Source organism: Rhodamnia argentea, chromosome 8, assembly GCF_020921035.1.
Source record: "Rhodamnia argentea isolate NSW1041297 chromosome 8, ASM2092103v1, whole genome shotgun sequence".
Taxonomy (NCBI): domain Eukaryota; kingdom Viridiplantae; phylum Streptophyta; class Magnoliopsida; order Myrtales; family Myrtaceae; genus Rhodamnia; species Rhodamnia argentea.
Window position 1 is genome coordinate 26,816,920 of NC_063157.1, and position 104,898 is coordinate 26,921,817.

General features: G+C 38.6%; 1 protein-coding gene, 1 long non-coding RNA gene and 1 pseudogene across 5 annotated transcripts; 1 reads left to right on the forward strand and 2 right to left on the reverse strand.

Annotated features, from left to right (window-relative positions):
* Positions 1 to 1,441: 1,441 nt before the first annotated feature.
* Positions 1,442 to 73,363, reverse strand: LOC125316167. Of its 4 annotated transcripts, none has more exons than XR_007199484.1 (3): positions 73,194 to 73,363; positions 72,998 to 73,073; positions 1,442 to 2,203 (listed from the first exon to the last, which is right to left on the reverse strand). XR_007199484.1 is itself a non-coding variant. In XM_048283652.1 (3 exons), exons 1-3 carry the CDS (start codon positions 73,327 to 73,329, stop codon positions 1,715 to 1,717), a joined length of 567 nt encoding a protein of 188 aa, XP_048139609.1. In that variant the 5' UTR covers positions 73,330 to 73,363; the 3' UTR covers positions 1,442 to 1,714. The 4 variants fall into 4 exon arrangements, 2 of the variants coding, with proteins under 2 accessions (XP_048139609.1, XP_048139608.1); XM_048283652.1 differs by lacking the exon at positions 72,998 to 73,073 and having other exon boundaries at positions 1,442 to 1,762; positions 1,821 to 2,203; XR_007199483.1 differs by lacking the exon at positions 72,998 to 73,073 and having other exon boundaries at positions 1,442 to 2,331.
* Positions 24,592 to 28,834, forward strand: LOC115738207 (annotated as a pseudogene).
* On the reverse strand, positions 67,757 to 68,365 carry LOC115738208. Its single transcript, XR_004015104.2, has 2 exons — positions 68,107 to 68,365; positions 67,757 to 67,801 (listed from the first exon to the last, which is right to left on the reverse strand). It is a non-coding gene; the product is annotated as an uncharacterized LOC115738208 (long non-coding RNA).
* Positions 73,364 to 104,898: the final 31,535 nt, after the last annotated feature.

A 104,898-nucleotide genomic window follows, 5' to 3' on the forward strand; every position in this document is an offset into this window, starting at 1 on the left:
CCGAGGGCAGTTTTGAGTTCATGCAGTGTGATAATCCTCTCATCCCAAGCACGTCTCGATATTATTGTTTGTGGAGTTTCATGATCATGCACTTAGAAAAGCTACTGAATTGAGTTAGTTCATGATAATTGGTTCTACCTCCTTTTTTTATGAAGAGGGTGCATCTTTTTATCGAAAGATCAGAAAAAGGAAATGAACGAGTTGAGACTTAAAAGCTGTAAGCCTGTTCCAAAAGGAATCATGATAATGAACAAGTTGAGACTTAGAGCTTTAACCTTGTGCTCAGGAAAGTCCTTTCATATGCCAACCCAAAAAAGAAGGGAAAGTCCCCTTCATCATCTCTGTCAACTAAAATACCAATGTCAGCAGTGACTAACCATTCTTGCAGAGCTATCGTCATCACGATCGATATATTAACAAACATTTTTGCCCAACCACTTACTTATGATGCTTAGTGTACCTCCACAGTCACATAAGATAACAAGTCATATCTAAAGAGCTAGGGGCATCCAAGGAACAAGACTTCACAAGCAACAAATCCTTCTGTTTAATTCTTAGTGTCACTTCTTGGTCCACGGGAAGGATAAAAGGAATGACATTTTAAAGTCGCTTGCAGTCAGAATTTTACCGGTATCACCAAACACAATGGTGAAGATAAATTATTCATACGGCAATACGCTTTTATTTTCCCAATCTTTCTAAAGCACAACAAAAGTAACATCAATTTCAGCAACAGTTTGCTTCCTATCCCTAAAACATGATAAGAACTTGTGGAACTGGTACCTTTAGCTTCATGAGAAGCTAGAATCCAGCAACTAAAGAAAAGTCGACCACTGCAGCTCTTAAGCTAACACTCGATGATAAAGTAGCATCAACCCGCATCATTATCCTAAGGAGTGACAAAGTTCTCCAGTAGATAGACCAGGCAGTATCCATATCCCAACACTCACCAGCCTAGTCCCACCTTCTTCGTTCTTCCTCTCCATCAACTGGGACATACCATGCCGGTCGTTGCTTCAAGTTACTAAGACAGTAGTTCAGGAGCACTTCTTCATCACATAGTGCCCGAGAAGCCACCAGAACTATTGTCTTCAAAACAGGAACCTACAACCCACTATTTCCTAAACCACCGAAGGCCGCCAAATCTTCTCATATTAGCTTCTTCTCCCCTTCCGAACAACATATTTGGAATATAAGCCCTCATGTTCTTCTCCGTCAGAGGATATCCAGGAATATACAGGTAATATGCAGGGGAATATATGACCCCAGGGTAAAGGCTACCATGGTACCGACTTGAGCCTCACCATCTATAAATAAAACTTGACCAGCATCCTTATGAGGAATTTGAGATGGCTTAACAGCAAGGTGCAGCCCATAAGATCCTTTAATCTTTGAGAGACTTCAGTGCAATTCAATGGCCTTGCCTCATATATGGCTGTGCTGAAAACAATAATATAAGTACTGAGACACAGAGGAATTCACCCTGTTTCCATAAAGGGGAACAAAATAAGCAAAACTTAGAGGAGATGCCAATGCCAGATATATTCTGTGTCTAACGTTAAAAAAGATAGGTGGAAGATAAACTCAAAAAATCATTCCTCAACACAATAATGAATTGTTCACTTGTATCTTAATGACATGAGCCATCCGTGCTCATTCGTTCTCGTATATCTAAATAAAACCCAATCCCACATTTATAAGCACTGAGTACATCCTACAAGCAAATCATTACATAGTCAACCGTGGTATGGCTGTTGCTCCTAAATCCAGTTTGAAAGGAATGAAGTTGAGGAGCAAGGATAAGCTCCTATTGTCAACTCATAAAGATCATTCTCTAAAGTAGGAGAATAATAATTCCCTAAGGAAAATGACTGCAGAACAGGCCTGGAAGAGGATAGCAGCTGATGCCGACTGCAATAGCCAGACTTTTGAAGGAATTGGTTCCATGGCAGATTGGATGGCAAAATTTCACTAGAGGAAGCAGAAAACCACCTTTGACTGCATAGATTTATGTGTGTTCCACTTGTTCTCTGCAATCTTGTGACTGTCGTATGGCACAAGTTACATGCTTTGAGCATTTTGGAAGATACAAGTTCCATATGGCTTTTTGAGAAATAGCAACAGCGCCATACTAGCTGGACAAGTGGATAATGCTGGTATGAAGCTTTAACATTACTTGATTCACCAATACTTTGTCTTGCACCTTAACATTGAGCATGAGAAAGACAAATGGAACATAGGAAGAGAGAGAGTGCTATACATAACTAGACATGTGATAGTCCTACTGGGAAGCTTTGACATTTTTTGGTTCGCTGAATATTTCAGTTGCACCTAAACATCATGCAACAACAAAGGACGGAAGTAGAAGCTTTTTTATTCAAGCTTGCACAAGGGATGATGCTTCCTAGTTCCAACTCATGTTCCCAGGCTGTAAAGCCTCCTATGCAGATATGATTTAAAATCTTGAAGTTTGAGCAATCTTTTATGTCTTCGAAAACATATTACTGAATACTTCTTCCCTTCTCAATCTCCTGCATCTTGCACGTCAAAGACTAAAGCACTGAACTGCTATTTAGTACAGAAGTTTTATCCATATACTTAAGGGGAAAAACATACGTCTGCAAAAGTTTGGGCAAAGACTGTTCCTCATACTCTTTCAACAAACTAGAAGATTGTGCGTATGTTTTTCCAAATCTAGCAGAATCAGTTCATAAAACTTTGGTACTCGTTCGACTACGAATCAACTCGTGGGTATTACTTTGCCGAAGCGATCGCCCGTAAAATGCTGCGACTCCAAACACGAATTACTGGGTAAAGATTTTTCAGCAGCTTCAGCTAATGCCTCGAACAAATTCTTGAAAAGACCCGAGAATTCATGTGGGACTCGTTTGATGAATCTACTCAAACGTCGATAAGAGAGAAAGATAGGAGTACCTCTTGAAATTTCTGAAACAAGAACGCCATGGGAAGAAGTTGGAACCTCCCTGTTTCTCCGCCCAGTCGCGATGTGTCTGTGCCGGTGCCTTCAAACCGTGAGGTGAGGGACCTTAAAAGTTAAAACCCCCCCAAAACCCTCTTCTTTTGTCTTTTTTCCGATTTGGTTTTTCCATTAAAGAATTTCATTGCATCTGGCTATGCCACGCGTGCTTTTCGCACGTTTTAACATTTCAAATTTTTGACTTTACTAATGCGTTTGCTTGAGCAAAGGTGTTTTTGCAGAATTTATTTTTTAGACTTTCACCAGTTTAGTTCGCCAAAAATAAAGTAATCAACGGAAAATACTTTCCGATCAACGAAAAATCCATACATAAAATAATTTTCGGAAAATACATACCGTTTTCTTGGAAAATAATTTTCGAAAAATAATTTCTCTTTTTCATGGAGTTTTCTGTGAAATAAACGCACTCTACATATTCACCCATAAATTCCGTCAATTGAATTTCTTATTTGTCTAAAACCCACTAAGGAAACTCGCGACAACTTATGGCTTATTAACGATGCTCATGGAAATTTAAGGTTTGCCTTTGAGTTGAATTCATCCCACGCTCGGTTAAGGCTGTACAGGTTTGTGGTGCTCCTAGGGCCTACTCCAATAGATGGAACTGGCAGGGTGGACCCAGGAGCAGAAGCAATTGGAGTTCCGATGCCATTCCATTTTGAATTAATTTGTAAAGATGTCACATTGGCCAGACTTCTTTACGGACTTCTCTCTCGCCACTTACTTAAATTTGGATTTGCAAAGGATCGCGGCTATTATCGTTGTCGATTCTCTTTATATTCTCTTTGTTCTTTTTATTATCTATCAGCTATCGTCTTAGTTCCAACTAGTTCATGTTCTCTCAGCACGCCGAGTACAAAAGAAGATTTGAGCCTTGGCATTGTCTCATGGAGACAAAATTTTCAAGCGGTTCGTGTTCGAGGTTCTCCTATTCTTGATTTCGAACGTAGCCGCTGTCGTTGCCCACAAAAACGGCTCGTCTTGAGGGGCTTTCAATGATTGAGATTGGGATTTTTGAAAGAGGAAGACAGAAATGGAAAATCATGGTGGGTGATGGCAAGAGGAGAATATGGAAATCGCAGAATTCTTCTTTTCAGCTATTTGTAGTCAATTCTACCAGGCCTGGCCCAATTTACCTTGAGGACTTTTAAGCCTGAGTAGATTCTTCAAACGAGTCCCACAAGAATTCGAGTCTCTTAAAGAATTTGTGCATGGCAAAGAAATGACTATGGAAATCGTAGAATTTCACTTTTGTTGAATTTAGAGAAATTTGTAGGCTGTATGTGATTGCTGGTCGTTTAAGGTTCGTAGAGTTAAATGTTTGGATGATGTCACCCTTCAGTTGTAAGGATCTTGCTGCCATTTGATTGCCCTCTATGTTTGCCATACGATTTCTTTTGCTTTCTGCATGATCTTTTCGTGCTATGAAACAAGTAGATAATGTTCCTCAATATGGACAACCGCCTGCATCCAGATGCACGTGACTTACAGGAAAAACATTCTCTTTCACCACAACCGTTTAGGTGGGGATGCTGGAGAGTCGGATGCCGAGGAGGTTATTCAGATGGCCGGTAAAGCTTCAGTTGCTGATCAACAGAAGCAAGTCCAAGAAAATGTCCATTCTCAACTTTAGTCTTCTTGCACGTTCATGGATGAGACTCTGCTTCCTGATGTTAATAAGACAAGTACTGCTCCGGCAGTTGATTCTCGAGGATCAAGTAAAGCTCATCATGGCAGTGGCCATAGTTTTGCTGTAGGTGGAAGTGGATCAACTCGGGGAAGATCTGGTGAGCTCTTTAGCACAAATCTCAATTCTTTTCCATGAAAGCGAGCACTGTGTTTTCATTTGTAAAGATGGATGGCTTTGATGGACCAACCATTATAGTTATTTCTGAGCATGTTCAGTTGCTAGAACCCAAAAAGGAGAAAAGGTTAACCTCCAGGATCAGACATTTCTAAAGTCTATTCTGTTAATCAATAGGTTTGCGTTAGCCCTCTCTACTTACTTTGCTTGCATTTTGACTGTTACTGATCTGCCTCATTTCAGCGAGGAGCCTTGGGCATTTTGGTAAGGATAACGCATGCATGAGATGTGACCTGAATGATATTAGTAATCAGGTTGGCCTTCGCCCTGAAGTGGAATTGTAGTTGCTGGAATTCTAAAGATGCATCATATGCTAATTATGAGAACTCAAGCATTTTCAACACAGAAGTTCTCAGTTTGGTGGTTTGAATGTACGTTGAAGGGATTTTTTTTTTTTAATCAACTTTCTCGGTATAGGGTGAAATTTGAGATTTACTTGTTTTTGATCAGTGTAGGCAAGGAGCATCACGTCAAATTCACTCTTGCTGTTAGATTTAAAGTAGTCAAAGAAGTGCCAAAGTTTTACAATCTGATTCTGCCAAACTTTCTCGGCACATTGATTTATCACTGCTCTATGAGGCCTAACCGGCAGCTTTTTTCCATGCGACAGCGCTGCAGTCTTGGTGTATTACAAAGATGCGTACCTAGTGAAGGCGAATTTGCGTGCCTTGTAACTCCGGAGCATCCGATTCCACTGGAGAGGAAAGTTGATGCATCCCGAAGCAATGTGCTGTGTTGGTTCGCCCGCGAACTCAGGGAAGTCGGGAGACTTGGATTTGTGGAGTTCAAACTTCAGTTTTTCGCTAAACATGGCATTGGGCATGATACTTGTATGTACGGGGTTGTGAGATTAGGGTTTTCGAAGATAGAAGAAGGTAAGCTCATTCGGGACGCCCGTTAATTTCTTAGAAGAAATCAATGAGAAGAAGTTTCTCTTGATGGCTAGATTTCATTCCAGTTTCTTTTTATCTTTCAATAAGATGGGGGATAAAGTTGATTATTTTCCGCTAATTAGTTTCGGGATGAACAGGCATCAAGTTGCGGTTCCAAGTTACCTCTTGGCTCACTAGCGATATAGCTTTCTCTCTGGGCTATTCAGTTAGATCCAAAGTATCTTTTTGTATTCAAGATTTCTATTTGAAGTCTGATATTGTAGTCATACTTCGATTATATTGACCATCTCGGTGGGAGGTCGTGTCCATCTTTTGTATTAGATATGGTTGCTCTGGGAATGATAATTGCTTTTGTGTCTTTAGACTAGCAAGTCAGATGATTGGCAATAATAGACTCCCGATCCGAAAAAGCACTCTCTGCATTTTTTCAAGAGCATGAGAAATGTTTCCGAAAACAAAATTAGATAATTTGAGAATTAGAATCATTTACATTACCAAACAAATGTCTCATCTTTTTTTGTTATGGGAAAATGAATCGGAGAATCGGAATCATTATCAAACATGCCATAAGACTTGTTTGTCGACATGAGAAAGACTATGGCTGTTTTGGTATAACGAAATGTGAATAGGACCTTCTAGGGTTTTCTCGGAGCTCACAAATTATTTCCACACTTTTACTGATTAATAGAAATAGCGGGAGTATTTTAATTAGCAAAAAGGACCACGCTATACATAAAAGAATTGTAGAAATGCATGATGCCCAAGACTTGGGAAAGACGAAAATCAAAAGTTGAAAGTGACATAATGTTAGTAGGACTTCTAACTTGTGGGAGAGATGCATCGCTTGGTGTGCCATGTAAACTCATCTCTAATTAAATCCCTTGTTACCGAAAAGAGAAATGAACATAAAAAAACCTTAGAAAAATAATGATATACTTTATATGCTTTAGATAATCTATTCATGACTATTATTAGCCTCATTCACGTTCAAGGGTCCCATTCCTTTATGGGCGGGTACCATGATCAAATCCAAGAAAAAGATGCAGGAATGAAATTGTCTAGAATAGCTCCAACCCCTTCGTGCCCTAACTGCATTTTTCGTTATGTTTGTTACTCATTCATTCATTTATGTATGAATTTCTTTTCCTGCATCTAAACCAATTAAATTAATTTTAACAGATATTCTTTGGAATTTTATGTTGGCTAAGTTCACCATTTGTCGGAGGATGTAAAAAACTTTCTATGGCTTCAGGTTATTTCACTACAAATGCATGAATAATCGTGGATAGTAAATGCTTATCTTCCCTGAGTTAATGCACTACGGAACTCAAAATTGAAAAAATCCTTCAAAAAGTCCTAAACATATTGGACTTAGGTCAATTCAGTTCTAAATATTTCAATTTTATCAATTGAGTCATTAACCTTTTTCACGTTTTGCTAATTGAGTACATCCGTTTAATTTTAGCTGAAAATCCAATGCAAATGACAGTCATGTCTCGTTGAATGCCCGGCATTGACGTGGATTATGAGTTTTTTTTTTAATTTTTTTTTTTGGTAACCGAGGTGTTCGCGCGGCCGGCGAGCTATGGCTCAAACCGGCGGTGAAGCACGACTAATCCTCGGGGGTGGCTAGCGCAGCATCCCACCGCCATGACCCCCCGCTTAAATCACCGACGCCTACGAGTTTCGAACCTAGGATCTCTCGTGAAAGGAACCGGGCTCAAACCATCGCGGCCACCGATGGGTGGGTTAATTTTCTTCTTTTCGTTTCTTTTTTTTCTACAAAAGTAAGCCGGCTCTTATATCTTTTTATAGATTCAATAACAATCAAGATGTGAAAAAATTTAGTAGAATACTCTATTCCTAATTATTATGAATCTTTACAGTGACTCATTTAACCTATTTTAACCCATTTTCATGCGGTATAAATTTAACGACTTATACCAGACGTGACTCTTATTATTTAAACACTTCTATATTAAACCAAATTATGAAGTATTTGTTTCTTACAATTTGTTAAGAAAATGATATTGTAAAACACTTTCATACATTACAATGATTTTTTAACATTGTTTGTTTTTAATTATTTTTATTTTTAATAAAGCAAACTATTTTGAAGAAAATTTAAAAAGTATTTTTATTTTACTTTTTATTTTCCTTTTTCTCGGGAAGGCGGCGAGAACAAAGTGATAGCCTAGTCTTGTTTCTCAAAAGTGATTTTGGAACAAATAATAAAATTTTTTTTATTCTTGATTATACTCCAAATCTGTTTCCGGGAACAAAATTAGATAATTTGAGAATCAAAATCATTTACGTTACTAAAAAAATTTCTCATCTTTTTCTGTTCTAGGAAAATGAATCGGAGAATCGGAATTATTGCCAAACGGACCATATGACTCGTTTGATGACTTGAGAAAGACTATGATTGTTCTATTATAACGAAATGTGGATGGGAACTTCTAGGGTTTTCTCGGTGGTACAAATTATTTCGACACTTTTAGTGATTAATAGAAATAACAGGAGTAACAACGGGAGTATTTGAATTAGCAAAAAGGACCACGCAATACTTAAAAATGCCTTGGATGGGAGACGAATTAGTTGAGAAAAAACTTGAATTTTCATATCACACCAAAAACACAATTTGTCGACACAACTTGACAGGTTATGGTGCATCTTGAGCAGTTTAATAAAAGGTTTTTCATTTTCATTTGTCGACACCGGCTACCGAGGTTAACACTCAAGGCATTCAAATATGAAAAATCATGCCTATATAATTATATAGGCTAAATTGGACTTTCAGATGGATTGATATTGAAAAGATAATTTAATTAACAACAGAAGGATTCATTCATATTCACATCAAAGGAGGTTCAAGTAAGAAGGTATTCATTTGTTACTTCTACCAGGACGCATGTCGACTTGCGAGCCAAGAAGTCTCTATCGCCCCTCTATTTACGACCCTTTTCGGCCGCACCTCACCTCCACTCAAGGGCATTTTGGACTATTTCCTCTCCGGATAGATAGAAGATTTTCTGCCAGTGTGAATGACGCGAACGGTCAAAAATGAAATGCGAACTTTCTCGGCTCGGAATCTGGTGTTCATGCCTACTTAAAGAGAAATTTAATATACATCCGGCACAAAAAGAAGATAAAAAGAATAGAAAGAAGAAAAAGATAGCTTGGCGTTTGCCCTAAATTCCAGAAATAGTTATTCACACAGGAACGAGTGTACTCCTTGGTAAAAAGGAAATCAAACATTTGTTAAACCAAAATGAATAATTGTCAAAATAAAACTCAAATAACATATAACATGTCGGATGGACGGGTATTTTATCGACCAAATTAAATGGCCAAGTACATCCAATCCGGAACATTTTGGGCTCGGGTTTGGATCAACCTGGTTTAATCCCATCGTTGTAGTTCATTTCTAATTAAATACATTGTCATGTATCAATCCATTTGCGATCCAGGTGAAATTGATTTTTTTATTCATTCTTAAGGAAAGAGCATGGTGAGTGTACACAATTCTTCACTAACAAAGAAACCTTGTTGCGCACATAAAACATACCGGCTATTCGAGGGTTTGATAAAATGGTCATTTTCAAATTTTTGAGAGGAATATGTTTGATCAACAACGCGTAATACGTTAAGTTTTATAAAATTCAGCTGTTACGATAACATTTGGTAAACAAAAAAGATATGTTGATTTATAATTGGATAGACAATACCGGTTGGTTTAAAAATAATTTTCTTTTTCTCCTCACAAGGAGCAGTATGGTCAAAGTGGATTATCATCAGAATCGGCAGGCTCAGAAATTGTTCCTTCCTCTTTGGTTTAACAACAATTTTCTTTTGTCCTCACATGAGGAATATGGGTTTTGTCCTCGCCACTGCCACTGCGTTGTTGCCTCGTTCCAGAACAGAAGAGCAGGCTCAGACATTGTTCATTCTTCTTTGGTTTAACAACAATTGTTGCCTCGTTCCAGAACAGAAGAGCAGACTCAGAAGTTGTTCATTCCTCTTTGGTGTGACAACAATTTTCCTTTTGTCCTCGCCACTGCGACTGCGTTGTTGCCTGGTTCCAGGACAGAAGACCGAAGCAAAGGTTTAGAGATGCCAGGAGAAGCCATTTTACTTTCTACTGTAATTTTGTGCTAGTTCTATGATGGACAACTAAGTTCAATAATTTTTTCTTTTTCTTTGTAAGTAAGGTAAGTTTTAATTTGTTTTAATGTATACTTGGAATGCTCTATTTAATATAATTAACTAAATCCTTCTTTTCTTGGATGCATCTGGGTGTTTAAAATCAATCCAAATTGCTTGCAAGTACATTTTTAAAAATTTCTGGAACTTTGCAATGTAGTGATGGAAGAAGAGCATTCGGCAGGCAAGTGTAGATCAGATTCTAGCAAACTTCAATTTCGATCGTGGCATGATGTTAAGAGAAGGTTGATTACAAATCACGCATAATTAGAATCAGTCAACATACAATCGAGATCGACCGTCATACGGGACTACAGAGGAAATGAAAAATCAATAGAACAATTGACGAGCATAATGACGTAGTTGAGGTAAATAGACAAACACGTTGGGAGGCACTCGTTTTATGGCGCTTTAGTGTCTTGATGCCCTGAAGACAACACATTCTCTTGCAATTTGACCCATAAATTATGCATTACGAGCTGATCATCTTACTTAAGTAAGATTAATGCGAGAATGACTCAGCTCATCAGGCATAATGCAAATAGCATTTTCACGTATGAAAGCTGCAGAAAAATTGTTTTCAACATAGATAGCACTTTGGCAGCTATCACAAGAAATAAATTGTCAGATAATTTGATCATTTAAACAGTTTCTTCGACATTTTTGAAAAGGGTTTCACGTCCCCCGACTCCTATCCTTTTCCATTTTCTCTGGTAGTAGATTATCATACAGAATGGCTACACTGGCGGCAAAGCTCCGAAGCTGTTCCTCGTTTCTTTTGCTGTCCTTCCACCCTGTCCCTGTCCATTTCTTCTGTTTGGCTTTTATCTGTTCTGTCTTCCTTTCTCTCTCTTCCCTGACTCTCCATTTTCTTTCCCCTGCGTGTTCAGGTTCTACCAGTGCCGATGACACCACCCCCCTCTCGAGTTTTCATCTAGTTCGGTGTTTGAGAGTTAGTGTCCCCGCATTTAAACCAATCAAGTTAAACATAACGGATACTCTTCGAAATTTTATTTTCAAGTTCACCATTTGTTAGATTATATAATGCGTATTGAATAAGCGTGGATAATGAATTCTTATCGTCCCTGAATTTTTGTAGTAAGGAACTAAAAAAATTGGAAAATTTGTTCAAGAAATAATAATAATGAATGTAAAGATCAGAAAAGAAAAGAAAATTTAAAAAATAATAAAATAATAAAAAAACTCAAAGAAATTATTGAAATTGTCCACTTTAGCGCGATCGTGCCACATAGGACGGTCGGCATCCACGTCGCGATTTCTGGCCGAAATTTACCAAATGGAATCGACTATTATAAATAAAATATATTTGGGAATAAATTAGTTCAATTACAATGTTTAGAACAGAACTGGTTCCTATGCAACATGTTTAGGATTTCTTGGTATTTTTCCTTATAATTTAAAAGGGGCAAACTCAACTTGAACTTTTTCTTAGTAAGTCACATATCCCAAAGGCCAAAATTTGTGTCTGTTTAAGCACCAAAAAGGGTTGGATAAAGTTCAAAGTTCTAGGGATTAGGGATTAACTATATTTTCCTTCATATGTGGTCGAAGGAAGTTTCCTCCAATCGTACCTTTGATTGGTAGATCATAAGCTGTGTATATTTTTCACATACGCACAACTAAAAATAAGTTTGGGTGATGCCTGTGTTTATAAACCATCGACTAGACGACTTTTTCCCTGACCAAAGATGGAGAAAAATATGGCATTGATGGGATTAGTATGTTAATTTTCCAATAGGTGAACATAAACTTAGCAAGAGGTCCCTTCCTTCATTTAAACTAATTAGGCGAAATTGGAATAATCTTGACCGACTTGCCATCAAATTCAGTACCACTTTGCAGTATTTATTTCTTCCATATATGATATATGCAAGCAGAGAACACGAGGGAAATTTAGAGGAAATCATATACTGAATGACGATAAAAGAGCTGTTGACCAAATGCCATAAACAAAATTGATGGTATATATATATGTGAAATAATGTTTATGTATTGGACATTCAATTAACAGAATATAAATATCAAAATAAAAAATGAAGTGATGCAAACATGATAAGAAAAAAATTAAAATATGATATCTTTTTATCGACTATTTATTTCAAACGAGATAAGTAATTACTTTTAGAAAAATATTTTTGAAATCACCCCTTTTTTTGCACAAAAAAGAAAAAGCGCACCATTAGTTATAATGTAGCTAAGTGTTATATTAGGCTCCATGAACAAATTCAAGAAAAGATAGAGGAATGAAATTGTCTAGATTTGCTCCAACCCTTTGTGCCCTAACAGCATTCTTTTTTACTGTGCCAACATGTGTTTTAACCGAATATTTACTGCCGGTGTTTCATAAGCGATATTTCTGTGTACTATTACATTTGCATGGTCAAATTCCGTAGATTAATTGATGGGTTTATTAAGAATGTTGAGATTTTAAGTCATTCACACCCCCACATTTTATGTTATTTTATTCATTTGGAGCATGTCACGATCCACATGTACTTACAATGTGCACTATCAAATTGTCAACTCATAGGGCACGATACACATAAACTGTGATGCCTTGGAAATTAGACCCTCTATTAAGAGACTGAATTCAATAAAAGAACTAAAAATTGAATTTCGATCCGTGAAAAATTTCGAACCGTAAGGACGTAAGTGACGATTTTTGGATGATACTCAGAACGTTGCTTAGATTAGATTAGGGTCCGATAATCTTAATCGTCGCGACTTAGGATCGAAATCCTCTCGTACCTAAGCCTAATCCTGACCAAACCTAGCTTGTGGAAAGACCAAAATTAACCTTCGTCCAGTGCGCCAAAATTTCATTCTATCCTGAAATATCAAATGACCCTTTTTACATCTTATTGATACACATGAAGACAAAATTCTTTAAAAAAAACCCCCAAATGGGCCCCACTTGTCCCCCCTCATCCCATCCATCTCCCACCAACCCATTACCATCATCTTCTCTCTCTTCCTTTTTCTTTTTACCCTCTTCTTTCTCTCCCCTTTTTTCTCTCTCCTGCCGAGCGACTCTTTCCCCCTCCCCCTATTGTTCTTCGTCTTCTTCATTCTTCATCTTCTTCTTCTTTTGGGTTCTGTTGCCGACGCCTTCACCACCACCTCACCGCACATCACCGTCTGCCGCTCCCTCCGTTGTCGGTCATCGCTCGCTAAGCTCGACCCACCGCGAGCCGCAAGGACCCAGTCGACCACCGCTCCCTCAGCCGCACGACCACCCAGATGCGCGCCCCCACCGGCGAAAACCAGCCGCGACCCACCTCCAGTCGATACCCACGCCGGCCCGAGCTCGACCCAAGGACCCCGCGACCTCCAGATCCGTGGACCCGAGGCCCCGCCGACCCGCGACCTCCTCCTTTCCGCCTCAGCCGCGTCGTCCCGAGCTCACCTCGCCGCCTGTCGTGAGCTAGCCGGAGCTGCTCACCCTCCGCCGTGAAGCCCGTGTGTGGCCGCGAGTCCGTGAAACCCCACCAAACCACTGTCCCAAGTGTGTGCCGCCGAAGTTACTGTTCTGTGAACAGTACCGGCCATGAACAGTGCCGATGAACAGTCGACCCGTGAACAATCCGACCCGATCCGATCCGAAAGTTTCGTACCCAACCCAACACCGGTAGCTGGTTTTTCTGTGAGTTAAACTCCTAAACCCCGATTAGGGCGCTGATTGCGCTTAGTTAGTGTAATTAGCGGTAATTAGTTATGGTAATTAGAGTAATTAGCCTAATAGGGTGTTTAGGTAGCCTAATCGTGGTCGGTTAAATAGAGACTGTGTTTAAGTTAAATGACCACGATTAATTAAGTCGATCTGCTAGTTAGGTTGTCTGCGGCTATTTTGTGATTAGATCGGACTGATTGTTTGGGCAATGATTGCTGGTGTGTGATCGCGAGCGAGCAATAGGGTAGAGCCGAGTGGACGCTTGATTGTTGGTTGGATTGGACTGTTAATAGTTCAATTTTACAAAATTGGATCTGTATGTATCGTTGGATTTGTGGAGCATGTCCGACTTTTTGTCTTGATTGTTGTTTGCTCGGATGTTGTGGTTGGATTGTTGGATGTTATGGATAAAAATTGTGGGTGTCGGTTCCACGTTTTCTAGATTCAAAGTCTGGTGGATAATCTGTGCATTCATGCTAACCAAGTGAAAACAAACCGCATATTTTTAGCATGAAAACGGCCTGCTGCCGAGCTTATTTATCATGACCGTGTGAGCATCCGGCTAAATGTAAAGATAAGAATTTGATTGATTGTTGTCGGATGCGCTTGAGTGGTCACTTAATGGTTGTTCCCGACATGATCGTGCCGTGTCGATTGGAAGTACACGACTTGTCGGATGCACGTCAATCCGTGTCGCCGGGTTGATCGGATGTCGATCGCGATTTGTGATGGATCGACGCTCCTTTTGGAATGCTTACTATGTCATGCCGTGTCGATCGGAATTACACCGACATAGTAGTCGTCGCCGCCGAAGTAATGGGACGATGCCCGGTCCTGCTAGTAGAGCACCAACTGTCTAGTGTGCTATGCACCAACTGTCTAGTGTGCCGGGCCATGTGGCCTCATCTGTTAATAATTGGACTTCATGTGGTGTCCCATGTGTGCAAGTTGATGCGTTGCATTGCCGGTTGTTTATCCGTCATGACTGTTAATTGGAGTCAAGCATTGCATTATGTGTGGTAGAAGACTGATAAGTTTGCATGTGGTTGAAATATCTGCTCTTGGATAATACGGTTGTTTGCTAGGATGTACGAGCGAATCAACGTCCTAACCGAGCTTAGGCGTTGACTCACCGAGATTTATTTCACCCCGTTGTTGTTAACCCTTTTTCGGGCCCTTAGTCTTAAAGAGCTGGAAGTGGGATGGATCTTATTGGAGTAGTTTGGGAGTTGTGTTAATTCGGACCTGGTATCTTCGAGAGTTGGAGAAAGTAGCCCAAAGAATGGGCTTGTAGATAATTCACTTCCTTGGGTTAACGAAGATAATTTAATACAAGGTGATATTTGGTGAATTGTTGTGATTTGCTTGTTGCGATCCTTTGTTTAACTATCCCCGCTTTGGTGTGTTGTTTGGGAGTATATCGTTTTCGCATGTGCTTAATAAGATGATAAAAATGAATGGTTCGATGACGTGCCCGGGATGTCATCCTTTTTGACCCGAGACGAATTGGTAGGGATGTCGTTAGCTCGAGAGTCGGGACGTGACATGAACCGATTAGCGAAGAGCATCACTTGATAGAAACGGGATAGATTTTCCTTTTCGCTATTTTCTTAATATCTTTTTTGGAGTATGTATAACTTTTCAGACCTTTTTTTTTCCCCGCAGAAAAAAATTCTAGAGGGGTTTCTGCAATTGGATCCGCACATTCACGTCCCCAATACTTGCAATAAAAGAGAAGGGATTTTGGGACTGGTGAATAAAGTCATTTTCGTTCCCAAAATTAAAAAATAAAAAACAAGCTATTTTTTTCTTTTGAATTTTCTCAAAGTTTTTCGAGAACTTTGGGGGGGGGGGGCGGGGGCGGCAGCGGGGGGTGTTGGTCAAAATGGTTTATCACCAAAATGTAGCACTAGCGCAGCTCATTCAGAAAATGTTCCTTCCTCTTTGGTTTAACCACAATTTTCTTCTCAAGCTGAGTGAGCCTAGACACCACATCAGCAATCCCTCTTTGTACCCAATACTTTCTTCTCTGGCCATTGCGTTACACAATACAAAAACGAAGAGCGAAGAAATACGTACGGGTTCGTTTTGTCCTCACATGAGGGAATTTGTCTTTTTTATTCTGTCCTCACATGGGGGAATTTGTCTTTTTTATTCTTTTATTTTTTCCTTTTCAGGCCTTGCATGGAAAATGTATCTCTGCACAATATCAAAGCACAGCTCATTGTACAAGACCAAGAACGGCTATCGACGCGCAAGGAAGAAGCAGGGCATTTTGGGACACCGGAAACGGTAGTGGGAAAGAGCACAGCTAAGAGATTCTGCTTGTGTGATTTGTCCTCGGCGACGAAGAGAGGTGAGTTTTACTAGTATCAATCATCTTGATCTTCTTCTTCTTCTTCCTCAGTACAATTTGGCACGACATTCCTTTATCTCATTTCCCTTTCCTCCTACTCGGCCTTTGGCACCCCTGATCCGGTGAAAATCCTTCCCCGCCACGCCACTACCCACCAGCCTTTGGCACCTTTGATCTGTTCTATTTGAACTCATTTTCTTTTGATGGAAACATCCGATGTTGAGCTTTCTTGATCTTAGTTATGAATTACGCTTTGAAGTCATTTTTCCGAGTCCCCATTTACCGGAAATAAACAAATAATAAAAAAAGAGTTGGACATTCTTTGTGGATTGTCGCTTATGTGTTCACTGTAAGCATATACTGAGTTGATGAGTTGCATGTACTTTCTCGAATGATCGTGAATATGTTTACTATCTTTGTATTTGTATTGAGTTGTTGATGGCTATGGCCATGCTGTCATTTACGTGGTTTGAAAGTTCGAATTGTATTCCTCAATTCTAAATATTTTATGTATCGCTACATAAAATTATTTTTTTCTAAGTTCAATACAACACAATCAATGAACACGATAACAGTAATGGATAAATTATCTAAAACCTAGAACCTATGATTGATTTTTCTAATGTTTATGTATGTTCATTTCTCTTTTTGGTAACAAAGGGATCCAATTAGGGATGAATTCATCTTCATATGATACAGCAAGCTCGTCGTCTCCATCTCCCCCACCAAGTACAAGTTCCACTAACGGTATGGCACTCTCAACTTTAAATTTCTTAAATCTTGGGTTTCATGCATCTCTACCTTTTTTTTTTTTTTAACTCTGAAATATTTTAAGTTTTATAGCATATAAATTCAGACACGTACATTCAAATATAATCATTTTTAAAAAAATATGAAGAATAACTTGAATTATAATTGTGAAAGCCAAAAAAAAAAAAGAACTTTTTACTGGCAAATAATAAGTAAACACGCTCATAAAAAAGTGTATATTGAGTGAAGGCATTACATAAGACTATTCCTTTGAAGACAATCCTCGAACTTGTCACTTTGCTCTATAGTCATTTCCAAAACATATAATAGCTGTATCGTTATGAACTTGTATCATGCATCTGCTGTAACTTATACATTAATTGTATTGAATGATGAAATCAAATAATTGAGTTAATTCATTTATTATCATTTAGGTATAATTATGTTGTAATTATTATATTAAATTGTGAAAACGCATCAAATTTTATTTATAAAATCCTTTATGAATGATAGTGCGGACAAGAATAATGCCTCCGAGAAATAAAAACTCAACAAGAACACATTATCCAAGATATGAAAGTTAGAAGGTCCCACAAAACTAATTCACGCTATTATATCTATCTTGAAAAAGGCTCATGACCTATGGTATATTTATTGTATTATTTGTTAAATGTTTATCATCTAAGTTTAATGCAAAAAATTCTATCCAATGAACGAGCATGATATGGTCATCTATAGATAATCTTAAGCATATAGAGGATAATTAATTTTTTAAAGGTTATTTATACATATTTCTTTTTTTTGTTATCATAGAGGTTCACATAGCGATACCTCTAAGAGGCATCGCAATTGATAGAACAACTCAAGAAGGTCGCAATCCCACCAACCGTGTGCCACTTTCAAGTTATAATTGTTGTTTATCATATATTTTGTTTTCCATGCATTTTGACTTCTTTTAATCCGGAATATTTAAAATTTCACAACATATAAATGCCAACACAAACTTTCAAATGTAATCTTTTGATGACTATTAAAATTTTAAGAATAAATTGAATTATAATTAAGAAAGCTAAATGAAAAAAAAATACTTTTTTTTTTACTTTGAAAAGGTACACAGTCATAGAAGAAAAGTATATTGAGTGAAGGATTGCCGCTTCTATCCGTGTTTAGTCTGAACTTTGAAGAAGTACAATGTTGCGCGATTTGAAAAACAAGTGCGAAAGATCGTTGGGATTTAATGTGCAATTTTTGCAGTCATGGCAAGAATGAATGTGAATTTTACGTACCGACCATTATTCGAGGCCGCCCGGAAAGGTGATTGGAGAGCTATTAGGAGAATACTTGATGTAGATCCTGGAGCAATGACGGCTACTATCCCGACCGTGAGTGGTTAAGGCTTTACTGCACTCGATGTTGCGATTATAGCAGCACAAGATGAATTAGTTGAAAATCTAATTGAACGCATCTCTCAAGGAGATGACAATCACATTTTGCGTGAGGTGCTCCACGCGCTGCGTCGAGGAGGGAGAATGAGGATGGTCAAGGCAATTGTAAACCGTGACTCCTCGTTGGAAGAGCAATTATCCACCTCCCTGTCGACGGTTAATGTTGGTGTTCCCATGGAAAAGGAGCTTCTTTGGTACTTAGCCACTCTTACTCGACGTGCCCCACCTGCTAATGTCATGAGGAAACTCATTTGGGCCAGCCATTCGGGTAGGATTTCGTACTCACTCGTTTTATCTAATTTCTTTTACCGTTAACTTGAATTAACTTTTTTTTCCTACTCTGGTGTTCCAATAGACATATGCTTATTTTTAGCTCGGAAATACCTCGACCCAACCATGTCCATGGAAATTATCGGGGAGTTGGTGGCTAGGAGGTCTCTCTTCTTTAGTGGCACTAAACTCGGCTTTTGGGAAAGATTTATTTACAAATGTAGGTACTCATTGCCCTTCGTTTGTTAAATATGTACAATTTGAGCAACTTAGGATATTCACTCTATTTATTTTCATCTTTTGGTATCCCTCTCCGCTTGGTCCATAAATCATTTGACAACTCAGGAAACACAAGGATGGCTCGAGGTAATTACATTAGTCTGTTTAATGTATGGACTAATACGACATAAGGCATATCATTCACAAATCTTATTGACTAAAAACTTTAAGGGTAAGGACTACATCTATCTGTACATATCAATATCTAAACCATGATGTATGTGGCGAATTCATCTTATTGACAAAAATTAGTTGAGAAGTGTCAAATTGCCAAGTAGAATTATTGAGAATTGTATATCTGGAGTTTAGGTCATGGAGATTGATTGCTCCAAGTTATTCTCTAACATATTCTAAATTAGATTTAAACATGCATCTTTTTGTTCGGAACCATTTTCTAATTGCCGAGATGATTCTTCCTCTCCTTTTCACAGTGGTGGCAGCACTTAAGCCGTTCATGATATTGCTAAGTGCATCACCTTACATAAAAAAGATTGGAGAATCGAAATTGATGCACAATAGCTCGCTTGAGTTGTTTAGAATTGAAATTTTTTAAGTAAGGTTTGCCAACTCAAGCGAGCTATTGTGCATCAATTTCGATTCTCCAATCTTTTTTATGCAAGGTGATGCACTTAGCAATATCTTGAATGGCTTAAGTGCTGCCACCACTATGAAAAGGAGAGGAAGAATCATCTCGGCAATTAGAAAATGGTTCTGAACAAAAAGATGCATGTTTAAATCTAATTTAGAATATATTAGAGAATAACTTGGATCAATCAATCTCCATGACCTAAACTCCGGATATACAATTCTCAATAGTTCTACTTGGCAATTTGACACTTTTCGACTAATTTTTGTCAATAAGATGAATTCACCACATACATCATGGTTTAGATATTGATATGTACAGATAGATATAGTCCTTACCCTTAAAGTTTTTAGTCAATAAGATTCGTGAATGATATGCCTTATGTCGTAATAGTCCATACATTAAACAGATTAACAAAATTACCTCGAGCCATCCTCGTGTTTTCGGAATTGTCAAATGATTTATCGACCAAGCAGAGAGGGATACCAAAAGATGGAAATAAATAGAGTGAACACCCTAAGTTGCTCAAATTGTACATATTTAACAAAAGAAAGGCAATGAGTACCTACATTTGTAAATAAATCTTTCCCAAAAGCCGAGTTTAGCGCCACTAAAGAAGAGAGACCTCCTAGTCACCAACTCCCCGATAATTTCTATAGACATGGTTGGGTCGAGGTATTTCTGAGCTAAAAATAAGCCTATGTCTGTTGGAACACCAGAGTAGGAAAAAAAAAAGTTAATTCAAGTTAATGGTGAAAGAAATTAGATGAAACGAGTGAGTACGAAATCCTACCCGAATGGCTGGCTCAAATAAGTTTCCTCATGACATTAACAGGTGGGGCACGTGGGGTAAGAGTGGCTAAGTACCAAAGAAACTCCTTTTCCATGGGAACACCAACATCAACAATCCACAAGGAGATGGATAATTAATCTTCCAACGAGGAGTCACGGTTTACAATTGCCTTGACCATCCTCATTCTCCCTCCCTTGACAGAAGCATGGAGCACCTTACGCAAAATGCGATTGCCATCTCCTTGAGGGATGCACTCGATTAGATTTTCAACTAATTCATCTTGTGCCGCTATAATCGCAACATCGAGTGTATAAAGCCTTGATCACTCACGGTCGGGATAGTAGCTGTCATTGCTCCAGGATCTACATCGAGTATTTTCCTAACAGCTCTCCAATCACCTTTCCGGGCGGCCTCAAATAATGGTCGGTACATAAAATTCATATCCGTTCTTGTCATGATTGCAAAAATTGCACATTAAATCCCAATAGTCATTCGCACTTGTTTTTCAGGTCGTACAACATTGTACTTCTTCAAAGTTCGGACTAAACACGAATAGAAACGGCGGTCCTTTACTCAAGACACTTTTCTTTTATGGCCGTGTACCTTTTGAAAGTGAAAAAAAAGGTACTTTTTTTTTCATTTAGCTTTCTTAATTATAATTCAATTTATTCTTAAAATTTTAATAGTCATCAAAAGATTACATTTGAAAGTTTGTGTCGGCATTTATATGTTGTGAAATTTTAAATGTTCCGGATTAAAAGAAGTCAAAATGCATGGAAAACAAGATATATGATAAACAACAATTATAACTTGAAAGTGGCATACCGTTGGTGGGATTGCGACCTTCTTGAGTTGTTCTATCGGTTGCGATGCCTCCTAGAGGTATTGCTATGTGAACCTTTGTGATAACAAAAAAAGAAATATGCATAAATAACCTTAAAACATTTAATTATCCTCTATATGCTTAAGATTATCTATAGATGACCATATCATGCTCGTTCATTGGATAGAATTTTTTGCATTAAACTTAGATGATAAACATTTAACAAATAATACGATAAATATACCATAGATCATGAGTCTTTTTCAAGATAGATATAATAGCATGAATTAGTTTCGAGGATTGTCTTCAAAGGAATAGTCTTATGTAATCCCTTCACTCAACATACACTTTTTTATGAGCGTGTTTGCTTATTATTTGCCAGTAATTTTTTTTTTTTTGGCTTTCTCAATTATAATTCAAGTTATTCTTTTAGATTTTTTTTTAAAAAGATTATATTTAAATGTACGTGTCTGCATTTATATGCTATGAAACTTAAAATATTTCGGAGTAAAAAAAAAAAAGGCAGAGATGCATGAAGCCCACGATTTAAGAAATTTAAAGTTGAAAGTGCCATACCGTTGGTGGTACTTGTACTTGGTGGGGGAGATGGAGACGAGCTTGCTATGTCATATGAAGATGAACTCATCTCTAATTGGATCCCTTTGTTACCAAAAAGAGAAATGAACATACATTAACATTAGAAAAATCAATCATAGTTTCTAGGTTTTAGATAATTTATCCATTACTGTTATCGGGTTCATTGATTGCGTTGTATTGAACTTAGAAAAAAATAATTTTATGTAGCGATACATAAAATATTCAGAATTGAGGAATACAATTCGGACTTTCAAACCACGGAAATGAGAGCCTGGCCATAGCCGTCAACAACTCAGCACAAATACAAAGGCAGTGAACATATTCACGACTGTTACGTAAAGTGCGTGCAACTCAAGATATGCTTACGGTGAACACATCAGCGACAATCCACAAAGAATATCCAACTCTTTTTTTTTATTTTTTTATTTCTGGTAAATGGGGACTCGGGAAAATGACTTCAAAGCGTGATTCATAACTAAGCTCAAGAAAGCTCAACATCGGATGTTTCCATCAAAGGAAAATGAGTTCAAATAGAACAGATCGGAGGTGCCAAAGGCTGGTGGGAAGTGGCGTGGCGGGGAAGGATTTTCGCCGGATCAGGGGTGCCAAAGGCTGAGTAGGAGGAAAGGGAAATGAGATAAAGGAATGCCGTGCCAAATTGTGCTGAAGAAGAAGATGATGGTTGTTACCAGTAAAACTCACCTCTCTTCATCGCCGAGGACAGATCACACTGGTAGAACCTGAACACGCAGGGGAAAGAAAATGGAGAGTCTGGGAAGAGAGAGAAAGGAAGACAGAACAGATAAAAGCCAAACAGAAGAGATGGAAAGAGACAGGGTGGAAGGACAGCAAAAGAAACGAGGAACAGCTTCGGAGCTTTGCCGCCAGTGTAGCCATTCTGAATGATAATGCACTACCAGAGAAAATGGAAAAGGATAGGAGTCAGGGGACGTGAAACCCTTTTCAAAAATGTCGAAGAAACTGTTTAATTGATCAAATTACCTGACAATCTATTTCTTGTGATAGCTGCCAAAGTGCTATCTATGCTGAAAACAATTTTTCTGCAGCTTTCAGACACTAGCAAACCCCCTTTTCCATTGTGGTCTCAATAAACCCATTTGTTAATTTCCTTTTGTCTAATTTTCTCTTCAACTCATGGTTTTGCTCTCGCAAACAAAACCATGCAAATCGATATCTCCACCGAAAAATTAACCCGAGATCTTCAGGGACGCCTTATTGTGAGACCGACCTACACGCAGACATTAGCCGGTGCTCTCCTCCTTACTTTAGAAGACAAGCTAAACCGAACAAAGACGAGAAGGTTCAGAAATGGGAACTACCGTCATTAAAAAGAATCTTAGAAGCTATGGAAAAAGCGCATGACAAGCTCCATTGGAGCACGAGCAGCTGCCGAGAAAAAGAAGAATCGAACCTTAGCTGCTCTATCGTCCATGATTACGGCTGAAGATTTTTCTGGATAGCGAGCGAGAGAGAGAGAGAGAGAGCCCATACGTGTTGGAAACATATAAAGTCCACGACTTTGTGTATCATTTCATCCTAAGGAATGTTCACAAGCAAGAGCTGAACATGAAGCTGGAACGATGACTTACCAACAACGAGATTAGGCTCGCTGCTCTCCTCCTTACTGTAGAAGACCCAGATATGAAGGTTCAAAAACGGGAACTAAGGATGAGCACCGATGGAGTCGTCGCACGCCTTTTTGTCTTCCTTCCCCTCCCCTGCTTTGAACGAAAGAGCATTCTGTTCCTTCTCCCTCTCTTCAATAAAAGAGCCATCTTGAAATTCTTTTCCTTTTTTTTATTTTCCTTTTCTTCTTCTTTTTAAAATGAAATAACGAACCTCTTGCTAAGTAAATTTAAGTCAATCTTTTTAATTCCTCAGAAAAATTTGGACGTATTTTTTAAGTTGCATATACAATGCAAAATGAAACTAACTTGCAACAATAAAACCTTTTCCTTTTTTGCAGTCTTTTTTATTAATTTGTTTTTAATTTGCCAATTTTTCAGATTACCTTTTTAACTTTTTTTTCTTTTTCTTTTTTGGTTGTTCTTAATGTTACAAATGTTGATGACTCTGAGAAATTCTAAAATTGTAGAGTACTTAGCATAGTCTTTTCTGTAAATACTCGGAGAAAGAAAAGTAAACAAAATTCTCGACTTTGTCCATAATCTGACTCCCTAATCAAATCCACACATGTACTCTTGTTTGCGAACATGACACTCTCCCACATCTTCATGTGCCACATGAAATCTTAGTTTATTACCTTACTCGAGCTCTCTCACAACTAGGCAAGTTGTTTCGTGGAGTTGCTCATTCTTTAGAAGTAACAATTTAATAAAAAAAAATTTGCTAAGAAATGGAACTCTACTATTTTCGACTTGACCTGACTCGACATACCCGTTTGACGAGTCTATTCACAAATCACATGAATTTGCATGCACTTTAATAAACAATTGGGAGATTGACTCCACCCGTTTCTTTTTTCTTTTCTTTTCTTTCAGAACTTTCCATGGTTTCCTATTTTCTTGGCTTAATTTAGTATTAGATTATAGGAATTAAAAGGCCCAAGAAGCATAATTTAAAAGGGAGACAAACACCTGCATATCCCAGCAAGTGAAATAGTTTTTAATGTGAAGAATGAAAAACAAATTAAACGTGAAATCATGTATAATCACAAGTAAAAGAATATTATCATTAATTAAAAAGAAATCATCAATATCATCTCTTAAATTTTAAAGACGCAAAATAATACTTAAACAATTGGAAACGCTATCCCCACATTCAAATCTTTTCTTTGGCACTATTATAGAACGACAAGCAAGTGCATCTTCATGGTTTTCGGAAACCTCGTACAATGCTCTCTGTCTCTCTCTCTGTCTCTCTCTCTCTCTCTCATACGGCGTCATCGAATCCTGTCCAGTGATCGGTCGATGCAACAACTGCCATGGCCCGCGAGCTCTGAGCACCATAGTGATGCTGAACGCATCGCGTGATTTGAGAAACTCCGTATCGATTCGTCGCAGAGAGGGAGGGAGAGAGATGGGGAGGTCGGAGGTGGTGACGAAGGCGGAGAAGCTGATGGAGGAACACATGAGAGGGAACGACTCGTCCCACGACGCTTGGCTCGTGTTCAGGTCAGAGACCTGGCTCTCTCCCTCGCCCGCGGGGAAGGCCTCGCTTCCCACCCTGATTCCATGGAAATTGTCCGTATGCTTACCTGATCTCTCTTCCGTTTCGCTCTGCGTCTGCTGTCTTCGGCCCACATTTTTTTTTTTCTCGTTTGGATTCGTTCTCTTCTGCTGATTGTTGTGGGTGTTGGGTAAAGTAGCTGCTGAAACGAGAGCGACAGACTCAGCTATTTGGAACTTGCGATTGGAGCACTAAAATTTCATCAAGATCACTCTCAATTAGATTCTGAACTCGGGACTAAGTTTTATGGTTCATAGTGAATGTCAATTGGATAGATTGGTGGTTCACTGGAATAAAATAAAATGAGGTAATCATAGACAGCATGGATCAAAGCGAAATAATGTTGTTACCGCACCATCAACAGCTTAGTATGTTCCTGGGAGCATCGGAGATGACCAATGAAGTAGGACGCTTGCTCGGTTAATGTGGCTCGGTTTTGCAGAGCTTAAGTTGAGGTTTGTAGTTTGGGATTTGATTTGTGGGTGGTTGGGCCACAATTTTAAATTGAGTTAAAAAAGGTGCATAGTGTTTTGAAATGATGAATGACAACTACGAGTGCAAAATGCAATGGGTTCCTCATAGATTTTGATACTTATGCAAAATGAAATGCACCAACTATGTTGAAGCACCAAAGCTTTAGTTTTCTTGCGATAAGTCTTTTGGTCCTCTTCATTGCTCTTTTTTTGCCACTCCAACTATCTTGGATTCGACCAAAAAAATAAAAAACTATGACTTTGGCTAAGATAACAACAACTTGATTTGATGCCAAGCAACGCATGCTGGATCTGCTTGCAATGAAAAAGTAGCATCGTGGTTTTTTCCCTTTGGGTTCCATTAATACAGAGAAAATAGGCTAAGTCAAGGAAAGGATGACTACCTTCTGGTGTCAGAAGGCCACTTGAAAGTGGTGACTTTTGGAAGGAAGTGATTTTAGCAACAAATATCAGTTTATGCCTCATCAAGGTTCCAAATTTTTAACTTTGCCAATCTTTGCCACCCCTTTCATTGGATTGGTTTGTGGCTTGACCTGTTATTCTATATTTACTACTATAATGCGTGTAGTAGGACATTAAGGTCCATGAAATTGATGTGGCACGAAGTACCTTAAGATTATTCACTTATTTAACCGGTGAGGAAGTTAAATATTGATCTGCTTGTGCTTCATTGGTGACTCTGGAAATGAGGAGCAATATTCTTCACATAAGCCCCAGTACACACTTTCAGACATGCACAAACAACACAAGGAGACAGCATTATCACATAGATTATTGAAAAATAATTATTTCTTATGAATTGCTGAGGCGGTGTTGAATTCCTTCGTCTGGTTTTTTACAATCTGCGGAATTATGTTGCAGGTAGAGCTTGCTGCACTTCTTCATGATGTAGGTCAGCTCTCTCTCACTTGAAGACTGCATTTTTACACAATCATGAGTATGGTAACCGGGGCTGACTTTGGCATTTATGTTCTTTTTCCAATGGAGTGTTAAGGTGTTGACCTTCAAGTGCTGTGTTTCCTTTTCTTTCTTTTATATAACATAGAATCTGTTACAAGCAGTCTGCAGATGACTTGGACTTGAAACTCTTCCCCTTCCCTTTACTAAATGTATTTACATGTCTGTTAATCATCTGAACATATGATTGCCAGTCCTTTTTCATAAGGGTCCTCTGGACTAACTCCTGTGCATGCAGATAATCAACTGTGACATTGCTTTTGTGTGCTTAACCATCACTTTTAGGATATTCCACAATTTATGTTGAGAAAGAACTTATTATTAATACTAATTCCTCATTGCAGGTGACGACAAGTATCTAAGGTCTGGATTTACCTTTTGCCATAGAAGTAAGATTGCACAGTATTGTTTCAGGTGTAATTGGTCACTGAGAACCCCTATCTTTGCATCATATGGATACATTGTATGTTTGCTTATCAGATTGCAATCCATCCTTGAATATTATCTTATGCTTTGTCACGTATTCAACTAAAAGAAAGGTATGGGCATTGTTTTTTGTTTGCTATGCTAATAAGCTTGTTGTTTCTTTTCTATAATTCAGTTTTTGAGTGTCTCCATTTGTGTTTCTGTTTTCCCATGCAGAGATCCATCTGAGGAAAAGATTGTTGAGAATTTCCTTGAGGAACAGGGAGTGGAGGAAAGCAAGAAGATCAAGATCTTAAGGATAGTGAGGGGAATGGGTAAGGGTCTCTTTTTCCTTCTCGAGAGCTAAATAGGAAGGGGAATGGGCGACTTTTTTGGAGTTTTTTGCTTGCTCTACATTTGCTTTCTGTCTTTGTCAGTTCAACTCAATTCAATTATGTGAACGACGCTTGAGTATGTAAATTTTCTGAGCATGATGTTTTGTGGTATGTGCTATGCTCGCAGCACGAGACATAGACTTCTTATCTTATTGACCTTGGTTTGTGGAACACCTTCTCTTTTACTGGAAATGTCATCATGAAGCTGTGAAAAGGTTTGTTACGATGCTCAATTTCAAATATTTATATCTGCAGATAAAAAAAAAATTATTCCTTTGGAGGAGGTTTCGTTGGTAATCACATCGTGCAGGAAGAGATTGGAATTACTGCAGTACCTAGATTGATAGACCTGGCCGCCCATTGATGTAAGGTTGCTAGTGTGAATGGGTTGTCATCATTATATAAAAGTGTTCTTTGGTGACTCGGATAAGTGTAGGTGAGGCTGGAGTATGGTTTGTGTTTATAGGTGCTATAGTAAATCTTGAGATACTTGTAATTAAATTCAGAGCCTTATTAGTTTTGTGTTCACTCTGTTCTGAGACAGAAGAAAAGCAATATTTATGGCATCAGATTATTCATATGGTTTACCAGCAGTTTAGCAGTCTTGTCACAATACAGATTATTTTCAAAGAAGCACTTTGATGGTCATATCGTTCCATCAATTATTTTTCATATACGCATCACTGGTCAAGATTTTCCTTTTGTATCTTTGGGATTGGCAAGTCCACTAGAAATTACATATCAGTTGGTGTGAAAACTTATATGACAGATTTTGGCATGGTCAGGTTTCAAAAATGAGATTAAAGGGCTTGCAGAAAAGGAAATATTTCCAGAATTTGGGGTTGTGCAGGATGCTGATCGCCTTGATGCCATTGGGGCCATAGGTAATAATTGAGAAATCTTGAGTAGTATTTTCTTGATCTTACCTATGAAGAATCTTTGTCTAACCGGATTTTAGTGTTAGAAATAGAGAAATACTGAAAGTTGAATGATGCCTGGTGATATTTACCCGCATAAGCTCGTCACATGTCCTACCCTTCTGGTTTTGTGAGATCTCTTTGCTCCATTCACTTCTCTGTTTGTGACTGTGAGAAAAAAACCACACCTTGTCATGCAAACTAATGCATATTTGTTGTCTTCTAACTCCATCTGTCCTTGTACTGGTTTTGAGATACTTTCGTATGACATAAGGTCGTGTGCAGGAATAGCTCGTTGCTTCACTCTGGAAGCAGAAACAGAGTTCTCCACAATCCTGCCATCCAGCCACGATCAGATGTTTCCCAGGAAAACTACATGAAGAAAGAGGAGCAGACTACCTTGAATCATTTATATGAGAAACTTCTGAAGCTGAAAGATTTGATGAAAACAAAGGTAAACAGAGTAGGGTTTCCAGTATGTAGGACCTACCTTCGTTGGTGTTAGTTTTTGTAGTTATTCCACATGCTTGCTCTTTCCAACAGTTACTACATTCTTTTCAGAGCTGATAGATGACCATTTAAAATAGACCTTCTTTCTGATTGTGTGGGGGTTTGAAATGCTCAGGCTGGACGAAGGAGAGCTGAGAAATGGCATAAGTTTATGCTTGAGTATCTGGAAGTCTACAAAGAGTGGGATGGGCGAGCCTAGGAAAGTGATTCTCTTTACCGAGTTCTTGGGTTCCACGACATTTAGATGGTTGGCATTTTCGATTCTTGTGTGTTGGTCTTTGATGTTGTTACTGTGGAACTGCCGGTGATACTGAAGAGCTATTATCACCATCACCATTTACAATGGTTTAGCCCTTACTGATTAAAATACCGAAATTTATCTATAGTAAAGCTCTATCGTTGAATCCAGTTTTTCCAAGTCAGTTGCCTATGCATTGTAGTCATGATGACCTACTAGCTTATTTAATTCCGTTTCTTGTACGCTGCATTTGTGAGAATTCTTTTAGGATTCCGATCACAGTTGCCCATTTCAAAACTGTTGCTATGTTTGTTATAACAAAAGATGGATGCCATCGAGATTGCATTTCGTCGGGGATGAGACATTCTCTAGACGAGCTAGAGATCAATCATGACTTACGAGCAGTATGGGTTGCATGGGGATGTGGATGATTCTGCTGCATCTTGATGATTATTTTAGCTCTATGAAGAGCAATTTTATACACACTTCAGTCAGACATAATGCCTACAATGGGGAAAGCACTGCAGGAGAGCATGAAATGGAGAATGTAGTGCGAGTAAAGTAATGTATGAACTTGGGAGATAGAGAAATAAGATAGTGGTATTGTTGGTTTAGTGGTTGATTAACGAGCACATATGTGAACACGTATATCGATTATGTGTGGGAAACAATCGATAATTTTTGCATTGCTAGCTGTAGATGATTTTTCAATTTGGTTTATCTGCCTGAGTTTTAGTCTAGATTACGATGTCATAGAAGTATGTCATGGTTCACTCGTGAGCTGAACTTGCGATAAGAGTGAGGCGACAAAGAGCGAAACTATAGTGAGGTGCTGTTAGATAACGTGGACAATTAAATTCTAGACATAAAATCAGGAGTGATGGAGACTAGAAATGCGAAATGATTTTGATAAAACTGGTTCGTTGTCATCTGATTTAAGAACTTCACCAGCTCTTATACAACTCGACTAGTCCAAATTTTTGGGCGATCATAAGAGTGCACTCTTCTGCAGGGCATGATGCATTTGGATTTTTACTACCGAAAAATTCCAACGAGGTTTGAACCTCAAATTACAACAAGGGGAACAAACCCTTTTGTCATCTCTTGAGTGAGCAAACCTATAATTAAGTCGGCGCAATCAAATCAAAGACGAAATTCTACAACAACCTATAATTACGTCGATGCAGGCTACTAACTTGATCAACTAAGGACATTAAGCAAAGCTGAAGTCCGGTATTGATGCCCCCACCCGTTCTATCCAGATACAATTTAAAAGCATCATTGGGCTTTTCAAATAATAACCACTTCATTAAAAAAAATCCGACAACAGCATCTTATCAAACAATTGGAGAGAGTTTTTATTAAAAAAAATAATAATAATTACAATGAAACAACTAGAGAGCACGTTTCTATAGAAAAAGGAAAAATCGAAGACCCATAGAGAACCTCACGCTAAATTAATCCAAGGCCTGAAGCTGCTTGTTGTTTCTTCATCTGAGGAGGAGCTGCTTGTCGCGTCTTTTTTACGTTTCTGGAGCGCGCTCCGTTTTCCCATGTCCTCCTCCCACTTCCTCAGTGTGGCTATCTGCAATTCCGCTTGCCGATCGCCCAGCCGATACTCTAATTCAGGGATCTGCAAGTGCCACGCGGCCTTAAGGAGGCTCTTGGGGATGCCGTCGGCGACGTACTCGTCCTCCCACTTCCGCAGAACGTCCGGGGAAACGGCGGCTTTGTGCTCCGGCGTGTTTCTCGCACCATTCGAGCACCTTCTCTTGGGTTTTCGTGTCGGCTATGTACTGCGGGATGACCATGACGGCGGCCTCCGCATGGCGGCATAAGTAGCCCGATTACGAGACCACGGCCTCATCCTTCGGAGGATTTGACCCGGTAAACCCCAGCACTTCCCTTTCTCAAGGAAAGTTTGCAGAGAAGGCAAATAATAGAGAGGAGAGACATAGACGGTCACTCCGTAGAGTAGAGAGTATATATAGAAGTTACGTTAAGATATCTACAACAACCTACCCGCATATAATCCAAATCAAAGACGAAATTCGAAATCCGAAACACGATCTTTCAAATAATAGAGGGGAGAGATAGATGGTCACTCCGTAGAGTAGAGGGTATATATAGAAGTTACGTTAGGATAGCTACAACAACCTACCCGCATATAATCCAAATCAAAGACGAAATTCAAAATCCGAAACATGATCTTTCACAAGTTGACGAGGCTTTTTCGCAGTACTGCAAGAAACGTATGCCCAAGCTTTTAAACCTTAAAAAACAAGGTCACATAATTTTTGCTTTGCCCCAAAACTCGCCTGGCTCAAAACTGCTGAAAGCAAAATTGGATCGTTGATTTAAAATTCGAAATATTTTGAAATATTTTCATTATCAACGAATAACGAAAATATTTTGCTTTGACCAATATTCTTAGGAGATATAAATGCTTAAAAAATAAAAATAAAATAATAATAAAAACCTTGCACAGATCGTTGATTTTTCATGGAGCCCCATTTATTGGATATATTATAAGAAAAAAAAAATTCACCCAAATCCATGGATCTAGAATTATAACCCGTGAGCACTACAATAAAGTCTACATTTCGTGTCCCTGAAAAGGGAAAGTGAAAAAAAAAAGAAGGTGAATCGTGAATAAGCTTTGCATGACTTCTTCGTACTTCTTCATGGGATTTGGATGACTTCAACTCCAGCACTAAACATGCATTGACATCATCACTCTAAGCTTTACATCAGAAACAAGCATTTGCCTCCCGAAAGAAAGATTTAAGAAACGAGAAGTTCATGTTATACAAATCTTCAAAAGTTTAGTAAGAATAAAATGCGAAAGGAGAAGTTCATATCACTCGCACCAACGTCATGTAATATACTGGACGCTGTCCTACACTTACCACCAGGTCATCCAGTGTCATCAGGGAAAAACAGGAGACCGCCACCGTACATGAAATCCAAATCGTCTTTCCGCTGTTCCAGAGCAATAGTGGCCAGAGCAAGTCTAAATGCTGAAGACCTCACATTCCTGGCTAGAACTTACATCTCCTTTTCCCTCCGAGTTCCACGGACACCTCAGTCCACTGCTCCTCTTTAAGATGAGCCAGAGAGTTTGCCTCACAAAAAGCTTCTGCTTCTGTCTTGTCCCTGAATAAGAAAAGAGACTCTTATCGCATGCAGTGTCGCAACAGTTTGGAAGCTGGTTCAGCCAATGTTAAGCTCGCTACAGAACAGCTCCAGCACCTACTATCAATAATCCCAGTTCACTGGACGATTATAAGATAAGCCAGCGCAAGGTCGAGATCTTTTCCAATCCAGACTAAAGATTAAGTGAATTCTCCAGGAAGAATCTCTCCAAGGTCGAACAAAAAGGAAGAAAATATTCATTCCTCCTCTCCATCTCTAACGTTTGCTATTGCGAACTTTAAGGAGGGCACCGGCACATAACTAATAAGCTTACATGAAATATCTCGTGGAAGTTTGATATCTTAAACCTGTCACCCGCAAAAGGATGTCCAGATTCCTCAAGGAAGAAATAAGAGAAGGAAATAACAGAAGAACCTACAGCACAGCAAGCCTTTGCGTAGGGCACCTAAGGATCCCATATGTCAAGATGTCTTAGAGAGCAACGAAGTTGCCTTTGTCGAAAGGTTGTGTGATAGAAGGCTGCTTATCAGTTAAATGCGATAAAACCTCATTTAACAGTGCTAACAGCTATCATGTTTGAATCATTAACAGCTTCTTCATTCTTGGAATTTATGAGGGTCCTTGACCGCAAGAGATAGAAATGCATGAGTAGGAAAACCCTCCTCACGCCACACTCATTCATATGCAGATACAATTTTAAAGCATCGTCGAGCGCATCAAAGAGTGGGAGCAATACCCAACCATAGCATTTCATCAAACAACTGGAGAGCACGTTCTGATACTAATAATAATAATAATAAAAATAAAAATAATCTCCCATTGATAGCGAGAGAGAAGGTAACATCCAGCATCCATAGAAAGGTTTACTAGACATAAGAACAACTATGCGATTAACCAGCTCGCTCCCTTCTTCACCACATTCTTCCGGTGAGCCTCCTATTATCCGGAAACCTAAAAACTTTTCCGGCTCGAATTTGTCTCCCAATTTCCTCCGTGTCCCTCTCTGCCAAGGCTATTGCCTTAAACAAGATCCTGTAGCACATCCATTCCCGCAATTCTTCCATCTCCAGGTAGGTCACGGCCGTGAGAAGGCGGTGGGGGACGCGGCAAGGGTCGATGTACTTGTCTTCCCACTTGCGCAGCTCTTCCGGGGGGACAGTGGCTTTTTTCTGCAGCGTGTGCATCTCGCACCAGTCCAGCACCTTCCTCAGCGATTTTGTGTCGGCAACCTCCAGGAAGATGGTCCCGCCGGTGCCGGCCACCGCCGCGAGCCGCTCTACCAACGGCGATTGCAAGGCCACGGCCTCATGGACCACGAAGGCTTGGCCTTCGTAGGACTGGAGCCGATAAGACTTCGTCATCGATCGATGATGCACTGAAAAGGAGAAAATTCTGTAAGGAAAGTTTCGAGAGAAGAAGGCAGAGAAGTTTCGAGAGGCGGCAACTCCGTAGAGGGCATATGTAGCAGTTACCGCTAGGGTTTCGACGATCCGGGTATTTACCTTTCCCTAATTTATGACCGACGGCGACCTATGAGACCCCAAGCGAACGCTCTAAAAGCAAAGTGATAAAAAGAATATTTCCTTCCTTCCCCCACCCTTTTCTTTTTATTCTCGTTTCCTTTTAAAATATCCTCTCTCCTTGGAAATTTATTTTCTTTTCTCTCCTTCGCCCTCTCCTTACATTTTTCCTTTTCGACGGACAAAAAAAAAAATCACCTTTTGATGTCCGGTGGAAGTAATTTTCAAGGTTGTTGTTGTTGTTGTTGGGGGACCACCCATTCTCTACCTCGCTGCAAAAAAAAAAAAAAAAAAAAAAAATTGAATTTTTGATAATGTTATAATTCAAGCTTTTATACGATTGTTTGATAAATTGCTCAATTTTCATAATTTTTTTTAAATATATCACGTCTCTCGACTATTGAGTTGCGATCCACCGCCTCATATAAGCTCAAATCTTTTGGGATAGATATCCAAATATGGTATTAACGATTGGATTCCGACTCGATTTTTTCTATTGCATGGGCGCCGATCCCGCTCGTCGAGTTCCTCGCATGTGAGAAAAGCGGGCGTCGAATTATGATCTATCTCCACTCATGTATTTCTGACATGAATTATTCTAACCTCAGTAATTTTCGAAATATGGTCGAACTTATTTTGTAGATACTGGAATTTCCAAGTGTGTGCTAGACTTTGAAGTATGTATTGTCAAATGGGATTATGCTTCTTCTTCTTCTTTTTTCCTTCCCTCCGCCCAATCAGAGCCTTCGATCTGGGACAGCGGGTACCAAACGCACGGAGTAGATTTAGGGTCTTCTAATTGGAATTAAGGATGTCTTAATGCTTGTCGAGATGCGGTTAGTCTAGTGGGAATAAATCCCGACCGTAATCCTCACGCCACACTCATTCATATGCGGTTTTTTTTCCAAATTAATTTTTTTTAAAAAAATATTTACAGAATTATTTTTTTAAAATAAATATTTACAAATTTGGGCATCGCTCGGCGGTTGAAGTGCCGAGCAAGGCCCATACCCGGGCGGGGTTTTTTTTTATTTCGTATTTTTTTTAATTATTGATACTTATAATATTTATTTTATTTATAATTTTTTTCTTCTAAAGCTTATCTTTATAACATAATTAGCAATAATTAATGTAAATATTTATTAAGATCTATAATTAATAAATAATGTTGTAATTATGTAATTAATTAAAAATATTCATAAAATAAAATTGGTAAGATATATGAAAAAATGAGATTTTCATAATATATTCATCTATTGGACAAGCGGAAATCCAACCGAAAGGTGAAACGGTGATGTGTCAAGATCGGCGGATCGAGTCGACGACATTGGATTGGGCTCAAATTTAGTCGGCTGAAGCGAAACGGTGTCCTAATCAATATTCATTGCCTCTATGAATTTGCTTACAAGTTGACTAGCTAGAGAAATCACTGAAGTACTCGGCCGACAAACTAAATTACTAAATCTTTCATAAAACAAACCGACCAGAGAAATTACTGAATACCTTTTTTTCACCATGACAAAGAGTAATAATCCCGAAGCTGCCTATCAATCATATAGCCTGCTATATTTCCAGGATCAAGAGTTGCATCGCCTCTTACATAGAGGTGGTTACATAAAACCTTAGGAGTCATAAATGAGTTAGCTAAAATTATTATATTAAGTAAGTCATAAATAAGGTTTCTGAATATATTAAAATTTTGATTTTTGTAATAATATTTTACTTTCTTTATTTTCTTCCTTTTTCTTTTCCTCCTACCTCCGCCACCACCGGCCGGCAATGGTCATTGGTAAGCTTGTGCTTACCTGGATTTGGCGGCCCTCGAGCTCGCCGGCCTCAAGCGAGCGCTAGCCTCTAGCATGCCGGGATCGACCTCGTTTGTGGTCGATTGCCGGGCTGCCTGTTATTGTCGAGCCCTAGCAACCGGCGGAGTAAGGAGGAAGAAGGAAAGGAAAAGGAAAAAATAAGAAAGAGAAAATTTAAAATTTTGAAAACTTAAAAATTTTAACAAGTTTTCATCTCGATGAATCTAGGCACGGCGTAGAGGAATCGGGGCTCGGCCTCGATATTACCAGGCTTTGTATCCCATGCATGGGCATTGGCATCCTGGCCTCTGCATTCACACGAGGCACTCGCCTAGACGTGGCCGGTTCCGTGAAACCGCCGGTTCCGGTTCCTAAAAAAGGTGGAACCGTCGGTTCCGAGTCCGGTTCGGAACCGCCGGTTCCAAGGCCCAACGGCTCTTTTCCCCCGGCCTCCTCCCTTTCTTTTTTTTTTTTTAAACGGGTCGGAACCGGCCCTTGAGGGCCGGTTCCGGGCCCACGGGTCCATTTGGCCATGTCTACACTCGCCGGTCTTAGAGGGAAAAAGAAAAGAATAAAAAAATTTCATTTAACAAAAAATAAAAATTGTCCACAATGTTTGTGATGGGAAGTACCTCAGCCTAAAATCATTGTTAATAAGGAGTCTTTGGCCAACGAATTCCACGGCTACGTTTAAATACCCCGCTCCTTATATAGGAGAAGATCTCGCATTTTTCATAAATGTATAATAAACAACTTTTCCTCGATTGGATTAAATATGGAAGTGTTTTGTCGGGTTCAGTATGGGTTACTAGATTTATATTGTATGGAAATTGATCAAAATAGGTTAAATGGGACAATTTGAGTCGGACCATTTTTCTCCCGACCCAACTTATCTGTTTGTTGACTCTACTCTTACATAAGTGCCAACAAACAGATTCCTCACTTCTGAGATAAGTTGTAATAGTTACTCCAACTAAATTAACTCACATGCATCTGCATATGCTTTCTAACAATAAACAACAAAATTAGGATTCATGTCAAAATGCTCACCGTGAGTGGTTTAGACTTGTCAAAATGCCCTTCAGTGGGATTGGTAGCAGATAGGATTCATGTCCCTCCAAGTAAAGTTGCTCGTACGCCTGTCTTAGAGATACTTATCATCTGTTGTCCAGTTGCTTCTGTTATCGGTTAAGTTTGTATATAAGAAATTGCAATTGAACGACGAACAACTAACCCGAAGCCAATGTAGATGAGTATGCAGAAAGTTGATCCGAGCCCAACGTATTGTCGTTGTGTCCTTAAGACAAAATTCGCCCCCTCAATTAGTACCCGAGGAAATTAGACGATTGTCTCCCAGGATAGAACGGATCTCGTTCCTCCGAAGTGGTACGTATTCGGAGGATTCCACCGAACGCAATTTTTGTAGAAATAATCGCAGCAAATGAATGTATTGAAAGAGAGCGAAGAAAAATGATGATGAAGTATGTTTTCGGAAAAACCGACAGTTATATATATAGTCACAAACAATTGAAGAGTCACGAGTGAATCAAATAGATGAAGAGTCACGAAAGTCACGAAACCATACGGTTTCGTCTATGAAGGATTACGAACCGAAACACCTCCTTTCGAACAAACATGTTCGTTCAAAGAAAAAGTTCCCGAACAAACACATCCGTTCGGACGAAGGAAGTGTTTAGAAATTTCAATAGTGTCTATTCGAATTGTGTCCATTCGGTTTAAAAGGAGTAGAGCAAAAAATAAAAAATAATGGAACGCGCTGACCTCGGCCCGAACCGAACCGAGCCGAGCGGGAGGGCGACGGCGGCGCGCGCGTGTGGGCCGACCTAGCTTTGCGTAGGTCCTCTCCCTTCCACAAAAGTGGGGTGCCCCTTGGGGCCCAAACCCATTTGTGAGGTTCCAATATTTAAACCCATCTTCCATCTACTCTTTTTCCCATGTGGGACTCTTCATCCTTCATTCTAATTCACTTATTATGGGATTTCTTGCAACCAAATCCCAACAATCCCCCACATGAATGAGATATTCAAATATCATGACTCTTCGTATATGCATGAGATGCAATGTGCGATTATTTCATGAGAGAACGTTGCATCGGGATAAGTAGTCCGAGACTTTGAACTTTCCTTAGTGAAATCTATCAGACTTACTTGGTCAATCAGTAGACTTGATGTCTTTGAACTGTCGACCTTTGGTGTAAACCTAGACAATAGAAATCACACAACTGTCCCTCAAACAAAATTGGTTCTCACTGTTGTGTTCGTTTTGGCCATGAACACCGCCTGGTCTCATGAGTGTTTTAGAGAATTCGGCCTTTTCAATTCTCACAGAAGCGGCCCTCACTTCACACTCACATAGGTGATTTCTGAATGTACGATATATTGCACTCTCAATTTAGAATCATTAAAAGCTTTCGCTTAGCCTTCATATATTAGTACTGTCTTTATTCGGGAATGAGTAAAAATTTACAGTACTTTACACTGTCATCATAACTTGGTTGTCCCTTTGAACCTAGATCTTGGGATCTCCAATCAACAAGGTAGGGTTTCCGCTATGACGACTTATTTATTGGCCTTAACCCCATTCCGCTTGATGTTTTCACAACCATCTCTCTAGTTAGGCCTTTCGTTAATGGATCCGCAATATTATCTTTTGACTTCACATAGTTAATTGTGATAATTCCACTAGAAAGAAGTTGTCTTACAGTATCATGTCTTCGACGTATATGTCGAGACTTACCGTTATACATGACATTCCTTGCCCTTCCTATTGCCGCTTGACTATCACAATGTATACACACGGCTGGCACTAGTTTGGGCCAATTAGGAATATCTTCTAAAAAATTCCAAAGCCACTCTGCTTCTTCACCAGCTTTATCCAAAGCAATAAATTCTGCTTCCATAGTAGATCTTGCTATACAAGTTTGTTTGGATAATTTCCAAGACATCGCTTCCCCACCAAGTGTGAACACGTATCCACTTGTTGATTTTATGTCTTTTGTGCCGGTTATCCAATTTGCATCACAGTATCCTTCAAGTACCGCTGGATACTTTGTGTAGTGCAAAGCATAGTTTTGAGTATGCTTCAAATAGCTCACTACACGTTTCATAGCTTTCCAATGATTTTCATTTGGACTAATTGTAAATCGACTTAGCTTGCTCACAGCACAAGCTATGTCCGGCCTAGTACTGTTCGGGACATACATTAAATCGCCTAGTATACTAGCATACTCATTTTGAGTCTTGCTTTCACTAGTATTCTTTGAAAGATGTAAATTAACATCTATCGGGGTCTTTACTGGTACAATGTCTAGATTCTTGCACTTTTCAAGAATGTTTTCTATATAGTGAGACTGTGAGAGTGTTAATCCTTCGGATGTTTTATGGATTTTAATTCCCAAAATAACATCTGCGGCCCCCATGTCTTTCATATCAAATTTACTTGTGAGCATGCGTTTAGTTGCTTTAACAAATTCACTGTTGCTGCCCATTATAAGCATGTCGTCTACATAGAGACATAAAATAACAAAACTATTATGAGTGCTCTTGACATATACACATTTATCGCACTCATTAATTTTAAAACCATTTGACAACATTACTTGGTCAAATTTAGCATGCCATTGTTTTGGTGCTTGTTTCAACCCATAGAGTGACTTGATAAGCCGACATACTTTCTTCTCTTGTCCTTGAACAACGAACCATTCTGGTTGTTCTAGATATATTTCTTCTTCTAGATCCCCATTTAGAAAAGCTGTTTTGACATCCATTTGATGGATTTCAAGCCTGTACACAACTGCTATAGCAATTAACATCCGTATAGATGTAATTTTCATGACAGGTGAATAAGTATCAAAATAATCAAGGCCTTCTCGTTGCTTGTAGCCTTTTACCACAAGCCTAGCCTTATACTTATCAATAGTACCATCTGCTTTCATTTTCTTCTTGAAAATCCACTTGCTTTGTAATGGTTTATTACCAGGAGGAAGGTCAACCAATTCCCAAGTATGATTTGATAATATGGATTCGACTTCACTATTGATAGCTTCTTTCCAGAATGGGGCTTACGGCGATGTCACGCCTTCTTTAAATGTCCGAGGCTCATTTTCTAAGAGATACGTTAAAAAATCATGTCCAAAAGACGTGGAAGTCCTTTGTCTTTTACTACGTCTAGGTTCATCCTCCATTGGATCATTTCTAGATATAGTATCTCGAGACCTCTTATTATTATCAATTGGTTCATATACTATGTTATACGGAAATATATTTTCAAAGAACGAAGCGTCTCTTGATTCAATGATCGTATTAACATGTATATCTGGGATCTCTGACTTATGAACAAGAAAACAATATGCATTGCTATTCTGAGCATATCCGATAAAAACACGATCAACGGTCTTTGGTCCTATTTTAACCTTTTTAGGCTTAGGAACCGCAACCTTAGCCAAACACCCCCACACTTTGAGATAATTCAAGTTAGGCATTCTACCTTTCCACTTCTCATAGGGAGTTTGTTGTGTCCTTTTGTGAGGTATTCTATTTAAAATAAAATTTGCTGTCAAAACAGCTTCCCCCCACAAATTCTGCGGTAAACCGGAACTATTCAACAATGCATTCATTGTTTCTTTTAAAGATCGATTTTTCCTTTCCACCACACCGTTCGATTGCGGTGTATAAGGAGCGGTGAATTGGTGAATGATGTCAAACTCATAGCATATTTCCTCAAAAGGAAATTCATATTCACCTCCTCTATCACTCCTTATCATTTTAATTTTCTTATTTAAGCGAGTTTCAACTTCGGATTTATAAGTTCTAAAAGCATTAATCGCCTCATCTTTGCTACTAAGCAAATAAGCATAGCAATACCTTGAACAATCATCTATAAATGTGATAAAGTACTTATTACCACCCCTTGACGGTATTAATTTCATATCACATATATACGTGTGTATTAAATCTAAATGTTCTGTGATTCTATTATCTATAGAATGAAAAGGAGGCTTAGCAAATTTAGATTCAACACATATTTGGCACTTTTCACTTGGACAGTCGGACTTCGGCAATAGTCCCATACTCATTAATTTCTTTATAGATTTATAATTAACATGTCATAGTCTAGCATGCCAAATATTAGGAGACTCAAGCACATAAGTAGAAGCAACTTTATTCATATCATCCTTGGATACAACAGTCATTACATTCATCTTGAACAAACCATCACTCGGATAACCCTTTCCTACATACATCTCATTCTTGGAGAGTACAAACTTATCAGATACAAAAACCAACTTAAAGCCATTCTTACTAAGGAGAGATCCGGACACTAAATTCTTGCAAACATCCGGCACATGCAAAACATTATTTAGTGTCACAATTTTTCCAGATGTCATTTTCAGACCAATCTTTCCAACACCTTCAACCTTAGAGGTTGATGAATTACCCATATAGAGTTTTTCATCTCCCCGACAGTGGTGTAGGACGAGAACATCGATCTGTTTGCACGGATATGACGAGTTGCTCCAGTATCAATCCACCACTCCTTGGGGTTTCCCACCATGTTGCATTCAGATATCATGGCAGTAAGATTGATATCATCAACGCCATTAGAAATCTGTTCCATCACATTCGCCTAAGTTTTCTGTCTTTTCTTGGCTCTGCAGTCTTTGGCTCGATGTCCGGACTTTCCACGGTTGAAGCACTTGCCAACGAACTTCTTCAGGCCTTGGGTGAATCCCTCTCCGGACTTGTTAGGCGGTTTTCTCTTCTTGTTGGTTTTTTATCCTTCTTCAACAACATTGGCCCTTGAAATCTCCAGATTCTTGCCAACTTTCTTCTCGGAGAGTCTATTGTCTTCCTCAATCCTCAATCGAACAATCAAGTCTTCAAGTGACAATTCCTTTCTCTTGTGTTTGAGATAATTTTTGAAATCTCTCCAAGACGGTGGCAGTTTTTCAATGAAAGCGGCCACTTGAAATGACTCACTTAGAGTCATTCCTTCAGCATGAATATCATGCATTATCACTTGAAGTTCCCGAACTTGACTTAGGAGGGTTTTATGATCTACCATCTTGAAGTCCGGAAATTTACCAACGATGAATTTCTTCAATCCAGCATCTTCTGTTTTGTACTTCTTGTCAAGACTTTCCCATAATTCCTTAGCCGTTTTCAGCGGACTATAAACATTGTAGAGGGAATTGTCGAGACCATTAAGGATGTAGTTACGACACGGAAAGTCAGAATGCTTCCACGCATCTACTGCAGCAAACCTTTCCTTGTCTACCTCTCCTTCATCCAACTTAGGAGCATCCTCATTGAGGAACCTTGCCAAGTTCAATGTCGTGAGATAGAACAACATCTTTTGTTGCCATCTCTTAAAATCGGAACCATTGAACTTTTCTGGCTTTTCTCCATGATTCGGAATAGGAGTCACCGAAGTCGAAGTCGAAGCCGAAGCCATTTCTATCACAAAATCTATAAAACAGAATGTATATACTATGAAATAACTATATGAACGAAGTCACAGAATTTCGACTATGGAATATACGAAATTTCCGAGCGGTGTAATAAATATTTGATAGAAAACTCAAAGAACAATGCATAAGAATACGCACAAAGTCCAGATCATTATACGAACAAGAACCGAACGGAATTGAAAACAGAATACCATTTCAAAAGAAGAATAAACAAATTTTGTCTTAAGATTGTTATCGGTTAAGTTCGTATATAAGAAATTGCAATTGAACGACGAACAACTAACTTGAAGCCAATGTAGATGAGTCTGCGGAAAGTTGATCCGAGCTCAACATATTGTCGTTGTGTCCTTAAGACAAAATTCGCCCCCTCAATTAGTACCCGAGGAAACTAAACGATTGTCTCCCAGGATAGAACGGATCTCGTTCCTCTGAAGTGGTACGTGTTCGGAGGATTCCACCGAACGCAATTTTTGCAGAAATAATCGCAGCAAATGAATGTATTGAAAGAGAGCGAAGAAAAATGATGATGAAGTATGTTTTCGGAAAAACTGACAGTTATATATATAGTCACAAACAATTGAAGAGTCACGAGTGAATCAAATAGATGAAGAGTCACAAAAGTCACGAAACCGTACGATTTCGTCTATGAAGGATTACGAACCGAAACACCTCCTTTCGAACAAACATGTTCGTTCAAAGAAAAAGTTCCCGAACAAACACATCTGTTCGGACGAAGGAAGTGTTTAGAAATTTCAATAGTGTCTATTCGAATTGTGTCCATTCGGTTTAAAAGGAGTAGAGCAAAAAATAAAAAATAATGGAACGCGCGGACCCCGGCCCGAACCGAACCGAGCCGACCGGGCGAGCGGCGGCAGGGCACGCGCGTGGGCCGACCTAGCTTTGCGTAGGTCCTCTCCCTTCCACAAAAGTGGGGTGCCCCTTGGGGCCCAAACCCATTTGTGAGGTTCCAATATTTAAACCCATCTTCCATCTACTCTTTTTCCCATGTGGGACTCTTCATCCTTCATTCTCATTCACTTATTATGGGATTTCTTGCAACCAAATCCCAACAGCTTCATCAATTGTTACATCGGTTGTCGGCCCCCGAGCTGTGTAGTTACATCTACATCTTTCTAATTTATGGGCATTATTTAAAAGATTGGCCTAGAGTAATAATAACGAAAATGAGGATAAAGAGATCGTCCAAATTATGTGCAAGTTTATATCAAACTTCTCCTCCACAAGATTAAGAAATCAACTCTTGATTTCAACGAACATGTGGGACGTTGATTACAAATATTGAATGCGAATACTTTTTTTTTTATCTCGAATTTACCTCTTAAGTGCAAAATATATTTAGAGATGACAACACTCTGAAAATAAATTATATTTGCCTCTGAATTCTTTCTAAGGGTGAAATGATGGCTTCAAGAGTCAAATACTTCGAGAGAGAGAAAGAGATAAAACAAAATTAAATAATAAAAAATAAAGGAAGAACCCAACCCGGATCGTCGAAACCCTAGCGGTAAGTGCTACATACGCCCTCTACCGAGTTGCCATCTCTCTTTGCTTCTCTGCTTCTCTCGAAACTTTCCTTACAGAATTTTCGCCTTTTTAGTGCATCATCGATCGATGACGAAGTCTTATCGGCTCCAGTCCATCGAAGGCCAAGTCTTCGTGGTCGATGAGGGCGTGGCTTTGCAGTCGCCATTGGTAGAGCGACTCGCGAAGGAGGCCGGCACCGGTGGGACCATCCTGCTAGAGAATGCCGACACGAAATCGCTGAGGAAGGTGCTGGACAGGTGCGAGATGCACACGCCGGAGAAAAAAGCCGCCGTCCCCCCGGAAGGGCTGCGGAAGTGGGAAGACGAGTACATCGACCCTTGCCACGTCCCCATCCGCTTTCTCATGGCCGTGACCTACATGGAGATGGAAGAATTGAAGGAATTTCTATACGAGAGGATCATGGTTAAGGCAATAGCTCTTGCAAAGAGGGACACGGAGGAAATGGGGAGACAGATTCGTGCCGGAAAAGTTTCTAGGTTTCCAAGGAGGAGGCTCCCCGTAGGAATGTGGTAAAGAGGGGACCGAGCTGGTTAATCGCATAGTTGTTCTTACCTTTCCTTTAGTAAACAAGGGTAAATCTTTCTGTGGGTCTTGGATGTTACCTTCTCTCTTGCTATCAATGGGCGATTATTATTACTATTATTATTGAGATGCGCTCTCCCAGTTGTTTGATAAAATGCTATGGTTGTGTATTCCTCCCACTCTATGATGCAGCTGCTTATGGAAGCGCTCGAGGATGCTTTAATATTGCATCTGCATATGAATGAGTGTGGCGTGAGGAGGGTTTTCCTACTCATGCAATTCTGTCTCTTACTGTCAAGGACCTTCATAAATGCAAGGATGAAGAAGCTTTTAATGATTTAAACATGATAGGTGTTAGCGCAGTTAATGAGGTTTTATCGGATTTAACCCGATAAGCAGCCATCTATGACACAAACCTTTGGACAAAGGCAATTTCAATTCTTGATGCGATGATAAGATTCCGGCTTGTTGCTCTCTAAGACATCTTGCCATGTGCGATCCTTAGGTGCCGAGATTCTTGATGCAAATGCTTGCTGTAGGTTTTTCTGTTATTTCCTTCTCTTATTTCTTCTTGAGCATGCTCTGTTACTTGCAAATTATTATACCCTTAAAGAACTTCAAAGACCATTCTATTTAGCAATCTTTGAATTGCCTAGTAATGCGAAAAGGGTACTGTTTTTTGCGGTTGACTTGCTTTATTTGCTACATCACAGAAGGTCAATAGTTGTGTCTTATCTATACTTCTTAGGGAATTGACTCTCTTTTTTTAAATTGTGGGAACGCATGCCTCCATTTTCCATGGTCAATTTCTATATGAAGGATATCAGTTTCAATGAATGGCCACAACCTCCTTAGCCAACTGGTCACAGATGGTCTCCTACTTTATCAAGTCGGGGAGCAAGCAAGAAAGGGCACACGACTTAGGCACTCCTAGATTTGAAACAAACCTAGTCTTGTACCGATTCCCTTCCTCGTATGGTCCATGTCGCCCCTTGAGCCTTGGCACCATCCCTTCATGGACCGAGCTGGGGTCTTGCCTTGAACCTCCCTTGTTCCTAATAGTGATTATCATCAATGTCCCATTTGCTGCTGGATGATTTTTGTGTAGGTATGTATCTACATCTTTCTAATTTATGGGCATTATTTAAAAGACGGTCTAGAGTGAGTTATAATATCAAAAATGAGGATAAAAATCTTCCAAATTATGCGCAAGTTTACATCGGAGTTCACCTCCAAACGATTGAGATATCAACTCTTGATTTCAACAAATATGTGAGACGTGCAAATACATTTTTTTATCTCGAATTTAGCTCTTAGCCTAAGAATATATTCGGAGGTGGCAACGGTTGGGATAAACTTTATTTACCTCTTTCTAAAGGGTAAAATGATGACTTCCAGAAGAAAATACTTTTGACTTGAAATATGAACTTTGTTATTGTTAAATATGTCTCGAGTTTAAAATTATTTACAGATAAGTACCGATTTGTTAAATCGGTTCATCAAAGGAAAATCAATCCTCGCGTGCGCGTGCAACGGAAATCTTCTTCTTGCTCCAGAATTGTTATCGGCACTACAGGACGGAAAAGGAGGCACACATATATTATTGTTATTATGTTATTGTGGGCCCCACAAAGTTCAAAAAGGAGGAAAAGCCTTCGTAAGTTATAAGTATATGAAATTGTGGGGCCAAGTTTTGTCAGAGAGAGAGAGAAAAGCAAAATAAAAAGGCCGTGAGTTGCTTTTAGGTTACTTTTCTCTGGACAAAAAGAAAAGGGTGTGCAGAGTGAGGCCGCACAATACAAGACCGAAGCCGCACAAGAGGAAAAAAAAGGCGAAGAGCAGCTGCGCGAGAAAGAGAAAAGGATGCAAGGGACGTTCTGGTATTTCGATCGTGCGCGAGCTATTGCCTTGGGCTTGAACACCGATCGGTTTATACTTCGTGAGTTTTATTATATCCAATTAAGTTGTTTATTTGTGAACATTTTAGGTTTGGATACAATCTAGGTGCGGGAAACACGAGCGTATTGAGCGATTGTAATTCCGATTCTCCAATTATAGTGGATTGTTCTTGCTGGCTCTCCCGTGAATGTAAGTACCGATATTCGGACCGAACCACGTAATCTCTGGTGTCCTTTATTGTTCATCGTTATTTCTCCGGGCTTTTCGCATTGATTTATTTACAAGATCTGGATTAGTTTCCGTGCGTTATATTTTCAAGAGTTATTGTGCTCACGATCGGATTTACTCGGTTTGGTTTTTTCTAACAAATAACCAATAAATGCTGTTCCGTTTGTGAAAAATCAACGATCTAAAAAATATTTTCTTTTTATCTTAGCCGTTTATATTTCGTAAGAATAGAAGTCAAAGAAAAATATTTTCGTTATTTGTTGACCATGATAACATTTCCCCTTTCGACTCATTCTTCAAGCCATGGAAAGTAAATTTTAAATAAGTGATCTTTTGCGAAACCAACAAATTGATAATTAATTTTGCCTAATCAAAACAAAGGACTAACAAACCTAAGATCGCCAATGCATGTAGTTTTCGCATGCGAACATTTACGTGATCACTGGAACTCGTTGAGTTCGGAGGCGCTTTCTAACGAAGTCTGTTAATGTCCACTCATGATGGACCAATACAAATTGAACTTTGTCGGCCAATTAAGGATCGACATTGTTGATTTATGCGAACGATGATTACCTGTTTTTCCAAATAGGAGTTACGAGGCATCGTATTCGAGGTTCTCCTATTCATGATTTCGAATGAAACCGTCGCCGTTGCCCGCAAAAACGGCTCATCTTGAGGGATTTTCGTGGATTGAGATTGGGATTTTTGAAAGAGGAAGACAGAAGTGGAAGATTGTGGCGGGTGATTGCAAGAGGAGGCTATGGAATTCGTAGAAATGGGAGGATGGGGTACGTAGAATTCTTCTTTTTCAGCTGTTTCTAGTCAATTCGACCTGGCTTGGGACTGAACAGAAAAAAACGTTCTCTTTCACTACAACCGTTTAGGTGGGGATGCTGAAGAGTCACAAGCAAAGGAGATTATTCAGATGGCCGGTAAAGCTTCGGTTGCTTATCAACAAAAGCAAGTCCGAGAAAATGTCCATTCTCAACTTTAGTCTTTTTTGCACGTTCACGGATGAGATTCCGCTTCCTGATGTTAATAAGACAAATGCTGCTCCCGCAGTTCATCCTCCAGTATCAAGTGAAGCTCATCATCGCTGTGGCCTTAGTTTTGCTGTAGGTGGAAGTGATCGACCTAGAGAAGATCTGGTGAGTTCTTTAGCACAAATCTCATTCTTTTCCATGGGAGCAAGCATCGTGTTTTCATTCGTTAAGATGGATGACCTTGATGGACCAACCATTATAGTCATTTCTGAGCATGTTCAGTTGCCAGAACCACAAAAGGAGAAAAGGATAACCAGGATCAGACATTTGCGAAGTCTATGCTGTTGATCAATAGGTTTGCGTTAGCCCTTAGTTCCTACTTGGCTTGCATTTTGACTGTTACTGATGTGCCTCATTTCAGCGAGGAGAGTTCGGCATGTGGTAGGGATAAGGCATCCATGATAGGCGATCTCAACGATATTAGTAATCAAGTTGACCTTCGCCCTGAAGTGCAATTGTAGTTGCTGGAATTCCAGGGATGCATCATATGATAATTATGAGAACTTAAGCATTTTCAACACAGAAGTTCTCATTCTGGTGCTTTGAATGGGCTTCAAAGGGATTTTTCATTAACTTTCTCGGTATAGGGTGAAATTTGAGATTTACTTGTTTTTGGTCAGTGCGGGTAAGATGACTCTAGTTAAATAGTAGTCAAGAAGTGCCAAAAGTTTTATGATTTGATTCTGCCAAACTTTCTCGGCGCATCGATTTCTCACCGCTGTACAAGGCCTGATCGGCAGCTCTTTCCCATGCGATAGCGCTGTGTTCTTGGTGTATTACAAAGGCAAATGTCCACGCCTTCCTCGTAACTCCGGGGCATACAAATCCACTGGAGAGGAACATCGATACATCCCGAAGCAATGTGCTGGGTTGGCTCGTGCGCGTTCTCACGGAAGTCAGGAGACTTGGAGTTGCGGAGTTCGAGGTTCGGTTTGTCACTAAACATGGCATAGGGCATGATACTTATCTGTGCAGGGTTTTGAGGTAAGGTTTTTCGACAACAGAAGAAGCTAAGCTCATTCGTGACACTCGTTAATTGCTTAGAAGAAATCGATGAGAACAAGTTTCTCTTAATGGCTAGATTTCATTCTGGTTTCTTTTTAAACTTTCAATAAGTTGGAGGATAAAGTTGATTGTTTTCCTCTAATTAGTTCCGGGATGAACAAGCATCAAGTGGCAGTTCTAAGTTACCTTGTGGCTCACTAGTGATATAGCTTTCTCTCTGGCCTATTCATTTAGATCCGAGGTATCTTTTTGTATTCACGGTTTATGCTTGAAGTCAGATACTGTATTCATACTTTGATTATATTGACCATCTCAGTGGGATATGGTGTGCATCTTTTGTATGATTGCTTTTGTGTCTTCAGATTAGCAAGCTAGAGGATTGGCAACAGACTCCTCATCCGAACTAAATGTAAGCTCTCTGCATGTCCTACGTGTTTATTTATAACATCTGTGACTTAGTCATAACATCCTCTTGTGATCCATAAATGATTTCAGCCTGGGAAATGGGGAGGAAATTTGGTCTATATTCTCCTGAAGCTGAAGTTGTTTATATAGGATGAATGTGGTTAGGTTTGTAAATTGGCTTGCCATCCCCTTTAGTGCCTCTTAAGTGAATGTGGTTAGGTTACATTCTATTCTCGGCACTAGCTTAACTACTTTCTGCTGCTTGTGTAAGTGTGTTAACATGCCGTGGGTCGTGGACAGTAGCCTGCAAGAGTCAATAGTTTCTCACATTCATCCTCTTTCCCCGCGAAATCCTTGCGGTATTTAGATTCTTACCCATGGACCTCAGCTGTTGTCGCCTTGCACTGGCAGTAAAGAGCGTTTTCCATAGTTTGAGGATACTATCAGTGTATGCTAAGCTCATTAAGGTTATGGTCAGAATTCCAACTGATATATCAGATTATAGGATACGATTCGTTGAATTAGAATCACCTGCTTTTAAAGCAACCCTTCACAATTTGTAACTCGGACAAGAGGCGGACCTCACTCTTTGTTCAATTCGTAGATGGCTTGGATTATCCCTCTTAATAGAATGATAATCGTAACCCTACCTCTTATGGATGAAAGATGCAGTTTCGTGCCTGGTACGACTTTTTGCGTCTGCTGATAACTTCGTCTCAATTATGTAGTTTCTGCAGTAAGAGGGCCTAGAACTTCATCGGTCAAGTTATTTTTATTTTTCATTTTTCTCTCAACAATTCTGATATCAATGATGATAATATGCATCTATGACTGCTCCCATCTTCGGATTTGCCTCGCAGCACACATGATGAATGGCACTGTGATCTAATCATCTTTGACATTTATTCGTTAATTTCCTGCCGTGTAGTTCAATCGGTTTTGCTTTTTCTTTGCAACTAAGGTGAGTTCTAATTTGTGTTAATGTAAACTTGGAATGCTCTATTTTATATAATTGACTGAATCCTTCTTGTTTTCGGATGCATCTGGATGTTTAAAATTAATCCAAATTGCTTGCAAGAACATTTTTGAAAATTTCAGAAACTTTGTAATTATAGTGATGGAAGAAAAGCATTCGGCGAGCAAGTGTAGATCAGATTCTAGCAAACTTCAATCTCGGTCGTGGCATGATTTCGAGAGAAGGTTAGATTACAAATCACGCATAATTAGGGTCGATCAACATACAGACACGACTACACATAAAAGTTTTCTAGAATCTCGAATGTCGGCAGCTGCTGTAAACCTCTCCCTTTACAAGCCAAGTCTCAATCGCCATTTAATGCCACCTCTGTTCACTCTTGTAGCTGCCTATGTCCCTCGGCAGCACTTTTTGCCAAGTAACAATGAAGAGAGACTTCCTAATATTAAATCGCAATTATTGACCCGCATCGATCTCATCCGCAGAAGCAAAATCTTGCCTGTGAAGAATGAACAGATAAAAGTTAAAACCTTCGTAACTTTCAACTGTATTAAGCAATGCTCATGAACAATGTACAGATAAAAGTTATTGTCCGTCTCGAATCATTTTCTCCTTTTGTGATTAAGAGTGCTTTTTAATGGAGGAGAAACAAAATGGCTTCTTCTTCCTTGAGGAAAAGAACGGCCTTTTCCTTTTCTCTCTGCTGCTTTTTCCTTTCTTTTTTTTTGTACTTCTTCCGAACGAGGAAGAAAATGGCGTCTTCTCCCTTGAGAAAAGAACGGCCTTTTATCTTCCCTCTTTTTCTTGTGTATTTTTCTTGGAGAAGGAAGAAAATGACGTCTTCTTCCTCAAGAAAAGAATGGCCTTTTCCCTTTTTTCTCTATTTACTTCCCTTCTTTCTCTTTTGTGTACTTCTTCCAGAGAAGGAAGAAAACGGCGTCTTCTCCCTTGAGAGAGAGAACGGCTTTTTACTTATACTCTCTACTTCCTTCCCCCTGTTTTGAATAGAAGACTTATCCCGTAATTCATTTTCGTTTTCATTTTTCGTTTCTTCTTCTTTTTTTAAATGTTGTTCCTTCTCCCTGACTTGAATAAAAGACCAATCTTGTAATTCCTTTTCTTTTTTCCTTTTTTTTCTTTTAATGCTACGTGTAAAACATCAAGCAGAAACGCACGTACCTTGTCGAGGAGGAAGCTACGTTTAGGGTGGCCGATCGCCGATGAGCATAAGCACCAATGATGGATTTTTCGCTGAGAAAAAAAAGGTCTTTTTTGGCTTCCCTCTGCTCCCTTTCCTCCCTTTCTCTTTCTCTTTCATGTACTTCCACTGGATAAGGAAGAAAATGGCGTCTTCTTCCTTGAGAAAAAGAACGACTGTTTCCTTTTCACTCTGCTTCCTTCCCCCCTTTCTCTTTTGTGATCTTCCCCTAGAGGAGAAAGAAAGAAAATAGTCCACGTGCGCATTCATCTCTTAGTTTGTTTGTGTGTGTATATATATATACACATATATAACCACATACCATTCAAATGTTATGCGGTCGACAATTATCAGGATGACATATTTTTCATCCTTAGTTTTCGCTCCACCTTTAATTTTTGTCTCAGAATTTGTGCACCTCATTTCTTGCACGATTTACAGTTGCCTTTCCAAAAAATTGACTTTCTTTTTTCTCGTGCCGCTAGATTTCAAATAAACACATCTTTTACTCCTCGTTTATGAAATGATCCAATAGTAATCTTGATCAATTAAATGCTAAAAACCCAAAGCTAGGTGGGAGTTGTCTTGAGTTTTGTTTAATTTCGAATCTTAAATTGGTACCAAAGACCCAGAAAATTGTATTATCAAGCACCAAAATTTTGTGCGAGACGTTTGAGGGCGGAAAAGTATTTGAAAATATTGATACACATGTATTTACTATGTCACGATCCACATGTATTTACTATGTGCACTATCAAATTCTCAACTTGTAGGGCACGATCCACAACAACCGATTAGTGAAGAGCATTAATTGATGGTGGCGTCAGTCGTTGGAAGTCATCGGACGGTAGTGGTGGACGGCTAATAATCCCTTTTTTTTGTCGAATCAATTATAACCCTCAAAAAGCAAGAATCCTTCCACGCCCTTTTTTGGAATTTAAAGGTAAATTTCTTAGATGCATGCCTTGTCGCAATCAAGGGTGCAAGATATTGTCAATTAAGAAAAAAGGACAAAACTCATAAGAAAACTACATGAAGCAGTTTTATATTTGTTTTAATTGACTCTTTTCTAACGGTGAGCGATTCCAGGTCATGTACATACTCCATCTAAAACCTACAATGTCACAAATTTTAGGGTTGGTTCTAGATTCCACATGTATTTTTAGTTGAACGATTAAGCGAATAATCATATTTAATAACCATCATCTGTTGCTAAAATTCACTGACCACAACTTATATTTAAACACATGAAAAAATAAAACATTAACAAAGTAAAAAGTCTTAATGATAACGTGGTTCCGGATTATACATTCATCATCGGACACTCTGAAATACCGCAGGATGGCATATAGGCATATACTAAGAAGAGATATAAAAAATTGCTTCGGGTTCCAGGTTTCGATTCCAGGTCCCACTTACCTGGAACATACCCGTTAGAACAAGTTCCTTAATTTGTGAAACTTAAAACCTACCCTCCATATCCCGAAACTTGAAGCCGATTAGGTTCTCTAGATTTCGTGTTCTACCCTAGAACTATGCTCGCTCATAGTCTTTTCTCTTGTACTTATGCAAAAATATCGGAGGCCGACACAACGGTTAGGCGATTTTCACACCCTTATCGCAATCAAGGGCGCAAAATATTGTCATTTAAGAAAAAAGGACAAAACTCATAAGAAAACTACAAGAAGCGGTTTTATACTCGTTTTAATTGACTCTTTTCTAAGGATGAGCAGTTCCAAGTTTTATGCAAGTTCCATTTAAAGCCTACCATGTCACAGATTTTAGGGTTAGTTCCGGGTTCCACATGTATTCTTAGTTGTACGATTACAGTTAATAATCACATTTAATGACCATCGTCTGTCGCTAAAATCTACCGAACACAACTCATATTGAAACACATGAAAAAATGAAACATTAACAAAGTAAAAAATCTTAATGATAACGTGGTTCCGGATTACACACTCATTATCGGACACTATGAAATACCGCAGGATGGCGTATAGGCATATACTAAGAAGAGATATAAAAAATTGCTCCGGGTTCCAGGTTTCGATTCTAGGTTCCACTTACCTAAAACATACTCGTTAGAACATGTTCTTTAATTTGTGGAACCTAAAACCTATCCTCCATATCCTGAAATTTGGAACTTATTGGTTTCCATCGATCCGATTCTCTAGATTTCGGGTTCTACCACGGAATCATGCTTACCCCTAATTAGACGTGGCCGGTTCCGGTTCCTACAAAAGGTGGAACCGAAGGTTTTGGGTCGGTTCCGATTCCGTTTTTTAAATTTAAATTTTAAAATAATAAATAATGAAATAAACATAATAAATTATAAATTATAAATTATAATCAAATTGTACATTGTAATAAAATTTGGAAAAAAAAAAGAAAGAGGAGAAATAGGTTTGAACTTAATGAATTATTATTAAGCGTCTACATATCTTCTTAGGAATAGAAGAATTAAAGTCCATGTAGTTCTTTTACCTTTGATAACCCCAACTTACCTCATCATCAATCGTCGTTACCCGTTATGGTACCCATGCCAGTGGTATCTCCACAATCCTCACTAAAGAATTCATGTTCTCAATTCAGCTCTTGGTGTCGAAATCTAGCCTTTGTTCAATCGTCGACACAAGTTTAAGCTTTTACAGATTATGGACTTAATCTTGAACGGCGAGAGTCTAAAATTAATCCTCTAACGCTAAATGTTTATTCAACTACAACCGTTGAAGAAGGGGTTGCTAATAACTGGCGAGCGATGAGAACGAGAACTGGGTAATCGATTTAGTGACTCTTCCACCACCCTAGGATTTGAAAATATGTACTATGTTTGGCATCACGAAACTCAAATTGAGTGGTTAAATATTTTTCTAATTCAGTAATACTATATGTTGCCCCCTTTTTATTTTATTTTTTTGTCTACTATTGAGCATATTGTACCATCTACTAAGTGAACCACCAGCTTCGCTTCGTGAGGCGGTAGATTGTAAAGATCCACAATCACTTAAACCATATCTACGATAAAATTCTCTATATAATACTACTATAGATTTTTTAACCTCTCCTTGTATATTTGAAATATCTATTGCATCTTCCAAATGTAAACAATCATAATAATATACATTCAGATAATCTAATAAACCCTCTAATTTAATACGTGGATAAAAAAAAATACCAACTAAATAGACAAGAGGAATTTTGAAATAATAATGCAACCTTTTTTCTCGTATTACTAAAATAGTCCGAGTTAATTCAATGTCTTTTTCATATTTACTAAAAACACCATCAATATTAACACACTCTATTAAAAATAAATACGTAGTAGGATAATAAATACCAGATAAAGTATTAGTAGCATCATTAAAAATTTTCAAAAATTCTAAATTTTTTTTGCAAACGTCCCAATGTTACGGAAGTACAGTAATTTCGGAAATATTTTGCGAAATAAACATACATAATAAATCTTTGTAATCAAAAGTTTGACAAAACAACTCGTAGGTAAAATTCCAATGAGTCGGAATATCTTTTAGAAATCTTTTTGCCATTCTCCTATGTTATTTATAAAATTTTTCCCATGCGTTCGTAAAATGGACACGACTCCATAAAAATTTAATTGCACCCTTTATTAGGACGAGAGAAGTCTCAAGAGTTCGTAAACCATCTTGTACACATAAATTTAAAACATGGCAAGGACATCTAATATGAAAAAATTGTCCACCAAAAGAGGGTTTATAAATATTTTCTAAATCGGGAATGGAAGCGGTATTTGCAGTGACATTATCAAAACCAATTGAAAATACTTTATTTATCAAATTATATTCTTCTAAAACTTGCCTAATTATTCTATAAATATTATGAGCTGAATGCTTTTCATCAAAGACTCGAAATGCAATAAGTTTTTTTTGAATGGTTCAATCGTCATCTATCCAATGACATGTGGCACCCATATAATAACGAATTTGCCAAGGATTACTCCAAATATTGCTACCTAAATATACACGTCCATTGAATTCCGCAAAAAATTTTGCCAAAGATTTTTTTTTTTTATAATGATGCAAAAGTTTGCGTTTAAGAGTAATTTTTGGAATAATTGGTGGTTGCAGAACCAACGCAATATTTATCAAATATTTCAAATTAAAATTTTCACCAGTAGTAAACGGAGCATGATCAAGGGCAACATATTCAGTTAATGTTTGTTTATAAAGTTCATCGGTGCAACGGAATAAAAGCTGAGTATTAGGATTGGCGTACTCGGAAATTTGTTGTTTCCCCGCTTGGGTTGGATGTTTTTTTGTCAAATGTCAATGGAATGTTCCGTAGCAGTCTCCTTTGGTAAATTTGTATGTTTGCGAACAATATTTACAATTTATATTATACTTACATTCGCTTTCATTATATATGCCTTGTCGAAGTGCGGCCACAAGTCGGATGTACTCTCTCGGCCCTTTCGTTTCGGCTTATTTGCCGTCGACGTTTCTTCGACACCCGCACGAGGATGAAGACTTTCTTGCGTTAGGACGTGCTCGACGTTCGGAATGGGAGCAACGTCAATATTATCGTCATCGTCTTCTCAATATGTATACTCACGAGGATCATATCTAGGAATAAGATACTGAGAATCTCCCATCTCCATATTGGCATTTTCGGTATTTCTGCTTCCACTTGCTATTTTTAAGAGAATTGATCGGAAATCCGATTGAGAGAATTGAGGTGGGATCGAGAGAATTAAGCGGATTGAGAGAATTTGAGAGACTTGTTGAGAGGATTTGTGAGAAAAATGAAAGGGGGAAGATGGATATTTTTATAGAAGGGGATGGTTATTTAACTTTAAAAAAAAAAAATTGGGAGGCGGTTAAATTTGGCTGTTGCAAATTGCAACGACTCCCCCCCCTTTTTATTTTATTTTTTTACGGGTGGGAACCGGCCCTTGAGGGCCGGTTTCAGGCTTCAGGTTCCGAATGGCCACGTCTACCCCTAGTCTTTTCTCTTGTACTTATGCAAAAATATCGGAGGCCGACACAATGGTTAGACGATTTTCACACTCGTAACCTTTCTTGCAAATATTGCATCTTTGTGTGTCTCCACCGTTCAAATAAAAATCAGAAACTTTTTTTAAGTAAATCGCTCAAGAAACCTATCGAGTAATACCAACAAATTTATTTTTCTTTTTGGTCGAAATGTCAACAAATTGGGTTTGGCGTCATATGCAAATTCAAGTTTTTTCTCGATTAATTCGTCTCGGATCCGAGGTAATTTTTACGTATAGCGTCTTTCTGTTTGCTAATTAAAATACTCCCGTTATTTCTATTAACGAGTAAAAGTGTGTAAATAATTTGTGACCTTTATTGACACCCGAATTTTCCGACCGTCAAAGTTAGAAAATTCAGAGTAACACGAGCATGTGGTCGACGTTTCCGCACAACTTTGCAGTCTGTCTCCAGTAGGCCCGAGATGCCCATCTTGTATGTTCATCCCTCTAATCACCCACTTGGTCTGGCATTTTAATCACATTATTACCTCCCTGTAGGCCTGACGGAAAAGAGATTGAAAATAGAAATTGGACAGAGATTGAACCAAACAAAAAGGGACCAAACCAGCTGGAAATGGGTGGCGTGTTCAGCTGGTCTTTCTCTGCTGCAGCTGCTGTGAATACCGTGGAAGAAGAAGAAGGGCCACATACAGCTGCTAATGTAACACGTGTACTTGACTAGGTCAAAAAGGCTAGGGCAAAAATAAAACAAATAAAAATAAATTCGAATTTTATCATTTACATTTTTTTTTCCCTTTTCCATTTTTTCCTTTGAAATTCCTCTCACGGGCAGCCGGTCTCAGGCCTAGGCAACCCGAGGGCTTGCCTCTCCGCGTGACCAAGAGGGAAAAAGCGAGAGAAGGCTGGGTTTGAAGGAGAGACTCAGAGAGAGCTCGGGACACCGACAGAGTGGGACAGCGCGAGCAGAGAGTGGAAAAACAGAGAGGGAGAGGGGGAGCTCGGGGACGCAGGGGAAAGGAGAGTGCAAAAGGAAGACTCCTCCGGCGTCTCCACTCTTTGCCGTGGCCAACTTCTTCATGCCGGCAAGCCAAGCGTGTCTCTTCGGCACGCCAAGTGGCACCGATATCGATACATGACATGACATTACATTATACAACATGACACGTCATTTATAAAAAAGTAGAAAATCTCGACACGTTGAGACACATTATAGATTAAGTACGTATATATATATATACATGATAAATTATATATATCAACAATGAGTTTCTTTTTTTTCTTCATTTAGGAATTCACGATTATTTTTTTTTATGACTGTATATATTAATTTTGAGTTGACTGGATACATAATTTAAGTATATATTTTTGATAAATTTACATTTTGATCACTAATTTATTAAAAATGCTTAAAATTAATTTCATGTTTATCGAAATAACATGTCGAGATGCTAGACTTATATATCGCTGACGTATCTAAGGTGTTGATCACGTGTTTGTCACATGTCAAAAAGTGTCGACGTATGAGTGCGTCGGACACAACACAATTCGACATGGGTCTCCAAAAAGTGTTGGTACTTTTTAGTCAGTACGGCTCGTTGTGCCGTGTTTTTGCTAAGTATAAAACGCGGGATCCGATTGATGAACTCCTGAGTGAACCATGACAAACAGAAACGAGATTCAATTAGAGATGAGTTCACCGCATCCCAAGTGAGACATCTCTCCCATCGGTTAGTACTGCTGAAGGTACGTCTCTTTCAACTTTTAATTTTTATGGGCTCCATGCATTTCTACAATTTTCACTCCCAAAAATTTTAAATTTCACGACATGGAAGTTCCATCTACTGGAGCAGGCCCTAGGGGCACCACAAACCTGTATAGCCTTAGCCGCGCGGGGGATGAATTCAACTCAAAGGCATAAATTTCCGCGAGCGTCCCTAATTAATCCATAGTTGTCGCGAGTTCCTTTAGTGGGTTTTAGACAAGTAAGAAATTCAATTAATGGAATTTTTAGGTGAACATATTCGATGCGTTTGTTTCACAAAAAATTTCATAAAAAAAGAAAATCATTTTTTGAAAATCATTTTGCAGGAAACGATATGTTTTTCTTTGTTTGGTGAGATGTGATTGTTTTAGAAGATGATTTCAATTTCATGGTTTTATCTTAGACAACAAAAATTGAATTTCTGAATTATGTTTTGCATTTTTATTCTTTTATTCTTTTCTTTCTTCCTTCTTCTTTCGTTGCGAGTCTTGCATCGAGATCGACTAGCGACGGCCACGTGCAAGCTCGAGGCTTGCCAACCGACTGTTGTTGCCAAAGTTCGGCAAGCGGCAAAGGTAAATGAAAAAAAGAAAAGGAAAGAAAAGAAATAAGAAAAGTAAAAATTTAAAAATAAATAATTTAAATATAAGAAAAATCATAAATTGAAATATAAATGCAAAACATTAGATAATCAAAAAATTGAAAAATTAAAAAATTTGATAGGAGCAACTTTGGAAGGTGTTTTCACTTCTTTAGATTAGGAATTTACTTTCCTAATTTTGTGTATGGATTTTTCGTTGACCAAAACAGAAAAAGATGAAAAACCTAAGAGCATGTTTAGCAACGATTTTCATTCTCCGATTCTATTCATTGGAACAGAAAAAGATGAGAGACCTATTTGGTAACGTAAATGATTTTGATTCTCAAATTCTCTTATTATATTCTCGAAAATAGATTTGGAAAAGAAATAAGATTAAAAAAAAGTTGATTCTTTGTTCAATAATCGCTTTTGAGAAACATGACTAAGGTCTGTTTGGCAAATCTCGATTCACTTATTCTGTTTTTCGGAATAAAAAATGATGAAAAACATATTTGGTAACGTAAATGATTCTGATTATATTCTTGGGAATAGTTTTGGATAAAAAAGGATAAAAAAAGTTGATTCTTAAAAAAGAATCACCGGGAACAGTTTTGCACAAAGCAAGGATAAAAAAAGTTAATTCTGAAAAAAGAATCATTTTTAGAACCATAAAAAAGAACAAAGTCTATACCTTAAAAAAAATATATAAAAACAGGTTTTAAATTTAACAAAAAAAATTAAAAAATTTAATAAAGAGGGGGGAATTAAAAAATATTTAAAATTTTTAAAAAATTAAAATAATGCGGGGAAATTAAAAAAAGTTAAAAAAAGTAATTGCTTTTGTGTCTTCAGATTAGCAAGCCAGAGGATTGGCAACAAACTCCTGATCGGAAAAAGTACTTTGTGCATTTTTTCAGAGCACAAGAAACGTAAGCTCTCCAAGCTGCTTGTACTACGCGATTATTTATGTCTCAGTATTATTGGCTTTTTTGAGTTTTATGCAGACTTTCCAACCTTTCGTGCTGTGACTAAGTATTGTGTTCATGAGAAGCTCTCTCTCTTTCTCTATTTTTGTTTTCTTGGTAAACCTTAAGGTAATTTTGATTATAGAATGGCCCAGTTCGTCTACTCCCCATCCCTCATTCCCCTCTTCTCTATAGAAGCGGACACTAGCACAGACAGATGGATGAGAGGATAATTTGTTGATTAGAATCAGGAATTTTTTTTTTTATGTGCCATAGAAAAAGCAGGGTGTACTCTAGCCTTAGTCATTATTATAAGCTTTCGGCTTGAGGAGTGAAGTCACCCCCTAAGTCAAAGTGCGAGTCATAATTCATCACGCTTTAAATACAAAGGAAGAGCCGTATTCTTTTCCATTCAATTCCTCTATAGGCTCCAACAAGATGAAAGGACATGTAAAGTAAAGGTTACAGATTGAAGCTGCTGGGCTGTTACACTTGCAATCACTTTTATTAGTGCCGATCATGTCTAGCAACACATTGTGGATTTGATGTTTAGAAATTGCAAGTAGTAAAACTCTTGATCTTTGGAAATATTATTATGTCTATCAAGGTTAACTTTTTAGGGACCTATCGTAAGATTTCTCTGTCACCTTTTTTAAGGTGATTTCCCCCTTTTTCTTATTGATCTTCCTTTTACCTGCTTATATTGTTGCGTCTTTCTCTAGAGTTGTCGATGATTTTGGATCCCAACCCAACCTTTGGGGAGGATCTTTGGTAGGCCTCTTGAATAAATGAAAACTGTCAGATTTTTGGGAAGCTCACATTGGCTTCATGTTTTAGCATCTATGACTTACTCATAACACCCTCTTATGATCCATAAATGATTTCAGCCTGGTAAAAGGGGAGGACATATGATTTATATTCTCCTGAAGCTGAAGTTGTTTATATAAGGGCGCGCATGGTAACACTTCTCCATGAGAAATCAATTTCTAATCATAAGTTGATTTTTCTACTTCTCCTAAAAAGTATGAGTTGATTTTTCTACTTTTGCTTCAGATTGACTTTTGATCAAAAAATTCGTTTGATAACCGTTAAAAATTTCTACTTTTAAAACATTATTAACAAGACTTTCGGCGGCTATGGTCGATGGTGGCGGTGGTCGGCGGCGGCGATCGGCGGTGGCGGTCACAAAGAATCGTGATCGGCGGAGGCGGGTGTGGTCCAAGAAGTGATTTTGAAGCCGAGAAGTTAAAATTTTTTACTTCTCAAAATTGGTCAAAAATCCTATCAGAAGTAAAAAATCCTACCATAAGTCAATTTTTTTACCAAACGGATTTCTATTTCGATCAAGTTTTTATCAAATACATTTCTCTGCGAGATAGACTTTAGGCAAAGAAATATAATTTCTGAAGTGTTTTCATGCATACCCTAAGTTATTTGTGGCTAAGTTTGTAAATTGGCTTGCCATCCCCTTTGGTGCCTCCTAAGTGAATTATCTAACTATTTAAGAAAAAGAAGAAGTTAAGTGGGGTTAGGTTACATTCAATTCTTGGCACTAGCTTAACTACTTTCTGCCGCTTGTGTAAGTGTGTTAACATGTCGTGGGTTGTGGACAGTAGACCGCAAGAGCCGTAGTTTCTCACATTCATCCTCTTTCCCCAAGAAATCATGCGGTATTTAGATTCGTATCCTTGGACCTAGACAATGCCATTTGGGCCCGTGGGCCTGGAACCGGCCCGTTGACCGGGCCCACGGTTTCATAACCGTGGGAACCGGCCCGGAACCGCCGGTTCTAGGCCGGTTCCGAACCGTGAAAAAAAAAAAAAAAAAGGGGCCGTGGCCCGTGGGGGCAACCGCAGAGAGCCCAACCGCTCTCGGCCCCGGGCCCGGGCCCACCCCGCCTTTCTCCCCCCCAAAACCAACGGCTCTTTGGCCGTTGGGAAAAAAAAAAGAATTAAAAATAATTCTTGCCTATAAATACATATGCTCCCATTTTCATTTTTATCACAAATTCTCTGAACAATCTCTCAAATTCTCTCAAATTCTCTCAAATCGCTCAAATTCTCCCAATTCTCTCAATCCCGACTCAATTCTCTCAATCGGATTTCCGATCAATTCTCTCAAAAATAGCAAGTGGAAGCAGAAATGCCGACAAGGGCAAGATGACTATGGGAGATTCCGAGCATCCCATTCCTAAATATGATCCTCGTGAGTATGCGTGTTGGGAAGACGACGACGATAATATCAATTATGTCCCGATTCCGAACGTCGAGCACATCCCAACACAAGAAAGTCTTCATCCTCCCACCGGTGTCGAAGAAACGCCAACGGCAAATAAGCCGGAACGGAAGGGCCGAGATAACGCATCCGACTTGTGGCTACACTTCGACAAGGTACGTGATGAAGGGGAAGGTAAGTATAATATAAAATGTAAATATTGTTCGCAAACATATAAATTTATGAAAGGAGACGGCTATGGAACATTCCATCGGCATTTGACGAAAAAACATCCAACGCAAGCGGGGATCGACAATACGCAACAACAAATTTCCGGGTACGCCACTTCTAATCCTCATCCTATATTTCGTTACACCGATGCACTTTATAAACAAATATTAGCTGAATATATTGCCCTTGATCATGCTCCGTTTAATACCGGTGAAAATTTTAATATGAAATATTTGATAAATACTGCGTTGGTTCCACAAGCGCAAACTATTCCAAAAAATACTCTTAAACGCGAACTTTTTCATCTTTATAAAAAAGGAAAAAAAATTTTAGCAAAATTTTTTGCGGAATTCAATGGACGTGTGCATATAGGTAGCGATATTTGGAGTGATCCTTGGCAAATTCATTCTTATATGGGTGTCACGTGTCATTGGAAAGGTGACGATTGGACGATGCAAAAAAGACTTATTGCATTCCGAGTTTTTGATGAAAGACATTCGGCTCATAATATTTATAAAATAATTAGGCAAGTTTTAGAAGAATATAATTTGATAAATAAAGTATTTTCAATTGATTTTGATAATGCCACCGCAAATATCGCTTCTATTCTCGAATTAGAAAATATTTGCAAACCCACTTTTGGCAGACAAATTTTTCACATTAGATGTGCTTGTCATGTTTTAAATTTATGTGTACAAGATAGTTTACGAACTCTTGACACTTCTCTCACCCAATAAAGGGTGCAATTAAATTTTTATGGAGTCGTCCCCATTTTATGAAATCATGGGGAAAATTTTGTAAACAAAATGGGAGAAGGGCAAGAAGATTTCCAAAAGATATTCCGATTTGTTGGAATTCTACGTACGAGTTGCTTCGGCAAACTTTTGATTATAAAGATTTATTAGGTATGTTTATTTTACAAAATATTCCCGAAATTACTTTACTTCCTCAACATTGGGACGTTTGCAAAAAAAATTTAGATTTTTTAAAAATTTTTAATGATGCTATTAATACTTTATCTGATATTTATTATCCTACTACGCATTTATTTTTAATAGAGTGTGTTAATATTAGTAATGTTTTTAGTGAATATGAAAATGATATCGAATTAGCTCGAACTATTTTAGTAATGCGAGAAAAATGGTTGCATTATTATTTGCAAATTCCTTTTGTCTATTTAGTTGGTATTTTTTTTTATCCACGTATTAAATTAGACGGTTTACTAGATTATTTGAGCGCGTATTATCATGATTGTTTACATTTCGAAGATTCAATAAATATTTCAAATATACTAGGAGATGTTAAAGAATCTATAGTAGCATTATATGGAGAATTTTGTAGTAGATATGGTTTAAGTGATTCTGGATCTTTACAATCTATCGCTTCACGTAGCGAAAGTGGTAGTTCACTTAGTAGAGGGTATAATATGCTTAAGAGTAGGCAAAAATAAAAATAAAAAGGGGCAACATGTAGTATTTCTGAATTAGAAAAATATTTAACCACTCAATTTGAGTTTTGTGATGCGTAACATAGTACAGATTTCGAAATCCTCAAGTGGTGGAAGAGTCACCAAATCGATTATCCAGTTCTCGCCCTCATCGCTCGTCAGATATTAGCAACCCATTCTTCAACGGTTGCGGTTGAACAAGCATTTAGTGTTGGATGATTAATTTTGGACTCTCGCCGTTCAAGATTAAGCCCGGACTCTGTTGAAGCTCAAGCTTGTGTCGACGATTGGACGATGGCGAAATATCGACACCAAGAGCTAGATAGTGAACACGAATTTTTTAGTGATGATATTGGAGATACCACCGCCACGGGTACCACAACGGGTAGTGACGATTGACGATGAGGTAAGTTGGGGTTCTCAAAGGTAAAAGAACTACATGGGTTTTGATTCTTCTATCCCCAAGAAGATATGTAGGCGCTTAATGATAATTCATTAAGTTCAAGCCCATTCCTCCTCTCTCTCTTTTTTCCCATATTTTATTACAATGTACAATTTAATTGTATTTTATAATTTATAATTTATTATGTTTATTTTATTATTTTTTATTTTAAAAATTAATATTAAAAAAGGAACCAGAATAAACCGCCGGTTCCGAACTGAAACCGGAACCGGAATTTCCAACGGCGGGTTCCAGTTCCACCTTTTCGTGGAACTGGAACCGCCGGTTCCTGAACCGGAACCGGCCGTGTCTACTTGGACCCTAGTTGTTGTCGCCTTGCATCAACAGTAAAGAGCGTTCTCTGATAGTTTGAGGATACTGTCCGTGTATGCTGAGCTCATTAAGATTTTGGGCAGAATTCCAACATGATGAAAGGACGAGTAAAGTAAAGGTGAAATAGTACTTGCAGTGCGTCCCGTCCTTTCAAGTGTGTCCTATGGTTAGAGTCCTCGGATGCCAGGAACGAATATTTTCAGCTTTTGGGAGAAAAAGTCGGACGAGCATCTGAACAAATTGCTTTCAATGTGAGACCATTTTATCTTTTGCTTATTGGGCTACTTTTGCAATTGAATGCTGAAGCCTCGCTATGAATGTCATCATATCCGGGACAGTAGAATTAGATAATTATGGATCTGAATAAAATCCTTAAACTGTTTTATTGGAATTTTAAGGATCTGAATAAAATCCTTAAACTGTTTTATTGGAATTTTAAGATGTAAAATTCGAAAATATTTCTTGAAATGAAGGGGGAAAAAAGTATTTGAAGACCCTGTTCAGGACAGTCTTTGTTCATAACTCTTTGTCTTTATAAAACGTGCTTTTTTTTTTTTTCTCTTTTATTGCTGGAGTCTATTGTTTTAGACTTTGAGAATGATGATAAAAAATAAAAAATAAACTAGTACAGTCTAGCTAGCCCAAGGATGTTCACGTGCCATGACTGTTAATGTTTTTGCTTGTATGTGGGGTATTCTTTGTGAAGTTCCAAAAAGAAACAATGGGTCGCAACTTTTTCTGTCCCTTTCTCTCTCTTCCCCGACTCTTCCTTTTCCCGTCTTCAGGTTCTGCCTGCCTGCGTCGATGACACCTCTCTCTCTCTCTCTCTCTCTCTCTCTCTCTAGTTTTCATTTACTTCTCAATTCTTTTTGGTCGGATATTTCCGGATTGGTGAGTCAGGGTTTCCTGCATTTAAACCAATTAAGTTAAATTTCAACGGATACTCTTTGAAATTTTATTGTCAAGTTCGCCATTTGTTAGAGCATATATAATCATGAAAAAACTTTCAATACATTAAGGTTATTCTACTACAAACCCATGTTGAATTTATGTGGTATGGAACTCAAGAAAAAAGGGGAAAATTTGTCCAAAAAAATAATAATGACAAAGAACAAAAAGGAAAGGAAAAAAAAAGATAAAAATAACAATAAAGCTAAAAAAAATATTAAAATTATCAACATTAGCACGGTGGTGCCATGTAAGACATTCGGCTTCCACATCGCAATTTTTGACCAAAATTTGCTAAATAGACTCAAATATATTTAGGACTAAATTAGTCCAATTAAATTGTTTAGAACTAAACTGACACAAATACAATTTAATTCTAAGAAAAAGTATTAAGGAAGCAAGTCAGCTCCTTGTTTGTCCTGGCTACAGACCCCTAAAACTACACACATGTTCTTGGGGTTTGGATGATGTCACAACGGAGTTGCTATTTATCAAGATTGATGGAGAACTGCTTTGCTTGTGATTCTTCCACTGGGGATCAGAGGATCTACCCCAGTAGTAGATGATTTGTCAAAAGCGCAAGTAGTACTCCATGGTGGTGGAATGGGAATTTCTAGAGCTCTGACTGCAGGACGGCAATCTGTTTTTGAACGAGAGGCAGCAGCTTCAATTTCCATGAGGGATGCATACGCATTGCAATCAAGATATCACATGGAAAGTAGGGCAAGATAGCCTGCCAAATGAGAACTATATGTTACTTTTAGCCACCAACCATAGTAGATCACATATTTCATGCTTTCAGAACTTATTTGCAATCCAGTGCTTCTCCCTCAAACCTATTGCATGAACCCCTTGGAAATAAGAGGAATCCAGAAACCTCGACCCAACTCATGGGGAGGACAATTGACCATCTAAAAGAACAAGACAGTTATGAATTTATCTTTTATCTGGAGAATATTCTAAGACGGGTTTGGGGGAAAAATGGAAGTGGCAACTAATCATCAGGTGCACGCGTACACGGAGCCCATTGCCACATCCTAAGGAGGAGCTCCTTGAACTTAAATATGCAGATCAGAGGCCTGTCTCATCTCTGCCTTTTGTTTTTGCATAGAGTAATTAATACGTGAAACTAGTTGACATTCAAAGCCATAATCAAGAGTGAATGCAAATAATCATTACTGCTGAGGATACAACAAAAGGAAACAGAACACTAGTAGTTGCAAATGACAAAGCGCTACAGAACAGTTCCAGCACCTAGTATCTCTAATGCTCGGATACAGAATAATACACCCTGTTTCCACATAGAGGAGCAAAAGAAGCAAAAAAAACTTAGGCCAAACATATTCCAAGAAATTAGGCAGGAAATGAACTCGAAAGGCATGCCTCAACGAAATAATGAGTTAGGTGGGAAATGAACTCCTTGAGCTTAAATATTCAGATCTGTGGTCTTCTTCATTACTATCAGGATCGATATACTGATGTTGTTGATGTTTCCAGGTATAGTAAATACTGCAGCAAAAACTATAATTATGATGAGAGTTGCCATAGTACAACATGATACTGATGTGGTGCCCACCCATTTCCGCGCCTCTTTAACATCTCTTTCTGCGCCTCTTTAACTCGAAAGGCATGCCTCAACAAAATAATGAGTTAGGCGGGAAATGAACTCCTTGAGCTTAAATATTCAGATCTATGATCTTCTTCATAGCTGTCGGGATCGATATACTGATGTTGTTGACGTCTCCAGGTATACTCAATGCTGCAGCAAAAACTATAGTTACGATGAGAGTCGCCATGGTACAACATGATACTAATGTGGTGCCCACCCATTTCCGCGCCTCTTTAACCATATCTTCGTGTTTTTGCGCAAAACCTCTCCAATATGTTTGTCTACTTCGCAAAGAAGATACGATACCTTCCACTACTTTCAGAAAAACATTAAAGAGACCTATCAGTATCAACATCAATATTAACATCACCTTAATCCCACACTAGTTGAAGTTGGTGAACAGACATCAAGCCATTGCAGTTCCCTCTGCAGTAGTAGAACCCCTTTAGGAATATCTATCTGTAGACTTTCTTGCGACAACTCTACTAGTGATCCCATCAAGGTTTTGGTGATGGTCACGCGAATGTCAAATTAGCTTAGGTGTGCTGAGTTGTCTGAAGGAATCAACATCCCTTGCTTTCACAACTGTTTCTATTAGTTCCCACATCAACTCCGGATAATGTTTAAAGCATGCCTTCACAAGTTTAAAGATTCTGAACTCTGCAATGGTTAAAACCGTCCGTGAATTCAAAAGAAACTTAAGTATTTGGCAAGTTGTCATCTTTGTCTTTATATTGGTAATAGCGAGATTTGCCAACTTGAGCAAGCTGATGTGCATCAACTTTGATTCTCCAATCTTTTTTATGCAATGTACTACACATAGTAATATCTTGAACGGCTTAAGTGCTGCCGCCACTACGAAAGGAGAGGAAGAATCATGTCAGCAATTAGAGAATAATTGACGAACAAAAAGATGCATGTGTAAATCTAATTTAGAATATTTTAGAGAATAACTTGGATCAATCAATCTTCATGAACTAAAATCCAGACATACAATTCTTAATAGTTCTACTTGGCAATTTGACACTTCTCTTGACAAATTTCTGTCAATAAGATGAATTAGGCACATACATCATGGTTTAGATATTGATATATACACACAGATGTAGTCCTTGTCCCTGAAGTTTCTAGTCAATGAGATTTGTGAATGATATGCTTTATGTCGTATAGGTACATACATTAAACAAATTAACAGAATTACCTCGAGCCATCTTCGTGTGCTCGGAGTTGTCAAATGATTTATCGACCAAGCAAAGAGGGCGACGACATTGCAAAATGAAGATGCGTGTTTCATCCATTTCTTTGCCTCCTTGAGCATATCTTGATGTTCTTTCACAAAAATCTGCCCAATGTGATTTTCTTTCTGGTTGACAATCTTCAGAGAAATTATAAGGAGGTCTATCAGTGTATATGCAAACTCAGAGCCATATCTTGGTCTACAACTTCTCACTAACAAAATTTATTTAAAACATTGGAAAAATTCTAATCCAAGTCAGGAAACCTTGTGAACAACAACATCAGCCTCAAAACTCTATTTTCACAAAAAAGATTGGATCTTACCAAGTCAGTTTATTTGATTTTTTAATTAATTCTGAAACCCAAACTAATTAGGCCCTCTTCACAGTTTGCTCCTCTAGTCAATTGTAACGAACAAAAATTAGAAAATTGACCTGAAAAATTCACGTAAAAACAAAAATTGCTGAAATGGAAAGGACCTGATGACAAGAAAAAGAAGCAGTACCGTCAATCTTCTGCTTACACCCGTCACAGTGTATGTTCACAACGCAGGTCTGCAAGAACAAGAAAACCCAGGAAAATAAATATGAACGAACAGGAAATGATCCACCCATAAAACAACACGGAAGCTGAAAAGTGACTCCACCAGGACAAATGGGCACAGCAGGTGAGGAAGCAAAGACAAAGTAATCGCAAAAAACAAGAGTGGAAAAAAGAAGAGAAAAAGAGAGCAAAGACATTGTGCAACGGGTGTAGTGAAATGCAGAGGAGCAAAATACTTGGGGAGCTCTTAAATGAGCTGGTTTTCTTTTCAGACAGAGAAATAGTTGGAGGGAGGGAGTTTAGACAGATGAAGCACCTGGATCTTCAAAATCTCTTCTTTACTCATGACTTGGAGTTGAAGCAGGGGTACACAATAATGGAAGGGGGGGAAGGGAGGGAATGTTGCTTGACAGATCCGAGCAACAGGAGCTGAATGAGAGAGAAAACTCTGCTCTTTCTTTTGGGCTGTTGCAAGAAGCAAAGGCAAAATGTGTGCAGGTAAGAGAGAGGGGGAGGGGGGAAGAAATGGCTATTTAATTCGTTCGAGCAGAGCATTGGAATCCAAGAAAGGCTCTGCCTCAACACTAAACGCTCTGGTGAGGATTCTATACGGACAAAAACTAAAGTTCCAGTTTCATAGCACCACGATCAGTAAAAATTCAGACCAAATCGTCACCGACCACCTCAACACTATTCAGTTTTCACACCAACATCACCACGCACTAGTTTTTACTTTCAGACTAAGAAGAACGTTTTGCAGTCCTACCTTCGGTCGCGGTGCAAGCACGAGGCAGCTCCAGTTAGCGTCGTCTCCGATGAGGATAAACACCGACTGTGGAGTCTTCTATGAGAAACGAACCGACTCGCACTATCTTCTTGTCAAAAACAAGGGCACGTAGGGGTTGGAGTTGTGCGGTGCAGCGACGAGGGACAGCCACGGTACGCAGCTACCGGCGTCAAAAAAGCGAACAGCCAGTGAGACTTAACCGACGAAGGGAAAGGGGCTGGGGGCAAGCGACGGCCGCGGTGGTCGTGCGGCTCGCGCGGCCGAGTGGGGAATGACGTTGGCTACGGAGGGTAGGCGGTGAGAGTGAGTGATGGGAGAGCGTCTCCTCCCTTAAAGAAAAAGGCGAGGAGAGTGGCGTCGCTATATTCCATCCCCCTCGTTCCCTCTCTTGAATTAAAAGAAAAAAAGAGGGATCTTGTAATTCATTTTCTTTTCTTTTCGTTTTATACATATTTTATTAGATTCTTCTAATATATTTTATATTTTAATCTTTTTTTTTATCATATTTGCATCACTTCATTTTTTATTTTGATATTTATATTGTGTTAATTGAAGGTCCATCAGTATCACATAAACATAATTTCACATATATATCACCAATTTTGCTTCTGGCATTTCATCAATATTTATTTAATCGTCGCTCAAAATTTAATTTCCTCTAATTTCTCTAAATCTCCCTCATTTTCTCTACGTACCTATAGCATATATGGAAAAAAATTAAATACTGTAAAGTAGTATTGAATTTGATGACGAGTTGGTCAAGATTATTCTAATTACGCCAAATCAATTTGGATGAAGGAAAATATAGCTAATCCCTAGTCCCTAGAACTTTGAACTTTACCCAACTCTTTTCGAAACTTTTTTTTTTTTGTCGTACTTTCGAAACTTAAATGGACGCAAATGTTAGCCTCTGGGATAAATGATTCATTAAAAAAAGTTCGAGTTGAGTTTTTCCCTTTCAAATTATAAGAAAAAGTATCAAGAAATCCTAAACTTATTATATTAGTGCCAGTTTAGTCCTAAACATATTTAAGTCCATCTAGCAAATTTTGATGAAAAATCGCGATGTGAAAGTTGAATTTCCTATGTGGCACAACCGTGCTAATGTTGACAATTTTAACAAGATTTTTTAGTTTTATTGTTATTTTTACTTTTTTTTCCTTTCCTTTTTGTTCTTTGTCATTATTATTTTTTTGGACAAATTTTCCCATTTTTTTCTTGAGTTCCATGCTACATAAATTCAACATGGGTCTGTAGTAGAATAACCTTAATGTATTGAAAGTTTTTTCATGATCATATGCTCTAACAAATGGCGAACTTGACAACAAAATTTCAAAGAGGATCCGTTGAAATTTAACTTAATTGGTTTAAATGCAGGAAACCCTGACTCACCAACCAAAATTGGGAAATAAATGAAAACGAGAGAGAGAGTGAGAGTGAAAGAGAGGTGTCATCGTCGACGCAGGCAGGCAGAACCTGAAGACGGGAAAAGGAAGAGTCGGGGAAGAGAGAGAAAAGGACAGAAAAAGTTGCAGACCCACTTTTTCTTTTTGGAACTTCACAAAGAATTCCCCACATATAAGCAAAAACATTAACAGTCATGGCACGTGAACATCCTTGGGCTAGCTAGACTGTACTAGTTTTTTTTTTATTTTTTATCATCATTCTCAAAGTCTAAAACAATAGACTCCAGCAATAAAAGAGAAAAAAAAAACACGTTTTATAAAGACAAAGAGTTATGAACAAAGACCATCCTGAACAGTGTCTTCAAATACTTTTTTCTCCCTTCATTTTAAAAAATATTGGGTTAATACCATGAAAAATCCCAAACTGGTACACTTGTGACAAATTTACCCCAAATTATTTTTTTGACCACAAAAAACCCTAAACCGGTACACCCGTGACAAATTTACCCTAAACTGGTACACATGTGACAAATTTACCCTCCGTTAATTTTCATTAAATTTAACTATCAAATTGTTGATTTAGTGACATGTGATAGTTGACGGGTATACCAATATGGGGTTTTAACCCTCTATTTGTTACAGGTTTATCAATTTGAGATAGGCGATCTTCGGATATGACAAGTACGGTCTCGTGGAAGGCAAAAGCATTAGAGACGAGGTCTTCGAGCCATCGCATTTCTTTGTAAGATCGAAGACTTGCTTTCCGTATCATTGTTACCGGGTTATCCCCATGGTCTCCATGGTCGGGATCTTCGCCGCCGGCTGCCCCTAAGGCTTACCTATTTATGTCAAATCGTGAACCTCCTTCCTTCAGTAGTCTCTTCTTGTACGATGACACCATCCATAGCGCACGGATGGGTGGAGCACCAAGGGTTGTGTCCTCCCATACCGTAGTGGACCAAAAGCCAAAACAAAGTGACGATTTAACGGGGGGTGAATTTGTCACATGTGTACTGGGTTAGGGTATTTCGTGGTCAAAATAATTAGTTTAGGGTAAATTTGTCACAAATATACCAGTTTAGGATTTTTGGTGGTAAAAAAAATAGTTTGGGGTAAATTTGTCACATATGTACCGGTTTGGGGTTTTTCGTGGTCAAAAAAATAGTTTGGGGTAAATTTGTCACATGTGTACCAGTTTAGGATTTTTCATGGTATTAACCCAAAAATATTTTCAAATTTTACATCTTAAAATTTAAATAAAACAGTTTAAGGATTTTATTCATATCGATAATCGTCTCATTCTACTGTCCCGTGATATGATAACATTCATAGCGAGGCTTCAGCATTCAATTGTAAAAGTAGCCGAATAAGCAAAAGATAAAATGGTCTAACATTGAAAGCAATTTGTTCAGATGCTTGTCCGATTTTTTCTCCCAAAAGCTGAAAATATTCGTCCTTGGCATCCGAGGACTCTAGCCACAGGACACACTTGAAAGGAAGGGACGCACTGCAAGTACTATTTCACCTTTACTTTACATGTCCTTTCATCTTGTTACAGTATTCCTTCACCGACAAGACTGTAGCCTACAGATGAATTGCACGGAAAAGAAGACAGCTCTTCATTTGTACAGGAAGTGTATAGGTGAATTATTATGACCCGCACTTTGATCTAATGGGTGACTTCACTCCTCAAGTTGAAAACTGTTAATAATGACTAGGGCTGGACTACACCCTGCTGCTTTTTCTATGGTAAATTTATTTAGATGTACTAGTTTGAAATTTTTTATGATTAAAAAAATAATTTAAAATAAATTTATTATAAATACATTAATTTAAGATTTTTCGTGATATTGCTTCTTAATACTAGGGCATAAATGAACACGTAGTACAAGCAGCTCATAGAGCTTACATTTCTCGTGCTCTAAAAAAATGCTCAAAGTGCCTTTTTTCGGATCAGGAGTCTATTGCCAATCATCTGGCTTGCTAATCTGAAGACACAGAAGCAATTATCATTCCTAGAGCAACCATAATACAAAAGATGCCCACACCACATCCCACTGAGATGGTCAATATAATCGAAGTATGAATACCATATCAGACTTCAAACCGAAACCGTGAATACAAAAAGTTACTTCGGATCTAACTGAATAGCCCAAAGAGAAAGCTGTATCACTAGTGAGCCACGAGGTAACTTAGAACTGCAACTCGATGCTTGTTCATCCTGGAACTAATTAGAGGAAAACAATCAACTTTATCCCCAACTTATTGAAAGATTAAAAAGAAACTAGAATGAAATCTAGCCATCAAGAGAAACTTCTTCCCATCGATTTATTCTAAGCAATTAGCGGACGTCTCGAATGAGCTTAACTTCTTATGTCTTTGAAAACCCTAACCTCAAACCCCCGTACGGACAAATATCATGCCTAATGCCATGTTTAGTGACAAAGTGAACCTTGAACTCCACAACTCCAAGTCTCCTGACTTTCACGAGATCACAGTCTAACCAACCTAGTGGAATCGAATGCTCCGGAGTTACAAGGCGCGTACATTCGCCTTCTCCTGGTATGCGCCTTTGTAATGTGCCAAGAAAGTTTGGCAGAATCATATCATAATACTTTGGCACTTCTTTGACTACTTTAAATCTAACAGCAAGAGGGAATTTGACTAGAGGCTCCTTACCTGCACTGACCGAAAACAAGTAAATCTCAAATTTTACCCTATACCGAGAAAGTTGATAAAAAAAAAAAAAATCCCCCTTTGACACATTCAAACCACCAAACTGAGAACTTTTGTATTGAAAATGCTTAAGTTCTCATGATTAGCATATGATGCGTCCTGGAATTCCAGCAACTACAATTCCACTTCAGGGCGAAGGCCAACCGGATTACTAATATAGTTTAGATCACATCTCATGTATGCCTTATCCCTATCAAAATGCCCAACTCTCCTCACTGAAATGAGCCAGATCAGTAACCAAAATGCGAGTCAAGTAGGCACTGAGGGCTAGCGCAAACCTATTGATTAACAGAATAGACTTGGAAATGTCTGATCCTACGTGTTACCCTTGTTCCCCCTTTGGACTCCTGGCAACTGAACATGCTCAGAAATGACTATAATGGTCGGTCAGTCCATCAAGGCCATCCATCTTAACGAATGAAAACACAATGCTCGCTTTCATGGAACAGCGTCTGATGTGGCCAAAGGACTCACCAGATCTTCTCTGAGTTGATCCACTTCCACCTACAGCAAAACTAAGGCCACTTGCCATGATGAGCTTTACTTGATACTGGAGAATCAACTGCCGGAGCAGTATTTGTCTGATTAACATTAGGAAGCAGAATCTCATCCATGAACGTGCAAGAGGACTCAAGTTGAGAATGGACATTTTCTTGGACTTACAATTGAAGGGTGACATCTTCCAAACATTTAACTCTTAAGAACCTTAAACGACCGGTAATCATATATAGCCGGCAAATTTCTCTAATTTCAACAAAAGTGAAATTCTCATCAAATGCAATAAATTATCCCTTTTGAACATTCTTGTTTAAAAAAGAGGAGGGACTAATCAGCAACAGCAGAAATCTCCCAGGAACGATGGAATTGAATGAATTGCATACGATTGCAATGATAAATGGCACCCAGAAGTCAAACTAAAAAACTCTTTCTGTACTGTGTAATTGTAATCCCAGCACGAAGTGTCTTTACATACAAGCATTTAAAAAAGAGTTGTCCCCGATTCAAAATGGAAAGAGAAGAATCCATAGGAACAGGCCAGTCAACGAAGTGCTGCACAAATGAACTCATGGGCATTACTTTGCCGTGCTTCACCCAAACATAGCTTCAAGCGTTCACGCAAAATGCTGGAACTCTAAACACGAATTACGGGGAAAAGAATTTCAGCAGCTTCAGCTGAAACGACCCGAATGAACTCATGGGCGCTTGCTTTGCCTTGCACAAATTCTTGAAAAGACCCAAATTCATGTGGGACTCGTTTGAAGAATCTACTCAGGCTTTAAAGTCCTGAAGGCAAATTAGGCCAGGCCAGGTCGAATTGACTAGAAACAGCTGAAAAAAAGAAGAATTGTACGATTCCCATGGCCTTCTCTTGCAATCACCCTCCACAATTTTCCATTTCTGTCATCCTCTTTCAAAGAAGACTACGTTATTTGCACTCCCGTTTTGGCTAAAACACTCATTTTTTCAATCAATAAACCTAAATATCCCTTTCTCTCTTCAACTTATTGTTTATTTTTTATCATCCTAATCAACGTAATCGCCTCTATTTCTATTTTCTCTCTTAAATTATCAATTTCACAATATAACTGTTAAATTACATCCAATAAAATATTACTTTGTGATGCATCATGTTATCATTTTGCCTAGAGAAGGTTGCTATTTAAATTTATGGTCTCATTTTTTCAATTACAAAAGTTTATAAAATGTTATAAAACTTCCGGTTGCAACGGCTTATGAATTCAATTAACTGTTTATTTTTTAAAACTTATTTCAAAGTTCAAAATTATAGCTCAATCTGATTATCTAGCAGATTTTTGACGTTGTGGGTGATTCTGCAGAATAAATTTGTAGGTTTATAAAGTTAAACATCCTAATTTGCGCTTTCTTTTGAGCTTTTCACAGTTTAATATGAATTGCAAGATGGGATTGAAAATTTATTTGCACATTCTCCACTTTCAAACTCGTGTAAGATTTTTTTAGGGGTAAGTTTTAAACATATTTTAAAGTTTTGATCCACTTACTATGATATTGAAATTACAATCGATATCATTTACTTTCTTCATCTTAGAAGTTAAACAACAAGAAGTTTCATGTATTTCCTTTAGGCGTTTACCCTTTTTTGAATATTTAGATATGGTCTGAACATATGACATTTGATCACACTTTTAACAAATTAACCTTTTTCATATATTTATTAGTTTTTCTTTCCACTTTTTATTAAGTTTCGTATAAATAATTAAATTAAATTTTCGACTTTAAAATATAGTTTCACTCACACTATTTAAAAAAATGTACTTAATCGTGTTAATAAGCTGTCATAAATAGAAATTTCTTGTGAATGAAAATATGAGACCATAAATTTCTCTAGGTAAAATGATAATAAGATATGGTACAATTGATAAGTTAATGAGTGTAATGAAATATTTATATTGTGAAATTAATGAGAGAAATGATAGAAATAAAGGCAATTTTGTGGAATAGCCTGATAAAAAAAGAAACACTAAATTGAAGAGAGAGAGGAGGGTATTTCGGTAAGTTAACTGATAAAAAGAGTGTCTTAGCTAAAATGGGGTGAAAGTAGCGCCGCCTTTCAAAAATCCCAATCTCAATCCATGAAATCCCCTCAAGATGAACCATTTTTTGTGGGCAACGACAACGGCTACGTTCGAAATCAAGAATAGGAGAACCTCGAATATGATACTTGGTAACTCCTATTTGGGAAAAAGAGAATCATCGTTCACGTAAATTAAGAATGTCGATCCTTAATTGGCCAGCAAAGTTCAATTTGTGTTGGTCCATCACGAGTGGACATTAACAAACTTCGTTAGAAAGCGCCTCTGAACTCGACAGGTTCCAGTCATAATGTAAATGTTGGCATGCGAAAACTTACCCGCATTGGCGAACTTAGGTTTGTTAGTTCTTTGCTTTGGTTAGGCGAAATTAATTATCTACGGTTCTGTTTGTTGGTTTCGCAAAAGATCACTTATTTAAAAAATACTTTTCATGACTCAAAGAATGAGTCGAAATCGAAAATGTTATCATGGTCATCAGACAATGAAAATATTTTTCTTTGACTTGTATTCTTAGGAAGTATAAACAGCTAAGAGAAGAAGAAAATTTTTTTAAGATCGTTGGTTTTTCACAAAGTGAACGGTGCCGCCTTTATTGGTTATTTGTTAGAAAAAACCAACTGGACTAAATCTGTGGATTTAGAAATGTCAAGCGTGAGCACTATAACAAAGTTCATATTTCAAGTCAAAAGTATTTGCTTCTGGAAGTCATCATTTTACCCTTAGAAAGAGGCAAATAGACTTTGTTTTCCCGACTGTTGCCACCTCTGAATATATTGTACGGTTAAGAGTTAAATTTGAGATAAAAAGGTATTTGCACGTCTCACATGTTTGTTGAAATCAAGAGTTGATGGCTTAATCGGTTGGAGGTGAACTCTGACGCAAACTTGCGCATAATTTGGAAGATCTTTATCCTCATTTTCAATATTTTAACTCACTCGAGATCATCTTTTAAATAATGTCCATAAATTACAAAGACATAAATATATATCTCCACATAAATCATCCAGCAGCAAATGGAACATCAATGATTATCACTATTAGGAACAAGGGAACTTATAATCATAGAATCGATCATCAGATTCTAGATTATAAGTTCATAACCCTAGCCCATTCCCATTTTGGGCGGAACATATTTACTAATTCTTTAATTGCAGTTAGTAAGATCGATCTTGAGCTAAGAAATAGATTATAGAAGCTAAAAAAGGATATCCTGAGCAATTGCAATAATCGGGTTCATTGATATTCCTGGTATAGTAGATGCTATCACACATATAATTATATTCAATTCGATGGAATTGTTTGATCTTAAAGGGGATCTTCTATAATTTCGCACGTGAGGTATTATTTCTTGGTTTCGTCTGGTCATTAATAACTTGATTATGAGGTTCACGGCAAGGCCCTAGCTCGGTCCATGAAGGGATTGTGCCACGGCTCACGGGGCAACATGGACCACACGCGGAGGGGAAGTGAATTGGTACAATACTTGATTTGTTTCAAATCTTGGAGTGGCCAAGTCGTTTTCCCTTTGTTGCTTGCTCCCCGACTTGATAGAGTAGAAGGAGACCATCTGTGACCAATTTGGCTAAGGAAGTTGTGGCGATTCATTGAAACTGACATCCTTCATATATATATTGACCATCGAAAATGAAGGCATGCGTTAAAAAAGAGAGAACTCCATAAGAAGCATAGATAAGATACAACTATTAACCTTCTGTGATGTAACAAATAAAGCAAGTCAAATAACTGCAGCTTCTACATGAACAGCCACATTGCTTCACCAGGACATTACAGATAAAATATAATTTTAAATTATTAAATAAAATAAATAATTGCTAAACACTACCAATTCCACGGTCAACTCGAACGGCTGCAACTCTTCATGTCCGAAACTCTTATGTCTGAAGCCTTACAACCATTGGACATAATTAATAAATTAAAATTCAAAAATTAATATATAAAAAATTAACCGCATCTCCAACTAAACAGTCGCATTACTTCGTCTAGACATTACAGTGAAATTATTATTTTAATTTTGAAAATAACAAAAAAAATTGCTAAATAGTGCCAATTTTACGGTCAACTCAAACGGACGCAACTCTTCATGTCTGAAACTCTTATGTGCGAAGAGTTGTAACCATTGGAGATAATTAATAAATTAAAATTTGAAATTAATAAATAAAAAATTAACCACAGCTTCAACTAAACAGTTGCACTATTTTTTCAGGACATTACAGTTAAATTATTATTATTTTAATTTCGAAAATAACAAAAAATAATTGCTAAATAGTGCTAATTCCGTGATTAACTCAAATGGGTGCAACCCTTCTTGTCTGAAACTCTTCACCTATTATTTACCTAACACATGCATACAAAAGGAAATATAGAAGGCATAAGAACGACTATGCGGTTAACCAGCTTCCCTCTTTACCAACTTCTTACGAACTTCCTCCCCTTAATAAGTTATTCTGGCGCGAATCTGTCTCCCCACTTCCACCGGGTCCCCATTTGCAAGGGCTATTGCCTTAGCCGCGATCCTGTTGTACAGCCAGCCCATGCTCCAATTCTTTCATCTCCATGCAGTACACGGCCATGACAAGGCGGTGGGGGACGCGGCTAAAGGAGACACGGGAAAGAAAGAGAGGACCTACCCCAATAGTACATGCTTTGTCGAAAGGGCAAATAGTACTCCATGGATAGACTAATTAACACGTAAAACTGCTTGACATTCAAAGCCATAACTAGGATATGCCCGTGACATAGAAGGTTGCTTCTTCATCCTTGTATTCTCGAGAGGGTCCTCGATTGTAAGAGATGGAATTTCATATCATAAAATAGTTTCATTTTGAAGGCTTTTCATAAGAAATTTAGGGAAAACTAACGGCGATTTTTTGACAAAGGGCTAATCTGGCATATTTGAAATAAGAGTAAAAATTGGTGATTTTTCTCTTAGACCAAAACAAAAAGTCCGGGATAGATTCAGGATTGGACCTAAAGTTAGAAGTTTTATTTGAGAGAAAAAAAATTCAGAACAATTTCAAAACTAGACCTAAAATTGAGTATTTTTAGGGAATTAAGCCAAGAAGACAAAAATGGATAAGTACACCGTGAGTGCTATAACTTGTATACGATGCTCACTTGAGTGTCATAACTTTTTTTCGCTCACTTGAGTACCAAATCAGAGTAAAATCGATCACTTGAGTGCCACATCCGGCAAATCGCCTGGATTTTTTTATTATTTTGTTTTTTTATCATTATTTTATATTATTTTTCATTTTTTCTTGTTTTTTGTTTTTTTTAACAATTGCCCTTGCCCTGCGGCAATAGATTCGTGGCCGGCGAGGGTCGACGGTGACCCTTGCCGGCCAAAGATATTCTAGAAAGTATTAAAATATCCAAAAAAATTGTGCCGACAATGCCACGTCGGACTTTCCGGCGTCCAAGTAAGATTTTCGACCAGCCAAATTGCCGATGGCACTTAAGTCATCAATTTGTAAAAATTGTGGCACTCAATTAAGCGAAAAAAAAAATTTATGACATTCAAGTGAATGCCGTACACAAGTTGTGACACTCCTTGTATACTTATCCTAGCAGTTATGTTAGGATTTCTATATCCAAACCAAAGAGACAATTCGGGTCGGGCTGGCTCTTCCTTTACAAAAAAATCAAAATCAAAATCAAAATCTGAAACACTAATGTACGAGAAGTGCCGCTTTGTCTCAGAAAAAATCTACACCGATTTTTATTTTTATTTTTAAAGGAAGGAAGAACCGGCCCGGCCCGTATCGCTTCTTTGGTTGGGATTGTATGCAGGTCGGGTGTCATAGAAGCCCCGACGTAAATGCTATATTCCTCTACAGAGTTTCAAAAAAAAAAAAAAAAACCTCTACAGATTTACCGTGTCTCTTTCCTCTCTACTATTGCCTTCTCTCTAGACTTTGCTTAATAATTTTCTTGGGACGTGGCCATTTCAGTGCAGAGAAAATATTCAGTGATTTGCGAGCATCACGTCAGCAATTGATGTAGCATGCATTTTTTTCCCTCTTGAACCAATTAGAAATTGGCATGTATATGTTGATGTGAATTTAGCTAAGCAAAATAAAAAATCTCAATCCACCTCACTTTTCCATCTCCTTCTCCACTTCCTCCTCCATCTCCAGCCACCTTGAGCCCAACCTCCCCGTCCCGCTGTTTGGAACTCGTGATTAGAGCAGGCATTTCTTTTCGGGTTCTGCTGTTTGGAACTCGTGAATTGATAACATTAAAACTGGAGATTGACCCACAAATGCCGCTGAATTGCAGGGATTTCACTCTTAATTAGGTTTGGAACTTAGTACTAAGTTCATATAGTTCATAGTGGATGTCGAATTGGAAAGAAAAAACTAATAATCAAAACAGTGTGGACTAGCGCGAAGTAGTGTCGTCATTGCAGTTAGCTTAGTATGTTTCTTGAGTAGAACATGCTTGCGGCAGTCCACCGTAGCCTTTTTGGTGAATTTAAGTTGAATCCTGTAATTCAGTCTTCGATTAGCTGCCGATCGGGTTGGAATTACTAAATTGATCTGCAAAGTTCTTAACCGTACAATAAAATGATACCTACAACCCCGAAATGCATTCGTCTTCTCATAAATAATGAGAATTGGAAAGAAATTTTCGGAGGTCATAAAGGCAAATTTCAACAACTCAGTTTTATCTTCTATATGGAAACGTGCCCAACATGTTGAAGTGCCAAAGCTTTAGGTTAGATAAGCTTGTTCCTTTGGTGCTCTTTGTTGCTCAATTTAGCACTCTGCTATTGATTTTTTATAAGCTAAAAGAGCTTTGAGTTGTTAAAATCATGATCTTGGTTAGGATTGATGTGTTCGAAGAATCGGATCATGAGATCCTAAAACTTTCAAAAGCAAAATATCTGTATTCGATAATCATTTGAAATTATCAACATAATATCTCGTGAAGTTTGGATTTTCAGTTGAAATTATTGGCATGATATAGTTTGTCAAAAGTCAAGACCTTTGAAGATTGTGTCATCTCTATGCTAGAATCAAAAGAAAAGTTGGATATTTTTATAATCTCGATTCTCAAGGGATATGAATCTCGCCTCGAGTTGGTCGAGTTATTGTGCTATTACATTGTGTGTAAGAGTTGCTTTTGAGTCCTTATTTTATGAGGATTCAGAAGCAACAATTATCATTTGAAGTACAAAAGCTGTGTAAATCCAAAATACGTATATCATGATTCTAGGTGATTTTGTTAATTTTTTTTTCTTTGTTGGGAATACTTAGTTTGGTTTTTTGGTGGGCTAATCTTGTCTACTTCTTTCCTAGAGATTGTGGACTATCATGTTGATAAGGACATTAGACCCGATTTAGCCATGCTAGGCATTTGAATTGAGGAGTGAAGAGAGGATCCACACCCTTTGATGAATAAGATGAACCATAAAATGTTTTAAGATCTAAGGAGTGGACAGAGGATCAATACCCACCTTCCATTACCACAAAACACGCAAAAATTCAGTTAAACCGCAGCAATTGAGTCGCGAGACATTATACAGCATCCCCCTAGGCAAACATGAAGGTGTCCCTGCCAATATAGAAGCTCTGAAAAGACAGCTAAGAGATATCACAAACAGGGGCACCGAAACTTCAGTGAAGGAGGTTACCTAGGAAATATCGAGGAAAATGGAAAAACTTTGGCGACAGGAGGAAATATATAGGGCCTTCACATGCTCGAGTGAATTGGCTAAATGGGGAGATAGAAACACAAAGTTCTTTCATGCCACAACAGTACATCGAAGGCAAAGAAATAAGATTTCCATGCTGAAAATAGATGACCAAACCTGGTACCGTGAGCAAAACTCTTTAAAGCAGCACACAGTTGAGTTCTATCATGACCTTTATTCTTGGGACCCAGAAACTTCCAACCAGTATTGGACCAATGCCCACGCTTGGTTAGTAAGGAGATCACTGATGCATTACTAGCCCCAGTTACAATTGAGGAGGTAAAGAGGGCTGTTTTCCAAATTGCGCCGACAAAAGCACCAGGCCCTGATGGCTTTAACGGCCAATTCTACCACCACCATTGGGAGGTCATCAACGGTCAAATTGTCCATTTGGTGAAAGAATTCTTCGGTTCAGGTACGTTTGACCCAAAACTTAACAAGACTCATATTTCTTTTGTGCCTACAGTGCCTAACCCCAAGAACTTGAGCCAATTCAGACCAATAAGCCTTTGCAATGTGAGCTATAAAATCATTGTGAAAGTTTTGGCAAACCGGATGAAACCTTGGCTTCCTGAATTAATAGCCCCAGAACAAAGTGCATTTGTCAGCGGGCACCAAATCCAAGATAATATATTGATAGTGCAGGAGGTATTACACCAGCTGAGAATTCGTAAACGGAAAAAGAAGTTCCAAGGAGTATTGACACTTGACATGCAGAAAGCCTATGATAGGGTGGAATGGGATTTCTTAGGCGCTTGTATGCTTAAAATGGGTTTCTGTGACAAATGGGTGGCCATGATCATGAAATGAGTAGCTTCTGTCACCTATAGTGTGAAAGTTAACGGGGAGCTGCAAGAGTACTTTCAACCAACTCGTGGTATAATACAAGGTGACCCCCTATCTCCCTACTTATTTATCATTATGGCTACTGTGCTTTCTCACCTCATGCATAAAGCCTTAGGCTGCGTTTGATCGTCCGTATAAAACACGGGATATGATATGTTTTATCATATCCCGTGTTTGGTAGGTGTTCCGGATAGTATAATGTCGGATATAGAGGGGATATAACCCGGATAAAAAAATCCGAGGGGAGGGGGTAGGATAAGGTCGGATAGGATTTCTCTTATCCGTTATATAAAAATTAACTTTTAGAATGATGACAACTTTCTTATCTCATTTGTTTCTATTTTCATTTTATTTTTTGCAAAAAGGTTTCAAAATCTAATAAAATGTGTATATTTTCATTTTTTTTTTGTGTATGAGAACGTTATTTTTATAGTAATAAGATCGGAATATTTCATGAGCATCACGTAGGGGCATATATGTCTTTTATATTAATATACAATTTCTATCAAATGCAGGATATGATAGGATATGAGAATATCCTACTTTAAATCCGTAGTTCACCAAGCAATGGATAGGATATGGCCAAATCCTTAGATTTCTTATCCTATCCTATCCAATCCTATCCCGACCGGAAATCCCGACGACCAAACGCAGCCTTAGAGAATGGTAGCATCAAAGGCATCATATTAAACAGCCATTGCCTAATTCTCTCGCATTTACCATTTGCGGACGATGCAATTTTCTTCTTGGATGGGACAATCGGTGAATGCCAAAACCTAGCTGCAGTCCTTAACCAATATTGCTTTGCAACGGGGCAAGCAATTAACTTAAACAAATGCGGAATCTTTCTTAGTAGTGGCCGCCTTCCTAGCTTAAAGAGGAATATGGCGTATGAATTAAGGGTGTGACACCCCAAAATCTAGGGCTAGATTAAGCTTAAGGTTTGGATTAATTACAAATAGTAACCAAAGGGTCGAGGTGAGCCACCAAAGAAGAGAGACCACTTTTGATATGAATCATGGCTTAGTCTATGAATCGGCTATGCTTTCGATTGAGGCTTGACTGCGTGGCGACCTTAATCGAAACATGGATCAATTATAATTGACCTCGTTAGTGGCGAAACGACCACAAGATCACGCTAAAGTCGACCAGGGAATTGATCCATGGAACCATTCGTAGGCCGACAAAGGTCGACAACCGAACTAGCCATGGATTCGACGGAGGTCGATTGCTATTGGAACCCCCTAGTAGTCACGCTCTAGTTGAGGACTGATCACTTGAGATTAAGAGATGTGCTACTGGAAAACTACGGATCGAGATGAACCAATCCCGCATCAATTTGAATTGGTCATGAGAGGTGAACTCGATAGTGTTCGGTATGCCTCGGTTTAGGAACGGGTAATTCCAACCTTGAACCGAGATAAAAGAAGTGGCTCTTGACCCAATGGATAACAAGACACAATTTTGAGCTGGCCAAACATGGCTACGCCTCCCGATGTGCTCAGCTACGAGCCGAATTAATTCATCAAGAAAAATATGGTCCAACCTTTAGTTTAATTAGGTACCTAAAATAGAGAAATCTTGTGAATATCCGGATAGTTGATAAGTAGCATCTTTAGAGTATGGAATAAGAGGCCGATTATTAGACAACCTTACCCAAGTAAATAGAATGCCCAAATTGCCATTAGCGTTATTTATGCTTGGTATCTGCAAAATAGAATAGAAGCTTAGAGACCTCTTGGTAGGCGACATTAAGAATATCGAAATTATATGTGAAAAAAAATAAAAGAATAGTTTATATGGTTGGCGTGTGAGCCATAGTAAAGAGAAGAGATAAAACATTCAATTATAAAAATATGTCATAAAAAATTAAAGGGTTATAGAATAACCAAATGAAAGATTTAAAAATAAGACACGTGGCACCTAGAATATTCTTAATTATTAAGAATATTTAAATGTAAAATATTAGCTTGATGAATCAGAAAAGAGTGTCTAGAATATTCTCCATTATTAAGAAAAAAAAATTAAACGTAAAATATAGGCTTGGAGAGCAAGATAGAACATGAGGACAAAATAAGATTAGAAAATAGTTATCCGGGAGAATAAGCTAGCAAATAAAGATGAAACTGACTTAGGTAGCAAGTCGGAATAGGATGACCACACGTGTAAAGAGCAAAAGACAAATCCGACTTGAGGAAAAAGTTAAAAATAAAATAGAAAATAAATATAATTTTGGCTTGGGGAAAAAGCCAAGCACAAAAAGACAAAATAACATTAGAAAAAGTAAATTAAGGTATTAGAATCATGCGACAATATAAAATAATATATCTAGAACATTCTATAATTTATTTAGGAAAGGCAAAAGAAGTTAATATTGCTACAAATTAATAGATTTAAATAAGAAAAATAAAAATAAAAATGATATAAAATGTACTAGAGTAGGCGTGAATTAAAGGAGACTTCTAGAGCTTCAAATAAACTTAGGTGGCTTAATAAGAAAGGATGACACATAGCAAAACTTGAAAAACAAGTCAAGGTTTAGAAACATGTGACAAATTAGTAAAACTTGGAGAATAAGTCAAGTGTTCTCAAGGAATTCTCTAGAGAATCAATGTGGAAAAATCACCTTGGCTCTTGAGATTATGTGAGAGGCCAATAATTGAGGAGAAAATGACAAACATAGGACACCTAAGCTTGTTTTGGGCAATAAGTAGCAATTAAATAAATTTAATAAATGAAAAATTGGCACTATAAAGGGGAGCTCAAGAAGCCATTTCACCTCACTTGAGCCCTCATAAAATTCAGCCACCACTCCCTCTCTTCCTCTCTCAATTTTGCCCCCCCTCTCTCCTCTCTCTCTCACTTTATTCGGCCACCAAGTACTCAAGAACCGCCATCATCGAATCTCAATAGAGATTGACAAGCACTAGCACAAGCAACAGATAAGCTCCTTATTTTACGATCATCGACGGGTTGTAAGTAATGTCTAACCCTTACCTAGCGTATATAGCTTTTCTATTCTAATGCTTGCTTGATAAGTATATGTGATGTATATGCTCCTTGTTCTTGCTATCTTCGATAGTGAGAATATATGATATGACATGATATGCTCTTTATTCTTGTTATCTTCGATAGTAAAAAATATATGATACAATATGATATGTTATATGCCTCACCAAATGGTGAGAGAACCTTAAAGTGTGCACAATGTGAAAAGAAGAGTGGAGCCGTTATGCATATAGGAAAAGGAATCGAAAACGATACATATATGATATGTTAGCTTGCATAATGAATTGTGATTAGCTTTCCTACGTTTGGTCTAGATATTGCTTATTGGGATTACAAATCTCATTCCTTATTTTTCAGATTGTAGGTAATGGCTAATCCTCCACTTCACTTTTTGGTATGATTATGTCTGCTGAAGTTTCTTGGGTTGATATAGTAGATGTAGATACCGAAATAATATATCGACGATATACTATGACTGTGTGGGTAAACGAAGGAACGTTGAATTTTGTACCGCATAATTATGTGGCATGGTACATCATTTCGGAGGGCGTCCTTACCGGACCCTTTCCCTACTACGGAAGTCCCCCGGGAAATTCGGGTGGTGAATGACCACGGGTGGCCTAGAGATGACATGAAGATGGAACAACCCTTTTAGAAAGGAAAGTAATAAAAAGATGGATGGCATGTGAACCCCTAGGTGTCTGAGGTTGGTGGAGGAAATTTTGGGAGCCCATAAGCAACTTTTTGGGGCTACATGCTACAACGAAGTAAAAGACCTTGATAGAGCCTTGTATATAGTAAGATGCCTATGAGTATGTCGTAGATTGAAATAAGTGTTGTAAATGAAATGAATATAAGAAGCATATGTATAACATTAAATGTTATCTAAGGTTCCCTAGATAATCGAATAATATGGAATGAAGTCGCTTCCATGTGCAAATCGTAACAAGAAACAAAAATTAAGGGTCGATTACGAGGACAGTGTACTTGGGACACTATATGTCCTCCCCCGCAACGTCACGACCTTGCAATCAACATATTGTCTCGGTTTATAGACAGCGTTAAGCCGTAACGCTCTTGGAGGGATCTTAAGAGACCGAGAGTTTTAAATGAGTTTATATCTCCTATAGCGGATACAAGGATCGTGGCGGGGACATTACAGAGGGTTCCCGTTATTGACAAGACCGGTAAATATCTCGGTATTTCGTTAGATTGGGGAAAATCGAAGAAACAAATGTTTGCATGGATACTTGCAAGAGTGAATATGAAATTAGAAGGATGGAAGGAGAAACTCATGTCTAGAGCCGGTAAGGAAACCCCGATTAGATCCGTGGTGCAAGCTCTATCCCAAGACGCAATGTCTATCTTCAAGATCCCTATCTCTATATGCAAAGCGATTGAGCAAAGAATAGCAAACTTCTGCATGAAATTATCTGGCCTAAGTCCACCTTAAATTTCAAAAAATCTAAGTTAAGTCCCTAGCAGAGTCGCCAAGCTGTCGTGAGCTAAAAAAATGAACGGTTAAATTTTAGATTAATGGATTATCAGGTTAATTATTTAACTAATATAACCCGGACTCTCCCAAGTCCATACCAAATCGCAACTTAAGGTTCAAATAATTAACAAGCAATGCCATTTGAATTTGGAGTCACTACTAATAATTTTTGATAGGTTGATTAGAAACCTAAATAAAATAGCGGGAGAAAATTATTTTATTTCTACGAACCGGAGATTTTGAGTTCGGGAATTTGATTACGCTAGATTACTCTAACTTCATTTCAGTACCATTTTCATGAAAAATGTCCGATTTGGCAATTTTGATGGATTCCGCTTGAAATTCAAAGGTGTAGGTTTTTTTGGTTTTCTTCTTTCTTATGAGAATGTAAAATATTGAACTTCATGTAATATACGCCATTGATGATTTTTTTTTATATAAAAAAAAAGAAAATGCAACCAATCATGAATATTTACAAAATAAATTAACGTGTAATTAATTATATAATGCTAAACTTTGGGACACGTGACATATCCAAAATAAACAAGCAAATGTTCAAACCAAACGATTACATCTTCGCAGACCAAGGTGGAGAAAAATACCCTATATTACTCAAAATCTTACTCACGTGCATGTTGTAGTTTTGTTTTAAGGTTCCAAAACTGGAAGATCATGGCTAGTCGTTGGAAATGACAAACAGCGGCGTTGCTGGATGCCAAGAGGTAAAGTATATGTCGGGATTTGTCGAAAATGATGCTCGACTAAAGCTCTTTTCTTTACTCTAGAACTTTCTCATCTGGTTTTCTCAAGAATTCTCTTTTTTCTCTTTGAAAAATTCCTTTTAAAAACTCTCCCAATTCTCTCCAAAAGCATCCTCTCTCTTCAAGAACTCTTCTTCTTTTATAGACAAAATTCTTCATTCTCATTTTTCATCTTCATTTCCTCATCGTCCATTTTCATCTTCTCTTCTTTATCTTCTCTTCATCATTTTCCTTTCTCCATCTTTTCTTCATTATCTCATCTTTTCTTGATATTTGCAATACAATCCCCGAGAAAATATTTCTTTCAAGCCCAAATCTTCTTAATGCATTTTTCACCCCATGTCTAATCCAGACGCTTGTTAAATTAAGCTCAAATGTTTTGCCTGTCCAATTATATGCCAATGCAATGTACGCTAAAAATAAATATGTGAGAATTTTTGTTTAGAACTAAAATTAGTTCTAATTTTTATGTAAAAAATAGATTAGTCAAAATTTAGGTGTCACCATCTCTCTTCAAAAGTCTATATGATCAAAATGCTTTTCGGTGCACTCAAGTACACTCGAGTGCCCCTTCTCTTTTCTTTCCACCGAAAGGGAGCCATGTCGAATGTCCCCCCGTTCTTTTTCAATTGTTCTCCAACTATGCCGTGAGACTCTCCCATTTAGACAATCAAGTGTACTAGAATGTGTGGAACTAAGTCCCCTACTATAAAGGTAGGGGTGACATTGAGGGATTCGGGCCGTCCATTTCAAAATGGATGGCCCGAATTCATCCACATCACCATTTAAAAAGAGAGGAATTTTTTGGAGGGAAATTTTAAAATTTTAAAAAAAGTGATATGGATCAATCCAGGCCGTTCATTTGAATGGCCCAGATCGATCATGTCACCCCTAACATTGCTTGCAATGTTTAGGGGATCCCCTTCTCGAGTGTGCTCGAGTGCACTCGAGTATACTTTTCTAATTTTTCACAGAGATGAGTCAAGTCGCTCCTCGGATGCTTTTTTTCTTCTTCTCAATTTAAGCTTGTTGTCGCATTTGCCGGTCAATTAAACGCCAATACAATGCATGCTAAAAAAATAAATATGTGCGATGATTTTTATTTATGTTGACGCCTAAATTTTGACTAATCTATTTTTTGCATAAAAATTAGAACTAATTTTAGTTCTAAATAAAAATCATCTCACATATTTATTTTTAGCGTACATTGCATTGGCATATAATTGGGCAAGCGTAACACTTAATTTAGCATGCGTCTAGACTAGGCACGGGATGGAAAAATATATCGAGAAGATTTGAAACTTCAGGGACTATATTGCAAATACTTAAAACTTCGGGGACTGTATTGCAAATACTTGAAACTTCAGGGACTGCATTGCAAATACCAAAAGAAGATGGAGAAAGGAAGATGGTGAAGAGAAGATAATGAAAGGAAGATGGTGAAGAGAAGATAAAGAAGAGAAGATAATGAAAGGAAGATGGTGAATGGAAGATGAAGAAGAGAAGATGAATATGAAGAAGGGAAGATGAAAATGGAAGGTGAAGAAATGAAGATGAAGAAGAGAAGATGAAAATGGAAGGTGAAGAAGTGAAGATGAAGAATGAAGGATGGAGAACTTTGCCTATAAAAGAGGAGGAGAATTGAGAGAGTTTGAGGGGGAGTGGAAGAGAATTGAGAGAGTTTTGAGAGAGTTTTTGATAGGAATTTTTAGAGAGGAAAAAGAGAGTTCTTGAGAAAAATTAGAAGAGAAAATTCGAGAGTGAAGAAAAGAGTTTTAGTCGAGCATCATCTTCGACGAGTCCCGACACATATTTCGCCTCTCGCCACCCAACAACGCCATTGCTTGCCATTTTCGACGACAGCCGCGTTCTTCCAACTCCGAGATCTTGAAGGGAACTATAACGTGTATGTGAGTAAGATTTTGTGTAATAGAAGGTAATCCTTTCCATCTCGATCTACAAAAATGTAATCGTTTGGTTTGAACATTTGTTTGTTTATTTTAGACATGCCACGTGTTCCAAATTTTAGCATTATTACATGTTAATTTATTTTTATAAATACTCGTGATCGGCTGCGTTTTCTTTCTTTCTAAATCATCCATCGTGTATATTGCACAAAGTTCATTGTTTTACATTCTCATAAAAAAGAAGAAAAAAAATCAAAAAAATTGCATATTTGAATTTCAAGTAAAATCCATCAAAATTGCCAAATCAAATATTTTTCATGAAAATGGTACCGAAAGGGCGTTAGAGTAATCTAGCGTAACCAAATCCCCGAATTCAAAATCTCCGGTTCGCGGAAATAAGATAGTTTTCTCCCGCTATTTTATTTAGGTTTCTAATCAACCTACCGAAAATGATTAGTGGCGACTCCAAATTCAAAACACGTTGCATGTTAATTATTTGAACCTTAAGTTGCGATTTGGTATGGACTTGGGAGAGTCCGAGTTAGGTTAGTTAATTAATTAACCCGATAATCCATTAGCCTGGAATTTAACTTGTTTATTTTTTTAGGTCGCGATAGCTTGGCGACTCCACTGGGGACCCAAAGAGGACTTAGGCCAGATAATTTCATGAAAAAGAAATCACTTGATTTGGTAAACTTTGGTTGAATTCTCATTCTTAGGTGTTAAATGTTTTTGCAGATTGGGAGTTATAAGGGGAGGAGTGATCGGCTAACCCTTTGTTTTGCATGCTTGGTGAATTGGAATTGTGATTTAACTTTTGAATCATTGAAGCGGTGTTTGCCTTTAATTGTTGTGCATGATTTATCGTATTTGCACTACACCGCACATAACCCGTGACCGGACCCGGGTCACACTAATAGTTTTAAGATGGTATTTAGATGGTTCTTTAACCTTGGTGGTAAGGTTTCGCTAAAGGTTATCCCATCCGGATCCCGAAAATTTTTTCAAAAAATGGCTCAAGGGTTGTTCTCATGCACGTGAGGCTACGATGCATGATAATTGCCCTTGTCGACCGAACCAAGCCGAAGTGATTGGACCCAACTAGTCATGACTATTGTACGCGAGGTTGCGACTAGTCATGATGATTGCGCGCGAGGCTGCGACATGTCATTTCGTTCATCATTTCACTTTGCAAAAGCCTTTTGGATAGATAGAATAAGATTTAAACTCACAATTCATGCGCATGTCTTTGTGATTGGCATTTTCTTCGTATGAGAGGTAATTTCTTGTCTCTTGTACCCTGTTATCTCATTTTTATTTTGGGCCGGTCCATGGTTTAGGTTGATTGTTTAGAAGTTTCATTGTCTTATTTCCAATTTCGCACTTTGCTTCCGTAGCTTTTACAATTTCATCGGTTGTCCTCAATTCTGATTTGACTTATTCCTGTTGTGCGATTTTTACTAAATTCTACGATCGAGCTTTGAGTAAGTGCCAAACATGAAAGTTGTAGACCTATGTTTCAACTAATATTTTGCAAAATTTCAGAGTTAAATTCATAATTTAAGATGGCCCTTCGTTTTTTCAACAACATGCGGTTATAACAGTTTTCTGAACGTGATTTTTTTGGAAAGACACATTAAACTGATTTGATCCGTGCATTTCTAGTTTGATTAGCCAACATAAAAGTTGTTCATCACCTTCTCAACTATAAGCTCGTAAAATTTGGACATGTTTTGATCAACGTGCGAATTAATACGAATTTTTTTGTAAAAGCGGACAAACTGAAAATTACATGTTTCAATCCTTTGGTCATAATCACTTTGTTCGTTTGAGTCTAGAGGGATGTCATGGGCCGGTTCGCCATTCTTGCTCCCCGTACTCATTTTGGGTTTGTTACTGCGTACGGGTAATTTATCACGGATCCTTCACATATTACTCGATCGGCCGCAAAGAGGATGGCCGACATTAACGCCGCCGTTAGTGCTGCCCTAGACGAGAAACTTAGCTCCTTGATCGAGCGCTTTGAAGGGATGATGTCCCGAAAGATGGAAGAAATGATGGCCGCCTTCACCACCAAACTTCAATCATCCGCTGCCAGCCCGTCGCTTCCCGCCATAATTCCTCCTACGGTCAACTTCGGTAAAGCCCTAGAAGCTACTCCCTATCCGACAATGCCACAAGATGATGTGATCATCACGGGCGTGAGCTCGAGCACGCCACCCGTAGTCCCAATCCCTCAAGCCAGCCCCGTGGCCCCCGGATTGAATGGTGATGCGGCCAAGCTGTTGGCCCAAATGGAACAGAGGATCCGAGAGGTTGAGGGGACTCACAACATACCCCTGATTGACCTGTCTATCTTTTCAAAGGTCACAGTGCCGGAGAAGTTCAAGATGCCCGACTTCGAGAAGTATGATGGGACTTCCAACCCGGTTCAGCACGTCCGGATGTACCAGGCAAGAATGAATAAACATGCGACCAACGGCCCTCTAATTGTTCGGACTTTCCAGGCTAGTTTAAAAGAAGCTGCCATGAGATGGTATACGGACTACGAGATCTACTGGATGGATCATTGGGAAAAGGCAGCTAATGCTTTCATCAAATATTTTAGCTTTAACTTGGATGTGCTCACCACTAGAGAAGACCTTGAGCAGCTTGAGATGAAGAAGGGAGAAACAATCAAGCAATATGCCACCGGGTGGAGGAACATGGCATCTCACCTGAAACCAGTCCCTCCCGAAAGGGAACTCATGAAATTGTTTGTTTCCACCCTACCACCAGTTATGAGAACTCGAATTTTGGGATCCGCCGCTACGTCATTCAACCATCTCATCGCAATGGCTCAAGAAATCGAGAACGGCATGAAGAAAGGCTGGTACGATAATGTCGCCACGACGACTAGGAGGTTTGCGATAAGGAAAGTGGAAGACGAGAGATGTTAAATTGATGTCCTACCATGAGTATCTGGATGAACTGGTGGAGGAATTTGAGGATATCTCATTTGAGTATCTGTCCGGGACTTATAATTGATTCGACGATGCATTGGCTACCTTGTCTTCAATGTTACAAGTCGCCAATGGACTTGAGGTTGACTCACTGAAGATCGAGGTATTAAAAAAGACGGCATATTGTATGGCCATAATCGATGAACCCGATGGTAAGCCGTGGTACCATGACATCAAGACTTATATTCGGAAGCGGGAGTTCCCCGAAAAAAGTACCGTATCCGACCAAAAGTACATAAGGAAGATGGCCTCGAAGTTCTTCTTAAACGGAGAGAATTTGTACAAGCGGTCATTCGATTCTGTCTTGCTAAGATGCGTTGACTCAACCGAGGCGGTTCGTCTGATGATGGAAGTACATGAAGGGATCTGTGGTCCACACATGAACAGCCACTTGTTAGCTAAGAAGATTATGAGGTTGGGTTATTATTGGCTCACGCTTGAAAGAGACCGTATTCATCATGTCCGAAGTCGTCACAAATGTCAGATTCATGGTGACAAGATTAATGTCCCTCCGAATGAGTTGCATCAGTTATCCGAACCATGGCCGTTTTCTATGTGGGGCATTGATGTTATCGGCCCCATCAACCTTAAAGCATCCAATGGGCATCGATTCATCTTAGTGGCAATTGACTATTTCTCTAAGTGGATCGAAGCCGCATCCTATTTAGCGGTCACAGCACGAAATATCGTGAAATTTATCCGTCGGGATATCATTATTCGATACGGTTCACCTGAAGCCATAATCACCGACAATGGCTCAAACTTGAACAACAAGCTAATGGACGAATTGTTCAAGGAATTCAAGATCGTGCATCCGAACTCTTTCCCATATCGTCCTCGGATGAATGGAGCAGTAGAAGCCGCCAATAAGAACATTAAGAAAATCTTAGCGAAGACGGCTGAAAATTATCGCGATTGGCATGAGAGGTTGCCATTTACACTTATGGCGTATCGAACCTCGATCCGGACATCTACTAGGGCAACCCCATATTCTCTTGTATATGGAGCGCAGACTGTTCTACCGGTTGAAGTGGAAATTCCTTCCTTACGTATACTGTCTCAAGCCGAGCTAACCGAAGCTGAATGGATCCAGCAAAGGGAGAGCCAATTGAATCTGATCGACGAAAAGAGACTAAAGGCTGTATGTCATGGCCAGTGCTATCAGCAGAGGGTTGCTAAATCATTCAACAAAAAAGTTCAGCCTCGATATTTTCGGATCAATGACCTGGTCTTGCGAAAATTGTTGCCAATAGTCCCACTCCCGGAAGGGAAGTTTGCTCCAAACTATGGTGGTCCATATATAGTAAAGAAGGTGCTCCCTGGTGGTGCTTTGATTCTAGTCGAGATGGATGGTCGTGTCTTTACCAATCCAATCAATTCTGATGCTGTAAAAAATATTATACTTGATTTACTCTCATGTTGTCATCATCAAGTTATAATATTAAAACAGATTCACGAGTTTTTCACATTCGGGCATTCGTTTGTTTCCTCACTACTAATCTTTGTTGAGAGATTGTTTCAAATGAGGGGTCTCTCCGGCCCAATTGAATTGACAATCGGGAGCGTGAGATTTACATATCCACAAAGTAAAAGGGTTATCTTGCAAAAAAATATGACGACCAAGATAAAATCGTCAAAGATATAGAAGATGGAATAATACGAAAGCAAAATGCGAATGAGCAAAAACTTGCATCCATTTCATTCAGCGGAAAACCTTACAAACGGATCATCGGGGTGGGAACGTAAAGCCAAACCGAGCCCTAATGAGCATCACAAAAGAGTTCAACCGACTCTCCATACGGTTGATACTCCGCCTACACCGATCGCTCCGAGAATCAAGATCCGCCAGCTTAAAGAGGAGGAGCTCACATTTCTCTTTAAGCTTGGCTACCTTGTCCTCGTGATACTCGACAACAAATTCCAAGTCATGGATCAGCATTCTCCCGCGGGCTATATCCAGGGTCAGATCGTCCATCCTTTCTTCCAACCATGTGCATTGGAATTTCAAAACAATATTGAGCAGATCACGCTCCAAGATGGTCCGGGACATAGCCAAACGTTCCACCAAGTTCCCCCTCTCACGAATCAGCAGTGAGACTTGATCATTACCGTAGTCAAGGGCCTTCTTATAATTGTCGGCTACAAGACTAGCCAACACCAAGTTATCCGTCCGATCCCGATAGCGTGCCCTCACAAGATGGGCCAAAGTAACATCTTGATGAGCATGATTGTAAGCCTCCAGGAAGCTAGTGAAGAGGGTCGGGAAGATCCTATATTCCTCTTCTAACTTGGTACCTTGAATAGAAGTAGTGTCCATATTGTTGACACCTAAATTTTGACTAAATTTTTTAGGGAAAATTTGCATAAAAAAATTAGAGATTAATCTTAGTCTCTAACAAAAATATTTAATTCATTTTCATTTTAATTTTTACATATCATTGCATTTAATTGGATCGGCGACGAATGTTTCTGTAATTAATTGGATTGATTGGACTATGCCCGCACAAAGGATCTCGCAAAGACCCATCACATGGCTAATATCTTCAAAAAAATACCCAAGTTGGAAAAGTTGATTTGATCAGCAATAATCTTCAATGAAGAAAAATAATAATCAAGAAGATATGCACGTACACTCGTACAAGGGAAGACAATATAGAAAAGGGGAATGTGGTCAGCAAAAGGGCAAATATTTTGAATAATATATTCTATGATATCTTCACGTGTAATAGGGATTTTATTGCTTTATTGAGAATCGGGACTTGCTTGCCTATAAAAGAACATCAACGCTCATTCCAAAGGGGGGCATTCGCTCTAAGAAAAATTCAGAATACATGTGAGAGAAAAAGTGAGTGAGAGGAGAGAAAGCTCGGTTTGTTCTTGGCTGTATTAATCCCCCGAGGCCGGTGACTCCTTACCGCTGCATAGCCGGGACTGTGCTATCCCCGACCGGCGGTGCCTTCGGTGTTCGCTACTTCGCTCCCGCCTCAACCTAACAACTAGCCACTAACCCGACAGTTCTTGATTCTTGCATTGACGTGCTGCTGCCATCTGTTGCTTCCTGGTCACTTTTACCTCTCCGCCTGGTGCCATCTTTGCGCTTGCATAGCGTTGTCCTTGCTGGCCAAGAGCTACTGCACCGATCACCCAAAGGCCCGAGGAGTTTTTGTCGTTATAGCTGAGATCACTAAAGATTCTGCTCCAGCCGAGACATGCACATGAGGTATTCATCATTAAGCATTCAAGCTTGTTTTCTTCTCTGTATTTTTTTGCAAACAAAGGAAGGGATTTAGTGGACTTGATTAAAATAATCAAGTAAAGACGAGCAAGTTCACCCCAACGCCGGAAGGAGTCCACTATGTTCTTCACCCAACAATTTCACTTTTGACTCGTGTTGAGCCCCGTAGCAGAGCAAAGTCGCGCGATTCTTCCCTCGTTCGGTCCTTCGAATAAATTTTTGTGCGAGCCGAATTTGGAAGTGCAATCTTGTGACATTAGGTAAATCTCCTAATCTGAACTTTAGAGAATACACTTGCTTATTTTGCCATATTCGCATATCATATATTTGCATATTTGCATATCCTAAATATTGCATCGAAGTGGATATTTTTTTAAAATACAGGTTGATTAGGAAAATTTCCTTTCCTAATCCGCAACTTGTCATATGATCGAGAACGTCCATCTTTAGGATTATTGATGGAATACTCAATTAGGCAAGGATTTGGGTTCAATCGTTAATCGTAGGATTACGAATTAAATATTGACTCAAATATTCGCGAAATATTCCAAAACTTGATTGATATATCCACTTTCTTGTTTGACATTGATTGGCATATTCACTTTCCTCATTTGATTTGAATTGCTTGATTGTCATATTTTTTTAGAATATACCCGTCGCATGATGTGATCTCAAAAATTCTAAAAAAATTGCATTCATTCACTTTGCATATCTGAAAATTGCATCTTTTAAAAAATAACATGTAGATATTGCATATCTAATTTTTTATTTAGGTTAGATTGCATACTAGAATAGAAATTGCATGTTTAAATAGAATTTTATGCCTAAAATAATCTATCTTAATATATTAGGGTTTAGGTCAATTTGAACTCTAAAATATGCAAGATAAATATTGTTTTGGCATAGTTCTATTTTAGGAAATTAATTCATCCGAAAATATAAAAAAAAAATCATTCATCCTTGCCACGTCATCCATGCCACGTCATTATTTCTTGCCATGTCATATTAGGTTGCATTTTAGCTTATATTGCATATTAAAATTGCATGTCTAGGTTTTAATTAATTTACATGTCACGTAGTTAATTTAATTAAACCACGGTCTCACTTGCATATTAATTTAATTTGCATGTCATCTTGTTTAGTCTTGCATTTAATTCATAACATTGCATTGCATATAGTATAGTTTTTCATACATTCATAAAAAAAATCAAAAATAAAAGAACTATCTTGTGTGGCGCATGCTCCCTTGATTATATTGATTTCTGGATGTTCATTAATTGATTGCGCACCCGTATGATAACCTTTGCTAGTAACTTAGGTTAAAATCAATTAATGTTGCCTTCTCAAATGATTTTTCATGAAATAAAATGGTACCGCAAGGGCGTTAGAGTAATTTGGCATAATCAAGTCCCCGAATTCTTAATCTCTGGTTCGTAGGAATAAAATAGTTCTCCCGCTATTTTATTTAGGTTTCTAATCGACCTACCATAAATGATTAGTGGCGGCTCCAAAATTAAAATACATTGCATGTTAATCAATTGAACCTCAAGTTGCGATTTGGTATGGACTTGGGAGAGTCCGAGTTAGGTTAGTTAAATAATTAACCTGATAATCCATTAGCCTAGAAATTTTTCTGAATTTTTAGGTCGCGATACATATCCCTAAACATAAGACGAATTTCAGTTTCGACCTCCGGATGGTTGGCTATATAAGAGTAGCCCTGGCCTAGGAGATTATAAAGTTTCTCCCATTTGGCCAAAACCTCAGCTGAGAAGACGTGTGCGGGGAGGGAGGTCATTGTTGCTGAAGCTGCTAAAAAGAGTGGATGCGAAAGAGTTCTTAGAAGGTTGGAGATGAAGATATGGAAGCGATAATCGTCTCGGCGTTAAATCCTAATTTAAAGGGCAGAAAAAGTCATAGCAATAATTATTGTGGGGGCCGAGTTAATTATCCGGGTAAAACTACAGACGTTTCGTCCGTGAATCACGGATCTACCATCTCGAGGCTCACGAATTCGAAAAAGTTGCGAAATGACTTAAAGGTTCCGCCATATTAAAAGAGGGACAAGCATACTGCAGAAAAGATTTGAGGGTCCCACCATGTCAGAAGGAAATAGAGCGGGAAACACGAAATCTTGAGAGAAGCACTAGCTTGGTGGTTTTCATCCACGTTAAAAGGGAGGCTTTGGAATATACATGTTTACTCAAAAGAATTTGGAGAGAGTAAGCATACGACGGAGAGTAGAGTGAACAAAAGGCAGTAAGAGGTATTTCAATCCAACATGTTTAGAGGCTACCAGCACTTACTGGGGGCAACCAACCTAGACATCCCCGAGAGCGAACTGCTGGATTCCGAGGCCGGATCCCAGACCGAAGCAGAAAAACCCAACTCCCTTGGCGGTGAAATTCAAGATCTCGACCGCAACAACAATAGCAGCAGCAGCCGCAGTCGGCCCCAGGAAAGAAAACATCAAATCGTAGAGCTCGAAGCTGCCTTCAAGGAGTGCCCTTACATAAACAAGAAACGAAAAAATGAATTGAGCCGGAAGCTAGGAATGGAGCCCTTGAAGGTCAAGTTTTGGTTTCAAAACAAGCGTGCCCGATTGAAGGTTCAAAATGAAAGTCATGAACTCGCGTTTCTGAAGGAAGAAAATGAAAAGTTTCGAGCAGAGAACAAGAGGTATAGGGATGCTCTTAACACCGTTGTTTGCCATGTCTGCAGCAGCCCGATCACCTTTGGTGACATGTACCTTGATGGGCCACATCCGAGCATTGAAAATGCTCATTTATCGATTCATCCCCCAGAGCAAGTTCTCGCACAATCGGATTTCGTTGGGGACACATCCCGGAAAGTCGGTCTTGCGGAGGCGTAACCGATGCCCTTGGAGGGAAGTGACATGTATCACTACAATTGGAGTTTCCCCGATGTCACAGACGGCTAATTCAACACCGATGAAACTCCGAATCTATAACCTACATGAAGCTTGAGCTTTTGATTATGGGCTTTCAAAATGTCACTCTTTTGAGCATTACTAGCTAGCCCTTACGAATCCTCAAGAGAAGTAGAAACATGCGTGAATGAATGTACTGTTTGTTACAAAGTCTCCATGTGAGACATTCTTCTTTTTACGCCTAGAGTTAATCCGGGGGCAAAGAACAAGACTATCCACGAATATCATCATGCTTAAATGCGTGAATTCCTTGTCAGATTTGACCGAACGCCGAAAAGAAAAGCATTGAAAGCCTTCACATAGGTAAATGCGAAAAGATTTGAGGAGGGAAATAACTGTCTCGTTCGTAGGAGAAAGCGGAAAGATTTGAAGAGGGAAATAATCGCCTCGACCGTAGGAGGGAGCGAAAAGATTTGAGGAGAGAAATAATCGCCTCGTTCGTAGAGAAAGCGAAAAGATTTGAGAGCTCCTCCATATCAGAAAAGAAAAAAGATGACAGATTGAGTGAGAGATAAGAGTTATTACGAAATGGATCCAAGGCACCAAGACCGGAAAGGAGAGAAAAAGCTGTCCTCTTTCGTAGGGAAAGCGAGAATCCGTATGCGAGACTAACGGATCGAAAAAAAGTTTATAAAGAACTTGAAGTCTCCATGCACCTAATGACCTCCATAACTCGTCACGAAAGACCACCATCACTTTGTGATTTTCGGGCAAATTGTTTTGCAAGTCCGAGAATATCTAAAGCTCAGTCTCTAGTCGAAACAGCCATTTTCGATCTACATATGGAAGGTTTTAAAAGAAAAACACGTTCATTCCAAGCGGAAGTATGGGAACCTTCCTATCCCGAGGATCTGCGAGTCATGGTCATTGATGGCAACCCCGTTTCCCTCTCAATCCTCGTTGCTATGCTGAGAAGTTGCATGTACGGGGTTTTTGCTTATGCGAAGGCAACGGATGCCTTAGAAGTGCTGAGGCAGTACAAAGAGGAGTTTGACATCGTCGTCACAGCCGTGGTAGGGATCGATATGGACGGTTTCGATCTCTTAAAGATCATTAATTTCGAGTTAGACATACGGGTCATCGTAGTATCGCAAGTAATGATCAGCGGTTCATAACGAGGGCCACATTGCATGGTGCTCGAGACGTCCTATGAAGCTCGGTCTCACGTTCGAGTGCTCCAAAACATTTGGCAGCATGCTGTAAGGAAGCAATTACTCGAACAAAAAAAACTACAACCAAGCTGATGACGACGATTTTGTCCAAAAGAAAAGGCCCCTTTGATCCGCCAAGCTTCATTCTATATTCATTGAGGCGGTTCGACGACTAGGAATCAATTCAAGACGACCAACTACTGCATACGTAATAATGAATATAGACGGACTCACCATGCAAAGTGTCACGAATCACCTTCAAAGGGTTAGAGATAAGTCGAGGAAGCACAATGCAGGTTGGGACCAAGGCGACCGGACCAAAGTTAATTGGAAGATCAATACCGGGAAAACCTACCAAGCAAAAGGTACTCGGCCACTTCCCAATCAAGAATACATGTCATACCAACCTTCCGCTGGTGGTTCTAGCAAGCAGAACCGAGTTGATCATCCCTACAAGTTTCCGAGCAACGGCGGAAGCTCAAGCTCAAGGAGTCAGATCGCTCACGGTGAAAACAAAGTGGGAAATCCGTCACTAGTGTTAGCAAGTAACACTACCCAATTCGAGTATCAATCAAAAGATTACTTTGATGATGAGCTCACCACCTTGATCGCCCGGTTCGGAGTCGAAGGACCTCCCGAGTTGTGATCCGAAGCAAGTGATTATGGATCCTTGGACAACGATCGTTGGTGTATGATCCAAGACAAAATCGATCGATCATTGGAATGGCCGGCAAGAGAGGTGGAACCAATCTCGCATGAATACTTCTTTAATTCCATGTATAGTTCCTCTGCGTGAGATATTTTTTACTTTCTAGCTGTCTAGAATTTGCCTAGAGTTAAAGGGCGAATTTTCTCCTCCCTTATCAAATGCGTGAGTTCCTTGTTAAGCTAGGCCCGTAGAAAATCAATTTGTGGACGACACCTCCGAACGCCCGTAAAGAGAGATTCCGAATAGCCCTACTTGGGAGTATACGAGTAAAAGACCAAGCGGGCTCAAAGATGGGTAACTCCGTATCGTCCCAATTGGCTCTTAGTCGTTTCAAACTCTAATTTAATCTTATTTCATTCTCAACTGGGGATTGCCAACTGTTTTGAGAACAATATAGCAAAAAGCGAACCAACCATGGACGCCAACATCACCACAGCCTAGTGGTTGGGGGAATGACAGTGGTCCGAGGCGTCCCAGGTTTGATCCCTGGATTTGGCATCAATGTACAAAGATTAATAAAAATATTTTTTGCTTCGCAGTTCAATGCCAATTGAAGCTCAGCCCAGATGGTTACAAAACCGGAGAAATAACATCCCGGACATACAATCCGATCAAGATGAGTTGATCCTTTCAATTCAAAGTTCACAAGAAATTCGTACAAGGGTAAAGCGGTATCGTTTCAACTCGTTTAGAACATGAGAACGTACATTGATGCTTTCCCTTTTGATTTTTACAGGGGTCATTGTCTTTCCGGATAGGGAAGTATCCCTTCTCCCTAAAATTAATGAAATGAGAAATTCCTGGAGCCTTTGACAATCTTATGTCTCGAACCGGATAATGAAGTTTTGTAACTCATTTGCATAAGCGAGGGCAACTCCCAATCCACCCCCTAAGAAGTTTCTTATGTACTTGCAAATTCTATCTACCAAGATAAAAAGTTGCTGCATTTTATATGCTCGAAAACACTCATACATTGCATAGTTTGTGCATGACTGTTCCTCATGTTTAATTTACCAACTCTGAATAAGGAACATGAACTACATAAGATACATCGAATGTATGGAATGGGGCGGGGCGGGATGATGAAAGGCAATCCTTTCCCAAACACGTCCCATTTTTTCGGGAGAGTTGAACGGTGGCTAAGTTCCGTATTTCATAAGGTAAAAGGTTTTCTCACAAAAGGTACGATAGCCGAAATGACAGAGGCATTCAGTTCTCTATCCCAAACACTACGGGTGATCCATTGATAACCCATTTGAGCAGAGATTTCACTTCTACAACCCTGTCAAGAACCACCCCACATTGGGGCAAAACAAAGGCAATTCCATCAGCATTACGAGGTAAATGGTTAGAAATTTTCTTGCTCGGACTAACATTAATCTTCGGGTGTTTCTTTGCATTTATACTCGAATTTTAATTCAAGTGCCTTAGGATGATGAAGAGCATTCATTTCTCTATCCTATACACTTCATTCTTTGCATAGCCCACTTGAGCCTGCAAATTCATTTCTTAAACCCCCGTTGGTGATCATTTGCTCATCCCAAAGACGAAGATAGCATTTTCCCAAGGATTAGAATTGGAGATGGTCGGGTCAACAGAGAATTCCCGAATGGACTCATTTCTTGTATGCTAGATTTTTTATGTTTACATAATTTTTCTTTGTAAATGTTTATGTTTGTTGTAATTCCTGGTTCAAAATCATGGGATTGTAAAAAAAAAAAAGGAGAGGCAAACTCAGCTTAAAGGAGAAGGGCCCGCTCTCGAAAAAAAAACAAAAAATAAAGAAAAATAAAGAGATGTCAAAGAGCTCTCAAAGAAAAAGGAAAATAAATCTCTTCTCGAAAAAAAGAAGAAAAAAAGAAAAATGAGAGTCGGGAGTAAGAAAAGCAAAGGCCGATCTCATATGAAAATTTCAAGCATAGGAAAAGCAAAGTGCCTACCAAAAGTAAGGCCAATGCACATTCATTTGTAAAGTACTTCTGAATTTTGAATGTACATTTTTGCATGTTAAGTTGTAAATTCCATGTACATGTTTGCATTGTGTCTCTTGCAAATCCTTGAGAGACACTTGTTGTGAAGAAGACTCCCCAAGAAATCGGTTTGCAAAGTGCAATTTTCAGTAGAAAACTACCATCCCTCATTCAATTCTTTTCCAAGACATTTCCAGAAGACCAAGATCGGTGACTAGTCAACGATGATCACCAACGTCAAGCCCCTTCTCATTTAATTTCCGAGCCAAAACGAGCATTTTCGTTCCTCGGTCCCCAATCCTAGCCTACATTATAACCTTCCAAAGTCTCTTCTGATTAGGACACTTGAGTTAACGTAGAGTTAAATGATTTTAAGCATCACTCGAAGAAGTTCGAGCAAGATTATTTCTCTCTCATTTTTGCAGGATTCTTGACTTGTAAATCCGGAGCGGATGATGAAGAAATTCATTTCAGCAACCTTGACTCAACTAGAGTCCTCTTTGTAAACCTTTGACCTAGCTCTCATTACGGTCCTAATCAAGACCTCCAGATCGGCTCGGTCATATCAATTGCGAGATTACTTGGATCCTTATCGAATGCGATGATGGAAAGATTGAGTGATTTCTCTTGAATCCTCGCAGACAGGATAAATAGCTTTTCTCGAGAGTGAGAGAAAGCCCTTTCGGACCGAAGTCCCCCATTCAGCTCACATTCGAGGTATTCGTAATGTGAGAACCTCCCCGGACAAAATTGGTAATGCAAACTTGACAGAATGGTTATGCATGAACCATAGTATGAGTGATTGCATTATACTCATTGTTGAATATGTTTGTGTGTGTTACCTCCGACATTCTATGATAGGTAATACATTCCCGATGTTCGAGTTCCCTCCCGAGGTCTCGAAATTCATCCAAGGATTATTGAATGAGCAAGTTTTGCTGGCAAATGCCTACCAGGTACGATACGAGCAATCTGTTTCGTTCCTTGATTAATCGTTTGGAGAACCCAGGTAAGTTTTTTGAACCCCTTTTCAAATTAACAACTCCTCCGATGATAGTTGTTATGATTCAATTCGTGCAATATGCCCCTTTTGTACTTATCGATTCCATTCGATGGTGCTCCTATCAAATATTGTTTAATTCGGGCAATATGCCTCTTCTATCGGGACGTGAAGACATATGCACTGGCGATCTTGACATCTTATCAAATCATAACGACGTAGCTCTTATGATTTCGGTCTCGAGTCACGAAGACGTATACACCGGTGATCTTGACCTTTAGTCGGCTCATAATGACATAGCTCTTATGATTTTCGGCTCCTTTATCAAATCATGAAGACATAAGCACCTATGGTTTTGATCCAAACCAAATCATAATGACGTAGCTCTTATGATTTTGTTTCCTCTTCTGTTAGGTCGTGAAGACATATGCACCGGCGATCTCGACATCTTATCAAATCATAACGACGTAGCTCTTATGATTTCGGTCTCGAATCACGAAGACGTATGCACCGGTGATCTTGACCTTTAGTCGACTCATAATGACATAGCTCTTATGATTTTCGGCTCCTTTATCAAATCATGAAGACATAAGCACCCATGGTTTTGATCCAAACCAAATCATAACGACGTAGCTCTTATGATTTTGTTTTCCCTTTGTCGAATCGTGAAGACATATGCACTGGCGATTTTAACATTTAATCAACTCACAACGACGTAGCTCTTGGGAACTTGATTCCACTTCTTTCGACTCACAACGACGTAGCTCTTGCGATCTCAAATGACACACATATCTTGCGCTGTCTTGCATTAGGGAGAAGTCTCTGATAACAGATAGGCCAAATACCTTAAAATCCTTGCATCCGCAAAAAGAAGCTTGGAAATTAAGAGAACCATTAGCTTACGAGAAATTTGGTAAAACAGGTATTCTTGTATGCGATCCATGTGCAGGTTTCTCTAACATGAAAAAGGGAAATTATGACACATGTTATTTACGATCTTGCATATCATGCATCACTTCATTACATAAAAAATGGGATTAAAACTCCCGCCAAAAAGTTCATCCATAATTTGCACTGTCAAAATTTAGGATTCAATTTTGTCTTTGAGCGGAACCTCTACGAGCCTCCACTCAAAGAGGGGCATTGTTGACGCCTAAATTTTGACTAATCTATTTTTTGCATAAAAATTAGAACTAATTTTAGTTCTAAATAAAAATCATCTCACATATTTATTTTTAGCGTACATTGCATTGGCATATAATTGGGCAAGCGTAACACTTAATTTAGCATGCGTCTAGACTAGGCACGGGATGGAAAAATACATCGAGAAGATTTGAAACTTCAGGGACTATATTGCAAATACTTAAAACTTCGTGGATCGTATTGCAAATACTTGAAACTTCAGGGATCGCATTGCAAATACCAAAAGAAGATGGAGAAAGGAAGATGGTGAAGAGAAGATAATGAAAGGAAGATGGTGAAGGGAAGATGAAGAAGAGAAGATGAATATGAAGAAGGGAAGATGAAAATGGAAGGTGAAAAAATGAAGATGAAGAAGAGAAGATGAAAATGGAAGGTGAAGAAGTGAAGATGAAGAATGAAGGATGGAGAACTTTGCCTATAAAAGAGGAGGAGAATTGAGAGAGTTTGAGGGGGAGTGGAAGAGAATTGAGAGAGTTTTTGATAGGAATTTTTAGAGAGGAAAAAGAGAGTTCTTGATAAAAATTAGAAGAGAAAATTCGAGAGTGAAGAAAAGAGTTTTAGTCGAGCATCATCTTCGACGAGTCCCGACACATATTTCGCCTCTCGTCACCCAACAACGCCATTGCTTGCCATTTTCGACGACAGCCGCGTT

What these genes read in the sequence shown, in the direction of transcription:
- LOC125316167 (XM_048283651.1), bottom strand. Translation starts at nt 73,329, where the DNA reads ATGAGATTCTGCTTCCTAATGTTAATCAGACAAATACTGCTCCGGCAG. An exon ending in ATCAACTCAGAGAAGATCTG is followed by an intron (nt 2,204 to 73,193) that starts GTGAGTCCTTTG and finishes CTCAATGTTAAG; the next exon opens with GTGCAAGACAAAGTATTGGT.